Genomic DNA, 124,246 nt, shown 5'->3' on the forward strand with positions numbered 1-124,246 from the left:
GGACAGCCACCTCACCCATCCCCAGTCCCACCCTGGTGGGGGTCCAGAGAGCCAGGGTGTGCACGTGGCAGGGGGGGCCAAGCCCCCCACTTTGGAGCTCAGCCCCCAGCTGGGAAGTGTGGGTGCCACCCCAAGCCTACTGCAAAGACCCCACTGTGGCCCCCCCTGCTGCCTTGGGGTGCAGGGACTCCCCCGTCTTCCTGAACCCCTTCATTAGGGTCGGGGGAAGCCTGAGGGGGGCTTGGAAGGGGTCCTGCCCCTCCCTGCTCCTTGCACCCCCTGTTTAGGGGGGTGTGGGGGTCCTGGGCTCTCCAGGACGCCATGGATGGGATGGGATGGGGGGGGCTCAGTCTTGCCGGGAGCCTCTCCAGGACCCCCAGGACAGGGGGGATCTCAGTCTCCCTGGGACCCTTGACATGCGATGGGGGGGGGGGGGGGTCAGCTCCTTTGGGGTGGGATGTGGGATGGGGGGGGAGGTCTCAGCTGTCTGGGACCCCCAGGAATGTGTGTGGGGGTCTCAGCCCCCAGGACTCCATGGATGGGGGGAGATGGGGGGGAGCTCAGTCTTGCTGGGAGCCCCGGGATGAAGAGAGGGTCTCGCCCCTTGGGACCCCCTGGATGGGACTGGGGGTGGGGGGTGGGGGCTCACCCCCTGGGACCCCTGGCATGGAATGAAGGGGGTGTCTCACCCCAGGATGGGATGGGATGGGATGGGATGGGATGGGATGGGATGGGATGGGATGGGATGGGATGGGAGGGGGGGTTCTCACCCTGGGATAGAATGGAGGTGTCACCCGTGGGATCCCCGGGAGATGGGACGGGGGGGTGGGGTTGTCTCACCCCCCGGGGTGGAATGGGGGTCTCACCCCCGTGGTCCCCGGGAGATGGCGAGGGGGGGGTATCTCACTCCTGGCATGGAAGGGGGGGGTGTCTCACCCCCGGGATGGGCTGGGGGTCTCACCCGGGGATGAGATGGGGTGGGGGGTCTCAGCCCCCGGTCGCACCCCGACCGCCGCAGCCCCCCGCACCGGCCCGGGGCTCGGGGCCGCCGGGGGTGTGCGGGGGGGGGGTGGGGGGGCCCCGTCCTCGTCTCCCGCCCCCCCCGCCCCGTCCCTCCCCGGCCCGGTGCCGTCCCGGAGGAGGGTCGGGGGGGCCGGCCCGGCTCGGGTTACAGGGCCCGGGGGGGCCGCGCCGGGACTTATACGCGGCGGCGGGGCGGCGCGGGCACTGCTGGGCCCGCCGCACGGTGAGGGGCGCCGCCGCCTCGCCATGCCCGGCCGCCCGCTGCCGCCGCTGCGCCCGCTGCCGCTCCTGCGCCTGCTGCCGCTCCTGCTGCCGCTCCTGCTCCTGCTGCCGCCGCCGCCCGCCGCCGCGCAGGACCGCGACCTCCGTGAGTGCCCCGGGGCGGGGGCGCGGGGCAGCGCGGCGGGGGACGGCGGGGGGACAGCGTGGCACCGAGCGGGGCGGCGGGGGGGGCAGCCTGGGGGGGGGCAGCCTGGGGGTGGGACACACTGGGGGCCAGCGTGGGGTGGGGGAGAAAGTTTCAGGGTAGTTGGGGGCACAGCCTGGGGTGGGGGGACACTGGGGGACAGCGTGGGGTGGGGGGGGACAGCGTGGGGTGGGGGGGACAGCATGGAATGGGGGAGAAAGTTTCAGGGTAGTGGTGGGGGGACAGCCTGGGGTGGGGGGACACTGGGGGGTCAGCGTGGGGTGGGGGGGACAGCGTGGAATGGCAGAGAAAGTTTCAGGGTGGTCGTGGGGGGCAGCTTGGGAAGGGGGGGGGGCAGCCTGGGGTGGGGAGACACTGGGGGGGACAGCATGGGATAGGGGGAGAAAGTTTCAGGGTAGTGGTGGGGGGGCTCAGCGTGGGTTGGGGCAGACATTGGGGGACAGCCTGGGATGGGGGGGGACAGTGTGGGATGGAGGGAGAAAGTTTCAGGGTAGTGGGGTGGGGGGACAGCCTGGGGTGGGGGGACAGTATGGGTTGAGGGGGACACTGGGGGACAGCATGGGATGGGAACAACAGCGTGGGGTGGGGGGAGAAGGTTTCAGGGTGGTGGGGGGGGGAGGTCAGCATGGGATGGGGGGGACAGCATGAGCTGCAGGGGGGACATGTCAGGGTAGTGATGGGGGGAAAGTGCGAGTTGGGGGACACACTGGGGACAGCATCGGATGGGGGGGACAGTGTGGCACAGAGAGGGACAGCATGGGACACTGGGGGACAGTGGCATGGAAGAGGAAAGTTTCAGGGTCGTGGTGGGGGACAGCATGGGATGGGGGACACTGGGGGACAGCACGGGATAGAGGGGGGTGGGATGGAGGGGGAAAGTTTCAGGGTAGTGGGTGGGACAGCCTGGGGTGGAGGGGGACAGAGGGGACAGCCTGGGTCGGGGGGACACACAGCATTAGGACCATGGGGTACAGATGGGGCAGGGGGTGCAGCTTGGGGACAGCAGGCTGCAGGGAGGGGACAGTGAGGGACAGCTTCGGGTGTAGGAACTGGGCTGGGCAAGGGGCACAGCAGGGACACTGGGGTACTGCTGGGGGACAGTGGGGGCCAGCCCGGGGAGGTGGGGTACACCCTGGGGTAGCGGGGGACAGCCCAGGGACATGGAGGGCAGCCTGGGGACAGCAGGGTCCAGCCTGAGACACAGCGTCCTGTTGGGGACACGGGGTGCAGGACAGGGGGCACAGCCTGGGGACACCGAGGTCAAGCCCAGGGGCACAGCCTGGGGACACCGAGGAACAACCTGGGGACCCTGGGAACACCAGGGCACATCCAGGGACCCTGGGGACACCAGGGCATCTCCTGGGGATCCTGGGTCACACAACCTGGGGACCCTGGGGCACATTCTGGGGACCCTGGGGCACCTCCAGAGACCCTGGGGTGCGGCCTGGGGACCCAGGGGCACCTCCTGGGGACACCTGGGGACCCTGGGGCACAGCCTGGGAACATTGCCCCCCCGCACCCCTCCCCTCCTCCCCAGACCCTGGGGACACTGGCGATGCGGTCCGTGTCCCACTGGAGGTGCAGGGTGCTACGGGGACGCACTGAGTGCCCCCAAGACAGTGGGGACACCGAGTGCCATCAGGGTTCCATGGAAGGGGGACCCCCCCTGCTTGAGGCTGGACCCCCGTCGCTGAGCCACCCCCCTGCTGCTCCAGGAGTCCTTGCTTGTCCTTGTCCCCCAAGCTGAGGGGGGGTTCTGCGAGGAGGGGGGGGGACACACAGAACGGCTGGGGTTGGCAGTGCCACCACCCCCGTCCCACCCTGGCGCTGTCCCCCCCGCTGCCACCCTCCCGCACGGGGGGGGGGGGGGGGGGCTGCCATCCCCACCCTCCTGGCCGTGTCCCCCCCGTCCCCGTCCCCCCCCCCTTGTCCCCGCAGCCGAGGCAGGCAGCTGCCTGCAGGACGGGCAGAGCTATCGCGATAAGGACGTGTGGGAAGCCGGAGCCGTGCCGTATCTGCGTGTGCGACACGGGGACCGTCCTCTGCGACGAGATCATCTGCGAGGAGCTGCGGGACTGCCCCAGCCCCGAGATCCCCTTCGGAGAGTGCTGCCCCATATGCCCCACTGACCAGCCCAGCGGTTGTAATTTATTTATTCCCTCCTCTCATTAATAAATAAATTACCCGCCCATGGATGGGCTTTGGGGGGGGGGAACATCCATGGGGACCCCAGGCGAAAGGCAACTTGGCCCCCGCAAAGGGCCTCAAAAAAACTCATCCCAGGGTGAAAAAAAGTAGGTTTGTTTTTTTTTTCACCCCAAATGGCAGCGGGATTCGCAGCCCGGATGGTTTTGGGGTGTTTTTTGGAGAAGCGGCTTGGGGGTGATGCTGCGGGGTGACCGTGGCCGTGGACCCCCCAGGGGCATCCTGGCAAAAGGGACATTCGGGTGGTGTTTCCGTCCCCAAAGCCACCATAATTCACCCAGAATGATGGAAAAGCGCTGCCCGCCCCCCCCCAAAAGCTGCAACCCCAAGTCCCAAACCCCCAAAACACCCAAAGTTGCCTTTTTTAACCCTTTCCTGCCCCCCTCCGGGGGGTGTGAAAGGTTGAGCACCCTCCCAGCTGCCTCCCCCCCAAAACGGCACGGCCCCACTCCCGCATGCTGCACCCCGCTTTGCCCAACCCCACCGCCCTGCTTCGGGGGAGCCCCCACACTCCTGTGCCCCCCGGTTTGGCCCCACAGCCCCCCCAGGAGCATCACCATCCCTCAGGCTGGGGACAGGGGTGCCTCGTGTCCCCCCCAGCCCATCCCCCCTCTAATTTCTCTTTATTTCTTTTTTTTTTTTTCTCCCAACAGGGCAACCTGGCCCCAAGGTGAGGATGATGTGTCCCCCCCGCGGTCCTGATTTCCCAGCCCAGGGTTTTCCCCCAAAATGGGGGAGGTGGGGGGTGTCAAGGCAGGACCCCTGCACATCTCCCTGGGGCGAGTAGCCCTGGGGTTGCCACCTCCCTGGAGGGGTTGTCACTTCCTGGGGGGGGGGGGCGTTTATCTCTTCGGGGGGGGGTTGTCACCTGGGAGGGGTGTGGGATTTGGGGGGGGTGATGTGCCCCCCTGTTGCTCACCCCATGCTTTGCCTTGCAGGGGCAGAAGGGCGAACCCGGTGACATTAAAGATGTAAGTGTAGGGGGTGTGCTGGGGGACCCCCAAAACGGGGGGCCCTGCCATTGCAGGGATGGCCTGGATGGGGGGGGGGGGGGTCCTACACTCGTCTCACCTCACCTTTTTGTTTACCCCCCCCAGGTTGTAGGACCCCGAGGGCCGCCGGGACCGCAGGTGGGAGCACGTTTCTCCGGGCGCATTGTTGGAATATTTGTGGGAGGGGTTTGGGGGGGGTTGGGGGGAGAGCTGACCCCCCCTCCTCTCGCAGGGCCCGGCAGGTGAGCAAGGACAACGAGGGGACCGTGGCGAGAAGGGGGAGAAGGTGAGAGCGTGCCCCCACCCCCGGCAAACCGCCCCCCGGCAGTGGCGGGGCGCTGCAGAGAACTGTCACGCTCGCTGCATGGGTGACCCCCCTTTCTGTCCCCGCCACAGGGCGCTCCCGGCCCCCGGGGCAGGGATGGGGAACCCGGCACCCCTGGAAATCCTGGTCCCCCCGGCCCCCCCGGCCCTCCCGGCCCCCCCGGCCTCGGTGGGGTGAGTATCGGGGGGTTTGGGGTGAGATGAGGGGATTTGGGGGTGGGCTGCGTGCTCAGCCCCCTTCCCCCCGCAGAACTTCGCGGCGCAGATGGCGGGCGGCTTTGACGAGAAGGCTGGAGGCGCGCAGATGGGCGTCATGCAGGGACCCATGGTAAGGGACCCCCCCGGGGCCAGGGACCCCCCCACACGCCCCAGGGGGACCTGGCGGCCGGTTGCGTCTTGGGACATGGAGGAACCGGGTCACCGAGGGTGGGTCCCCATTTTGGGGGGACCCCCTGGTTTGGCGGGGGGGGGTGCCCCCGTGACACTGTTGTCTCTCCCCCCAGGGCCCCATGGGACCCCGCGGCCCCCCCCGGACCCTCCGGCTCTCCCGTAAGTACCAACCCCCCGCCAGGCTCGGGGGGTCTCTGGGTGGGCACCCCGCCACCCCACCGATGCCACCGTCTCTCTTCCAGGGTCCCCAAGGATTTCAAGGCAACCCCGGCGAGCCCGGCGAGCCCGGCGCTGCTGTGAGTGTCCCCCCCGCCCCCCCCCCCCCCCCCCCCCCCGGGCTCGAGGACATGCCACCCCACCAGCTCCCACTCACCCGCTGCCTCTCTGTCCCCTTTAGGGTCCGATGGGTCCCCGGGGACCACCGGGACCTCCTGGGAAACCCGGCGATGACGTGAGTCCTTTCCCGCTCGGGCTGAGAACGGGCAGCTCATTGCAGCGGTGGCCCCGGCCAGGCGGTGACTTTATTTCCCCCCAATCTCATCTCTCTGCAGGGCGAGACTGGCAAACCTGGCAAATCTGGCGAGCGCGGCCCCCCCCGGCCCCCAGGTAAGGCAGCGCCAGGCTGGATCGGGCGCCCCTGGGGCAGAGACCCCCGTGTCACCCCTTCGCCCCCAACCCGCTTTTCTCCGCATGCTCACAGGGTGCTCGTGGCTTCCCCGGGACGCCCGGTCTCCCTGGAGTGAAAGGCCACCGGGTGAGTGTGTGCCCCCCTCCTTGCACCCCCAGTGTCCCCATCACCCGGTGGCACGGAGGGTGACCCCCCCATCTCTTTGTCCCCAGGGTTACCCCGGCCTTGACGGTGCCAAAGGAGAGGCAGGGGCTCCTGGAGCCAAGGTAGGTGGTGGGGTGTCGGGGCGGGGGGAGGTGACCATCTCTGTGGCATCGAGGCTGGGGGGATGACAATCCCCACGGCATCAGGGCTGGTGGGGTGACCATCCCTATGGCTTTGCAGCTGGCCCGGTGACCACCACCGTGGTGTCAGGGCTGGCCAGGTGACCATCCCCGTGGTGTCGGGGTGACCATCCCCGTGATGTTTGGGCTGTTGGGGTGAACATCCCTGTGGTGTCGGGGTGACCGTCCCCATGGCATTGGGGCTGTTGGGGTGACCATCCCTATGGCATTGCAGCTGGCCCGGTGACCATCCCCCTGGTGTCGGGGTGCCCATCCCCGTGGCATTGGGGGACCATCCCCGCGGTGTCGGGGTGCTCACCCCGGGACTCACCCTCTGCCCTTCCCCACAGGGTGAATCCGGCTCCCCCGGCGAGAACGGCTCCCCTGGCCCCATGGTGAGTCTTTGGGCTGGGGAAGGGGCAAACTGAGGTGGGGGGGTGTCGCCCACCCCCAGCCCCTCACCGGGCAAGACGGAGCCCAACGTGCTTCTGTGTCCCCCCCAGGGTCCCCGTGGGCTGCCCGGAGAGAGAGGACGTCCCGGCCCCTCCGGCGCTGCGGTGAGTGTGACGCTGCCTGGGTCCCTGGTGGCACCGCGGTGGCTGGGGGGTCCCCAGCCCCCCACCGTGCCCCCCATGACGTCTTGTCACCGTCTCCCCCCAGGGTGCTCGTGGCAACGACGGCCTCCCTGGCCCAGCTGGACCCCCGGTGAGTAACGGGCTGCCGGACCCTGTGTCACCCCGTGGGGGACAGGGGGGTCCCCTGGGACCCCCCAGAGCCAGGCAGATCCTCACCCCCCTCTCGCCCCCAGGGACCTGTTGGCCCAGCCGGAGCCCCCGGCTTCCCCGGCGCCCCCGGCTCGAAGGTAAGGGGGGGGGCTGCTCCCAGCAGGGGAAACTGAGGCACAGCGCCGGCTGCACCCCCTCACCCTGTTTTTCATTCCTCAGGGTGAAGCTGGTCCCACCGGCGCGCGAGGTCCTGAGGGTGCCCAGGGCCCCCGCGGTGAATCCGGGACCCCCGGCTCCCCCGGCCCTGCTGGCGCCCCCGTAAGTGCTGTCACTTGCTGTGACACCCCCCCGGGTGGCTTGTTGCCCTGCCTGTCCCCAGGCCTGGGAGCCACAGGGATGGGGCTGATGCTGTGAGCAGGGGGGAAACGGGTCATCCTCTGCGTGGCCGTGGGGAAACTGAGGCACAGGGGGGGCTGCGGACCCTCTACCCCTCCAGACCCCCCCCAAGGGGAACTGAGGCTGGGGGTGCAGAGTCGGGCTCAGCACCGTCTCCCTCTAGGGCAACCCAGGGACCGACGGCATCCCCGGCGCCAAGGGCTCGGCGGTGAGTGTTGGGGGACGGGGTCCCCAGCCCCAGGGGGCTGTGGCTTGGGAGGGGGCTGGGGCGGGGAGGAGCTGCCATCTGGGGACACTTCGGGACACATGGGGACCCTGACGTGGGGACACCAGGATGTGGGGAGGATGCTGGGGGATCGGAGGATGCGGGATGCTGGGAGATGCTGGGGGATGTGGAGGGATGCAGGGATGCTGGGGGATATGGGGGGCGTGCTGGGGGACATGGGATGACAGGGGATGCGGGATGCTGGGGGACACGGGGGATGTGGGATGCTGGTGGGCACTGGGGGGATGCTGGGGGACACTGGGGATGCGGGATGCTGGGGAATACTGTGGGGATACTGAGGGATAGGGCATGCTGGGGGACACTGGAGGGATGCTGGGGGACACTGGGGGATGCTGGGGGACACGGGGGATGTGGGATGCTGGTGGGCACTGGGGGGATGCTGGGGGACACTGGGGATGCTGGGGGATGTGGGATGCTGGGGGACACTGGGGGGATGCTGGGGGACACAGAGGATGCTGGGGGAGGCGGGAGGGGACATGGGGACGCTGGGTACCGTGCCCCCCTGATGGCGGCTGGCTGCCCGCAGGGTGCCCCCGGCATCGCTGGCGCTCCAGGCTTCCCCGGACCCCGCGGCCCACCCGGACCCCAGGGTGCCACTGGCCCGCTGGGACCCAAGGGACAGACGGTAAGACCCCGGAGAGCCCCCCCAGATGGGAACCAGATGTGCCCCGCCCACTACCACATGCCACGCCTGTTCCCACTGACCACGCCCATTCAACCACAGGCCACGCCCCTGCTCCCAGCCTTGCAGGTCCCCTCCCTGTCACCCTTGGGTGGCTCCTGCGTCACCCTGTCCTGGTCCCCAGAGGGGCCACCTGGGACGGGATGGGGACAGGATGGGGACGGGATGGGGACGGGATGGGGATGGGGACAGGATGGAGATGGGATGGGGATGGGGACAGAGATGGGAGGGGGACAAGGTGAGATGGGGATGGGGACAGGGATGGGATGGAGGTGGGATGAGGTGAGGATGGGGACAGGGAAGGGAACGGAGATGGGATGGGGATGCTGTGAGGGTGGGGATGGGAATGGGACGGGGACAGGGGCAGGTGAGAGGGCTGGGCTGGGGGTGAGGAAAGGGATGGGGAGAGGCTTGGGAACAGGGATAGGGTTGAGGTTGGGATCAGGAATGGGGGACAGGAAAGGGGCTGGGGACGGGGTGGGGACAGGGGTGGAGTGGGGACAGGGGAAGGTGACAGGATGGCGACAGGGATGGGGACAGGAATGAAGGTGAGGATAAGGCTGGGTTGACGACAGGGGTGGGGATGGGGACAGGGGTGGGGATGGTGACAAGGGTGGGGACAACAAGGTGGCGGACGGAGGGATGGGGCAGGGCCCAGGGACGGGGACAGCTGTGGGGACGCTGCGGCCCCGTCCCCCAGCACCCTCTCACTCCCCCCAGGGAGAACCCGGCATCGCGGGCTTCAAAGGCGAGCAGGGACCCAAGGGCGAGACGGTGAGTCCTGGGGGGCCACATCCAGCGCCCCCGGCCGCCGGGGGTCCCGGGGCCCCTCGCTCCCCACCGGGGCCGGAGCGTCTTGTTGGCGTCTAACGAACCTCTTCCCCTAACGAGGCCCCTCGAGGGGCAGCATCCCCCCTCCCGCGGGGGAACAATAGCTGCTGTGTTCGCCCCCCCCCCCCCCCCGCCCCCCCCCCCGACATTCCCCCCTCGCTTCATTAACCAGCCTCAATGTGCGGGGCCGGATCCCCGCCGGTCCCCGGCGCCAGCGGGACACGTGGCTCGGCGAGGGGCTCGCCCGGCACCCCTGGGGTCTGTGGTTTGGGGGGGGGCAGAGGATGCAGGCAGGGCTCCCCCAGGGTGCAGGGGGAGAAGGCTCCTGGTGACCCCTTTTCTTCCTCATCCTCAGGGACCTGCGGGACCCCAAGGTGCCCCCGGGCCGGCTGGTGAGGAAGGCAAGCGAGGAGCCCGCGGTGAACCCGGTGCTGCTGGCCCCGTGGGACCACCTGGAGAGAGGGTGTGTGGCCCCCCCTGCACCCCCCAGTGAGGTGCTGCCCCCCAAAACCTCCCCCCACTTCACTCCTCCTCCTCCTCTTCCTCCGCAGGGTGCTCCTGGCAATCGTGGCTTCCCCGGGCAGGACGGGCTGGCTGGACCCAAGGTGGGACGTCAGGGTCATGGGGTGGGGGGGACCCAGGAGGGTGATGCCCCCCTGAACCCCCAGACTCACCCCTTCTCCCCCCTCCCACCCCGCACAGGGTGCTCCAGGCGAGCGCGGCCCCGCTGGCCTCGCAGGTCCCAAGGGAGCCACCGGTGACCCCGGCCGTCCTGGCGAGCCTGGGCTGCCCGGAGCCAGGGTGAGACACCCCTGCGGGGGCACAGGGGGGCTGCTCGGGGGGCTCCCTGCTGCACCGGGGGGGCTCGAATGGGGCTGGACCACACAGGCACAGCGGGGATGCTGGTGGGAGCAGCAGGGAGGCTCTGTGGGGTTGACAAGGTGCTTTTGGGGTTAGTTAGGACGCTTTTGGGGTCGACAAGGTGCTTTTGGGGACAATAAACTGCTTTTGGGGCTGGTTAAGGTGCTTTTGGGGTTGGCCAAGATGCTCTTTGGCATTAGGATGCTCTTTGGGGTTGGTTCAGTTGGGCTTCGGTGCAAATGAAGTTCCTTGGGGTTAGTTAAGATGCTCTTTGCTCGTTCAGATGTTCTTTGCGCTTATCAAAGATGCATGTGGGGTTACTGAAGGTGCAATCTGGGATTAGCAAAGATGCTCCTTGGTGCTAATTAAGTTCCTCAGCGTTAGTTAAGATGTATTTAGGGTTAGTGAAGATGCTCCTTGGGGTTAAGATACTTACTTGGTGCTAATTACGATGCTCTTTGGGGTTAGCGAAGGTGCATTTGGGGTTAGCAAAGGTGCTCTTTGGGGTTCACCACCACGGGCAGGGGGTTAGGCAGACCCCTCTGCGCCTCCTCTGTGAGCCCCAGGCCCAGAGCAGGGGCTGAGAGTCAAGCAGGATGGGGTGCCCAGCACCCCCCCACCTCGGTGCTGGCCCCCACAGCCCCCCATTGCTTCCCTCCGCTGCAGGGTCTCACCGGCCGCCCAGGCGACGCTGGTCCTCAAGGCAAAGTTGGCCCAACGGTAAGTGATGCTGCACAGGGGGTCGGGGGGCTGGGGGATGGCGCAGCCCCCGCTGATGTCCCCCTCCCCGCAGGGTGCTCCCGGCGAGGACGGCCGCCCTGGCCCCCCCGGCCCGCAGGGTGCTCGAGGCCAGCCTGGCGTGATGGGTTTCCCTGGTCCCAAGGGTGCTAACGTGAGTATGGGCCAGTTTGTAGCCGAAACGGGGCTGCAGCCTGGGCACGGGGCCCACTGCCACCCCCTCCCCCCTCTCTCTAGGGCGAGCCTGGAAAAGCCGGCGAGAAGGGGCTGCCCGGCGCCCCGGGGCTGCGGGTGAGTTGTTATCCCTCTCTTGCCACCCCCCCAAAAGCCCACCTTGGGGTCGCTCTGGCCTCGCAGTCTGCTGAGGCACCTGCAGGCTCCAAGTGGGGAAACTGAGGCACGGGGGCCGGAGGGTGAAGCGGGGTCGGCAGCGTCGCGCCTGGTGCTCAGCGGTGGGTTTTCTCCTCCGTAGGGTCTTCCCGGCAAGGACGGCGAGACGGGAGCTGCCGGCCCCCCGGGACCTGCCGTGAGTGTCCAGCCTGGTTCCCCCAGAGCCAAAACCCACTTGAAATTTGTGTGTGGGGGGGTGTGTCGGGGGTTGTAGCCCCCCTGGATCTGGGCAAAGGATAAGCCAGGTCTGCTGGGATGGAGCCTCTGCGCCCCCCAGCCCTCGCAGCAGATTCCCCCCGTGATTCTGGCTCTGCCCAGAACCCTGGGGTGGGGGAAGCCCACGGGGTCCTTCACCACCGTCCTTCCCACAGGGTCCCGCGGGCGAGAGGGGAGAGCAAGGAGCCCCCGGCCCCTCTGGCTTCCAGGTGAGCACATGGGGGGCGGTTTGTGGTGCCAGGGTGGGGGTGATGCTCGTGGGTGACCCTGAGTCCCCATCCCTGGGGGTCTCGCTGCTGCCGTGCTCACGCCGCTGCTTTCCCCCCCCAGGGGCTGCCCGGGCCACCAGGTCCCCCTGGAGAGAGCGGCAAACCCGGAGATCAGGTGAGACCCCATATTTTCCTCCTCTCAGGCATCCTCCAGCTGCAACAGGGGGGTCAGGACCCCAGCGGCCCCTGGGGCTGACCCCCAACTCTTTCCCTCCGCCACAGGGTGTTCCTGGAGAAGCTGGTGCCCCCGGTCTCGTTGGTCCCAGAGTAAGTGTCACCTGTCCTCCCGGCCGCAGGGACAGGATGCCTCTCCCTGTCCCGTGGGGGGGGTTTGGGGGGCTCAAGGTGGTTGGCAGGGCCTGGCTGCCCTCACCCAGGGCCATTGCCTGCCCCAGTCCTGGTGGCTCAGCCTCTGCTGCAGCCCATCCCCTCTTCTCCCAGTACATCCCAGTCCCCTCCGGGCAGTGTGGGATGGGTGCTGTGCCCACTGTCCCTGGGGACACCCATGCAGGGGACATTGTGACCCTCACCATGGCCTCGTCCTAACGCTGTTCCCCCCACCCCAGGGTGAACGCGGCTTCCCCGGTGAGCGTGGCTCTCCTGGCGCCCAAGGGCTGCAAGGTCCCCGTGGGCTCCCCGGCACACCGGGCACTGACGGACCCAAGGTGGGTGACAAGGAGGGACACGGCTCCGTGGCTCAGTGCCACCAGCAAAGCTGTGACACTGGGGGTCACACTGGCACCCCAATAACTGCACCTTCACTCTGCTTTAGGGTGCCACCGGACCAGCTGGCCCCAACGGCGCCCAGGGCCCCCCCGGGCTGCAGGGGATGCCCGGTGAGAGAGGAGCCGCCGGCATTGCTGGTCCCAAGGGGGACCGGGTAAGTGATGGGTGCTGGAGGTGTCCTGAGCGGTGTCAGGGCTCAGCTCGGCTCACACCACCTCCATCTCGCCTTGCAGGGAGACGTCGGAGAGAAGGGCCCTGAGGGAGCCCCTGGAAAGGACGGCGCACGCGTAAGTGGGACCACGGGGACACGGTGGGTGTGGGGTGGCCGGGGGGGGGATGCTCATGGTGACCTCATCCTCATCTGTCTCCTCTGTAGGGTCTGACAGGTCCCATCGGTCCCCCCGGCCCCGCTGGCCCCAACGGCGAGAAGGTGAGAGCCCGGGGAGCCCCTTGGCTGCTCCCAACCGAGGGGGGTTCCGTGGACACCCCCCAACTCTCCATCCTTCCTTTTCCAGGGTGAATCGGGACCTCCTGGTCCATCCGGTGCTGCCGGTGCCCGCGGTGCCCCCGTAAGTGCCACCCCTGCAGCCCCCCGGGTGCCGGCCGTGCCCCCGCTGGCCTCGCTCCCCCTGTCCCCCCATTTAACTCCCACCTCCCCCACAGGGCGAGCGCGGTGAGCCTGGTGCCCCCGGTCCCGCCGGATTTGCCGGACCCCCGGTGAGTATTTGGCCCCGCGCCCCCCCAGCACGGGTCCAGCGGCAGCACAGCCTGCTCACGGCCGCTGCTCCCCGCAGGGTGCCGACGGGCAACCTGGTGCCAAAGGCGAGCAAGGAGAGCCCGGCCAGAAGGGTGACGCCGGCGCTCCGGGTCCCCAAGGTCCCTCCGGCGCACCTGGCCCACAGGTGGGTACAGTCGGGACCCCCGCAAAGGGGGATGAACCCCGCGGGGGTCCCAATTCCTGAGCAATCTGGGGCATCGCCTGGAGCAGGTTGCAGCCCCCCCGCCGTGTTTCTAACCCGTTTTACTCCTTTCCCCAGGGTCCAACTGGTGTAACTGGTCCCAAAGGAGCCCGGGGTGCTCAGGGCCCCCCTGTGAGTATGGAGGGGTGGGATGCAGGAGGGGGCACTGGAGGGAGCGGGGCAGCATCTGAGCCGCCTTTCCCCTCTCCTTCCACAGGGAGCCACTGGATTCCCCGGCGCTGCCGGCCGCGTGGGACCACCTGGCCCTAACGTGAGTTGGGGGGCAGCCAGGATCGCTCGGGGGCAGCTGGGATCACTGGGGAGAAGCCAGGATCACTCGGGGGCAGCTGGAATCACTTAGAGGGCAGCTGGAATTGCTTGGGGGGCAGCTGGGATCACCCGGGAGCAGCCGGGATTGCTCAGCCCCGGGGCTGGGGGCTCAGAAGATGCTGGTTGTGCCGGGGCCAAGCAGCGGAGGGTCCCCGCTAACAGCCCCCAGCAGCTCACCAGCCCCTAAAAGGGGCTTCTCTGGGGGTCTTCAAGCCCCGGAGCCCCGGCTGGCACCAGGATGCGGGCGATGAAGGTGGAGGAGCCCCCCCCGTTTGCACTAACCCCGTCTTGTCCCCCCGCAGGGTAACCCAGGCCCCCCCGGTCCCCCCGGCTCCGCTGGCAAAGATGGTCCCAAGGGTGCTCGTGGCGACGCCGGTCCCCCGGGCCGTGCTGGTGACCCCGGTCTCCAAGGCCCCGCCGGTCCCCCTGGCGAGAAGGGCGAACCCGGCGAGGACGGCCCCGCCGTACGTGTTCTGGGGGTCACCTCCCTCCACGCTCCTCCAGTGCTGTGCCACCCCCCCGTGGGTCTGACCCCACCTCTGCCTCCCCGCAGGGTCCTGATGGTCCCCCAGGTCCCCAGGGCTTGGCAGGACAGCGTGGCATCGTCGGTCTGCCCGGACAGCGCGGCGAGAGAGGCTTCCCGGGGCTGCCGGGGCCCTCGGTGAGTCGGGACCCCCAGGCTCAGCCCTCCCGGTGCCCCTCCGCGGGCTGTCGGGGAGGCCGTTTGCCTTCCCTGAGCTCAGCACCCTGAGGTTGGGAGCTTTGAAGCACGGGGGGCAGCTCGGGGGCTGCAACGAGCTGCTCACGGGGACGGCAGCCCCCCAGGTGCAGGTCAGGCGCCCCAGGGACCCCCGTCCTGGGTGCAGTTTGGGGTTTTGCAAAGCCACCAGGATGCCGGTGGCATCGGGGCTGGGCGATAACTGGGGTGAGGTGGGCACGGGGGTCTGGGAGCCTTAAAGCGCGGCTGCTGCCGGGTGAAGGGATGCGCTGGGACCCCTCACTCACGCCTGTTGTCTTCTCCCTTCATTAGGGCGAACCTGGAAAACAAGGAGCACCCGGCTCTGCAGGTGACCGAGGGCCCCCCGGCCCTGTGGGTCCCCCCGGTCTGACGGGTCCTGCCGGTGAACCTGGGCGCGAGGTAGGTGGGACCCCGGGTCCCAGTGTGACCCCGACGGCAGTGCTGGGCATCGCTGGTCCCGTGGCTGGGGGGCCTGGCACTTAACTCGGCTCCTGGCAATCGCCGGCACCTTTTCACTGACGGTTTTTGCTTTGAGAGGGGGGTTCATGCGTGCCCTGCTCCCTCCGAAGGTCAAGACTTAATTTCTCCCCTTCTCCCAGGGTAACCCTGGCTCTGACGGACCCCCGGGCAGGGACGGCGCGGCCGGCGTGAAGGTGAGCGTGCCCACGCACCTCCCCCGGCGCTCGCTGTCTGTGCGCCCCCTCATCTGGCCAAACCCCCCGTGGGTCTCACCACCCCCTTGTCTCGGCACAGGGTGATCGTGGCGAGACCGGTCCCGTGGGTGCCCCCGGTGCTCCCGGTGCCCCCGGCGCTCCCGGCCCCGTCGGTCCCACTGGGAAACAAGGAGACAGAGGCGAGACGGTGAGTGCCGGCGCATGGGCGAGGGAGACGGCTCGTTGGGTTTGAGGTCTTGTTAGGGGAGACAGGAACCACCCTGAGTGCAGATAAATGAAGAAATAGCAGAGCCCCTCCAGGAGCAATTAGCTACTCGGAGTAATTGGGAGAGCCAGGCAGGTGCCGTTAGCTGCTGTCGCTAATTTGGCGGCGCCTTGAGTGCCGTTACCCGCTCCGAGCATCTTCCCCGGGATTCATGAGCACCAGGAGCCCAGTTCAGGCTCTGCCTGCGCACAGGCGCTGCCCAGGGAGCCGTTGGCACCGGGAGCCTTAACCGGGCCGGTTTGTTTGCAAGGGTCGTTACTCAGTGCTGATGCTCCACCTGAGAGTATTTAAAGATGCTGTTCGGCGCCGCAGCTGCTGGTCCCTGGTGCTGCGAGCAGGGCAGCTGGCAGGCGGCGGGCTGGTACGGGCACCCCCAAAGGCACAGGGCGCCCCCCCCAGCACCCTGCGCTCCTTTTGACTCCCCTCTTTTCTCTCTGCAGGGTGCACAAGGTCCCATGGGTCCCTCCGGTCCTGCTGGCGCTCGAGGCATGCCGGTGAGCAATGCTGGGTCTGTCGGAGCGTCCCCAGCGCAGCGCACGGGGTCCTGCGGCTTGTTGGGCAGGGGTCTGCCACCCTGAGCCCAGCACGTCCCCTTCCCCCCTTCCAGGGTCCCCAGGGGCCTCGTGGTGACAAGGGTGAGACGGGAGAGGCTGGAGAGAGAGGGCTGAAGGGCCACCGTGGCTTCACCGGGCTGCAGGGTCTTCCCGGACCACCCGTAAGTGTTATTTTTGGGACTCCAGCACTCAGCACCCCCCCAGCATCTCACCGCAGAGCTGGATGCGGCTCCTTCCGGGGGGCTGCGGCTGCGGGCAGAGCCCCAAGCCCAGGCAAAGGCTTTGCTAGGGCTGACCACCCCTCGACGCCGGCCGCGGAGCTGTGACCACCCACTCTCGCTTCCTCCTTAGGGTCCTTCTGGAGACCAAGGCGCTGCTGGCCCCGCGGGTCCCTCCGGTCCCAGGGTACGTCCTGCCCGTGGCACCTGGGGAGACGGGAGGAGAAGGAGGCGCCTCCGTCCTCGAGCCCCGCCGCCGGCCTCGCTGGCCGATGGCAGGAGCCAGCAGCTCCCCAGCACCGTCCCTGCCACCTTGCCACGACCTGACGCCCCCCCCCATGGGGCTCTCTCCTAGGGTCCCCCTGGCCCCGTTGGCCCCTCCGGCAAAGACGGCTCCAACGGCATGCCCGGCCCCATCGGTCCCCCCGGCCCCCGCGGACGAAGCGGCGAACCAGGTCCTGCGGTGAGTGAAAACGCTGTCAGTGGTGGGGCAGGGGAGTCCAGCTGTCAGCACAGCCCATCAGCGTCGCATCTCCTCTCTCCTGTAGGGTCCTCCTGGAAACCCGGGTCCCCCCGGTCCTCCCGGCCCCCCGGGCACTGGCATCGACATGTCGGCTTTCGCCGGGCTGGGTCAGACGGAGAAGGGTCCCGACCCCATCCGCTACATGCGGGCAGACGAGGCCGCCGGCAGCCTCCGGCAGCACGACGTGGAGGTGGACGCCACCCTCAAGTCCCTCAACAACCAGATCGAGAGCATCCGCAGCCCTGAGGGCTCCAAGAAGAACCCGGCCAGGACCTGCCGCGACATCAAGCTCTGCCATCCCGAGTGGAAGAGCGGTAGGAGCCCCCATCCCGCCTCCTGCCCTCCCCTCCTCCCCCCCAGCCCAGGAGGACAGCAAGGTCCGTGATGCCTTTTGCTCCAACCTCCCAAACCTCGTGTTCTCACACCGTTCACCCTCCCCACCGCAGGAGACTACTGGATTGACCCGAACCAGGGCTGCACCTTGGACGCCATCAAAGTTTTCTGCAACATGGAAACGGGTGAGACCTGCGTCTACCCCAACCCCAGCAGCATCCCCAAGAAGAACTGGTGGACCAGCAAGACCAAAGACAAGAAGCACGTCTGGTTTGCAGAGACCATCAACGGCGGTTTCCATGTAAGCGTCCCCCCGGGCTGGTGCTCTGGAACGGGAACGGGAGTGGAGGTTGAGCGGGGAAAGGTGCTGGGTGTCCAGTTGGAGGGCTGGGATGTCCACGCTGATGGATGTTACAGGAGGGACCGGCTGTGTTGGAGGCCTGGAGGTGGGTCAGTTGGGCTGGGATTTTTGCAGGCAGCTGGGAACGTGAAGCCTGGAAGCCCCCCCAAAAGGCGGCTGGAAATAGGGTTGTTGCGACCCCCGTAGGCTTCACCGTCTTGCCTCTTCCCCCCAGTTCAGCTACGGCGATGAGGACCTGGCTCCCAACACCGCCAACATCCAGATGACCTTCCTGCGCCTCCTGTCCACCGAGGGCTCCCAGAACGTCACTTACCACTGCAAGAACAGCATCGCCTACATGGACGAGGAGACAGGCAACCTGAAGAAGGCCATCCTCATCCAGGGCTCCAACGACGTGGAGATCAGAGCCGAGGGCAACAGCAGGTTCACGTACAGCGTCCTGGAGGACGGCTGCACGGTGAGTCCGTGGGTGCCTGCAGGGAAGACGTAGGTGATGAGTTGGGGTTCGACCCCTGAGGTTGCTGCTGGTTTGGGGGGGCTCGGGAGCATCTCGTAACACCCCTCCTCTTCTTTCCTGCCCAGAAACACACTGGCAAGTGGGGCAAGACAGTCATCGAGTACCGGTCGCAGAAGACCTCGCGCCTGCCCATTGTAGATATTGCACCTATGGACATTGGTGGAGCCGATCAGGAGTTTGGTGTGGATATTGGCCCAGTCTGCTTCTTGTAAAAATAATTGTTTTATTTGTGTGTGTGTTTGTTGTTGTTGTTTGTTGGGTTTTGTTTTGTTTTGTTTTTTTTTAAAAAAATCCAGCCCAATACTATAAAACTAAAAAAACCCAAACTGCCCAAGCCCCCCAAGGACCTGAGTACTTCCCCATTGCTCGTATGACTTCTGCACTGAATGGCTGCGACGACCTCTCGAGTCACGCCGTCCGTCGGGGACCACCGCCTCTTTTCAGCGCCGGCCGGGCAGGCTGCGAAATCAGAAAACCCACGGTCTTATTTATTTATTCTCTTCCCGTAAGACCTATTTTTTAGGTCAGGTGGAGGTGGGAATCTAACTGGCAGGTACGATGGCCCTTCCCTGCAAAAGGGATCTCACAAATCCAGGTATCACAAATCCCCTCCCGCCCCCCTCCCTCCCCCTCTGTATCACCAGCAGGAGTGCTAATGTATAATACGATAAAAAAAAAAAAATGGTGCTATTCTTGTAAAACAAGTCTGTATTTTTTAACATCCGTTGATACAAAAAACAAAAAAAAAAAACTTTTGGTGGAAAGTAGAAGTCGATCTGGGCTTTGCTTTTGTCGCTCTCCGGAGGCGGTTGCTGCGGTCTCGCTCCCTTCTCCGCATCTCTCAGCCATGATAAAGGAAGGGTTTGGGTCAAATCTGCAGCTTTTCTGGGTTGAGGCTACCTCATGCTAAGGGAAAAAAAAAACCCCAAACATATCAATTCCTCAAAAAGGCAAAAAAAAAAGGGAGGGGAAAGCCATCTAAATTGACAGATCTTGGAACACCAGGAGCCGATCTTCTGTCCCGCTGCTCCCCTGAACAAAACAGGGGCAAGCACTGGGGACACCAGTAAGGAAACCAGTGGGGAGGGGGATGCTGAGACCAATCGTGATGCAAACCAGTACACCCATGGCCAGGGCCTGCCTTCCAGCCCCCCTCCCCACAGAATTTGTCCATTTTGTGCACGTAAAAATCTCATTCCAGGGTCTATTTAGCAATACAAAGGGTGGCAGAGCTGGCAGCCATCACACACTGACGTCTCGCAAGGCAGTTGTGCCTTTAAAGTTTCATAAAAAGTTACATATTTAAATTCTTCTCTTAAACAGGCTTGCTAATTGGAGGAAAAGCCTCAGTAGTTGAGGGGTTTTTTATTATCTTAAAGAAAATTAGCCCACTGACCCCACAGGAGTTACAAATGTGCTTGAGCTTTACGTGCAGGATGCAACATGCAGCTGTTGACTGGGGAAGTTTATGAGTTTCATGACAGTGCTTTTGTTAAAGCCTCGGCTTTTTGCATCCGTTGATAGCCTGGGCGCTGCAGTTTTTCATTAAGAGAAATTACAACTTTACAGGATTAAAAAAAAAAAAACACTTTTAAAAACGCTACTTTGGGGCCCTCATCTCAATTTTAAACACTCACAGCTGGCAACACAGCAGCAACTGTGCTAAAGCACCTGAGGCAGCCTCCGCAGGGCTGGGATCCTCAAAAAACATTGGCAGAAGAAATTCATTAAAAAGGATTGGGGGGATTAAGAAGGATTTTCAAAATAAAACGCCCTTTAAAAGGCCAAGTGCTTTGCCACATGACCCAGAGGGCACCCCTAATGATTAGTGCTCCGGCTCACCGCTGCCAGCTGCCACACAACTAACTCGGGGCAAAGCCCTTCCCCTGTCTAGCCAAGCAGCGGGAGCTTGTGGGAACCCCCTGAGCCCCCCAAAATCACCCGGGTAAAAGGCCCCCAGAGGCGGCTACTTTCCCAGCCTGTAGCAGGAGAGGCTGTGTCACCTCCGGGGCTGCAGCCGAGGACAGTGGCGCAGGTGGGAAAGGCAACGTCGGGGGGGGTGTGGGGTGGCGGGGCAGGAGGCAGCATCACCCCACGAGGAGAAACCAAAGGGGCCAGGACTGAGCGGGGAAGCTCATGAAACCAGATGGATAAAGAGCAAAGTTTGTGATTTCCTCATTTTCCTGAAGAGTTCAACTCATAAATTGGGGAAGGGTTATAAGAGTCATGCGAGCAGCTCGTGATCACATCACCCAGGACTGCACAGTGTGACAGCCACCAAAGCCGGGGTCACCCGTCCCACCAGCCCTGGGGGGGAAAGGAATTGCTGCTCTCTGGGCGAGTTTCTCAGCCCTCGTTCCCCCAAAACCAGCAGCAAGAGGGCACGATCCCACCCAGAGCACCAGCTCCAGGACAAGGAGGAAGCCAGAGCTTTGTCCGAACAAAGGATACCTCGCAGTAACGGGCAACTCGGCTTTAACGAACAGAAATCAGTCCTAGAAACCCTGCTAGGCGCAAGTGCCACTTCTTAAAAAAAAAAAAAAAAAAAAAAAAAAAAAAAAGCAAGGGGTGGCTTTATTTCAAACTCACGCAAAATAAAGATCCTTCATTGAAAAGCACCAGCCCCCGTTTCCCTCGTAGCCTTTACCTGCGCTTTGTTTCCACACACCCCCCCCCCTCCGCCTCCCACAGGCGCAGGCAGAGAGGAAACACGGGTGGCTGTAGTGATCACCTTCCAGAAAAATTACAAAGGGCAGAAGCAGAATTAACCCCTCCGAGCTGCAAACGGCGCGAGGCCGCAGTGAGAGCATTGGCAAGTGGCGCTTTCACATCTTTTTTGCCTTAAGAACACGCCAGGAGGCCGGCTCCTGGGAGGGAAGCCTTCCAAAGGCCCAACTCCCACAAAAATCAGTTCAACTCCGCGCTTGTTTGCGGCAGGCACAAGTACAAAGCAACTCCGAGCTACGAGCCCCCTGGTTCTGAACCCCTGAGACCCTGCAGCTGCCGAAGAGGAGGAGAGGAAGGTTTGGAGCAGTGCGGAGGAGGAAGGTCCAGTTCACCAGGAGCCTTCACAGTTCCCCAGCAGTGCTGCACTAACTGAGGCCGCCTTCATCGAGACGGGTGTGTTGGTAGTGGTTTGCTGTAGGTGGCCTCAGCTGCCAGCAAACAAAATCTGCACAATAAAGCGTGTTTCAAAGGTTTCGCTTCCTTTGCCTCCTTCTAGTGCAACTCAGGGGATGGAAGCCTTACCTGTGCGCTCCTGACAAGGACTATCCCTTTTTAATCAAGGTCTGCTTTGAAACAAGCCAGTGACATGCTACCACAGAACAAAAGTGGAATAAATTAATTGCACAGAACTAATTAGTTTACCCTGAAAGGAGCTGACACGGTGCTAAGCTTCAAAACAGCTGCAAAAAAGGATCTTCAGACCCTAAAGCAGGAAGCTTGAGAGTCCAGTTTCCCTACCAAAAAGGTTCTTCAGAACCAAAGAGGAAGGTGGGCCGAGCAGGACCCTGGCTTTGGGGAGGGACCTGCCTGCTCATGCGTTAACAACATCCCAGGCGGGTTTTGTGGACAGGCAATGCAGCCCAGCTGCATGGGGAAGAGCGTGAAAGGGACACAGAGCTTTCAAATATCTCCTGCTAAAGTCACTTGCGATCCCTCTGCTTCCTTTTGAAAGTTCCTGCTCCCTTCTAGAAGTTCATGTGCACAACCATCTGCCCACGGAAAACATCAGCTGCACCCTCAGGGCTTGCTCTTGGCTTCCCTGGCTGCGCCTTGTGTCGAGAGGGACTGCAGAGGTAGCGGGTCCAGGGCAGCCGTGGAGTTGGTGCTGCAGTCCACGTAGTGGTACGTTTCCAAAGCGCTCTGTGTCATGTGGCCGATGTAAGAGAGCTTCACTGACGTCCTGGGAGGGGGGAAGAGCAGTTTAGTGGGGACAGAACCCGCAACAGCAATCCCTCTATCAAAATAAAAAAGCCCAGTGGGTTCTACCCTCATCATGTAACCCCTCTTCCCCCTCGAAAGCTGCAGATCCTCTCAGATTTTTGCTCAGGATAGATCACTGCAGTGGACAGGGATATGCAGAGCAGGCGAGCGCAGCCTCTGGTGCAACCACCCCTCACGTGAAAGCTCAGCGTGGAGCAGCCTGGTGTCTTCTCCTCCTCCCTATCTTACATTTCACCCAACTGTGTCAACTGGCCTGGATTAAAAGCTGACACTGTGAACCAGGCTGGGGTGCTTGCCAAGCGGAATTTTCTTCGTGTACCCTAGATTTGCTGTGGCAGCACTTCCCTTTTGAGTCAGGAGCCGAACACTGAACCACCTACCTCATGAAGATCACGATGTTATGTACCTTCACCTTGGGGAATGTGCAAAAGTAACTGGAAGAGACCAAAACAAAGAAATAGGTCAGCACAGGCTAAGCAGGGTTGTAGACACACTCGCGTTTCTTGGTATCTTCTGATGATATTTTCCCTGCGGTGCTAACTCAACATGAGACACGGTCCAAAAGCCACGTCACAACATCCCGACAAAGTGGCCTGTCAAGTCATTTCTAGCAAACAGTTTCTTGCCAGGAAGTTAGCAGAAAACAAGTAATTTCCAGAACAAATTCTAATTAAGTGAGCTTAAACTTTCCCTCTTCCCCAACTATATACGAAGAGTAGTAAACCCTTACTACACATAAGAGAAGGGTCCTCCCAGCTCCGCCTTCACAGTGAAATTCACCTGTAAAAGAGAAAAATATACTCAGACACAGCTTTAGTACTCTGTTAAATCCACTCCTCTCAGAATATTCCCTGCTGGCTGCTGCCTTTCAGCTGGTGTGCATAAAGCACAGGCTGCTCTAGCCATGAGGCTGTTTTGCCAAGCAAAGGTGTAGACAGACTAATACCAGGTTAACTCACAGTGGTGCACAGGTTTCGTATATTATAAGCATCACCAAAACAAGTTAAGTGCAATGAAAGAGGAGTACCAGTTTGTCACTCAGCGGCTGGATGCTAGAGACATTGGTGATCTGCTGGGTGCCCACCACAGTGTTCATGTACTGCACCTGGCTGGTCAGGCTGGTCACTGTCACCGAGTAGAAGTTGGAGTTCCTGATCCGTAAGGTGGCCTGGATGGAGAGAGCAGGAAGACACGAGTGGCAGCGACCTTCCTGGAAGCTCAGCGCATTATTTATTCCCTCGGGAACACAAACACATGAAAATTTTACCGTGATGGCAAGAATAACAACGGAGTTCTTCTTGTCGAACCAAACCTGAACCACTTTAATACCATCATCGTTGACCAGGACGGAGTGTGGGAAGAGGAAGAAGACCACCAGCCCTGATATCAGCAGGCAGAGCAGCACGGAGAGCAGGACATACAGCTTCCTGGAAGAGGCAGGGAAGGGTCACCTCCTTTGCCCTAACGCAGCATCCACGGCTGCAAGAGACATTAGACCTGAAACCCAACCTAGCCAGCACACAAGGCGTGTTTGTTCTTCCTTGGAAGAGACGCAGAAGTGCTGCTCTAACATTTTCAATATCTGAAATTGCTCAAAACCGTCACCCTTTAAAGAGGTTATTTTTCGGTAATGAGTAACCCAGCAATCATTTTTGCCCCCATAGACTTTTCGCTATCTGCTATTTTTGCTATTGTTAAGGCAGTTTCTTTCTGAGAGCTTCAGTAAAGGGTGTGGGGATGGATGAATGGTGTGAGTAGGATCATTGTTTCCACATTCACCCCACAGTGGGATTTCACAGGATGTATTTAAAGTTACACTTTAAATTGTATTTGTTGGCATACTCCGATGAAAACAAGCCACGAGATGAAGGGGAGGCTGCAGAACGTGTGAAGTGTTTAGCTGCAGCCATAAACGACAAAAGAGCCCTGTTCACTCTTTGCAGAGACATAATTACTCTCTTACTACACACTTACGTTCTCTGCGGACGAAGCCGTTGGTCACTGTAGGGTATCAGCGCCACCAGCTCATTTACCTGCTCTGGAACGCAAAAAGAACGCATTAACCGATGGCACGTGTGTGCACGGTCGCTCACGTAAATGACATTTGATTTTTGTATTTAAGTCACCTGTGGGAATGCAGCCAGTGCCTTGGCAGGTGGGGCAGGTGATGCTGTCCTGACCTGTGAATTCAACATACGGAAACTTGGCGATGTCTTCCACACGGCCTCGGCTGTTGAGTAAGTCATCATCATCATCCTCTGGCTTCTGCCTCTGCCTTGGGGGGGCACCGCTAACAGGGAGGGAAAGCGCAGAGCCCATCGTGGCCACCGCAGAAGTGCACGTAACCTGTGACAGAGTAAAAGGTTTTGAAGGAAACCCTGAACTGCGGCCATGGGGAACAGCAGCCCCCCCCCCCCCCCCCGAGACCCGGCCCCAGACCCCTCAGGGGAACACCCCCACACAGAGACACCCCGGGGGGGTCCGGCACCCAGCACAGGGAGCCTGCCCCCAACTGACTTCCACAGCACCCTAGGAAGCAAGACACCCTACTTAGGGACACCTCAAGGGGGGGTTGCTGCCAGGCAGCCCCCTTAGAACAGAGGCACCCCCTCCCCGAGACAGCCGCCCCCCCCAACAGAGGTGGTCTCCCCCCCCCCCCCCCAACAGACCTACACCCCTGAGGACCCCCCAAGAGGGAGACATACCCCTCCTCCACAGCCAGCCATGCCTAGTAGACACCCCCACCCCCCAAAAACCCCCCAGGCACACGCCCCCCAACACCACCTCCTCAAAACACGCGCACACACAGACACCCCCACACACAGACACCCCCCAGAACGAAACTCCCCCCTCAAACGACCCCACAGTGACCTGCCCCCACGGGAAAGCCCCCCGCAGGGACAGCCACGAAGGGTGCCCCCAGCCCAGGCCCCACCCCCCCGACCCACGCAGCCGCTCAGACCCACCACCGCAGCCGCCACTGTGCCACCCGCGCAGCCGCCGTCGCTATGACAACGGCGAGAGGCGGCGGTGGGCGGAGCCAGGGCCGCCTCCACCCTTCGGTCCCGGCGCATGCGCACAGCGCAGGGCGGGACGCGCCGGGCACGCCCCCTTGTTAACCCCGCCCCTGCACGCCTGGGCGGGGCATGACGTCACGGCGGGGCTGCCCCCCGCCGGGGAAATGGGCGGGGCCACTAGAGCCCCGCCTGGCCCCGCCCGGGCGTGCCCCTGTCTCAGTGCGCATGAGCATCCCGAGGGGGGCGGAGCCCAGGTCCCCGCCCCTTTGGTGGGGCCGCGGGGCGGGGCCGCGCGGCGCACGCGCCACAGCTGCGCGGGGGAGAGGTGGGCCGGGCGGGGCGGGGCTTTGTGCGCATGCGTACTGCGGGCTGCGCACGGCCCCGCGCGGCCCCTCCTCCCCCCCCTCGCCCCCGCCCCGCCTGCGCCTGCGCCTGCGCACACGCGGCTCCGGGACAGATGCTGGGCTGGGGGCTGCGCTTGCCGGTAGCGGGGGGCCCGGGCCAGTACGAGCCCTGCCCGCACCAGTACGGCGGCTCTGTACCAGTATGATCCCTGCGCGCACCAGTGTGGGGGGCTCTGTACCAGTGCAAGCCCTGCCCGCACCAGTACGGGGGCCTCTGTACCAGTACGAGCCCTGCCGGCAGCGGTATGCGGGCTCCATCCCAGTTCAAGCCCTGCCTGCACCAGTATGGGGGGTCCAGATCAGTACGAGCCCTGCCCACACCAGTATGGGGGGCTCTGTATCAGCATGATCCCTGCCCACACCAGTATGGGGGACTCCACCCCAGTATGATCACTGCCCACACCAGTATAGGGCTTCTGTCCCAGTGCTTGTGCAAGCTTGTGCAAGCTTGGACCTGCTTGTGCAAAGCCACGCGTGTTTGTGCGAGACCCCGTGTGCTCGTGCACACTTGTGAGTGCCAGTGCCAGGTGGCGCGGCCACAGGAGGCTGCCCCTGCTGCTGCCAGGCTGTGCGGGACTGCATGTGCTTGTGCAAGACGTGCAAACCCGTGCACATGTGTGCGAGGCCGTGCCAGCCTGGCACGCTCCATCCTTTGCCGCAGCCTCACCGGGCGCCAGCTCACTCTCCCCTGGCGCTGCCTGGGGGGGGTCACTCCGGGGGTCTCGGCACTCCGACCCCAGGGTCTGCATCCCGGGGGATGCTCCCGCCCCAGGGAAAAGCTGCGGGAAAAACCCAGTTTCCCCTAGATCCCCCCAAAACACCCTGCGGGGTCCCTGCCCTGGTGACAGCAGCACTGGACACTCAGTCTTGGCTCTGTCGCCTTTATCACACACCCCCCAACTCTCCTGATGTTTTTATTTCTTGTTTTTTATCAGTTTTATGGCTCAAAGGCACTGGTGCAGCAGCCGGTTCAGCCCAGCATCGCCCCCAGCACCCTGCGACCCAGCCATGATGCGCTGCAGCATCTTGGGCATCTCTAAACCTCTAAATTTGGGGGGAAAAAGGGCCCAACCAGCCCTTTCCCCCCACCACCCCCAGCCCCGATGGCTCTGGGACCAGAGCAAGCAAAAACGCCCCGTTTAGGGCAACATTTATTTAATAAGCTCGCTCCTGTGCAAACACTGGTGGTTTTTTTTCTGCTGGTGGGTTTTTTTCTGCTGTGATGAACGTGAGAGCTTAGTGGAAAAATGAATTCCTTCCCCTCATAATCACCCAAACCATCAAAATAAAGTTTACAGCAAAATTAAATATTTCCACCAGCCCCGCGCACTCCTCCCGTGTGGCCGTCAGAGCTGCTCTCCCCTGCGTTGCCGATGGAAACTTTATGGATCATTTATTCTCTCCTTCCCAGGAGCAAAATGTCAGGGAGGGGGACGCTTCCCAGCTCGCCTTCCCCCCCTGCACTAATTGCCACCTCCTAATTGAGGGCTGTGCATCTCCCATCACTCCTGAGGAGGTTGTTGGGTGCAGGACTGACCCGTGCGGATGGATGCCTGCATGGGTGGCACAGCAAACCACGTTGAGAGGGGATGGGGAGGGGGGAAACTCACACTGAGCTCCCTGGGGATGGGCTATGGGGCGAGCTCAACCCTATATTAGACAACAGAGAATCCCCAGAAGGGAAGGGAAGAAGCTGCCCCCAAAGACAACGGTGCAAAACCCCACAGCAGCCCCTCTTGCCATGTTGCATCCTGGGTGTAATCCCTTTTTTCCCATTTTAAGCCTGTTCTCCCACCGAAGCCAGCAGGAATGGAATGGGATGGGGGACGGGGGGGGGGGGCAGGCCGCACCCCACCGGCGCATCGCCACGTCTGGGTTTTGCAACCACTTCCCAAGAAACCTTCACTCACAGGGGGATGGAGCAAGCATGTGAGTCACCCCCGGGAGAGCCGGCTCCGTCCCCCCCGCCCAGGCGAGCAGGATGGGCTGTCACTGCTCCCGGGAGCCGCTGGCATGCAGCCCCTTCCCCAGAGCCGGTGGCATTTCCAGCCCCCTTGTCTTTGTGCTTTTTGCCCTCGTCCGTGTGTCCATCAGGGTTATCTGGGGAGGTGACGTGACTTGGCTGCACCCTTGGCTGAGGAGGGCTTCAGTTCCTCCCACTCAGCATCCCACCCTGCTTGCTGAGCCATCACCATCCTCCCCCAGCCCCGCTGATCCGCAGCCCCGACCCACCGGGCTGAGCGTCCTTTTCCCCAGGCTGGAGCAGCACAAAGGTTCATGGCTGCAGCTCCTGGCCACCGTCCCCACCCCAGAATTAAATCCTCCTGCATCTCTGCGCACCCCCTGGCTCCCACGTGGGAGGGATTTTGCAGCCCACGTGCACAAGGATGTGCAAGTCACGGGGGCACGATGGTGAGCAGAGCAGCACCTGGATTTGGCCCCGATTCCCTTGTGCAAGGTGGATCAAGGCAGGAGAAGCAGCGGGAGAGCTGCTGGAGAGCAGCTGTAACCACCGCAGGTCACGATGGAGCAAATAAAACCTCTCACCAGCTACAAGCCTCCTCTTAGCTGGGGGCACCAACCCAGTGGCGGTGGCAGGGGAAGGGGCTTCAGCAGAGCGATGTTTTACGGGGTTGAGGAGCACGTCACACCGGTCCAGGCAAGGCGAGGTCGGGGGGGTCCCCCTGTGCCGAGGCTTGGGATGTATTTTAACATTTAGGAGGCTGCACCGGTGCTCAGCAGCGGTGGGATGGGTACGTGCAGCCTCTCCCGTGCCAAGTCGCCCGACCCCCCCCCACAGCCCCCTCCCCAGCCTGCTGAAAAAGTTCTGCGCCACTAAATTGTCTCCAATGAACTCCCATTTCTTCCCAGACGTTGTTTTTTCTTCTTGGCCTCATTAAATCAATTTGAAAACAGTTAGCAGAACGCTTTCCCCACGCACACAAGAGCTGTTGATCCCGGTGATTGCAGCAGGGGGCGGTGATTGCTGTCTGCCTCCCTCGTGTGCACTGGGGGCTTATTTTCTCAGGGGATTTTGGGTTTAGGGAACACTTAATAAACTCTGGGAGCATCACACAGGCCTTTCTTGAAGCATTTCTTGCTGCTTTAGTGGGTGTTGCTGGTGGCCACACCCCGGGTGGGTTTTTGAGGATGGAAAGGGAAAAACTGCCAAGTGTCCTGAGTTCTCTAGACTGGGGGCATAATGTGCCCAGGCAACGGAGCAGCTTTGGGCTGGGGCTGTGACAGTGGCTGAACTGGCTCAGCCCAAACCCCCGTACTCGGAACCTGACTCACGTCACCGGCGAAGGAATTTTGGGTGGTCAGGGTCAGTACTGGCAACCCAGCTGGTTGCAGTATCCCAAATACCTCCAGGTCCCACGGGAGCAGCCGAACCCTGGTGTCCTGCAGGTCCCCGGACCTGCGAGGGCTTCACACAGGCTGTGTCCATGCTTGGTCCGTGGGACCCCGGGCTCTGCCACGAGCTGAGGGGGGCTGTGGGGCCGAGCAGAGGCTGCCAACAGCCACGGCTCTGCCAGGAACCTGCCGGCACTCGGAACCGCACCGAGGCCCTGCCTGCTGCCTGCAGTCCGGAGGCAGGGGATGAATCAGCTCTCTGCCCTTAATCTGATCTAAACACCAGGAAAGCACAAGGCAGCCATAATCAGATGGAGGTTTTGCAGTGTGCGATAGGGCTCTCGGGTGTCACCCTGAAAACAGGAGAGGAGGGAGAAGCCCAGCAAACGCTACAGCTGCCTGAGCAGGATGTTTTTTCTTGCCAGGCTCGAGTACAGGGTGGCTTCTTGCTTGGAAATCCAGGAGGGCAGCAGTCTCCAAACCGCCGCCAGCCCCAGGCACAGAGCTGTGCCATATCCAGCTGCCAGGAGGACCCGGAGCAAGGGGAGTCTGGTGGGGGCACCCCAGCATGCCCAGGGCTGATGCTATGGGGGGACAGTTTGCCCGGGAGTGCTGGGGGGGGGGCACTATTGTACCGGTGGTGTTTGCCCTGCCCCAGTAAGGCACTGACCGCAGGCCAGCAGGACACGGGTAAGCTGCCCAAGCCCACTGGGCCTTCTGTAGGGGTTATGCTCCCCACAATTCCAGGCGGTGGCTCTCCAAAAGCCCCCAGCAGTGCCCCTGGAGCCCCTGGCAGAGCACAGGGCTCCCCACAGGCCCCGGAAGCGGGGCAGCACGGGCAGGCTCAAGGGGGGCACCGGGCCGCGCAGCGGGGTCGCGGCGGGGGGGGGTCCGCCGGTCGGGCAGCCCGGGGGAGCCCCGCGGTGCGGCGGCCACGTGCAATCTCCCGCCGTCCCCCGCCACGCCCCTAAGGGGCGAGGACGCACGCAACACAGACCTTATATGGTGCTGGTGGGCGGTGTCGGAGCGGGCACGCCCTCGAAGGGGCGGAGTGGAGGTATTGCCGCGCTGTCAGTGGCTGGGGCGCGGCCCGGAGGCGTGGCCCCGACGAGGGGCTGAGCGCGGAGCCGGCCGGTTCCCGTCAAAAGGCGGCCCCGGGGCGGCGGGGGAGGGAGGGTTGGTCGGCGCCCGGAGCGCAGGTACCGGGGCCCGGGCTGGGAGCACCGGGGACCCGCGGGGACCCCGCTGTTGAGGGAAACCCCCCGCTCGGTGCCCACTGTGGGCCGGGTCTTGGGGGTGGCAGTGGCTCTGGTGGTCGCTGGGATGTGGGCGGACCTGACCGGGGGTGGGTGGGGGGCGGCTGTTGCTGTGGTGAAGCCCTCAGTGCAGCCCCGCGGTCCGGGGGACATGGGTGTGGGTCGCCCCCGGGTACCCTCTGCACTTTCCCTGCCGGTTAGAGGGTCCTGTGGGGGTATGGGGGCGTGCTAAGCCCCCCTGAGATGTGGGGGTGCTGGGCCTCCCCGGGTGCTCTGTGTGCTCCCTGGTTGGGGGTCTCACGTGGGCATGGGGGTCCCTGTTTTCCCTATCTTGAATTGGGGGTCCTATGCATGTTTGGGCCCCCCATACTCTTTGCCCACCCCCAGGTTGGGCGTCCTGTGTGAGACCCCCTGACAGCTCGTGTCTCCCCTCAGCTGGGGGCTCACAGGGCAGACAGAGGCTTCCCCTGCCAAAACTGAGGTCCCTCTAGGGTTGAGGGGGTCAAGAGCCCCTCTCTGTGAGTTGTGGGGGTGGCTCCTGGCTTTAGGGGGGCCAGGGTCCCCCCAGTGCTGCTCGGTCTAGGGTCTGACCACCCCTTGCTGCACTCAGGAATGAGGGTTCAGCTTGGAGCTGGGGGGTGTCCTGGGGCTGAATGTGACTGTTGGGGGTGCTTTGCTCCCCCCCAAAATTCTGGCTGACTTAACCCTTTCTGGGCTGGTTGGCAATTCCCCCGGGGTCAGCATGAGGATGGGGAGAAGCTGGACCCAGTCCATTGGTGTGAACCCTCCTGTTCCCCTCTGCGGCCCTGAGCCCCTTCCCCTTCTGTCCCCTATCATGGGATGTCACCCCTGTCCCCTCTCCCCATGCTCTGTCCCTCTCTGGGCCTCCCCAAACCCTTTTGGGGGGCCTCTGAAGCTGTTGAATTATCTGGGTGCTGTTGGGGTGCCAAACTGATGTTTTAAGGTTTCCAGCCTGTTCCTTATCAACAGGTTTCTGATTCAGATAAGTGCCTGATCAGTGATCAGCTTTAAAATGCGTCTTAAACTTAATCTCTCAATTAAGTGTTTTTTGAAGTGGGGTGAGGAGAGATCTCAAAGGCCGGGCTGAGACCCCAGCGTGGCAGTAATTGCAATTGTTTGTAATTCCCCAGTGACTTTTCATCTGTCTGTGAGCGATCCCATTGGCCGTGTTGGATGTGACTGCCAGGATCTTTCATCTGCGAGTTCCCAGCATAAAGAAAGCGAAGGTACCGGGGATCTTCCTGCAGCTCCCGCGTGAGGGAGGGGGGTTCTTTTTCCCTGGGCCAGCACTGAGCACCCAAAGGGACCTGGTGGTTTGCGGGTGGCCGGCATAGGGCAGGTAGAGGTGCCTGCTCTCTGGGGTAAGCTGCTCCTTCCCCTCTTTTCCCCCTTACTTGAGCCTGGGGCTGGAGCCTTCAGCATTAAAAGTTTCTTCAGAAACTGGTTTTCACGAGAAGCCAGCCCTGGCTTTGCAGCATTTTGTGGCGTGCTCTCCTCCCACGTGAACTGGGCAGTGACTCATCTTCCTCCAAGGACTCGATTAAAGGAGCACCAGCGATTCGGGACAACGTGCCTCCTCTCCTGAGGGGAGGCAGATGTCTGCTCAGGGTCCTGCTCTGGTCTGCAGGCCCTGTTGGTGCCACTTCCATGTCTGCTGGGGAGTGACAGCGAGCCGGGCTGCCTTGGGTTAGCGCTCTGAGTGCCCCTGTGACAGGAGGGAGGAATGTCTAACCTGTCAGCTTTGGGGAAGGAAGTTAAGGCTATAATTGCTCATTTGAATAAAACCTCTTTTGCCTCCTCCAAAGCAGCCAGTTAAAACTGAGTCAAATCAGATCGGGTTGGTGGCTGTCGACTGCGCTGCAGCTTCCGGATGGGCCCTGTGAAAGTGCTTAACTGGGAGCAAGGGCAAAAAATATAACGTGCCAGGCTGAGGAGCCATGTGTTGGCATGGTGTGGCTTGGACGGCTGTCCCCTGGCACCACATGCCCTGAGGAAGAGGGTGAGGAAGGCCTGTCAGGTGCAGGAGGCATTGGCAGACGTCTGCCAGAGATCTTGCTTGTCTGTAAACAGATGGGGTGTAAGATCTTACAACAGGATTTTTGAATAACAAAGGCACAAATCACAAAAATAGGTTTTTCATCGGGCAAGAATTTGCCTCGGGTCAGTTAGTCTTTCACTAGATGTTTGTTTCCCGAGTCCCACTGTACTTAAGACAAAATAACTGGATAATCTAGCCTCTTTTTCCATTTAATAGCTAACTGTGGAGAAGCGGCTGTCCCTCTCTCCCTGTGGCTAGAGGTGTGCTCAGAAACAATTTTTAACCCGCTGTTGCTGAGCCAAAGCGAAGTCAGTCTGGCCCGAGCTTCCTGTGGTGTGCAAAGGGGAAATGCTGAAATGTCAAGTGATTGGGAGAGGAATAATTGGAGTTAAAGGTGGCTGGAAGTGGGTCTGTCTCGCGTGGGATGTCCCAGCGTGAAGGGGTAGGGGGGAAGCCGTCAGCCGAGCTGTGGCACATCTTCCCCTGCTTGTGCAAGGGAGTGTGAGCCCGTGACAGCGTGCCGGCTCCAAGGGGAAGGGGATGTGCACGTGGGGTGCAGGGTGAGATCTGATTGCTCCGCCGTGAACCTCCTCAGTCTAATTATGGTCACAAATGAGGGCAATCAGCTGATGCTGCAGCTGGAGAGAAGACATGCGTGGCTGCAGCAGGCATGGGGGCTGTTCTGTGGGTGGGCATTGGACACTGCTACGAGGGACTTTCCTAAAACTAAGTTATGTGGGAGGAATTAAATCCCACTTCTGTGGAAGGAGACGTCATGTGTGGGGTGTCCTGTTTTGGCAGTGTCTTGTGGGCAGTGGGTTTTATGTGCTGCCCTTCTGTATTTGAATATGACGCAGGTGGCAAGTGAATAAATGCAGGTGACATCTAAATAACAGTATCACGTTGGTGGGGATGTGTCTAGGTGCTGGGTACGGTCTTGTCCCATCCCACAGGACTGACCTCTCCCAGAGCTGTCTGCATCGCGGTTCCTCCTCGCAGCTGGAGATGCCGGGAACCCGTGATCCAGGCAGCATCCACCACAGTTATGGTTATCGACGGCAAGCCACTTCTGCAGGAGGTGGCTCTGCTTCCATCGACTCTTTCATATAGCTAGAAGGGGGTGGTTCCCCCTTTGGGTAACCTCCTGGTTACGTCTCTTGGGTAAGAGATGGCAGCGGAGCGATTCAGTGCTCTGCTCCGGGGCTTGCGTAACTCATGTGAAACGGCTCACACTCACCATGCATCACTGAGGCAGACAGATCGGGGGGCAAAACAACCGCTGCGTTTTCAGGCGGCGGGTGAAAGTTGTTGCGACAGCTGGCTGCTCACCTTGCAGCCCACGGAGGGCAGGCATGGAGCATCTGGTTTCTGTTGACTGTTTTCTTCCCACTCATGTGAGAGTGTGTTTCAGGAGACCCTGAGGTGACAGCTTCTTGGTTGCCTGCTCCAGTGTCATGGTGAACACGTTCCTGCACATGAACACCCCCTGCTACCTGCCAGCACTCTGTGGTGGGGAGGAGAGGCAGTGGTGTTAATTTAGAACCCTTTTGTGAAGGTGGGGATTAAAATGTAACCCCAAAATGAATGCAAATGGAACGGCTTCATAAAATAAATACATAGACCTACAATTTACTGCTGACCATTAATGCAGCAATTAATTATGGAAAGCATCCTTCTGATTTGGGCTGTTTGTGTTAAATTTTGTCTCTGAGGTTGTACCCCCCATGGAGGAGGACAACGGAAGAACCAGGCAAAAATGGAGTTGGGATAGGTGATTGTAGGTCCCTTCCAGTTGAACTATGCTATTCTAAGAATGAAAATACCGTTGTTTTTTTTTGGACAAGACCTGCGTGCCGGTGTTAGGCTGACAGCCTGTGGGGACAGCTTGTGCCCCTGGGGTTGGGAGAGGGGAGGACGGTTAAACCAGGGCTTGAGGAACATAAATGGCAAAGGGAGCAAAAGTCCAGGGAGATAAGGAAGGCCAGAGGTTCTCCAAGGCTTTAAAATGGAGCTTCTCAGCAGTGACCTGGAGAAGCAGATGTGATGGCTGGGGAATGGGTCTGTTACAGTCGAGAGACCTTGGTGTGGCTTGGCTGAAGGACCCGTGCAGCAGGGCACTTGCCGGTGCCACTCTCGCCTTCCTTTTAAGTGTTTGCTGAATCAGTTGCAACTCAAATACAGTTTTCTTGCCTGTGGTGTTTAACGGCAGTATCAGTGTAAAGCTCGTATGTGTAAGTGAATTTTTGCTACTAATAAATGGTAACGGGATGTAAAAGTGATGAAAAACAATACCTGGAACCTTTTATCTGTATATCTAAAAGTAGTTTCCTCATTGCCAGGAATACATGCTGCCTGCCCAAGGCGTCAGGACCTGCTGACGTGACTTCTGAGCTGTGATTATTTTTTTTCCTGGTCAGTGGGACACTGGTGAGTGAATCTTCTGTCTTAAAAGTCCTCTGTGTGTTCATGGTTCCCAGGGGTTTTTGGTGGGAGCATTGGTGTGCTGGATGAGGTGAGTTGTGTTGAAAAGGGCGTTCTTGGCACATGATGCCTTTCTGCTCGCTCTCTTGAAAAGTCTGTGCCTCTTCCTAAGGGTTTGCACGCCTGACGCCGGTGCTCCCCTTTGCCATGAGCCTTTCCATCCCGACTCCAGCCAGCTGGCTGCCCAGCTCGCGTAGGTGCTATTTCAGTTTCTCAATACCAGGCTGCAATGCACAACACCTCTTGCTTTATCGGTGCTCTTACTCCTCCAGCTCACTTGGGCAAGAAGCCTCCCACAATCGGCTGGTGCGATGGGCGAGGTGATCGGTGGTGGGGGCAGTGATGGTTCCCTTCCCTCCTGGCCGTGCTGGCATCCTGTGCTGTCCCTGACCCACTGCCAGGTGCGGGATGGGGCTTGGGGAGCTGTGTATCACATCAGGTGAAGTGACGTGTCTGTAAAGGCTTCGCTTCTCTCTGCTGCAGGGATGTGGATAGTGCTGACTTGGAGGGTTCCGTTATAAATAAGCACTCATAGCTCCATAAATACACCCGTTCAACAGAACGCAGATAAGATACAAATGAGGTCTATACTTAGATTTGCTTAGTTTTGCGGAACTAAGTGTCCTTGATCAGACCTGGGAGTGTTGGCTCACCTTTGTGTCCCCAGAGGGGTGGTCAGTACGGGCTGCCATGTGTGGAGCTTGAACGTGATGCCCTGGGAGACACAGACCGAGAAGCACTTGTCTCTCCTCAGTCTGTGTCTTCCTGAGGTCCTTGTGCCCTCCTGGACAGGACACTGCGCTTGGTGCTATTGTCACCAGGAAGAGAGACTTTATTTCTGTAGTCTGGCTTATGCTGTATGTGGAGATGCTGCTGACTGGTTCCCAGTCCTGAGCTCACACCACTGTTCTGGGGACTCTTCCGTGAGGAGGAGAGCCCTTCCCAGCCCAGCAGTCCTGGCACGTTACTTTCCTCTGCCCTTTTGTCCTGGTGTCTGGGTGCAGGCAGTTCTTGAAAGTCCATTTATCAGACACAGACAGGTACAAGTTGTGCTCTCACTGGCACACTCAAAGGAGAGGCGATGGTTTTCAGAGGTCTCTGCTTCCTGCTCAGACATTCGAGTAATTCTGTGGTCTGGTCAGTGTTGGACAGAGGAGAAGAAACCTGTTTGTGCTCTGGGTGGCCTCCCACACTGTCCTCTGTGTTGACACTGCGTGTCACTGGGAGAGGGCACAAAAACCAATGTAGGTGGGTTGCCTGATGCTCTTGAAAGATAAACTGTCCTTTGCCATCGCAGGGTGGGAGACCCTGTGCCTGTACCAGAACCACTGACAGGCATGATGGGGCTACTGCACTGGAGGAAACACTTCCTTCTGTTTGTTTTACTTGTCATGGATGACAGAATTTCAAGCCAGTGAAGTATATTGTGACACTGTGACCATGGTTGTGTGATCCCTGCTGCACAAACTTGGCAGGGGAAAGGATGAGGTGGGATCTGAGGCAACGCACCAACAACACTGCATGCCTAAATCCATGGGTAATATATTGATCTAATCATAGGAAGGGTGATGCTTAACTTCTGGCAGGTCAGAGGCAGCACTTAGTGGGTTCCTCTGCTCGCGGACACCGCAGTTGCAAGTGCAGAAAATGTAATTTCTGTTTCTTTCTGCAGCCCAGACATACCTGGTCGGAGTGCTTTCTGGTCCGGGACAAGCTGAACTGAAAATGGCTGATGTGGGGGAATGGGATTGCTACAGCTCATCTCTGGGAAGGAGAAAAGCAGAATTACCCACAGATTTCTTAGTAGAGGGAACAATTTTAACCCTGCTCGCTCACTTCCTTAAGTAGCAGTAAAATTGCTGGAGAAGGAACTGCTTGTCAAGGGCAGGGCATGACTCTGCCTTGGCATCACGTGCTGCGGCTGTGCTTAGCTCTGAATTTACCTGTCTGCTCGTCCAGACAGGCAGGAGGAGCAGAGACCTGGGAGCCAACTGCTCCCCGCAGGCTGCCCGGGCACCCGCTGCAGGTAAACAGCTGTCCCGGTCTGGGGGAGCAGCCTGGCTGGCTGGGGGTGGGGCGGGTGGGTCTGACCTCTTCTTAGGGCCCCTGGTCTGCAGCAATAGGCTGTGATTCTGACCAAAACTTCACTTCAAGGGGGAAAACGGCAATTAGTGCAAAGGTTTAATGGTCACTGGGCTTGTTTTAGCTTTTATCTCCTTGGTGAGAGATGATGTGTGGATGTCCTCTTAGTTTTGTCTGACTCCTGGTTTTCCTTTTGCTCTTGCACCCACCCCTTTTAGCTTGGTGCTTTTGCCTCTTCTAACCTGTGGCTGCTGCATTTCTACTTCTCCTTCAGTCAGCTGATAGAGATTGACTGAGAAATCACTGCTTTGCCTGTGGCTGTTCAGGAAACTGAAGTTTGCCAGGAGTGCCTGGGCCGGAGAGAGGTATGGGTGCACGGGCTGGACTTCAGCACGGCTGAAAGGTGAGAGACAAGAAAGAAAATAACCAAGTAATGAATGAGGAGGCATCGCTACAACGAGCTGAGCCTCTGGAGCTCGTGCACAAGACAGATCCCTTCTGAGGAGCTGGTGAGGGTTAGTCTGGTCATGGGGATGTTCACTTGTAGCTCCTATCCTTTTGCATCTGCGTGCATGCAAATATTCCTGGCTGTGGGATGGCCTCAGAGATGACATGACTGTGTTCCGGGTTTTTTTTCCTCCCATAAACTGGAAATACCCACTGTGATGCTCCAGCTCTGTCCCTCTGGTGCAAGCAGGCCCAGGGATACACTGATTTTTGGGTCTCATCTTGCCCAAAAGCTGGCAGTTTCCATGGTCATATTGTAACTTCCTGCTTGATTGCAGTCATGAGGCTTGCAGTCATGTTATGCTGTGTATTGGGAGCTACGTTTTATTTTCTAATTAACAACAGGATTCTTGTAATGCCACTTGCTGTCTGTTGTAATACCAAATTCCTGGGAAATGTGCTCGATGGTGAAGCTGGATCGCTCTTAAAAAAGTGGGGAAGGCTTCTGTGTTTATCTAGGTCTTGTAATGAGGGCTGGTCAAGGCTTGTGTTTCTATGGTGTTGTTTTAGGGTGACTAATCCATCACAAATCAACTCTTCTGTCACTTGCTGCTTCTTAGACTGCAGCTTTCTCCAAGTCAGTGTCTTTCCCCACCCTAATAAATAATGGGAATAATAAATATTTAGGAAATAAAGCAGCTGAGTAGGAAAGCTGTAACTGGAGCAGCTTGACAAGCCTAGATGGATGCAAGGGGCTTTAAAAGTTATTTTTCCTCTTTCATGAGAGGGTTTTGCTTGCCCCAAGGTAGATTTGTGAGTGTGGCTGAGTGGCACCTTGCAGCAAACATCTAACATAATCTGCTTCCAGAACAGGTTGACCAAAGCCGCCAGGTCTCTACTTCTGGGAATGACCTCAGACGTTGTCCTCTATCTCCAGGAATCTTAGTAAATTAGTTTATTATTTCAAAGGCCACTGGAGCAGATCAGCAGCCTCAGAAGGGCCCTATCTTTTCCATGTACATTATGACCTCGTGAATCCCAAGACCTTGAATTCTGGACCCTTCCTGCAGAGCTCTGGGTTGGTGCCTTGCACAGAGGAGCTGTTCTGCAGCCCAGCCTTGATATCCGAGTGCTGCTGGCGTGGCTTGCCTGGCTTCATGCACTTATTTCAAGCAAGTCTGGGGAATGTGTGTTGTAATATCTGACCTGGTTGTGTGGGTTTAGCTGTGGTGTTAAAAGGATCTTGCATGGCTCTCCTGGGCAGTCTGAAACCAGCCAGGAGCCACTTCTGCTGAAGAGTGGACATCCAGCTCCTGGCACTTCCTCAGAGTCGAGGCATGAAGATTTAAACTCTCCTCTTCAGCAGAGTTTCAGTTCCTCTCCCAAATGTAGGGCATGTCTTCAGCAGATCATTATGTCTATGCAGACTTCAGTAGCATTTTGCAGCTTAATCAGCTGAAGTTTTTCCTCCATCTCTAGCAAAAAACCCTCAAGGTAGGCTTGATACAATAAATGAAGTATTTTCAGTATTGAAGTTGCTGGGGAGTCCCTGGGGGTTTGTGTATTCTTGGTGCATTTTCTCTCTCTGGTGGAGAGTGATCGAGCAATTTGCGTTCTTAGCAAGAACCTGTTTGCATATATTTCGAAATAAGGGATAAGCTTTTAAGGAGTGTGGTATTTGCCACATGCAGGGACAGCTCCTTTCTGTTGGCCTTTGTCGAATTTCTGGAATACGAGCAGAAGGGTTCCTCATCTGTTTTTACCCTGGAATTAGTGGTTGGGAAACAAAGGCACAGATGAAGCACACAAGTGATTTGGAGCAAGAGGGAAGGGATAATTGAAATCTAGGAAGGGTTCAGGTGCCACTAAGTGTCATAGGGAGGCATCTGTGGAAATAATTGTTGTTCTGAATTTGTTTGAGCAGAATATTCCCTTTGACTTGTCCTTGCTGTGCCCTGCAATTACCGGGTGCGCATGTGGTGGTGTTACTTGGAGGCACAACGGTACAGGCAGAGCAACAGTGATATTAGCATGGAAATCATGTTGACTAAGCTAAAGACAGGCTTTCCATTGGAAGCATTAGCTTGGAGAAATAACTCTTCTAGATAACAAGTGAAAATGTGAAAGGAGGAAATAGCTATTATGTGCTACTCCTGTCTGTAGTTAAAATTATAAGCCAAAGGGGTAGGAAAAGCAGAGACATCTGCTGCCGATAATTTGTGAATGGGTTAGGGTTACAGCACCTTAATGCCAAATACTGCACAGTACAGCTGGTGTAGATTTAATTTAGGAGCCTTTTCTGCGGTTGGAAATGCTTCCCGCTCTGCGATCCTGCCGGATTGCCATCCAGGAGCCCGGGGTGAGCAAGAAGCAAGAGCTTCTGCATCCCTTGGCTGAGGACACAGACGTGCACGTGGAGGTTGCCATCTTTAAATGTCAATAAAACCATAGCAGGCCAAAGAAGTGCCAGCTGCACTGGCTGTGGTGCTGGAGGGAGAGGCTGTGTCGGTACACGTGTGCTTGTTCACTGCATCCATCCGAAGAGCAAACAAAGTTCTGCTGCTTATGGCTCAGCAGCAACAGCCCTGCAGTGGCCTCAGCTTGCCATGGGGTGCCTTCGGTAGCTCCAGACTTGATTTTTCTTTGGGATTTTTATTGATAGCTTCCCATAGCTAACTTTATTCTACAGCTCGTGAGTGCCTTAGGACAGTCGAACAGGATGTCCTGCAGTCAAGAATCAGGCTAAGCATGACTTTTCTCCACTTCCCCAACCGGCAGTAAGTCATAAAAGACGGGGGTGGGGGGAAGGTCTTAGTGGGACTAATTATTTTCTGTACTTTGTCCCTCTGTTTCTCCTGAGCTAATGAATACTTAGGGTAGGGATGATGCTGGCTGATAGCTGGCCTGCCTGAAGCGGTGTCTCCCAGAGAAGCAGGTGGGGAGCTCCCTCAGCCTCCTCCGGAGCAGACCTGCCGTAGCTTTGCAGGACTCACGAGGAGGTCGGTTGGGTGTGCCGGAGGCTCTTCCCCCAAATCTGGGCAGAGTGTCTTGTGGGCTGCTTTGGTGAGTCAGAGGGGAAGTTGGACGGGGCTGAATCCTTCCCGTGAACTGGCATTTGTGCATCTATTTTCCTGGTAGCTTCAAAGCTGAATGATCCTCTTCCAGCATCTGCTTCAGCCCCTGGGTCACAAGAATGAGCGAAAAGTGGGTTTCGGCGCTGGTGCCAAACCAGCTGCAGCGCAGTCAGCGTTACACGCGTCCATCCGTGGTGGGAAGGAGCCTGTAGTAACTGCTTGGCTGACGTGTGGCATGTTCACGCTTGCACGTGTTTGCTGTGTCTGCAGACCAGTTTTGACAAAGGGGAGCACTTAGGGGTAAACACACACAAACCAAACCCCTTGGCTGCAGCAGTGTTGACCATCTCCACCCCTGCGGTGGTTGCAGCACCTTTGGGCATAGTGACGCAGGTGCTCTGGGAAAAGCTGTGATGACTGCAACTTGTCACACGAAGCAGTCTGTCACCCAGCCTGCATCTTCCCTGGGCTCTCCATCTTGGCAGAGCTGCTCGCCAGGACGGCAGCCCACCGCAGCCTGCTGCTGGGAAGGTTCTAGGCTAACCCAGCTGTGCTGGAGAGCTGGAAAGCGCTCCTGTCAAGCCTCACATCGACTAAGCTGCTGAGGTGGTGTGTCTCCCGCTGCTGGGCTAGGTCTGGGAGAAGGTCCACGTGCACTTTCAGAGTGTGGAGTGGAGTGGGGGGGTCAGTAAGCTGGGAAAACCTGGTGTCTTTCAGGTTTTTCTAGCAGAATAAAAAGTAAAATGGCCCTGTCCTGTCCTGGATGCAGTGTAACAGGATTTGGCAGAGATCAAGGGACCATGTTTTAGGTAGCGCAGACAGTTGTGCCAGAATTTTAAACTCCGCTTGTAAATTCAGTGCTATACTAGGGCCCAAGCTGTTATTGGGGTAATCCAGTTTAACATCTTACAGCTGCCTTTCCCCTTAAATCACAAACACATGCAGCAGCTTCAGAGCAAAAGAAAACCAACGCAGCTTCCATTGCGTGGACCCACCAAGCTTCCTGGCCCGTGAGGCGTGGGTTCGGCGGCCGCCGCTGCGTCTCAGTCATGACTAACATCCTCCCGTGGCACGGCTCAGGAAATGAGGCACTGTGCACCCGCTGGGCTGCAGGCACGGTGTCCCCGCTCCGGGAGATGCCTCGCGAGCTCTTTTCTTCGTGAGGTTGCTGTTCAGGTGGGGTGTGTTGAATGGGAAAGGGCTTTTGCTCCGTGTGGGTTGCGTACTGGGAACGCGGTCCCAGGAGGTGCTGCTTGCCTCAGTGAAAGGCTGTGGAGCAGACACCGTCTGCAGGCAGGGGGTCCTGGCTGGCAGGAGAGGCGTCCCTTGCCAAGCACGTGCCTGCACAGTTGGCTTTTTGCTCCTGCAATATGCGCAGGTTGGGCAGGGAAATCGTGGTCCATGGAGATGCCCTTTCTCATCTGAGGCGCCAGGGATGTCTATCAAATGGTTAAATACAACTTTTTTGAAGCGCCGGCTCCTAGGAGGATCTAGTGAACAAGGAATATTGCTGTGTTTGTGTGATAGAGAGGATAACGGGCTCTGTGGGGGCTGAATACCGTGCTTGGCCTCATCCAGCACGTGGGACCGTCGTCTCCTCTGTGTCTAACCTTGGCTTTGTGAGGGCCAGGAGCTCCGAAGCTGCCAGGCTTGTTTGTTCCCCTCTGATTTCCTGCTCCCTGCTTTCCCATTCCTGGGGTGTGCTGCCCTGGCACGGGTATGTTTGATCTGCCTTGCTGTTTGCTCTATCGGTTGGCAAACTTTCACCCTTCCCTCTCCTTATTTTGCTGTTCTTATCTCAGGAGCAGCCAGAGCTGCTGTGAATTGCCTCTTCCTCTGTGTCAGGGGGATCTTCTACTGAAGAACCATCTCTTGGGCATGGGGCAGGCAGCCCCTGTGGTTTGGGTACTGAACGGCAGAGAGGGTAGGGAAGGCTCAGATGAGGCTGGGAGAGGATTCTCCCACTTTCCTGTTCCACCTGAAAGCAGTCGTGGTTTCCCGTAACAGGGGAAATAGAAATTGTTTAGCCCATTCCTGGAACCCAGCCCTGCTGCACACTAATGGAAAGGGATGCCAGCTGCCCTGAGCGCCCACCCCCTCCCCCCCCCCCGGCATCGTGGTGCTGCTGGAGCCCAACTCTGGGGTCACCAGTGCTCCCCAGTTTGGACCCAATTAGACCTGCAAAGGGAAAGGAGCCATTCCTCCAGTTCAAACTGGAGGTGGCAGTGGGGTGGGGAATGGCCAGTCTGTGGGAATGGTCGGTTGGTTTTTTTGGGTTTTTTTTTTTGGTCTGATTGAGTAGTTTTGGATTTTTGTCCTAGAAAACAAAAATTCCTACTGCTGCGGTTGGTGTAGCTCATAGCCATGTATCCTTAAATAAATGTGTGGTACTTACAGGGCTGTTTTGCACGATGACAGGTTGTGAATCATTGCTCGCCGCTTTCTTTGAAATCCAGGTTCATGAGAGCAACGCTTTGCTGAAACCGTTCTCCTATCTCTAAGCTTGTTTTGGTTAGTTTTACTTTGGAAATGTTTTTGGGCTCTGAATTCCTAAAGGAATCAGTGTTGCAGATGTGAAGTGTTAAAATGCAGCAGCTCCTTCTCCGTGTGATGTTACAAGCAGTTTAGGGCCTTGCTTTATTTTTTTTTTTTTAGTGATTGTGGGCATTAGGAGCTGGTTTAATCTAAAGAGGGAGTTTCAGACAAGGAGGCAGGGGTCTTGGATCAGGAGGTCTCTACTGAAAAGACTGCTCAGGAAGGTCAAAAGTCTGATGGAGCCCATGGTGGCCCGTGACTCAATGCTGAAGGACGCTCCACCCTTCCCAGTGCATGTTTCCAGTTCCCATGCTGCAGCGCTTGCAGGTCCTTCACCACATTGAAACTCGCTGTGTTCCAGGCTGGCTCTTGCCTCTTTGCTGTGTTTGCTTCTTGGGGCAGGGACGGGGGGGTCTGTGGGCGCTCCTGCAGTGCTGCAACTAAATGCTTCTCTCTGTTACTACTCTTATCAGCGACCAATGGCCCCTGCTCCAGGTGAGCTGTGCCAGGCTTGCTCATCCCGGTTGGCAGGCGGTCTTGAGACCTGGCTCTGTGTCTGCAGACTCTTACATCAAGCTGGTCCAGAGAGGATGCATGCTTGGATGAGGTTCATCGGTTGGGAATGAGGGCAGAGGCTGAGCCAGGCTGATGCCAAACAGCCCCTTTCCATCTTCCTGCAGCCAGCCCAGACAACATCAATAGGTACTGGCTTCTGCTGAAAAGCCACAATACAGCAAAGATGCAAAAAGGGACACTCTGCCAGCCTGCATCAAAGCTGCGGCTGTATGAAAAGTTGCTTTCATTTATTTGATGAAGGAGAGTTTGAGAAAGGGTGCATCACATAAAATTCCCTTATTAAAGTGACCCAGCTGCCACTAACACTGTGCTGGTGGGGTCTCCCTTGGTGTGCAGATCCAGATGTGTTGCTGCAGTGAGTGCTCAGTCTAATTTTTGTGGCTTAAATGACAGTGGTGTGCCAGCGAGGAGTCAGGTTGGAGGCATTTTTGATGCAGTGCCCGAGCTGTAATCTGGAAAACTGTTTACTTCGTTCCTTCCAGTTAGGGGAATGGCACTTAGAAGTATTTTCTCCTTTTTCCTGCACGTGTAAGGATTTGTTGCCTAATTTTAATGTAAGACCATTTAAAGATCCTTGGCTAACGTGTTAGAAGAGCTTGTAGATGGCCAGGTGTTTTTTCTGCTGCCTCTCCATGTTAGTGAAGCTGCTGAGGGTTTGCACTGTGGTGCTTGTCCCTGGCCAGCCCTCGTCCCTGCCGTACACCAGCTCCCTTGGCCCCTTTCCCAGGTCAATGAACAGGCTTCTCCTGCGCTTCCCATCCATGGTTGATGCAATTTGTGCCTGGGCTCCAGCCCCCGGCTCCTGCCTTGCAGCAGGTGAGAGGAAGCACGTCCGCCACCCTCACACCTGCCTTGCACACGTGTTTGCTTGAGGACTCCTCGCTGTGCCTTTGGATGCGGGAGGCTGGACCTGTTTTGCAGCCTCCCCGGAGGGTTGCACACTCTGCAGCTCCTGTGTGCCTGCAGGCTCTCCTGGTGCTGCTTCGACCCCTTTGGAGAACAATCATCCTTCACAAGAGTCGGGAAGGATAGTCCTGTTGTGTTGATGACCTTGGAAATCCAAACCTGGGAATCTGGGGCTGGCTTGTGCATCGCCTCTCCTCCCATCTGGCTTCCCAGGTTCTGGATGTGATGGCAAAGATGCCCAGATGCTGGAGCTCCAGGGTTACAGTGCGGCTCCAGGGGGCTGGTGAGAGCCCTGCTGGGCTGAGAGCAGACCCTGGTCTTGCTCTGTCAACACTTATTTTTTTTAGCTTTGCTGACAGGGAGGTGGCTGCTCAGATGTCTGTTCCTAACCACGTTACTGGGGAGCGCTGGGGGCCGTAATAGAGATCAGTGTGTCCCTGGGCTTGTTCTCTTCCATACCACAAAGCGTTTAGGCAGCCCACAAGTGCCTGATTCCTCACAAGAAATTAGATTAGCATCCTGTTCCTTACAGAGGGATTTTTTCTTTAAGTCTCTCTGACCTTCTTGAAACTCGTATTTGTAGCTTCTTTGGTTGTCACGCAGCTGGACCCTCCTCTGAATGCCTCATTGCAGTGACATGTTGTTTGCAGACTGGGAGTGTCTGGGCTCTCTGGGGCAGGAATTGTCATGCTTACGTGTTGCCTGGCATGGAGGAGCCTCCAGCCTTGGTCTGGGGGCGTTAGCAGAGGCTCCAGGAGGGTTTTACATCTAATCAAATTAATGGAGGAAGGGGTGGCATGAGCTGACTTGCATCAGGTAATAAATAGGTGCCAGTCTCGTGACACTGCCAGGCTTGCCAGATCTCCTTGCCTGGCTCCCAGTAAGTTGCAGCCACTCTGGGTCTCACAAAAACAACCAAACAACAACAAAACACACACAAAAAAATAAACCCCCCGACCAAAAACCATCCTTCCAAACTAGAAACAGAGGTGAGCAGCAGCAAGAGGAATCCAACCATGCGGCAGCACAGGGAGCTTCACCTGCTCATCCATGCACATGCAGCGTGTAGAGCCACCATCCAGGCACGGGGTTGGTGCTGGGCTCGTGTAGGAGCAGTGCTTCATCTCCCTGGGAGGCTGTCAATCCGCTGTGTAATAAATCTCATGGAAAGCAGCTAAATAACAGGCCTCCCTGGAGCTACACAAGGATATTATTTCATTGTCTTTTTAATAGAGAAGGGGGTTGCTCGCATGCTGCAACTAGATGTTATGAATAGGCTGATTTGTACTGGAAAAAGCTTCTTAAAATGCAAGAGTGTTGCCAGAGGCTCTGCAGAGACTCTGTGGAGCATCGTTTTGTTTTGACATGTCAACAGTGGTGTTAATTGAGTGTGAGCCAGGAAAATAGTAAAACCTCCATGTTAATGAATGGGTCTCTCCAAGACAGCAGAGTCTTCAGTAGCAAGTCAGAGCAGTGCCAGGGGTGAGGATTTACTTAGACTTCAAAAACCAGCCTGTTCTTTTCAGGCCATGTGGGTAAAGTTGGGGTTTTTTTGTTTTGCTTGGCAAATGAATTAACCAAAAAATACATTTTAATGGAGCAACAAAGATGCTGAGAATGTGACAAATACTTTCACAGTATTGTAACAGTTTTATTTTCTGCATCCTGAAAACGTTTGACGATGGTAGTCTCAAAACACCAAGGACTTATAAGTCTCTTTAATGAAATGTCAGTCTTGTTTTCTGGGAATGTTCAGCTGTTCCTTAACTGGCTTGGTTTCTTCCCCAGATTTCAGCAAAGCCTGAACCTCCTGGGGAGCAGCTGGCTGAATACAAACCCATATCCTTGGCCAGGCAAAGCCCTGGTCTGGCTTCTAGCTATTTCTTACGCTGGATGTTCACGTTAAAATGTATTTCTGGCTTTGCACATCAGGAAAGTGTGGGGCATCTGAAGCCCAGCTGGCTGCTGAGCAGCAGCCCTACAACCAGTGTCCCATCAGCCTCCAGCGCCGGCTTCTGGCTCTGGTTTTGTTTTGGCTTGTGTGTTGTTATTCCCAGCTCTGGTTATTGCTGTGGTTAGTGGGAGGCGGGCGGTGTTTTGGTGCTGCGATGCTCGAGGGAAACCTGCTGCTGTACAGATGCTGGATGCGGATGATGAGGCTTTCAGCGGGAGCAATTGTCCTCCGAAGCCTTTTCCCTTCTGCCAAGTCCTGGTGAGCTGTGAGGGGGACTTTTGCAGTTCGGTGAGAGAAAAAGGAAAGTGATAAAGCATGAGAAAACGCTTCAGCAAAATACTTTGTACCGGTTTCTGAGAGGTTACTTAGAGATAAATACAGAGTCAGGATCCTCCTTTGGGCTCAGTATAAAGGAGGAAGAAGAGCACATGCTGTGCCTGCTTCCCTGTACGGGCAGGTAACTTTCTGGGCTCTCATTCCTTGCCCTGTAGCACAGGTGCCCCTCCTGCATCCCATGCCAGTGGTCCCAATGCTCCTGTAGCCACCCCATGGGCGCTGGGCGATGGTTTCAGTGGCTGTTACGCCAATTTCAGGATGACTAGCTCAGTTTCATTTACTCTGGTTTGTGCTTAGGGAATGGCAAACCCCTCCAAGGGATGCTTTCCCCTTTCTACGGTTGTTTTGCTTCCAAGAGATGTCTTTTAGCTTCCCGACTGCCTGCTGCTTTCCCTGAGCCCAGCTGTTGAACCGCTGCTCACACAGGGCGCTCAGCCAGCAGCGAGCGGCTCCGTCCGTGCTCCACCACCAGCCACCTGCTCTGGGAAGCTGCCGCCCGCCCCCAGCCCACATCTGCGAGGCTCCGGTTAGTCAGGGGGGGCTGGAGGCCAAAGCTGGGACGTTTCCTGCCCAGGGTTAATGACTGTTCCAGCTGCAGTGGCGGAGGCTCTGTGCGTGTGTGTGTGTGTAAGGGTTGTGTCACCAGCCCATCGAACGCCGGTGGGAGACGGGCTGGCTGTGCCGTGGGGATGTACCGAGGGGGAGGCACGGCACCACCTGGGGCTGGGTCTTCCGGGCACTGGTGGCCAGCAGAAGTGAGTCAGCCCTCTGGGTACGGCAGGGAGAGGGGTGCGCAGGGGCAGCCAACTCCGGCCTCTGCCTTGCCACATCCTCCCGGCTTCCCAGGTACGAGGGATATTGCAGCCCTGGCCTGAATAACAGCTGCTGGCAGGGAGGCTGGGGGTGAGCCGCCGGCTGCAGCCCTTGCACAGCATCAGCTGGCTTATTTGTGCTGTTCTGCCCTCGCAGGGTGTCCCGCAGGTGAGCTTTTCCCATGTTTTTAAACCTTGACCGTGGTGGCTCCTTGTGCTGCTTTATCATCTGGCAGCTTCCCAGCGGAGGGCTCTGGTTGCTAATTACAATCACGCAGCCTTCCCTGCCAGCATCTTGTGGCTGTTTGAGCTTTGCTGCTGTGACAGCTCCATGCAAATCCCCCAAAAACTTGAAATTTCATGACCTGTGCATGGATGAGATGATGGGAAACATTAGATTTAGCGAAGCATGGCTGCTAGGAGCCAACCCCAGAGCTTCGCTGGGGTGACAGCTGGGATGCTGCAACTTTGCTATAACCAGCTACGAAACTGGTTTGACCTTTCTGGTGCCTGCTCAAAAAAGAGGTCAGCGCTTCTAACAAATTATTTTGCTTCTTCCAAGAGATGAAGGCTAAATGTCAGGTTTGATGAATGAGCAACCTTTCAGGGGACAGAGGGAAACTCCTATGCGTGCTCCACCCTGTGCACCAACGTCATTTCCATTATGGGGCTGAGTAACGTTTTCCAAGAAGTCAGAGATGGTAGGTTGAAGGAGTGCCATCATCCATGTGGGAATTGTATCTGGCACAGACTTATTACTCTCTAGTGAACATCGGTGACCAAATAATCTCTTGTTTCTTTAATTGAGAGCTGGAGAAAGCAAGAGGCATGACAAGGGTGGGAGACACCCCTCCAAGGTTGACAGGTTGCCATCAGCACCTGCTTTCTGCATCCTGCCTCATGATGCTGGGAGTGTCAGTGTCCCCGTGTGCGGTCCTGGGAAGGTGTGGGAGAGCAGGGAGCAATACAAAGCACTGGAGAAGTATTCAACGGTGCATTGGGATGCCTGTATGGCAGGGAGGAGGTTTGCCGAGGTCTCCACAAGTGTCTTCGCCCAAAAGCAGCCCCGCTGCTTGCTGGAGAGATGCCCTGTGTGACAAATGGAGCAGCTTCCAGCTTGGATGCTCAGCAGGTGTTTTGTTATGGCCTGGTATGCAGCGGCTGGCGGCACTCCTGGAATCCAGCCCTTCAGGAAGGCAAGCCTGCTCAGGGCTGTCTGCGCCCTACTTCCCCCCGAAGACCTCAAAACCTAGTGGGACGGAGGCGGATGCTCAGCAGAGTGCTTGGGAGCTGGCCTGAGCAGGTTTCTGCCAAGCCTGGGTGAGTCTTGGGCTTATCCTAGATCCAGAAGCTCCACCGTACGCTGCTTTCCCAGGGGAGATGCCCAAGTGCTGCTCCCGGCCATTCACCTCTGCCGTGGCCCTTGGTGGTAGCTGCGGCACCATCCTGCAGTGCAGCACTCGGGGGAAATAAACCCTCTGGCTGGAGGCACGTGTTGTGAGCTGGCCGCTGTGGGACGTGGCTTGCACCCACGGCTCTCCTTGCTTTGGCCCTACATCGTGGCATCCTCATCGTTTAGGGTCAGAGTTTGCGTTGAATGGTGGGGTGATCCACAGGGACAAGCCAGCCCCTTGCCCTGCTGCTAATGCAGGTTAGCCAGGCCTGGGGGAGAAGCTCAAGGAAGGCAAAGCACCCGAGAACCTTTTCCTAGCTCTGTCCCAACACTGTGTTAGCTGGTGCTGGTGTGGCGTTTCCCATCCGTGAGCAGAGCTGCTGAAAGAACAAAATGACATGAGAAGGGAGGAAAAAATTCCACGTAGTCAGTGCTGCAGTGTTCCCATTGACTTTGAGCGTGCATGCTCTGTTGAATGAAGACCCGTGTTTATAGCAGCCATTCAGCTCTGCTTTATGCCATCCCACGCAAGCAGACAGGTCTCACGCTGCTGCATGCTTGACAGGCTGAATTGTGAAATTTAAATTTATAGGAAAATATTACTGAGGCTAAAGGAATGAGCTGAGCACCTCTCGCCGCCGTCTTTCCTTCCTGTGCCCTTGCTCTCGCCAAGGGTGGCTGCCGTGTTCACCGGTGCGTTCCCCCGGCTCCCTCGGCCAGCGCGCAGAGGGTGGCCGGCCCGTTGCGGTATCTCCTCCTGGATCTGCAGGGAGGAGGTGGGGGAGGTGGGGTGGGAACCAGACAAGCGGTACCCCAGCTGGCAGGCTGTGTCGAGATCACCCCACCCCAGACATGGTGTTCACATCTTGCCAAGGGGCTGGAGCGAGCCGTGACCAGGCTGTGTGGTTGGACACTCTCCTTTGACTCATCGACCTTGATCAGTTTTAAGCTGTCTCAGACTGTGTCCTGTCTGCCTCTTTAATTGCAGGTGGCTCCATGTCCCAGCTCCAGAGCTCCTGGGAAATGCACCAGCAGAGCGTGGCATATCTTCCTGATACAGGTAAATGATAACCCTCCTCTGCAGAGGATGTTCTCCTTGTGGTTGTGTCTGTCTCTTCCTGGGAGCTTTCTCCAAGCAGCATGGACAGCTAGGACTCCTACCTAACGGAGCCTGGTCCTAGTGCTATCTAAAGGTGCTAGGACTGTTGGCTGTGTGAAGTTTCAGGTGAGGTACAGGTGAAACCAAGGTTGGAGAAAGCTCCCAGTCCTGGGTTGCTTTGGGAGCTGTGCGTCCTCAGGTGCTCCAGGGGCATCGCTGGCTGCCATGGGGCCTTTGAGCCTCGTGTGCGAGCTCTGCAGAGTTGCTGTCCCCTGGCAGAGGATCAAGAGGAGTCCAGGCTTTACTGGGATCGAGCAGTAGCAGTCTGGTAAACTTTACAGCGAGACTTAAATTGTAGGGTTGTCCTCTTGCTTTTTTCTGAACTCGCTTTTGCTCCAGTCTCACTATCTGGAGTTCCTGGGTGACTGATGAGTATTTTACACAGCACAGCACAATTCCAGCACCTGCTGAAAACCTCGTGAAAGCAGACTGGACACAGCCAGGCAGCAGCTATCCGCAGTGCCTCTTGAGAAAACATTGAGCCATGCTTCAAACAAAAAAGCTTGTTTGAAGCTCTTGAATCAACTTAAAATTTCTCACTGAGGCGTGCAGAGGGGATAACTCTGTCCCATGTGTGGGGAGGCTGAGGCACAGGAGCCGCTGAGAACGCACACACTGTCCTACCGAGCTGCTGGATGGTGCCGCCTGAAACCGCAGCCTTGGCGTGGCTTCACCAAGATTTGGCACCACGAAAACTTCTAACCTTTATTTGCCCCGTGCTTCTAGATGCTTGGTGTTTCTAATAGCAAACAGGCTTCTACCAGTGGATATTGGAAGCTAGGGGAAGCCTATTAAAAGCTTCATCTCGCTATTCATTTTGGGGATGTGCATTAGGAGCACTATTTCCGCCCTCCCTTGTTTAGGTCCCTGTTGATTTTTTTTTTTTTAAACAATGTTCACTTGACTCACGTTTGGGATTTTTCTCACTTACGGGAGCCGGTGCGAGTGTGCCGCTGCTGCTTCCTGTCTGTGCACGAGGGAAATTCTGCATCAGCGTGTCGGTGCTGTGACCTCTTTCCCTGTGGGTTTGCAGCATCAGTCTAGGTGAATTCTGGTCCCTTCAGGGCTCCCTGAAAACAAACACAAAGGAGTGGGGGGTGGGGGTGGGGAACCTATCTGGGTTTAGGGTAGGCTATGGAAGTTCTCCCAGTGAAGCACAGCGAGCCTCTGTGAGCAAGTTCTGTGGTTTGTTTAAGGCTGGGGGCATAGGAAGAGGGGATCAGTCGTGGCTTTACTTGGGTAGATAAGCAAATGTGTACGCTTACTAAAAACGAGCTAGAACCTGCTTTTTGGTGGTGTGGGTACACAGAGCCAACGGGAACACAGAAGCTTCTCTTGCCAAATTGTGGTGAAGCCAAGGAAGAATCCTTTATTTGCATCTAATTTCCTTTTTGTAAAGCTGTGACAGTTTTACAGAATAAATACCTGGCTTTCTCTGCTCTCCCAGACATGGAGACCATGGCTGCTAGCACCTCGCTTTCCGACCCAGCTGGTGAGTTCGACAAGAACATGCCCCGTATCTGTGGCGTCTGTGGGGACAGAGCCACTGGCTTTCACTTCAATGCCATGACCTGTGAAGGCTGCAAGGGCTTCTTCAGGTGAGTGAGGGTCTCTGGGGAGGAGGACTCTTACCCCATGACCAGCAAGCCTGAAGGATGGGACCCCCAGGGTGCTGCCTGGCTGCTCTTCCAGTTACCTGTGTCCCTGCCCAGCTGGGCTGCGGACAGCCTCGCCAGACCTGTGCCCGCATTGCAGACAGCTGACATGCCTGCAGATCTTGATAATGGAGAGATCACGTACTATTTCCCTTCTTGTGGCTTGCTGTGGCACCCTGCTACTGGGAAATAAGTTGTTTTCTCCTTAGCCAGAGATTTCCATCTGTCTGGGAGCCTTGCAGACCTCCATGTGCAGGAGCGTAAGAGCCTCTGGCACACTACAGATGGTACCTGGGAAAATACACCTGAAAATATCAGTCTTTGAAAACTAAAACAGTGTTATGGCCACAAGCTTCTTTTCTTGAAAGCAAACTGCCCCTAATGTCTGTTCCGTGCACTTGTGTATGGAGACACATGTGATCCTCTGCCCACTTGCTGGAGTGGGCACCAACCTCTTCCCAAAACCAGGCAGTCGCTCAGCCACCCCTCTCGTTCCTGGGGGTTTAAGGTAGCTGTAGGCTGTGTGTGCAGCTGCCTCAAGGCTTTTTTTTCCACTGTCAGGTGGAGGTCTTGAGTGGCCTTAAGCTGGACAGCAAGGCAGAAACCTCTCTGAAAGCTGCCAGGCTCCCCAAGTCTGGAGAGTGGCAGGTTTGCGGATATTTGTTAGAGGCTCGGTTTTACCCCTGCATTGCCCAGGTGATGCTCCTGTGCAGACAGTGCTGAACCATTCACGTGGGAGTTCAGATCACTTGCACCAAGTGAGAGAATGACTAAGCGCTGGTGAAATGAAGCAAGACAGTGACTGGCGTGGGACTGGCTGGGAAAAGCCTTGCTCAAGTATTTTGCGCTGTAATGAGATGGTGGCACAGGTGGCTGTGGGATTGCAGACACCAGAGTGCACAGCTTTACGCCTTGAACTGGGCTGTTACAGCAACCAGAGCTTGAACTTTCACAGCAAAGTCATAACTCCTCCTCTTGCAGGAATTTCAGGGCTCGATGGGGGTTTTCACATACCACAGTCTTGCAGTCTGTTTTTGAACAGGGCAGCTTCGATGCTGGGCCAACCTGAGCAACAACATTTTCCTCAATTACTGCCGCTAAATGAGTAACTCTTCTTTCAGCTGCTCTCCTCTGCGCTTTGGTCTGGTGCCCCTGACCTTCCCCATCCCTATTGTGGCTGCAGAGGCAACAGTCTGGCTTTTAACATCTGAAATGTCCAGGGCTGCTTGGCCAACCCTTCCTGGGTGTGATGTGGCTCTTGCACTAATGTTGTGAGCCCTGCTGTTGCGTTTCCCCATCTCGTATTGTCACACCATTGTAATCATGCAAGACGTACAACTATGACAGTATTTCTGAACAGACACCTTAATGATGCGAAAAGCTCTCATCTTCCACTAGCCCTTCATGCCCCATATAAAGCCTTTATTTTCAATTTAAGAGTCTTACTACATTTTTTTTAATCTTGCTTTCTAGGCACACTCTCCCCAAGCTAGGCCCTGGTGTGTTTTCTCCTGCTTATATAGCCTTGTTTACATGCCACTTTCAATCACTGAATTAATTAATGCTTGGTGCTGCCACGGTATCTAAGTGCTTTCAGCATTAAAATATAGCAGCACTGGCATGGAGGAGCCTGGACCCCTAACACTACTAGAAAAGCTACGTGCCCCTTTGCCAGCGCCTCGGGGTCTGTAACAGGCTGTGCCTGTGTGTGCTGGCTGTTTTTCAGCTTTCAGCTTGTGCTCCCTGAGCAGATCTTTGAAAAAAAATCACTGTGCTGGTGACTGCTTACAGAAACGGGGAGGTCAGACTCGCTGCCTTAGCTGGAAGGGGCTAAAAGAGAGCGAGCAGCTGTGAATATCGGACTGCAGCAGCAAAACCTTGGGAAGGTTCCACAGATTTTCTTAATTGCGCTCAGGCTGTAGACATGACTCTGTGGGCTGGACCAGGACCAGTTCTCCTGTACCCAGAGCCTTGGACACCGTAGCAGAGGGATGCAGCAAAATGCAGCCTGAGCCTTGGCTGGCTGAGGTGGCAGCAAAGCTGCTGGGGGGCCCCTGGGTGACACTCACCTGCCTTGGGGACATACCTCTGTGACATGGCTCTCTGGTGTGAAGTCCTCCAGGAGGTCCTGGGTTTAATGACTCTATAAATGGGATTTGGCATTTATTGGCACCTCTGAGTGCTCAGATGTGCACGTAACCTGCAGCACAAACAGACGTGAGGCAACCTTTGGCTGCTGGCTTCAGAGTCCGCTGTTTACTAATGATGCCAATGGCAACAGGGGCCTTTTATTTGGCTCTGCTGTTTGCTCAGGAGCGCTTAAAAAGCAACTAAGCCAGAGTAGTTTATTCTGCTGTGACTTGGCTGGAGCATCCATGGTTTTCTCTGGTTTCTCCTACAGTCCTAGCTTTGCCCCGGTGCAGTGACATCGGGTGTTAATAGCAGAGCTGCTCAGAAGGGCTCTAGGTATTTCAAAACCTCTGAAGTTCCCACCCATCCTGTCTCCGTCACTGCATCTCCCACTCCTGTACTTTTCCCCAGTTCTTTGCCATGTTCTACATGAAATTTTAAAAAATCAATCCATCCCCTTTTCCTGCATACCCAGGGTCTCTAAAGATATTTCAGGGCAAGGTGCAGTGGTCTGGAGGGTTCCTGGCATCAGGAGTGGGGGATGGAGCTGGAAGGATTTGGGGGAGAAAATGCAAATGGATGCAAAATGAGTGCCAGAGAGCTGCAGCTCTGCTCCTGGCATTGACTTGGCCGTTGGCTTACCACGGGGCTTCCCTGGGCGGCTGCGTGTAGGTGTAACGGGGGAGAAACGGGGGATTATCCTACCCCAGGCAGTTTGCGATGGCTGTGCGAGGTGGTTCTGCGGCAGCCTCGGTGCCAGAATGACTCATCGTGTATTACCCATGTGGCGGGTGACGGAAAGGATGTGCCAGGGAGGTCGCTGCGGGGTCTGGTAATGAGTAGGGCAGCTGTCAGGAAACGGTATCGCACAGGTCCTGCGAGTGGGGGAGCTGGGTGTATTTAAAGCCCACTTCACCAACAAAAACTCAGCAAGAGTGACTTTGAAGATCAGCCTTATGTGGTGAAGGACTGAGCGCACCACTGATACCGGCCACACGATGCCGGTTCGGGCTGGGCTTTGGGGGCTGCCAGGCTGCTGTTCGCCATCTGGCTTTTCTGCAGCTTCACATTTCTGATAACCTAAAAGCTGTTTCATGGAGGCGCTGGGGTTTGCTTTCTCCTCGGGGTGCTAGGTCAGACCATCAGGTGTATGTCTACCAAAACCCAAGGATGGAGCTCAGCTGTTGCAGTCGGGGGGTGGTGGTGGGGGTGGTGGTTAGTGGTCAGGTTTCCCAGCTTGTGGAGCTGCAGTTAGGCGAACGGCAGCCCTCGCCGTGCCTGGAGCGCTCCTCCGATCTCTTGGGCAAGATAAAGCCAGGTGGGCTCAGATGGGTGTCCTGCAGGCACGGCTGCGCGGTGGACGTTACCCCTGGGTGCGCAGCAGCCTGTCCTTTGCAGTGCTGCACTTGCACACAGCAGGGGCTACATCGGAGAGCGGACACGGAAAATGCTGCCCCTGTTCCGCCCCCCCCAGGTACAGCCACCCTGACCTGGGCACATCGCCCCCTGCTCAGCACACCCCCCTCCCCGGCTGCTGCCCGTGGCCGTGTTTGCTCTCACCCATGGGCTGGGTTGGCGCGGGGAGGGAGCTCGTTATTTTTAACATTTGGCAGCCTGCCTGGGACATGGATCTTAAATGAGCCTTGAAATGGCTAGTTCTGGAGCTTCGTAAAAATACACCGGAGCCAGACAGTGGGACATCCCGCTGCGGGTCGGACGGCTGCTCCTCGGGGCCCCGCGTAGCCGAGAGCCATGGACCCTTGGGGCAGCAAAGCGGCTGTTGTGCCCAGCCACCCTGTATTCTAATAAACTGCAATTTTCATACCAAACCCATAATGGTGGCTTGCCCTTGCACATGGGACATCTTTCCCTGCCTGAGGGCCTCCTATTTCTCTGGCTTGTTTGTGCATTCCCCAGCCTTGCCCTGTGCTGCGGGGGAAAAGATGAGCCGCCTGCCTGCCCCAGATGCTCAAAAACAGAGTCAATCACCAAAACTGGGGGGGTTTAGGCTGTTCAGGTCCAAATCTTGACTTGCCCCTGAGCTGAGCAACGTTTGTCCCTGTTCCTGGGAGATCAAAGGTCTTGCTGGAAGGGGAAAAACTCAGAGAAAAGTGATAAACTGAGAGCCAGCTGCTGGGTGAAACAGGAATTTCTTAGTGTAAGGCAGATTACGGAGGGCTCTGCCATCCGCCCCTCCTGTATTTATTTTCCTAAATACATTTATTCATGTTAGGTGCAGGGAGAGTAAAGCCTTTCTGTTTACATCTCCCTTTCTAAAATAGCCTCTAATTACATGCTACGTGCCCCTTGGGTCTGCAGCCCAAGAACATATTTTATATTTATACCCTATAAGCGCAGGCTTGGCACTGTTCCTGGGCTGGAGGGGCCCCTCTGCCCTCGCCCTCTCAGCCTGGGGTCGCCCATACGTCTGTGGTGTTCACCTATGGAGCACGGGGGTCGTGTGCCATCAGCTCGGCATCCCGGAGGGGTGTTATTGCAAGGAGAGCAACTCTTCCTAGCAGGAGCCTCTTCATCCCAGTGCTGAAATACAGCATTAACTCGGGGGTGGATTTCTCACTGTTGTACCTGAATTGCACCTGAATTTACCCCTCTGAGCACCCTCACGCTGACTTTCTAGCCTGGAGGCACCCTGGCCTTGGTCTGCCTCCCTTCAATTTTCCTTTTCATTTAAACTGAGTGGCACCTTTAGAAATACTTGCAAATCCAGAGATAAGCTTCTCTTGCTGATGGCAGAGCCTTGAGTAACTTTCTCCAAAGCCAAGACGGGGCATCTCCCAAGGCAGAGGAGAAACCGCCCTGGATGGACCAGCTCAGCTATGCCTGTAACATGTCATTACCGTGCATCATGCCGGACAGCCCCGCAGAAAGGCCAGTTTTCGCTGGGAGCTCTGGCTTTGACCCTTTGTACTTGGAAGATGTACAGACCCGACTGCCACAGCGGATTAATGTGGCACGGTGTGGTTTTGGTGGAAGAGGGGGTTATTATTTTAAGTGTTGTTCCTCTCGTATCCTGCAGTGAGATTTCTTTCTCCTGCACACACAAACATGTGCTCCAGCCAGTTATTCTAGCAAAGCTAGGCTTTAAAGGCTGGTAAATGTTTAATAACACGCACTGCTTTGGTACATGCCTGTCTCCACTCTGGTTTCTTCTGGTGGGGGGGGGTTCTGCAATCCTTCCACCTTTCTTATGGCCTTCAAAATATCTGTTCAAAACCGGAAAGCTGCTTAACCTGTGGCTGAACCCCTCAGCTGTGTCCTTGTAAGAAGTCCTCCTTTTCCCTGCTGTGCAGCAATGCCTGAGCCCCTGAGCCCAAACCCGCAGATGCATGCAGCCGGGTACACCCTCTCCAACTCAATGTTCTCAAGCAGCCAGCTGAGCTGAACAGTCAGGTCAGGGATGCTCCCAGCACCCTCTTAGCCATCTCTCTCCAGAGAGCTGGATTTGTGCTGGTGTCTCCTCCTGATGTTCAGAGCACACTCAAAATGGTGTTGATTTGACCCAAGGCAACTTGAGGGGTTGTTTTTTTTCCATTCCTCTTCAGGAGAAGCATGAAGAGGAAAGCGATGTTCACGTGCCCGTTCAACGGTGACTGCAAAATCACTAAGGATAACCGGCGGCACTGCCAGGCGTGTCGGCTGAAGCGCTGCGTGGACATCGGCATGATGAAAGAGTGTGAGTACACGGACACGCGTCGCGTGGGGAGCAGCGCAGCCGCCTGCCCTGCTGGCCTTTGGCTGCTCGCTTAACGTGCGGTGCGGAACGCAGGCACGGGAGTGCAAAACCTGAAAGCCCTACAAGGGTTCAAAGAGGATGCAAAGGGCAAGGGATGCGGTGAGCAATGATCGAGAGGAGCTCGTTTAACGATTAAGGCTGCTCCTGTGGTGATTAGTGATCTGAGGAGTTGCTTTTATGGGAGCCAGGTCACCTTTGCTGGCTCCTGGGGGGCAGCAGCTTAGCGAGAGCATCCGGGGCTGTTTCTGATTAACTCCCAGTTGCATCGACTGAACTTAGTCCCGTCCTGCCTTGTGCAAAGCCGTTGTCCTCTCTGACGCGTTCCTGCTTGCTTCCTCACTCCCTCCAGACAAGGAGGGTTGAACAGGCTTCCCGCAGCACCAGTAGTTTTCATTAGCATGGAACTGGCTCGTGTTTCTCGGCCGCACCTCTCGGGCTTTTTTTTGTTGGGGCCTTATTCATGCAACGTGGGTCTGCCCATCCATCCAGCCACGTGCACAGCAGAGGCTTAAGTAAATAACAGAGGGAAGTAAAGTAGTTCTTAACCCAATCCAAACACGCTAATGTTATCCAAATATTTATTTTCTTCTGCTATATTTATAGATAAGCAGCTTTTAAAAATAAAATCTGTTTGACATGCTTCCTCCTACATACACACGCTTTCCGCGTCCTAAGTCTTTGGGAGAAGGCTGGTGTTCGCGTAGTGTTCAAACCAAAATAACAGCCTTCTGCTAGGAGACACTGCAAACAGGAACTCACGTCGATGATTGATGAACCTGAAAATTTGGAAAATGGAAGTGATGCTGGTTTCCTTATGTGGTGAGCAGAGAGCAAACAGCGTCAGATGTCACAGGGTGCCACAACAGCTGCTGGGTCCTCCAGAAAATCAGAAATTGTAGGTGTTTGCAGGAAAAAATGCCTGATTTTCCAATTGTCCCAAAGATCGAGAAGATCCCTGGATCTTCTTCTTTTAAACTAGCAGCTGTGTCCCTTAAAGAGGGAGAAAAAGACCATGTAATGCAAGATACATATCCATATTTTGGGCGAGTTATGAGGACATGTGAGCCCATGGTAGCCAGTTGATGCGGTCCGTTTGGCGTACCCATTGCTAACGAGGGAAATGTGTTAAATTGCATCAGTTAATTACCCGGGAGAGGCCAGAAAATTCAGCAGCAGTGATGCACGGGGTGTTCGCACCCCGGCTGGCACCAGGTCCCAGGGATGTGCATGCTTTCCACAGGAGTTAACTTGTAAGCGACCCTGTTAGCGAACTGTTACTGGATTAACAAAGCCTAACCTGAGGAGACTAAAAATAGCCTTCCTGCAGACTTTGCTGTTGGTTAAATGAAGAAGAACAAGGTGTGCTGCTGTTATTTTTAGGTCGAATCATGGATCTTGAAGCTCTTGATGGGGGGTTGTGTCTTCCCCAGCCTGGCATCGAAGGCAACGAGGAGCCCCGTGGGCAGGGCTGGGCCAGTTTGACCCCAGTGCTGATGGGACCCGAGCCTGAAGCAGAAATGGGAGTGTGAGGCGGCGGCAAAGAGGAGAAGGAAGAGAGCAGACCCCAGCAGACCTTGTGCCTGTGTTAATTTGGGGTCTGGCGCAGGCAGACTGTTCACCATCCCCTGAATATGGGGTGGTTGGAGGGCCTGGATGTATTCAGACATCACCTGCAGCCCAAACTACGCAGGGCTGGGACCTGTGGCAGTGTGGCCGTGCTGAGGGTCCCTTCCCCAGCACACGGTCCCAGTTTGAGTGCAGTCCCAGTTTGAGTGCAGTCGGACCTGCAGCCCAGACACTGCAGTGGTGGGCTGGAGGAGCCAGCGCTTGTCTGGGGCGCGCAGCAAGGCAAAGGGATCGTGTGTGTTCAGGCTCGTACAGAGCAAAAACCCTGAGCCAGCAGCACCCCCCGGAGAGCTGGGGACAGTGCCAGGGCGGCCACTGTCCGCTGAGAAGGGACCAGGAAGGGGAGGAGGTGGAAGCTGGAGGGCAGCCGAGGTTATGGTATGGAGCAGGATTTATAGCCCTGCCGCAACGCCTGGGTTCACCCCGCGCTGTCCGCAGCCAGCGTTAGCAAATATTTGTGGGTTTCCATCTGTCTTATCTGAGCAGGGTAAAGCACAGGGCAAGCTTGGGGGGCTGTGGGGCGCGGCAAAGTCCACCCCACACCCAGGCCGTGGCATTTGGGGAATGCGCCTTGTGCCATTCCTGGGAGCAGTTTCCCTTCGGATGGCTCCAAGGAGGGCAGGTCTCCAGCCTAGGGACGCCTTCGCTGCCCTGTCTGCTTGCTGCTGGTTTCTGCTAGGATGATGCTTAACACGAGCGTACTTTAAAGTGGGGTGAAGAGTCTGTTGCTGGACTATTCCACCTGGTTTGGCAGTGGTTTGGGTGACCAGAAGATGCTGCGGTTACCTCTTCTGCCCTGCAGAAAAACTTTTTGCCAACTGCCTGGAGCTCGAGAAGGGACATCCATCCCTCGGGGCTGTGTTGGCCAAGGCACAGGGCATTAGATGGACCTGGGCTCTGCAGCCACCCTTAACCTTTGGGTGATTCACCTCTTTTAGTGTCTCTGCCCCTTCTCCCCCAGTCTGTAACATCTCTCCAGTGTTCACAGCGCATTCACGCAGGGACGAGGGACAGGTCGACTGTCCTGCTCGGTCTAAAGGTGTTCCTGCAAAGCGGGAAGATAAATTATGCATCACCAAATCAAGAGGCTGGAGGGATCCATGGACTCCCCAGAGCTGCAACAGTCTCACAGCACTGAATTTCTCCTCTCCTTGCCACCTTATTTTCTGCTGGGGAATTTTTTTGTGCTTGACATGGTGCCAGTCAGCTGGGAATCAGTGAATCTCCTTGGGAGGGTCCCTAGCCATGTCCTGGGGCAGTCTGTCCCTCTGCAGCTGGGTCCTTGGGCATTGGGGAAGGTGGTTGCAGCTAATCCCCCTCTCTGGTGCCACAGCAAGGTCTATAGCTTGCCTGGGGTCAGCACCCCATGGATCTTCTCTCCCTTTTTCCAAGGAAGAGGCTTGCCGGGATCTGGTTGTAGTCACGGGCAGCTGACATTCAGCATCCTCGCCACGAGGCTCAATTTATGATCTCAGTGCTAAAAATCCCCAAGAGGGAGGAGAAAAATAAACCATCATCTCGGAGTCAGGGAGAGGAGCAGAAACTGGAAGGAGATTGTGTGGAGAGAGGGGGGGAATTTCCCGAATCGGTCAGGAGAGGAGCAGTGGCACTCGAGGGAGTGGGCAGCGCAAGGGCAGCAGGAGCTGGCAGGGTTACGGTTGTTGAGGGTGGGACTATGGGATGAGGGTGAGCAAGGGGGGAGGTGGCCTTTCCAGCTCTGCTCCACTTCCCCGAATAGGCGGTGATCCTCCAAGCAAAAAAAGTCCCTGCTGCTCCAAACATGGAACATGTTATTCCCCGGCCCGGGAGCTGCTGCAGCGCGGTGTTGTGCAATGCCGGCCTCTGGGACCCGTGCTGACGCCGGGCACTGGCCGAGAGGCAAAGCAGGAACACGAGAGGGAGGGAAGAGTCCAGGAAAACGTCACTTTGTGGTGGCCAGTGTTTGCACAATGACCGGGAAGCGTCTCTGCTCCCGGCAGGCTTGAAGCGCATGCTATAAACATCCAGCGTCCTCTGTAATTAGAGCAGGCTTGGAAGCTGGCAGGCACTGAGCATCTGGAAAGCCCTCTCTGAAATCTGTGCAAGCATCGCCTCAGTTAGCCGTGGCTGAGCTGCGTCGGGGGGACGTGACCCTCTTGGTGGGGAGAGCAGTAGCCAGGGGCCCTGCAGCTGTTGTCGCTGCTCCAGTTTGCTCCGGTGTGGGTCCAGGACCTGAAATTTCAATTGCTGCTGCTTGCCTGTCACTGCAAGCTTTCCTCCTCTCCGGTCTCCATGCAAACCCAGGTGCTCCAGGAGAAGCAGGCTGTCCGGCCAGCCCGTAGCACCTCATGACCCCCCACTCCAGCCATCGCGGTGTTGGAGTGTCTGTTGTGCAATTTGGGTTTTTCTGCCCGTGCCACCCCTTGTTCCATCCCTGTCCCTGCCAGCTGTGTTGCCAGTTACACCTGCCTTGAGAAACGCTCCGTCTTCTGATGACAAAGGTGCCTCAGGACAGCCGCAGCCGGGGTGTGGGGCAGGTCAGCGGGGCTGAAAGGTGCGGGTTTGGGAGAGGGAGCAGGATGAGCTGGGCTTCGCTCCCTGGCTTTCAGGGCTGCATCTGGGGCGTTCATTCTGCGAGCTGGTGCAGAGTGATCCTGGGCATCCTTGGCCGTTAAGTGGGGTCACAGCACCCTGCCGGGCTGCTCCTGACCTTGATGTACCTTGTCCCCACGGCGTGCCGCGCTGCTGCTCTTGCTGCTTGACCCTCATCTAGCCATGCGTTCCCCCAAAGCTGCTGCTGCGAGGGGTGTTTCTGCAGCCCCTTGTCAACAGGGGACACAAGCTCGGCTTCGGATCACCACCGCTGTCCCAGCGAGATCCCAGATTCCACCCTGCCCTGATGGCCCTGTCAGGCTGGGGGAACAGCCATGGGGCCTTTTGCACCCCTGGGGCTGGACGGTGTCCCCGGCTCCAGCGGGGCAGGCAGAAGCAGCCACCATTCAATCTTCAGTGAAATGTTCAGACTGCATCCAGTGAATGCGTATCGTGCCTGACATTTCCTAAAATTTCACTTTTGCTTTATATTTGGCAGCTCTTTCCTTGCCTGATGGAGCGAGTCTGCCTTCGTGCTGCCCCACGCCGCCCTCCAGCATGGCCAAGCCCCTGGTTGTGGCTGGGGCTGCAGGTTTGGTGTCGTCGCCCAGCTGGCTGGGTCCTCGTGTGCTCGGTAACCTCGGCGCTACCCTCGGTGTCGGCCGTGGTTTCCCTGCTGCCCTTGTGGCATCTCGCAGAGAGGGCCAGCGTCTGTCTGCAAGCGATGGGCCGAGGTTATCTCAGCCTCCACGCAGACGTTGGGCCAGGGCAGCCCGCAAGCACTCAGCCACGTTGCCGGTTGTGCCAGGAGTCTGTGGCTGGACGTCTCCAGCTTGGTGTTTGGAAAGAGATTGGAGCTGGGGCGTGAGCTGGGGTCTCGAGGGAAAGGTGCAGGCGCTGAGCTGCCTCCTGGTGCCGTATTCCCCCTCCTGGTGCCGTATTCCCCCTCCTGGTGCCGTATTCCCTCTTGAGGCAGGCAGGTATGTGCTGGGCAGCATCCATCCTTCTGCAGGTACAAACAAGGGTCGAGTCCTTTTCCCCAAGACTTCATAAAACAGGCAAGTCACTAGGCAGGCATCCCTTGTCCGTGTTACCCCGGTCCTACCACAAGCCCGTTCCTCCGGCACGGCCAGGCAAGGTGCCGGGCAGGTTTACTGCTCCCCGGTGTCACCAGGAATGCCGCGGGTGGCTCTCAGTCCGCAGCGCTGATGCTGAGCTGTGCAGTGGCTTGCACGAGTACTGCTGTGTGGTGGCACTGGCCTTTGCAACACAAGACAGGCTGGAAGGGAATCACAATTTACCTCAATCTGCTGGCTTTTTTAAACACCTGCGGGGCTTCCTCTGGGTCTTAGTCTCCTGTAGGCTCCAGCAAGTCCTGTCAGAGCATTAAACACCAAACCCGGGCCCTGCTGCCTTCTGTTTCTGTCTGCATGGCTGGCAGCGGGCTCACAGCAACGTGCAGCCAGCAGCCCTGGGCTGTACAGCGGGTCCGGCTGCTGTGCTGCATAGATCCTGTACTGGGAAATCCTGACTGCCCGAGGTGGTGGTGCTGGGGGGAGCAAACTCTGCCAGCGTTTGTTCCCCCACCGAAGTAATGCTTTGCAAAATCCTCCTGGTTTTCAGCTCCTACCAGAGTGAGAAGTGCTGCTGCCTCACTGTTTCAAATCTGTTTGAGGGCTGAATTTCCTGAAGGCAGGTGGAAATCCCAAGCTGATTTCCCTTGCAGTCTTGCCCCAGCACAGAAACATCTTTTTCTTTCCAATCAGTTCTGTAGGAGCTTCCTAATTTTCATGGAATAGTTTGGGTTAGAAGGGACCTTTAAAGGTCATCTAGTCCTTGCATGATTGGAATTTGGCGTAGACACCTGCAATAATCCCTTCCGAAGCCCCGGTGCTTGGGGAAGACCCTGTTGGCAAAGACTTTGAACACCATGGCCACAGCTCAAGTGCTTGGCTGTTTGCCCCATCCTCGTTCCCAGCCCCACGTGGCTCTTTCCCCACAGATGCTGCCTCATCTATGAACGGTTTCCCTTCTTGCATGCAGCACCCAGATGGATCCGATGCTTTTGTAATAAGAACCAGGATGGAAGATGGCAAAATCCTAATTTTTCTCCCCAGGCAGCCTGCGCTGTCCCCGGCACAGCTGCCCGTAACGTGCCAATCGTGGGAGCAACCTTTTGGCCCGAGCCAGTCATTCCCCTGCCTCCCAGATCTTCAAGTCCCTCTGAGATTGTGCAAGTCTGAAAACGTATTGGAAAAATGCCGTCGGCTGGAGGTGGCGGAAAGGAGCAGGGACTGCAAAGGGTTCCTTGCCTCGAGCCCTGCGACCGTGGCTCCCGCTGCCCTTGGCCAACCTCAGCCCAAACTGCACCTCGACTCGCCCGGCATCAAACCGCTGTGCAGCCCAACTGGTCATCAGATAACGTGCCTGGGGTTTTCTTTAATGACTGGGTCAAGGGCTAAAGGAGTAAGAGACGTTAAAGGGCAATGTCCTGAGGAGTGGGCATGGCTATTTTTAGAACCTGCCGGTGGACGTGTATTAATGCGCACTTTTGTGAATGTATGACTCTCTTACGAGGGTGAGGGGTTGCTACCCCAAGAGATTGCTGCGGCTCCCTGTCGCTTTTCTTTTCTTTCAACCCTGTGAGGCTATTCAGGTCTTTAAGTTCTTTTCCTAAAGATAAGATTTGAGCCCCAGTCGCCTGTGGGTGCTCCCCTTCCCTAAATAAACGGGAGAAGCCTTGCATATCGCCTTCGAATCCAACCCTTGGCCGCTGCCAGAGGCTGTCACCCATAATACAAGCCATAAATATGCAACCCTGGGATTATATGTCCCCTTAGTTTAAAAATACTTGCGATGCTGCAGAAGCGCTGCTGGGTACCCAGACTACGGCTGCTGTGGCTGGTAGCTGGACACGGAGGCTGAGCGGTGCCGCACCGGGCTCCCTCTGTTGTCAGGCTCCAAAAGTGGCACTGGAGCAGGATGAACCCACAGGCCTGAGTCCTGCAGGATCAGGATTTCTTTCACCTGAAAGCACAGAGCAAACAGCAAGTTTGCAGCACAGAGCAGACACGTGGCAGCGCCGACGTGGCCTTATCGCGCCCGGTCCTTGCCTAAAAGCACCCAAGTGGGCTCTGAACTGCGCTGGTCTCGTAGCGGGAAGCCCTGACCTGGCAGTTGAGGACAGGAGCAGGATGGGCTTGATGCAGGTTTAATACCTGATTAGCAAGGTGATGGGGATACTGGCTGCAGTGACCCAGGGTTGCTTCAGTCCCTGTTTCTGACACTTTCCCTGTCCCTGCAGTCATCCTGACGGACGAGGAGGTTCAGAGGAAGCGTGAAATGATACTGAAGCGCAAGGAGGAGGAAGCACTCAAGGAGAGCCTGAAGCCCAAACTCTCAGAGGAGCAGCAGAAAGTCATCGACATCCTCCTCGAGGCTCATCGCAAAACCTACGACCCCACATATGCCGACTTCAACAAGTTTCGGGTACGTCTGGGGCACGCCAACCCCCGTCCCCGTGCACGGGACCAAGCAGTTCCTGCCCAGATGCACCAAACCCATCTCATCCCATGACTTCTTGTTAGAGAGGATTTTAAAATCACAGTGCAGGAACCTTGATGCTGTTGGCAGCAGGCAAACGACTGCCGCCAAATTGCTCTCCCAGCCCTGTTCCTCATGTCCTGCTCTCTCTTCCAGCCCCCTGTGAGAAGCAACCCTGGCAACAGGGGGGCAGCAAGGTCCTCCTCCATCCTCACCCAGGACTTGTCGTCAGAGGACTCCACCGACCTCTTTGGCTCTGATGCCTTCAGCACATTTCCAGGTACCACGGCCGCTGCTCTGTAGGTGACAGGGGCAGGAGCGCAGCAGCTTTACCTAAGTCTGGCCGTTCAGAGCCCTGTTTTACCTCTGCTGGGGAGCTTACTTAACTGTAAGACCCTCCTGGGGGTGCTGCAAAGCCTTTTTGTGAGCAAAAAGCAGTAAGTGCTCAGCTGGATTGTGGCCCTGCAGACCGCTGTGTGTCTGAGCCCTCCAGGATGGCCAAGAGGAGGGCGAACACGAACGCTGGGCTGCGCCGTCACTGCTCTGGCTGCAGTTAGACTCAAGCACAGCACAGGAGAGGAGTTCAAGGCCCCAGTGCAAAAATCGTGGTGCTGTTGGCAGCCAGTGAATGACTGCTCTCTCCCTGCCTCACGTCCTGCTGTCTACATGCAATGCAGAGCCCTCCTGGCAGGATGGATGCCATTCCTGCTACGGGCTGGCGTTGTTCCCCTCTCCCGTAATGTCTTGCCTACAGCCGAGGTACCCTCTGACCATCTCCCTCTCTCCAGAGTCTGTGGAGCCCCAGATGTTTTCGAACCTGGTCCTCTCTGAGGAGAACGATGAGACCACCTCCATGAATATCGACTTCTCCCACCTCTCCATGCTCCCGCACTTGGCCGACCTGGTCAGCTACAGCATACAGAAGGTGATCGGCTTTGCCAAAATGATCCCGGGATTCAGGTGAGATGTTTGCTCTCAGATCCGATGTCCACGGCGGTTTTCCACTCTCAGGAATCCCGGCCTACCCTTCACAGCCAGGTCATTTCTCTCTGTTTCATCTTCACAGCTCTCCTTCGGGCTTTGTTCCCTTCCCAGGTCTGTTCCTACTTTCATGTTCTCTGTCTCTCCTCCTTCCTGGGGTTACTCCTCTCCTATCTTTACCCTGATTCACCCAGACTCTGTCATAGAATCACGGACTGGTTTGGGTTGGAAGAGACCTTAAAGACCATCTAGTATCACCCCCCCCACACCATGGGGACACCTCCCACCAGAACAGGATGCTCCAAGCCCCGTCCAACCTGGCCTTGAACCCTTCCAGGGACAGGGCACCCACAGCTGCTCTGGGCACCCTGTGCCAGCACCTCAGCACCCTGGCAGTGAAGAATTTCTTCCTAATATCTAATCAGATTTTCCCCTCTTTTAGTTTAAAACCATTTCCCCTTGTCCGTCACTACAGGCCCTGCTAAAAATCCCATCCCCATCTTTCTTATAAGCCCCTGGTAAGTGCTGAAAGGCCACTGCAAGGTCTCCATTCTGTCAGCACAACACTTGAGCTCCAGAGATGCTCGAGGCCATGTGAGTGGTCCCCATCCTGGTTTGAGAAGGATCTCAGGTCCCGTTTAACTCCAGGGTGCTGCCCGGGGCACTGCGTGGTGCCACCTGCAGAAATACCTGCTGCTTCATCCCATCGCAACCCCGGGTGAGGGAGAAGCCGGGGTGCCCCCAGGGAAGGGACTGGGCTGCTGATGGAGACCCCGATGCCTGGGTGGCAGGTTTCTGTTCCTTTCCTCACTGCACTGTTCTCACATCACCCCCTTGTCCCCCCCTGCCCAGGGACCTGACAGCAGAGGACCAGATTGTCCTGCTGAAATCCAGCGCCATCGAGGTGATCATGCTGCGCTCGAACCAGTCCTTCACCCTCGAGGACATGTCGTGGACCTGCGGCAGCAACGACTTCAAGTACAGGATCAGCGATGTCACCCAGGGTAAAGGCCACCAGCCACCCTCCTGCGTGCTGCGGGAATGTGGTCCCAGCCTGCAGCTCAGCCGGCACCCCCGTCCCTCACGGCAGCACCAGCAGCTTGGCAGTGTCATGGCCGGGCTGAGACCCCTGTGCCAGCCCCAGCCGCGCTCCTGCACCGCCCTGGCCCCGTGCTGGGACCTGTGCGTCCTGCAGCTGGGCTGGATGGCTGGGAAGGGCCAGGAGCTCCCAAAGAGCAGCGAAGCCAGAGCATGGCCGTAGCTCAGAGCTGTCTCCCACTCCTCCGCCTTGCCACCAGGGTTGGGTTCAGTTTGCTCCGAGCTGCCATGAGGGCCAGGACGCTGCTGGGCTGTCCCAGTGCCACTGCTCTGCAGCCAGGGAGCCCTCCTGCCAGGAAAGGTGGTGACTCCTGCCCCTAGACCTCCCCAACCTGAGGCTTTGGGGACCAGCACAGAGAACAGGGTGTGCAGATGACACATACGGACCTTAAGTCTTTCCCTGGGCTTGGAAGAGCCTTAGAGTAACCCAGGGATGCTGAGCTCGCCCAGTGAGGTCCCGAGGGAAGGAGGCAGAGCGAGTGGCGTGTGGGGAGCATGCACGGGCAGCTGGCACCCACTGGGTGCAGGGAGGAGATCTGCGTGCAGGGAGGGCTCTGGGCACGTGAGGTGGTGTTTGTGAGGCTTGTGCAGGTCACAGTGCAGCATGAAAGTGATGCTAAGGAGGTGAAGTGACCGTGGGTTCATTGTCTTTATGGATTTCAAAGGCAAATTCTACTCCGTAATCTCCTGCTTTAGAGAAACTACTAGGGAGAAAAGTCCAATTAAAAACCAGCGTGCTTTAAACTATATCAGAAGTCCTCTTCTGCTGTCCCGGGTCTCTGCTGTGCTGAAAGAGGAGCTGCTGAGCTCCCCGCCTGTCCCTCAGCTGCGGGAGCTCTTGCTCCGGAGCAGGCTGTGCTAAAGGTCCTTTCTCTCCCCAGCCGGCCACAGCATGGACCTCCTCGAGCCGCTTGTGAAATTCCAGGTTGGCTTGAAGAAGCTGAACCTCCACGAAGAAGAGCACGTGCTCCTCATGGCCATCTGCATCCTGTCCCCAGGTAGGAGCACGCTTGTCCCTCAGCGTCACCAACCTGCCAGGTTTTGGCTGCGTCCCCAAAACCATCACCACCTTTCCCTGCCCCTCTGTTGAGGAAAAGGGTAGGGAATCACGCTGTGTCCGTGGTGTTTTCTAGATCGCCCAGGCGTGCAGGACACCTCACTGGTGGAATCCCTTCAGGATCGCCTCTCGGAGATCCTCCAGACCTACATCCGCTGCAGGCACCCTCCTCCCGGCAGCCGCCTGCTCTACGCCAAGATGATCCAGAAGCTGGCCGACCTGCGGAGCCTGAACGAGGAGCACTCCAAGCAGTACCGCTGCCTCTCCTTCCAGCCCGAGCACAGCATGCAGCTCACGCCGCTGGTGCTCGAGGTCTTCGGCAACGAGATATCCTGAGTCTGGCCGCGGGGCCGAGCACCCCCCAGTAAAGGGATAAGTCAGCCTGGCCACCCCGAGGCAGCGAGCAGAGAGATGTGGCCCTGGGCAGGAGTTCTGTGCACGGGCAGTTTGGTTTCACACTACTGGAGGCCCTGCTTTGTCTTCTCATCCCCAGCAGCCGAGGTTTCGCTTGCTTCGGAGCACTGACAGACCCAGACCCCTGTGGTTCCCCCACTCCCTGCGCAGCTTTTCTGCTTCCCTGCCGCCTGCGAGAGCTGACTTATCCCTTTATGGACAGCGTGAGGCTGGGCCGCCTCGAGTCACTTAGTTCTTGAGCTGAAAAGTCGGGCTGCTTGGAAGGGGGTGGTTTGTGTGGGAGACGGACTCGCTGCTCCCCTGCAGCACCTGCCCCTCTCCGTCCCCAAAGGGAGACGCCAACTGAGCTGCATGTGCCGAACGCTGGCAGGGACGGCCGCGGGCCGTGTCCCCACGCCTGTGACCAGCTCGGTCTGCGCCGCTGTGAGGCCAGAGACACCCGCGTCAGCCCCGAGAGGGGAGATTTGCCCTCAGCCCCCCACGGAAGGTGCTGAGGGAGCCGTGACAGCCGTGACTCACGTTCCCCAGGCCACAGCCTGGTGTGGGGCAGCCGGGCTGGCTCAGGGCGATGCTGGAGCCGAGCCCCGTTGCCCACGACCGCCCCACAGCCTGCAATGGCCTTGCGGTCCCGACTGCGGTCCCGGCTTGGCTTTGGCACCTTGTGGTGTCCTGTGCCCTGCTGGGACCGGGCACCATCCCCCCTCGGTGCCGCCACCCCTGCTCGGTGCCACCGTACCCACACAGTGCCACTGTACCCGCTCGGTGCCCCCCGGGACTGGGGGTGGGAGCCCCCCGGGCCCTGCACCGTGTTGGGGAGGGGACCCAGCTCCTCGCAAATAAACTCTTGCTTGGGAACAGCGCCTGGGCTGGGGGTTTTTCTGGGGGGTGGGGGGCTGCGTGTCCATCTGACCCCCCGTGGGCTGCGCAGGACTGTGTCCATCTGTGTGTGGGGGGCTGGCGGAGGTGGCCGCCTGGGCTGGGTGGTCCCGGTGCTCACGGACGCGTCGGTGGGTGTCCCTGGGCGTCTCCGCCCTCCCACCCCCGTGTCCCGTCGCCCACGTGTGAGCGGCGCCGGCCGCGGGGGGGCGCTGCCGCCAGGGAGCGCGGGCACAGCTCTGCGCATGCGCAGCCCCGGCGGGGCGGGGCTAGGGAGGGGGCGGGGCTGGCCCGATCGGCGCGGCGCGGCGGACGGGGCGTGCGCAGAGCGGCGGGGCGCGGCTGGGGAGGGGGCGGGGCCGGGCGGACAGGCAGGGTGCAGCGGCGCATGCGCAGGGCGGCGGGGCGGGGCCGGGCGCATGCGCAGGCGGAAGGCGGCGGGCGCGCGGGGGCCTGCGCGCACGCGCCGCGCGGGGGGCGGGGCCGCGCAGGCGCAGCGCGATGCGGAGAGGCCTTCGCCTCATGGCCGCCGCGCTGGGCAGCAGGAGCGCGGCCGGGCCTGCGCCTGCGCCTGCCTCTGCGCCGCGCATCGGCACCCACGACGGCACCTTCCACTGCGATGAGGTGCTGGCGTGCTGCCTGCTGCGGCTCCTGCCCCGCTACCGGGTACGGCCCCGCGCCACTGGGCGGCGTCACTGGGATTGCGGCCTGCTCGGCCCCCCCCGGAGCTCCCGCCCGGGGCCCTGGACCCTGCCCGCCCGCCGGCCCCGGGGCCTTCGGGGCCTCCCCTAGGTGCCCAGCCCTCCTTCGGGGTGCCCCCTTACCTGGAGGCATCGCTCGGGGCTCCCCTAGATCCCCAGTCCCACTTGGGGGTCCCTGCTCCCGCCCAGGGGCCACCTTTAGGTCCCCAGTCCCCCCTCGGGGTCCCAGCTCCCACCCAGGGGCTATTCTTAGGCCACCAGTCCCCCCTCGGGGTCCGAGCTCCCACCCAGGGGCCACCGTTAGACCCTCAGTCCCACTTGGGGGGCCCTGCACCCGCCCAGGGGCCACCCTTAGGCCCTCAGTCCCACTTGGGGGGCCCTGCACCCGCCCAGGGGCCACCCTTAGGCCCTCAGTCCCACTTGGGGGCCCCTTTTCCCAGCCAGGGGCTGCCCTCAGGCCCCCAGTCCCACTTGGGGGTCCCTGCTCTCACCCAGGGGCCACCCTTAGGTCCCCAGTGCCCCCTCGGGGTCCCTGCTCTCAGCCAGGGGCCACCCTTAGGCCCCCAGTCCCATTTGGGGGTCCCTGCTCCCGCCCAGCGGCCACCCTTAGGCCCCCAGTGCCGCCTCGGGGTCCCTGCTCTTACCCAGGGGCCACCCTTAGGCCCTCAGTCCCGCTTAGGGGTCCCTGCTCCCAGCCAGGGGCCACCCTTAGGCCCTCAGTCCCGCTTAGGGGCCCCTGCTCCCAGCCAGGGGCCACCCTTAGGCTCCCAGTCCCCCCTCGGGGTCCCTGCTCCCAGCCAAGGGCCACCCTCAGGACCCCAGTCCCACCTGGGGGTCACCCTTAGAGTTCTCAGTCCTTCCTCAGGGTCCCAGGTCTCACCAGCAGCAGCTCTCAGGGGGTCCCGGCCACTCCTGGGGACCACCCTAGGCTCCTCAGCCTCACTCCACCCCCCGGCAGGACGCAGAGGTGGTGCGTACCCGGGACCCCCAGCGCCTGGCCCAGTGCGACGTGGTGGTGGATGTAGGGGGTGAGTACGACCCCGAGCGACACCGCTACGACCATCACCAGAGGTGAGGCCCCCCAGCACTGGACACCGGGTTCCCCTGGATCTTGGGGGTCCCTCGGAGCTGACTCTGTGGCCCTGCAGGTCCTTCACACAGTCCATGAGGAGCCTCCGGCCTGACAAACCCTGGACCACAAAGCTGAGCAGCGCCGGGCTGGTCTACTGCCACTTCGGCTCCCAGATCCTCGCGGAGCTCTTGGGGCAGCCAGAGGACGGCACTGTCGTGACAGTGCTCTATGATAAGGTACTGGTGAAACTGGGAGGGTCTGGGGGGGGCTCTAACCCTGCCAAGGCTGCATAGCTTTCCCCAGGGCTTCTCCTTGGCAGGGGTCATCCCATAAAAGAGCATTCTGGGGAGGGGGGACCCCATAAAGGGTGGAACCAGTTTGTTTGAGCTAGTGGTGTGCCGCTGGGCTCCCAGCCAGGCTGACCCCCACTGTTCCCAGCTGTATGAGAACTTCGTGCAAGAGATTGACGCCATCGACAACGGCATCGCGCAGGCGGAGGGGGAGCCCCGCTACGCCCTTACCACCACCCTCAGCGCTCGTGTGGGCCACCTGAACCCCCGCTGGAACGACCCTGACCAGGACACCGAGGTGGGGACAGGGAACATGGTGGGGCTGCCCCGCTTGGGGCCACCCCACTGGGGGCCACCGCTGACCCCTCTGTGTCCCCAGGCAGGGTTCAGGCGGGCGATGGAGCTGGTCAGGGGCGAGTTCATGGACCGGCTCGACTACTACCACCGTGCCTGGCTGCCTGCGCGGGTACTGGTGGAGGAGGCCATCCGGCGCCGCTTTGAGGTAGTCACTGTGCCAGTTTTGGGGGGGTCTGAAAGTTTGGGGGAGGGCACTGGGATGAGGGGAGGCCAGGTCCCCTCGCATAAACTTCCCTGCGTGGCCCAGGGTGCCCCTTGCACCCCATATACCTACACACAGCATGCACCCCCTTCTCTGCCCCTGGGTACAACCATGCAGCCCCTCCTGTGCCCCTGTAGCCTTGCGTGTGGCTGTGCGCCCCCATACCCATGGCTCTGCGGCCCCCGTTCTCCCCTACGCATGGCCACGCACCCTCTCTGTGCCCTGTGTACCTGTGTATACTTGCAGACGCCCATATCCCCAGGCATGGCCCTGCACCCCATATCCCTGTGCCCCTCCCATGCACCCCCACATCCCCATGCGTCATCACACACCGTCCTGTGCTCCCCCCCCCCTCCCTCTGCACCCCAGTATCCCCCCGCACACTCATGCACCCCCAGAGCAGCGTGCCCAGGCTCGGCAGAGCACCCAGCAGCAGACAGACATGGTGGGGGGGCACAGGACTGGTGTGGGGGCTGGGGGGTCGGACCCCCCGGGTGCTCAGCATGTGTGTGTCCCCCCCTCAGGTAGATGCCAGCGGGCTGGTGCTGGAGCTCCCACAGGGTGGCTGCCCCTGGAAGGAGCACGTCTTCAGCCTGGAGCAGGAGCTGGCGCTGCCGGAGCCCCTCCAGCTGGTGCTGTTCCCTGACCGCAGCGGGCAGTGGCGGGTGCAGAGCGTCCCAGCGGGGCCACACACCTTCCAGAGCCGGTGAGACCCATCCCCTCACCGTGTGTCGTCCCCCCCCCGTCCCGTCCCCCCCCCCCTGCAGCAGCATCCCCCCAGGGGCAGGTTTTCACCCACCGCCTCCCTCTCCCCCCGCAGCCTCCCTCTGCCCGAGCCCTGGCGAGGGGTCCGGGACGAGGCGCTGTCCCAGCTCGCCGGCATCCCCGGCTGCGTCTTCGTACACGCCAGCGGCTTCATCGGAGGCAACCGCACACGGGAAGGGGCCTTGGAGATGGCCCGGCAGACGCTGGCGCAGCAGCACGAGGGGGGAGCGCAGAGCGGATGAGCCCCCTCCCATCATAGCCACCCAGAAGGGACCCCTGGCCCAGCGGGGGGGGGTTCCAGGGATGCCCGAGACCATCCCCACTCAGCACATGTAATGGGATCGCACTGGGACACTAGAATGGAGCGGTTTGTCCGGCAGGGGGGCCAGGCTACCCCCAGCAGTGCCGCTGCTCCCCCCCCCAGCGCTGGACTGGTGTGAGCCCAGTCACAGCCCCAACCAAGAGACTCTGGACCTGTTTCTCTGAAGATTGTCCCCATTCCATTTGTATCTGCTGGCCGGTGGGTTCCAAACACCAGTAAAAAAAAAGTGTGTTCCCAGTGCGTTTGTTGCTTAGGCAGTGGGGTCTGGGGGGGGGACGGGGGGGGGGTCCTTGGGGTGCCGGGGGGGCAGGACAGGACTGTGTGTAGTGATGTGGGGTTGCAAAGGGCTGTGAACTGGGGGTGAAAAAGCAGGTGCTGGCGTCACCCCCCTGCACGCCTCCCTGTGCTGGGAGACTGGGAGGGGAACCAGGGGCATCCTGCTGCCCCCCCCGCCACAAACCTGTGCATCTGGCAGGACGAGGAGGGGGGGGGACACGGAGCCCCCCCTCGCTCCCAGCCTCCCGGTGCAGGGCGATGCAGGCAGCCTGGCTGCTCCTGCTGGCACTGGGGCTGCCCGGCTGCCCCTGGGGCTCCCGGTGCCCGGGGGGGGCCCCCCCGATGCTGCCCCCCACCAGCAGCCGCAACGAGACCTTGGTGGGGGGCAGCCGGCCGCGGGCACCAGATGTGGCGGTGCTGGTGGCTGTGGGTGGGTGGCTCGGTGCCGTCCTCGTCTACGTGGGCCGATACGTCCGGAGGAGCCGAGCCGAGACCCAGCTGCACCTGGAGTACCTGCGGGCGCTGCCCTGCGAACCGCCCAGCACCCAGGAGGAGGAGGAGGAGGAAGAAGAGACGCTCAGCACCTTCCTCTGAGGCACCACGGGCACACCAGCAGTGAACTGGGGAGCCCGGAGGGGGTGAGGCCCCCCCAGACCTGCCCCAGCAGCTGGAGAAGGTTCGTACCGTGGTGGCTTTACCCCGTACCCTCGTGCCAGCCCTGCCCGGGGTCGGCTCCACTCATGCAGCCCCCGGAGGCGCTCGCTGCCGCCGTCCTCGCCCCTTGCACAGGTTTTTCCCCGCTGCGCTGTGGGGCTCAGCTCTGGGGAGGATTTTGGGGGTCCTGGGGCTGTTTGCAGAGGTGAGGGTGTGGGGACCCCCCCTGCTCTCCCCGTTGTATCTGCACCAGGCTCCAGCAGAGCTGTTACAGCGTAATCCTGGGGATTAACCGCGTGTAATCCCAGGGTTTAACTGCGCTGCCCCCCCCCCCCCCCCCCCGTTAATCCCTGCGCTGGGCAGGGGGTGGGTGGCCCATCTGCTCCCCCCACCCCTCCGGCACTGGGTGGGCTCACATGGGCCAGCACGAGCCCCCCGGGGCTCGGCCCGCAGCGCCGCTTGCTGCCCCGCTGCAGCCCCCCATGGGCTCGGTTGGTCTTTGTGGGCCCACAGGAGTTTCTGGCCCACATTGGGTGGTCCTTCCCCGCCCCCCCCCCCCGCCCAAGGCAAAGCCCCGAGGCTGCGCTCATGGCCGAGGAGCCCCCAGCCTCGGGAGAGCAGCAATTCACCCCCAGAGCAGAGCCCCGCAGGGGGCTCCTGCCCCGCAGCGCGACAGGCAGCCTTAATTCAATTAACGTAAGGCTCAGGGAAGGGCTGTTCTGCAGGTTCACCCCGAGCGGTTCCTGACACCCCAGAGCAGCCCCACAGCCCCCCAGACGTGGGACTTGCCCTACACAAACCTTCCAGCCCCCTGGGGCAAGGAAAGGGCAACCAGGGAGACAGGAGGGGAGAGGAGCCCGCCTGGATCCGTCCCCAGCTTTAATCCCTCTGGCACCGGCCCCACGGACCCGAGGAGGTATGGAAGGCACTCGAGGCCACGCGGCACATCCTGGGAGGATGGTGGGAGCATCATCAGGGAGAGGAGCTGCCGAGCCACCGGCGGGTGGTGGAGGACCCCCGGGTGCTGTCACAGCTCGGAGAAGAGAGGCTGCTCCCGCACGCTGGCGCTGGCCACCACGGGGCTGCGGCTGGGGCTGGCGTGGGGGGCGTGGGCACTCGTGAAGAAGAAGGGGACGTGGCTGATCTTCCCCGTGGACCAGCACTGGAGGGAGAGGATGCGAGGAGAGACGTGTGGACGGGGGTGACAGTCCAGGCATCGCCCTCTCCTCCTCCCTGTGACCCCAGCAAGGACGCCTCCCCCCCCCTGCTCCGCGGGGACGGGGCGGGGGGGTTGAGGCTTTCCCACTCCCGGGCACCAACAGGGAGCACCAAGACCCGTTGGCAAAAGCGGGGACCCCACTCACCACGGTCAGCAGAGCCCCTTTCTGGAAGCAGGGGTGGAAGGCGATGAGCTGGGGCTGCGCGCCACGCTCGCCCCGCAGGAAACCGCTGCGGGGAAGGGAAGAGCCGGGTTAGAGCGCGGCTGCGGGCACCGGCAGTGCGGCGCTTGGGGGGCAGCCTGAGTTAAAGGGGTGGAAGGTGGGTAACGGGCAACACGGCCAAAGTACAACCGATTCTGGGGTAAAACAGTGACCCTGCCCGAAGCAGGGGCGCAGGATGGCAGCGTCCCCGCTCCCCCCGGCACCCCTCGGCGCCGCTGGCGTTTGGCCAAGCCCAACCCAGCGCTACGCACCACGGCAGGAGCTCGAACACGGGGCTGTTGCGGGTGCGAAACACAGCGATGACCGTCTGGCTCCCGGGAGCGTCGGGATTCCCTGCAGGATGGAGGAGGGGGAGAGGAGCGGTGAGGGTCCTTCTCAGCGTGGGGACTCCTGGGGCAGCCACCGAGGGGGGAGCTGGCTGTGGAGCACATTTCTCCGGCGCTGAGGCACACGGGATCCCGGGATGGGGCTTTCAAAGACCCTCCCATGATCTGAAGCCGGCTCGAGGTCCCGGGGCACCAGGCTGGGTTGAGGAGGGTTCGGGCGAGGATGAGGTGACTCGGTGGGAAACACCCCGGCCTGGCACGGGGCCCCCCCTCCAGTGTCAGGGTCGTTTTCCATCCCACCCCGGACCCACCTGGATGTGCAGAGGGAAGGGGAAGCCCTGGTACCCCCAGGTTTCCCCCCCCAGCTTTAAGCTCAGCAAAAACCCCAAGACTGTGCCCGGCGGCGGGGGGGCGAGCTGGGGGGGCAGCCCCAGCGCCACGTCCTGCTGCTCCCTCCAAGTCCGTTCTGTCCTGGAGTGAGGCCCATCCCACCGCATCCAGGAGAGCCTGAATGGCCCGATTATCCCAGGGGCTGCTGCTAAATAACGGAGCCAAGAGGCCCCGCCGGGCTCCGGGCGCGATGTGGGCACTGCGGGAACGCAGGGACCTCGCGGCGGGGCTGGGAGAGGGGATCCATCCCGTGGGACGTGGGGAGGGAACTTGGGCACATCGCGCTCCGGGGGATACGGAGAAGCGGAGTGGCAGGGAGGAGGGATGGAGGGCGAGTGCTGCCTCCCCACCCCGGTGGGGTTTGTGCCCCTTCTGCCTGTGGGGGGTGGGGGGGATGCTCGGGCAGAGCTGGGGCGGGGGGCAGCACCCACCTCTGATGATCACCGCGAGCCTCTCGCCAGTGGGGTCCCACACCATGGAGTGGACGTCACCTCCGATCCTGGAACGGGCAGGAAGGCCAGTGAGCTCCCCCTCGCTCCAGCCAACATCCCCAGCACTGGGGGGTGCTGCTGGGGGGGCACAGACCCCCGCTGCCTGCCGGGTGTCGCGTCAGGGCAGGGGGCATGGGCAGACCCACCTCTCCTCCCCATAGAGCGTCTCGAAGGTGGTCTCGGACAGATCGGCCACGATAGAAGCGGTTTTCGAGCCTCCCACTTGCCCTTGCATCTCCCCTGAAACAAACAGCCTGGTCACGTCTCGGCTCTGGCCGGAATCGCTCGGTGGGTCACCTCGCTCCGTAAATCACGTTCCCATTTGCGAAGTGGCACGTAAGTTGTGTCTGTTTCTTCGAGCCGCTGCCCCAGCAGCACCTGCCTGCACCTGGGGTGGGGGATGGGGAGGTGTCCCCTCTACACATCAGGACCAGCAACCTTCAAGGAAAAATGCCCCACGAGCCGGGGATTTAACCCACGGTAGAAGTTTCCCAGCAAACCATTTGTGGCTGTAGGATCGGAACTGGGAGCAAGAAGCAACGTGAGGGGGGAAAACTTTGGCCCCACAGAGATTCTGAGCTTTGAGACCCCTGGGGGCCCCTTCCCCCTGCGTGTCCTGGCTTTGCACAGCTGACGAGCAGAAAGCCCGGCCGGCCAAGCCCAGCCGCAGCCGGGGTCACTTGGGGACCAGCTGCTGGCTCCTGGGAAGCTTGAGCAGACTCACCCCGGTATTCCGAGAAGGACAAGGAGTAGATGACGGATTCCCCCAGCACCGTGAAGAGCAGTCGGCTGCCGTCTGGGCTCCAGCACCCCGTCTGCGGGACAGAGTGCCACGGTGAGAGCCAGCACCCCGCCTGGGAACGGGGCAGTGCCACTGCCACACCACGGACACCCCGACGGCCCCAGGGGCACGGGGCGGGGATGCCCCCACCCTACCTGGCAGCGTCCTTTGATGGTGGGCCACCGCTCGCACGTCCACATCTGAGCCTCCCACACTCTGGAAGAGAAATGGGCCGAAGCGAGCGGGATGAATTCCTGGGATCTGCCCCAGTTGTGATGCCCCAGGAGGAGCCCGAGGCCAGACCCACCCGTTCCCCTCCCCCCGATCGGATGCAAGAGGAACGGGAGCAGTTGGGGTGCAAAGAATCCAGACGGGTTTGGGGAAATGGCAACAAGGGCCAAAATACACCTGGCAGGTGGGAAGCTCACCGGAACACCGCCGAGGGGGTGGCCGCCAGGACCTTGCTGCCATCGGGTGACCAAGCCAGGTAGGTGACACCACCGCCCCCAAACCACTGCAGCTGGACACAGTTCTCGGTGGACACGTCCCACACCTGGGGGGACAACGTGGAGGGTAACGGCACCGGCACCCGAACGCTGGCCAGGCGGCTGCCGCGGCTCGGGGGAAATTTTCGCCTGGATCAGGGAATTCGGACCGATTCTTTCGGATCTAGTTCAAGTTCGGGAGCTGCCTGATCCACCCTGTGAGGGAACGCTGCCGGTCCCCCTGCTGCAGCCAAACGGCCCCTTGGTGCCCCCGCGGCGCGCTCACGGACCCCCAGGGTGGCACCCCGGGACTCACCAGCATGGCCGTGTCAACCGGTGAGGCCGAGAGCAGCAGGTCCCCGCTGGGAGCCCAGGCCAGGCTGGTGACGGGGCTGTGCCCGGGGTAGGACAGCACCTGAGCGCAGCCGGACGATGGCCTGGCGGGGAGGAGAGGGAAACGGCCGCGGTTGGTGGTGGCAGGGCTGGTCCCCGTGCCACCGGCAGCCCCGGCGTGCCCGCTGGCAGGATGGGCGCCTGCCCGGGGACGGGGGGGGGGGGGGGGCGGCTGTCACCTGGTGGAGAGCGAGGTGGGGTCCAGGTGCCACACCAGGACGCAGCTTTGGCAGGCGACGGCGAGGATGGAGGCGCAGAGCGGCTTCCAGGCCACAGCAGCCACGTTCCGCTGCAGGCGATGCTTCAGCGAGGGGATGGTGGCGCTGCCGGGGGGGGGGGGGCAGTGTGACAAGAGGGAAAATGGGGGATCGGGAGCCCGAGGTGGGCCAGGGGCCGTCTCCCAGGGTCCTCTCTCCAGCTCTGACCGCAGTGGGTGGGAAGGGGGGATGTGCCCCATGGTGACCCGCTTCCCCGGGGGACACAGAGGAGACCCCAGCCAGGTGACACCGGCGCTGTGCAGCAAGCCCGAGCACACCGAGCCCACCTCGTGCGACCACCCGCCGTGCCCCGCGCCGCCCCCAGCCCGGCCCCGGCGTGGCAGAGGGCACTCGCTGGCCTGAAGTCCCAGCCGGGGCAGGACGCCGCAGCGAGGCGGCGCGGGCAGGGCCGCAGGACCATCCGGCAGAGCCTTCTCCTGAGGAGGGCTCGGCACGCCGCGGGGGAGCAGGGAGACCTGGAGGGGAAAGGGGACTCAGCGACGGCTGGGGCACGGCCGTGCCACGCCGGCTGCCCCAGGGCTGTGGGGCAGGGGGGGGAAGGGAAAACCAGAGCTTGGGCAAGGCCAGAGCTGCAGGGCGTCCAGGACAGGGTCCTGCTGGGGGGGCTGGAGCCCCTCTGCCGCGAGGACGGGCTGGGAGGATGGGGACAAGCTGAAAATCCCGTCCCCATCCTCCTTATAAGCAGGGCCTGCAGCAACAGGACAAGGGAGAATGGTTTCAAACTAAGAGGGGAGATTTAGATGAGATATGACGAAGAAATTCTTCACTGCCAGGGTGCTGAGGTGCTGGCACAGGGTGCCCAGAGCAGCTGTGGGTGCCCTGTCCCTGGAAGGGTTCAAGGCCAGGTTGGACGGGGCTTGGAGCATCCTGTTCTGGTGGGAGGTGTCCCCATGGTGTGGGGGGGTGATACTAGATGGTCTTTAAGGTCTCTTCCAACCCAAACCAGTCCGTGATTTCTGCTCCTGCTGTGCCGCAGGAGGCTCTGGGCACAGGCGCTGCCAGCGAGACCAAAGCCTGAGCGAGGACCAAGGCGGCGCAGGGCAGAGACACGGGGGAACCCTGGCAGGGGCTGGAGGGGGGGCGAGGGGGCGAGATGGGGAGCGGGGGTCTGCACAGGTGCCTCGGGGGCAGCATCTCACCTGTTGGAGTTGTAGACCCGGACAGAGTCATCGAGAAGGGCCACGGCGAACTTACTGGTGTGGGGGTGCCAGGCGAAGGCGCGGACGGTGCAGCCGGCCCTGCGGGAGCGACGGGCAGCGTGGGGCGCGGCGGTGACGGGCTCCGGGGTGGGGCATGCCCGCCCGGCACCACAGAGGCAATTCCCAGAGTCACCAGTGAAATAAAACTTCCTTTTCGCTGCTGAGTGGGGTCATTTGCTCTAAAAACTTCCCATCCCCGGCAATTACCCGCAGCCCAGAGGCCGGGTAGCAGCCCGGGGTCGGCACTGGAAGGACTTTTCCAAGCCTGATGCGGTTTAACGCCATTTCCCCCGTGTGCGGGGCGTCAAGACACACTGCACCTCTCACCGCCGTGCAGGGGCTGGGGCAGCCGGAGGCAGCGGGGAAATATTTGCCCCAGGGTCTGTCTAATAGGGGGGCTACACAGAAAAATGGGGTGACGCTGGCCTCGCACCGCCACCACCCAGCACCACGACCCCGCTTTGTGGCACCCGGGCACGGGGGGCTTCACGACATGGGACTCACCAGTCCACGGCCTGGGAGAAGGCGGCGATCATGTCCTCGCTGGCGAGCTTCGGGGGAGAGTTATCAGTTATCACTGTGCCAGCTGTAGTGGGGACCCCCCCAGGGTCCAACCCCCCCCCCCCATTCCAGCCCCTCTCGCCGCACTCCCTGCCCCAACAACTTCCAAGTGCCCGTTCTCCTCCCCCTGGCGAGGAAACTGGCCGGGCACCGCCGGGAGGAAGCTTTTGCCGTTTCCAGCTGGGAAGCGCCCACCTACCACCCCAACCAGCCCCCAGCCGGCGTCCCGGGACGTGCCGCATCCTCCCCACCTCGCCAGGTGAAGCCCCCCGCCCCTAAAGACTCACGGAGAGGTGGGGGAACAAGGAGCCGTGCAGCGAGGAGAGCCAGTGGCACAGGGCCAGCGCGTGGCTCGAGCCCACCTTCGCCCACCGCAGCCCTGCGGGGAGCGGAGCAGCATCGGTGCCTGCGGCCGCGGCGACGGGCACGGCGGCGGCAGCGGCACCGGCGATGGCACCAAGGGAGCCGAAGGATCAACAGAAGGGCCAGAGGGACCCGGGGCATCGCCCGGCCCCCCGGCAGCAGCACAGACTCACCCTCCTCCTCGGCACTGGCGATCTCCCTCAGCACCCCGCTCAGCCCCACGTCCCGCCTGCGCAGAAGGGTCGCTCAGCCCCTCAGCAGGGACCCCTCAAAATCCCCCTCCCCTGCTGAGGGCCCCGCTGGGGTCTCCCAACCGGATTCCCCATCACCTGGAGCACTGAACCCCCAGGTTCTACATCGTGCCCCCCCCAGACCCTCAGAGGGAGCCTGGGGTGGGGGTGGCAGCACCCGGGGGGGTGACAGCAGGCTGTACCCCCCCGCCTCCGCCGTGCCCCAGGGTGGGGGGGCTGCCAGGCAGCCACGGAGAGGGGGTTTGAGTGCAGACCTGAGTGAAGGGGCAGCCCCCGGCCCTGCAGCCCCCACCCAGGTTTTGGGGGGGGGGGGGGGGGGGGGGGCAGCTACCAGGCACTGAGGCAGCGCTTCCAGAGGGCCTCGCGGTGGTGGATGAAGGCCGGGCGGGCGCTGTGCTCCAGCCGGCTGTGCGCCTTGAGGGTCTCCTTGGGCAGGCTCAGCACCGGCAGGTCTGCCAGCTGCCAGCGCACGGGGGGCACCCGGGAAGGGCCCCCCGCCGCAGAAATAGCGATGTGGTAAAAGAGGGGCGCAAAGATGGGGGGGAAGGGTGAAAGAATGGGGGGAAGGGATGCAGGAAAAATAGGAAAGGATGGGGGTGAAGGGTGCGAGGACAGGGAAAAGGAAAAAGGGGGCAAAGGGACTGGAGGGGCGGCAAAGGGACCGGGAATGGGGGGGCGAAGGGACTGGTAATGGGGATGGTGGGGGGGACGACAACTGGGGATGGGGGAGGCGAAGGACCAGGGACAGGATGGGGGACAGGGGGGGTCAAAGGGACAGGGATGCCCCAGGCACGAGCCTGCACCTTTCACTGCCCAGGGTAACCGGGGTGGGGGGGGAGCCCCCGGGGCCGGGCTGGGGGGGCAGCGTGGCGCCCCCCGCCCGCGGGCTCACCTGGCTCTGGAGGGCGAGGGGCAGCGGCTCGGGGGGGGCGCCGCAGACCAGCGCGTTGCTGAGCTCGTAGAGGGTGACGGCGCCGGGGGGCGGGCGGGGGGGGGGAACAGCCCCAGGGAGCACATGGCGGCCGGGCCTGGGGGGGGGGGGGGAGGCGCTGGGGGGCTGCGCAGTGCGGGCACCCCGAAGGGCCGGGGTCGTCGTCCCCCCCCCCCGGTTAAGCCTGAACACAGCAAAGGGAGATGCTGGGGGGGCGGGATGCTGGGGGGGGTCCCCGTCCACACCCTCCGCCCCCGGGGGGCGCTGGCTCCAGCCCCAGGCCCTCTCCCACAGCCCCCCCGAGGCCTCCCCAGCCCCTCACACACCCAGCGCACCCCCCCCAGCCCCCCCGTGCCCCCCACCCGCAGCCCCCTGTGTGTGCCCCCCCCACACGACCCCTCCAGCCCCCGGGGCCCCCATGCCGCCCCTCACCCTTTCCCGAGTCCACGGACGGGTCCCGGCGAGGGCCAAACCCCGCCGCGGCCGCTCCGCCGGTTCCGGGGGGGGGGGTGTGGGGGGGTGGAAATAAAAGGGGCCGCGGCTCCCGGGGGCGTCGCGGTGGGCAGGTCGGTGTGTCGTCGTCCCCCGCCCCCAGGCTGCGCCTTCTGTGGCTGCGGGACTCGCTCCGCACACACGCGCACACACGCGCACACACGCGCACACACGCGCACACACGCGCACACACGCGCACACACCCCGCCGTGCCCTCCGCTGGGTGAGGGGCTTCTCCGCTGGAACGGGGGGGGGTGAGCGGGGGGAGGGGCCCCGGCGGACGTTGCCCCTTTAAGAGAGGCGGAGCGTGCCCCGCGCGGGCGGGGGGGCGGTGGCGGCGTGCAGTGGCTGTTGCTCACGGGGTTGCCGGGACCGGGACCGGGACCCCCCCCGGACACCCCCAGCACCGCCTGTCCTGCACCCCCCTCCCCCCGACCCTCCGGCGCACGGCCCCATGGGGGTGCCCACTTCCGTGGGTGCCCCCCCCACCCCCGTGTGTGTGTCCGTCCCGTGGGTGCCCGTGCCCCCCCCCCCGCCCCATACCCGGGTCCCATGGGTGCCCATGTCATGTGTCCCCCCCTCGTTCCCGGTGCCGTGGGTGCCCATGTCCGTCCGTCGTCCCCCCCGCTCCCGGTCCTATGGATGCTCAGGTCCCGTGGGTGCCCATGTCCCCCCTACCCCCGGGTGCCCATGTGCCCCCCAGGCAGGGCAGTGGTGCCGCCACCCCCCCAGCCCCCCTGGATCGTTCCACCACCACCACCCCCCCCCAGTCCCCCTTTTCGGCTCGCTTTTATTATATTTATCTCTGTGTTTCTTAGCGGCCGCAAAAGTTATTTTAATTTTTTCAGGATATTAAATCAGGGCTGCGGCGGGGGGGCGCGGGGGGGCCCCGCATTCCTCTCCCGTTACGGAGCGGGCGGGTTCGGCAGGAGACAACGATTTGGACGGCGCCGCCACCGGAGCCGCCGCGGCTTCCCCGGACCCGGCGGCGGGAGCTGAGCCCCCCCCCGGCGGACAGCGCGGCAGGAGGGTCTGGTGCTGCTGAAGGGGGGGGGCGGTCCCCGGGGGGGCGCTGGATGGGGCTGGGTCCGTGGTTTGGGAGGCTCCGGCGGTCGAGCCCTCGGTTTGGCTGGGGCTCCTGGGGGGCACTGGCCCACCCACGGCGAGCGGCAGCGGGGCTGGTGGTCTGGGGGAAAACACCCCAAAAGGAGCAAATCGGAGGGGAGGGGGAGCAGAGGGGGGGCTACGCGGGGAGCTGGTGCCCGCCATCCCAGAGCCCCCGGGAGCGTCTGTGTCGCCTCTGGCACCGGGCTCCGGCCACCCCTTGAGGCGGGGATGCCGCCGTGCCTCAGTTTCCCCTCCCTGCATGGGGGGGGCGGCGTGTGTCCCCCCCTCCCTGGGGACACCTGGGCGCTGGCCAGCCCTGCGGAGCCGTGGCCGACGTGACTCACAGGGCTGGCACGTGTGGCCAGGGGTGGCACCCAGGGCCCCGCCACGCTGGCACGGGGACCCACTGCTGGCCCTGTTCCCCCCGTGGGGCGGTGGGCGCTGGCAGGCCCGCCCCCCCCCCCCCCTGCCTCGTGCTGGCACAGGAGCCTGTTTCCGCCTCCTTTGCCTTTTTCCGTGGCTTTTTTGGTGTTTTTTTTCAGGAAAATCCCAAACCAGAGCTGGGCGCATCAAAGGGCTGGCGGGAGCCCAGGGATCCGGGGGGGTGCTCGGGGGAAGGGGGGGCCGGGTCCCTGCCAGCCCACGGCGCCAAAATTGGGGTGTCCTTGGTAACACGTGGCCCCGCACATGCCCACATGCTGGCCACGTGGCTCCTGGCACGATGCTGCTGTGGGGAAACTGAGGCAAGGCTTGGCTGGGCAGGGGGCTGTGCTCACACGTGTCCCTGCGCACACGTGTGTGTGTGTTCCTGTGCATGGGTGTCCTGGGGACACACGTGTGGCTGGCCAGGGCGGGTGTGCGGGGCTGGGGCACATGCGTGTGCAGGGTGAGGCTGGTGTAGGTAGGGTCTCGTGGGGACATGGGGTCATGGGGACACGGAGCCGTGGGGTCCTGGAAATGGGATGAGGAAAAAGGGACGTGGGACCACGGCTACCCAAGGTCTTGGGGCTGTGGGGACAAGGGGATGCAGGGCAGCAGAGTCCTGGGGATGTGGGACACGGACAGGGGACCACAGGGATACAGGGCCGCGAGGAGCCGGCAGCAAGGGGCTGCGGCGGGGACTCAGGGATGGGGGGCAAGGGGACAGAGCCAGATTGTCCCCAACTCCACTGGGCTCCTGCCACCCCCAGAGCTGGGGGGGGGGGGCACAGGGCCGTGTCCCCTCCATGCCTCAGTTTCCCTTTGAGTGCTGAGAGCTGCCGCAGGGCAGGAGCGCGAGAGGACGCAGGACCCATCCCTGTGATGAAGCCGCCTGGTCTCAGCCCCACTGGTGCAGGAGAAGGGGGCACGGCTCTGCTATCACGCCTTAGCAATCCCTTTATTGCTTTTATTTTTGGGGGGGCAGCCAGCTAAAAAAGGGGGGGGGAGTACATTACATTAGCGCCTAACGAACCGGGCGTATTAATGAGGCCGGAGGCGGAGAGAAGGGGCGAACCCTGTCCCTGAGCTCTGTGCGGGGAGTGCGAGGCGGCCAGCGGGGTTTTGGGGGCAAGAAGATGGGGGGGTGAGGAGAAAGAGGGGGGGGTGTCTCACCTCACTAACCCCCCCCCCCGGTGAGCACCAGAGTGCTCAGAGAGTGCTCGGAGAGGCCCCCATAATTTAAGACATAAATTATAATTGCTAACAAGGAGCTGCCGCCAGCCCCGAGAGGGGAATGCGGGGTTTGGGGGGGGGCGGGGGGGGGGCAACACCCCGTAATAAATATCCCCGGCAGCACACAGGAGGATGAGGATGACGGACGAAGGCTCAAATCTCCAACAAGCTGCCGGCCTCGGGACTGCCGGCGTCTTTCCCGGAGAGGCCGGCGGCTGCCGGGGGGAAGCGGGGGGCTGCTCCCCGCCGGTGCCGGGGGGGGGTTTGGGGGTGCCGCTTTCCGCGTGGGTCTTCTGGTGCTTGCTGAGGTGGTCGCTGCGGGTGAAGCGCTTGCTGCAGAGGAGACAGGTGAACTTCTTCTCCCGCGTGTGGGTGCGGACGTGCCGCTCCAGCTCGTCGGAGCGGGTGAAGCGCTTCCCGCAGAAGAGCCAGTTGCAGACGAAGGGGCGCTCGCCCGTGTGCCAGCGCAGGTGGGCTTTCAGGTGCGAGGCCTTCCCGTACACCTTCCCGCAGCCCGGGATGTGGCAGCTGTGCACCGGCTTCCTTCGGGACCCGCCGGCCCCCCCAGACGCTCCAGCTCTTGGCAATTAGGACAATCGCAGGCCGGACGCCCCCCTAACGAACCGCCGCGGGGTCCCTTCGGGGTTTCGCCCGGGTTGGTTTTAGGGGTGGGGGGTGCAGCGGGGTTGCTGGTGTAAGGGGGGGGGTTGAGAGCCCCGAAATCGGAGCCGTAAGTGGGAAGCGGGGGGCTGAGGGTGGGCTGGCCCTGCAGCGAGCCCTGCAGCCCCTCGGCGCCCGCCGGCCCCCCCAGCCAGCCCCCGTTAGGGTGCACGTCCCACCAAGAGGGTGCTGCCGGCCCCGAGCCCCCCGGCAGCCCCCACCAATGCCACCCTTGTACCAGGAGCCGTAGGGATGCGGCATCTCCAGCGAGGGGTAGACGCCTGGCAGGCAGTCGCCTGGTGGGTGTCCCTTGGCCGTCACCACCACGGGGGCACCCAGCACCTCTTGGGCACCCGTGGGTGCCGGGAAGGGGTGGCCGAAGGGGCCGTAGTCGGGCCGTAGGGGCTGGGCGATGCCTGGGGGCTGGCCGAGGGCGAGAGCAGCCCCGGGGCGCTGGGGAAGGCGGCGGTGTAGGAGTCACCCATGGCGCGGTGGTGGGGGGACGATGGCTGGGAGCACCCCGAGGTGGCGGGGGCGGCGTCAGCGGGGGCACGCGGCCATGGCGCCCAGCGGCCTGTGGGAAGAGGGAGGTGGGTGTCAGGGTGCTGGGGGGCACCCGGTACAATGGGGTACCCAGCACTGTGGAGCACCCAGTACCAGGGTGTTGAGCACCACGGGGCACCCAGCCCCGCAGTGACACCCGTCACCTCCCCCTCCACCCCACCACCCCCTAGAGCTCCCCACACCACTGTGCCTCAGTTTCCCCCCCCCCAAGCTGAGAACAGCCCATCTCCACCACAGGGCACCGGCATCCTCGCAGGGACTTCTCTGAGGGCTAATAGCAGGGTTGTGCTGGGGGGGGGGGGGCCCTCCCCGCTGCCCCCCAGCCTCCCCCCCCTCCCAGTCTCAGCTCCTTCTGCCTTTATGGCCTTTTAATCGAATTACGCTGTGGCCTCCCCCCTCCCCAGGCAACTTCCTCTGCTTTTATGCCCTTCATGGCTTTCAGCTGCCGCGGGCTGAGACCGGGCGTCACAAGCTGCCCCCCACCCCCAAAACCCTCCAGTTTTTCCCTTTATTTTAATTTTTCTAAAATTTATCCCTCCCCTTCACCCACACTGTGGCTTTTCAGCTTTTTTTTTTTTTGGGGGGGGGTGCCCCCCCTTTTGCCGTGGTTATTGCGCCTATTTTTAAGCCGGCCGGGGCGGCCGCAGCATGCTCCCGGTTTTCCAAGGATAACAAGGGCCAGGCCTGTGCCCCGGGAACGCTGCCCTGCCGCGAGAGCCGAGGTAATTAAAACCAGGGCGAGCGTCTAACGGAGGCACGCTTAAAATAGTGTAAACCTCCATAAATCAGCTCCGCTTGCGCCGGGAAATTAGGAGCAAGGCAGGCGCGCGGGGAGCCGGGAGCTGCGGCTGAGGACGCGCGAGCTCGGTGCACGAGTGGCAGCTGCCGGGGTGCTGGGGGGGACAGGCTGGTGGCTTCATGGCCCAGCGTGGCTGCTGCTGTGTTGGGGACCCTGACCCTGCCTGTGTCCCGCCAACTCCCGAGCAGCCACTTGGGGTGGGATGGGTCCAGCCCTGCCCTGGGGGTCCCCAATTCCAGTCCCTTGTCCTCGATCCCCCGTGCCTGACTCCTGGTCCCCAGTCCCTGTCCCTAGTCCCAGTCTCTTGTCTCCAGATCCCAACCGTGGTCCCCTGACCCCCAGGTCCCCAAAGCCCAGCCCAGTCCCCAGCCCCTTGTCCCCCACCCCAGGTCCCCAGACCCCATCCCTGGTCCCCAAACCTTGGTCCCGTCCCAAAGTGCTACTGACCCCAGCCTTGACCCCAGCGGGTGGCCCCCCCCAGCCCATGCCTCAGTTTCCCCCTGCCAGCTTGCCCATAAGCCCCCAGGCCACCCTGCCACCACCACAGCCCCCATCCTCACCCAGCCCTGCTCCCCCTTGCCCCGTCCCATGTCCCCAGGCATCCAGGACATCCCATCACCCTGGGCCCTGGCTCCCCCTGCTCACACTGTGAAGCTGTCCCCAGCGAGGGGACAGTTTGGGGCAGAGGTGGCACTCAGTGCCATCCCCGTGTCCTGGTCTCCCCCCGGGATGGCAGGGTGCAGGTCCTGCTGGGGTGGGGGACACCAGCGTGTCCCCTGTGGGCACAAGGACAGCCAGGGGGAAGATTAGGCCCACGCGGGGATGGGGGACACCAGGTCCCCGGCTCCTGGTCCCCGCGGCTCCCAGGGACCATGGTGGCCTCTGGTGTCACAGGGCCAGGGCATGGCCCTGCACCGAGGGAAGATGTGGCCCCATCACCGGGGCCTTGGGGACAGATGTGTCCCCAAGAGGTGCTGGACCCCTGGGGATGGATACATCCCCATCAGCTGGTCTGGGGGTGCCACGGCCCTGGGGACGGATGTGTCCCCATCCCCAGGTCTGGGGTGCAATGGCCCTGGGGACAGACGTGTCCCCAGCAGCAGGTCTCAGGACACCACAGCCTCATCTAGCACCCACCCAGGGCTCAGCACCCTGGGGTGCCCCGGTGCTGCAGGACCCCAGCGGTCCCCAGGCTGGGTCCTGGTGGCCAGTGTGGTGTGGCAGTGGTGACAGGGTGGGGCTGGGGGGGACGCCGATCTAGAAACAGTCACGAAGTCCTGGGGCTGAAAATATCCTTGCAGCCACCCACCCCCCTGTCCGGACACCTGGGTCCTCTCCAGGCCGAGTGCCAGAGGGGGGTCCCCTTCCCGGGGGGGTCCCATATCCCGGGGGGGGTCCCATATCCCAGGGGACCCCTCTTGACTCGAGGGGTCTCCTTTCCTTGGGGGGGGTCCTGTCCCAGGGGGATCCCCATCCTCAGAGGGTCCTGTATCCCAGGGGGGTCCTCCATTCCCGGTGGGTCCCTGTCCTGGGGGAGGGGGGTCACCACCCCAGAAGGTCGCTGTCCTCGCAGGTCCCGTGCCCCGGGAGGCTTCCCATCCCGCAGCAGCTCCCCCACCCACCGAGTCCCATATCCTGGGGTCCCTGTCCGGGATGGGGGGTCCCCATCCTGCTGGGTCCGATATCCCGGGGCTTCTTACCGTGCTCCGGGGCTCCGCGGGTGCGGGGGTGCCGGGGGGTGCCGGCGGTGCTGGGGTCAGGATGCCGGGGTCGGGGTGCCGGGGTCGGATGCCGGGGATGCCGGGGTCGGGGTGCCGGGGTCGGGGTGCCGGGGGTGCCGGGGTCTGTGCGGGAGGAGGGAGCGCCGCGGCGGCCGCCCGCCCCGCTGTGCCGCTGCGGCGGGGCTGGGCCGGGCCGGGACCGGGGCCGGGAGCCCAGCCCCGAACCGCCCCTCGCCGGGGGGGCCGGGGGGGGTCGGGGGAAGGGAGGGCAGGGCAGGGGGAAGGGGAAGGGGAAAGGGAAAAGGAAAAGGAAAGGACGGAAAAAGAGGAAGGAAAAGGGAAAAGGAGGGAGAAGAGTCTGAGCAAAAAGAACAAGGAATGAAAAGAGGGAAAGAAATGAGAAAGAAAAGGAAAAAAGGAAGAAAAGATAAGAGGGGAAGGAGAAAGGAAGGGGAAAAGGAAAGGAAAAGATGTAAGGAAAAGAAAAGTAAAAAAAAGTTGCAAAGGGAGGAAGACAGGGAAGCTGAAGGCTGGGGTGGGAGGGGGGCTGGAGGACAGGGATTGGGGGAGGGAAGTGCAGAGGGTCTGTGCTGGTGGGAAAAGGGAAAGGAAAAGGAAAAGAGTGAAAGGAGCTGGGAAGGAAAGGGGGAAGCAGAGGAAGGAGAGGGGGGAGAAAGGGCCAGGAAGGAGGAAGGGGATGGAAGGGGGAAGGGGAAGGAGATGGGAAGGGGATGAGTGGGAAAAAGGCTGGAAAGGAGGGAAGGAAAAAGGCAAAACAGAGAAGAGATGGACAGGGAGAGGAAAGGCTGGTGCAAGAGGGAAGAAAGGGACGAAGCGGGCAGGGAAACCTGGGGGCACCCAGGGGTGCGTCACCCTGGGGTCTGCAGGGGCAAGGTGGGGTGAAACCACTCCAAACAGAGAGGGGATGCAGGGGACAAGGGATGGGGACAGGGGAGGAGAGGGATGGGGACAGGATGGGGACAAGACAGGATCCAGGACCCACTTCGAGGTACCAGCGATGGGGACGGAGCAGATGGGGACAGAATTGGATCCAGGATGGAGATGGGTGGACCAGGATGGGGATGGGATAGGGATGGGGATGGGATGGGGACAGGGATGGCATAGGGACGGAGCAGGGATGGGATGAGAGGAGCCAGGGATGGAGCTGGAGGGTACCCAAGGATGGGGCTGGGGAACCAGGGACAGGGACAGGAGTCATGGACCGGCTGGGACTGGAGCGGGGATGGGGGGGGGGGGGGGGGGGGGGGGTGGAGGGCACCAAGGATGGGGCTGGGGGAGAGGGACAGGGGAGAGCAGGGAGGGAATGGGCTGTGGGGGGCCGACTGAGGACAAGGACAAGGGGCACTTGCAGGGGAGCAGGGTTGGGGACAGGGACATGAGCAGTGACAGAGATGGGGCTGGGGATCCCCCCATGCCTCAGTTTCCCCACTATGAGGGGCTTATTCTTTGCCCCCACCTTTTCTTTTCCCCCTCTTTCCCCCCGGCTTTTCTTCCTGTTTTCCCTTTCCTTTTTCTTTTCCCCCTTTCCTATTTTTCCCCCGCCCCGGCTGTTTGGGAGCCAGCGGGGCCCTTTCCCAGCCCTGAGTCAGGGCTTTCCGCTCCGGAGCCGCCGGCGCCGCGGCCGCCCGCCGAAGGCCACAACCACCAGCCCGCCCCCCCCCGGTTCCCCCCTCCACCCCCAGCTTCACCAGGGCTTCCACTGCCCACAAACTGGGAGCAAACTGGGACGGCGGCTCCATCCCTCTTCTTCCTCAGCTGCAGGGTTTGGGAGGTTTTCTGGGGGGTCACGGGGGGCTTGGCTCCCACTGGCATCGACTGGGGGGTTTGGTTCACTGCGGGGGGGGTGGTTGGGAGTCACCCAAACGCCCTGGGTCCCTGAGCTGGGGGTGCAAAATTGGGGTGTGGGCCTCCCCCACTGCCCGGCTTGGGGGTGGTGGGGACCCCACCGTGTCTCCCCGGGGCCCTTCAAAGGTTGGCGGTCACCCGGCGAGGGGAGCGGGGGGCTGCGGGGGCTGGCGGCGGCGGGGGGCTGATTACAGGGCGGCACCGGGGCCCCCGCAATTACCCGGGTATTTATACCCGGCCGGACGCCTGGGTTTGCTTGCGGGGGCGGGGGGACAACGGGGGGGCTCCTGCCCCACGGCTCATCCTCCGGCTCTCACTTCCCTCCACTGGCTGGCACCCGCCAGCCCACCTCCCTCCCTCCCTCCATCCCTCCTTCCTTCCCTCCTCCCTCCATCCCTCCTTCCTTCCCACCATCCCTCCCTCCCATCCCTCCATCTCTCCTTCCTTCCCTCCTCCCTCCATCCCTCCATCCCTCCTTCCTTCCCACCATCCCTCCATCTCTCCTTCCTTCCCTCCCTCCTTCCATCTCGCCATCTCTCCTTCCTTCCCTCCCTCCCTCCCTCCCTCCCTCCATCTCTCCTTCCTTCCCTCCGTCCCTCCATCCCTCCATCCCTCCATCTCTCCTTCCTTCCCTCCCTCCCTCCATCTCTCCTTCCTTCCCTCCCTCCCTCCATCTCTCCTTCCTTCCCTCCCTCCCTCCATCTCTCCTTCCTTCCCTCCATCCCTCCATCTCTCCTTCCTTCCCTCCCTCCTTCCATCCCTCCATCTCTCCTTCCTTCCCTCCCTCCTTCCATCCCTCCATCTCTCCTTCCTTCCCTCTGTCCTTCCTCCCTCCATCCCTCCATCTCTCCCTCCGCCCCCCATCCCTCCTTCCCCTCCCTCCACACCTCCCTTCACCCCTTCCTCTCCATCCTTTCTCTCTCCTTCCCTCCATCCCTCCCTCTGCTCTCCTTCCCTCCCTCCTTCTACCCTCCATCCCACCCTCTCTCCTCTCCATCTCTCTTTCACTCCTTCCTTCCCCCCCTTCCCTGATTCATTTACCCCCAGCTGTCAACCCAGCTCAGCCCCCCAACACGAGTTTGGGGGGGTCCCAGCCCCATAGCATGAGTAGGGGGGGCTCAGCCCCTATGACAGGAGTTTGGGGGGGGTCCCAGCCCCATAGCATGAGTAGGGGGGCTCAGCCCCTATGACAGGAGTTGGGGGGGGGGTCCCAGCCCCATAGCATGAGTAGGGGGCTCAGCCCCTACGACAGGAGTTGGGGGGGGGTCTCAGCAGGGCGGAGGTTGCTGTCCCCAGGCAGGGCTGGCAATGTCCCCGTCCCGGGGGACCCCCCTGCTCCCGTAACCGCGGCCCCCCCTGCGGTAAGTGCCGGCAGCTGGGCCGGGGGCACCGCGGCCCTTCAAAGGGGAGCGAAAACCAGCCCACGAATCGCTTCCATGTGTGCGCTGGGGGCACTGGGAGCGGGGAGCACGGGCGGTGGGGACTGGGAGCACTGGGAGTGGGGACTGGGGCGCTGGGCTGGGAAGGTGGTGTTGGAGGCAGTGGGGATGGCAGTTGGAGGTACTGGGAATGGGGAGCACTGGGAATGGGCACTGGGAGTGAGAACTGGGGCCACTGGGCTGGGGAGCACTGGGAAGAGGATTGAGGGGAGAATTGAGACTGGGAGCACTGGGAATGGGGACTGGGGGCACTAGAAATAAGGAGCACTGGGAATGTGGTATGCCACCCCCCCAAAACACAGTGTCTCCCCCCAGTATCCCCCCCAGTGCCCCCAAGCTCCCCACACCAGCGTCCCCTCACCAGGTGTCCCCACCCCCCCCCCGCCCAGTGTCCCCTTGGTGTCCCCAAGCCCCCCCAGCCCACTGTGTCCCACCCCAGTGCCCCCCCCAAGCCCACCAAGCCTCCCGGCAGGCCGCCAGCTGGGTGACCCTGGGGGTGGCCCCCACGCCCCCCCCTCCCTGCCTGGCAGCGGCAGCCCCCCCACCCCCCCCAGCCCCCCCCACCCCGCGCCCCCCCGCCGCGCTCCGGCCCCCGGATGTTTCTTTTGCGGTCGGAGGCCCCAAAATAGCGGCGGCCCCCAGCGGTGGGTGCGCCGGGCACCGCTTGCCAGCGCCCGCGGGCTCCAGCCGCCGGGGGGGCACCGGGGACTCTCGGAGGGCTCGTAGCAGGGTTGAGCACCCCCCCCGCCCCGGCACCCTGCTGCCCTTGGCCTCCCCGCCGGGTGGGGGCCTAGGCGTCTGGGTGGCCCCCGGTATCCCCCCGGCCCACCGAGTCCAGCCCGCCCCCCCCCCCCCCCCCCATGTGTGTGTGAGGGTCTGGGGGGACCTGGAGGGTCTGGGGGGACAGAGGAGATTGGGAGGGACCTGGGGAGTCCCGGGGGGGGCCTGGGGGAGATTGGGGGGACCCAGGGGAGACCAGAGGAGATTGAGGGGGACCTGTAGGGACATGGGGGACCCAAGGGGACATGGGGGGATACTGGGGAGGACCCTTGGGGACACAGGGGAACATGGGGGAGATTGGGAGGACCCAGGGGGACATGGAGGAGACTGGGGGGACCAGTGTGGGGACCTGGGGAGATTGGGAGGTCCCATGGGGAGACTGGGGGAGTCCCAAAGGGATATGGGGGAGATTGGAGGGGACCCATGGGACACAGGGTGACCCCCAAGCATCACGAGCACCTGGGGTGAGCCAGTGGATCTGGGGGGACCCAGGAGACACTGGGGACATGGGGGGACCCATGGGGACACCGGGGATGTGGGACAACCCAGGGGATCTGGGGGGACCCCTGGGGACGTGGGGGGACCCGGGGGTCCCCGGGCTGGGGAAGCCGGGGGCAGAGGTTGCCCCGGGGCCGAGCCGTGCCCACGCCCGCGGCACTTCCTTCCACCCTCTAATTATCCCCCGGCCGGGCCAGAAATAACTGCGGTGGCCCCGGGGGACAGGCCTGGCCCGCTGGGACGGCCGGGGGGGTCATGGGGATGGCCCCCCTCCATGGCCAGACCCCCTCTGGGGTGACAGGGATGGAGGCTGGGGGCCACGGCGGAGGCCCCAGGGCTGCACCCCATCTGCCTGTCCCCTGCTGCCGTCCCCCCGCCGTCCCCCCCCGGGGCCCCCCCCGGGCCATGTGTCTCTCATTGCGCTGCGGTGCAGAAGCCGCATCAAAGTGGTGGCGGTGGCCATGGGGGGTGGCACTGGGGGGGTCTGACCCCCCCCTCCAGCTGACAAAGGACCCCCCCAAGTTGCCAAGAGACCCCCCCAAATCCTGCACACCCCCTACCACCCACTGGCTGTCATGGTGCCCTGCCCCCGCCCCCGCCCCCCCCCCCCCCAGTCTGCCAGAGAATCCCCCAAGCCAATCTGGGTGTCACCCCCCAGGTCCCCCCAACCCCTGGGACACACCCCCCCCAAGCTTCCAAAGACCCCCCCCTTGCCCTGGGAACCCCTCCAAGCTGCCAGGGACACCCAGTGGCCCTAAGCCCCCCACCTTGATGCCCTGGGACCCCCCCAAGCTGCCAGAACACCCCCCACCCAAGACAATTTGGGTGTCTTCCGCCAGGTCCCCCCAAGCCCTGGGATCCCCCCCAAGCTGACAGGGGCTGCAGGTCCTCCCAAGGTGCCCCCAAGCCCTGGGCCCCCCCCCGGTGCCCCGGGCCCCCCGGCATGCCCTGCCCCGGTCCCCGTCCCTGTCCCCGCGGTCGGCCGGGGCTGGCTTGCGCCACGCTGCATTTCTGCGGTTCCCAACCCAAAATTGCTGGGAGTCGCCCGGCGTCGCCCTGATTCCGCCGCGGCCGCGACCTGCGGGGAGGCCAGGGGCCGGGGGGCCCCAGGCTGCTCCCACTGCCCCCCACTCCCCAGGGCCCCCGGGACCCACCCCAGTGCCCCTCTTCCCTGCCAGACTGGGTGCCCAGTGCCCCCATTCCTCATCCCAGTGTCCCCATTACCTCCCAGACTGTTCCCAGTGGCTGCGTTACCACTGCAGTAGCCCCATTCCTCATCCGGGTGTCCCCATTCCCCCCCAGACCGGTCCCAGTGCCCCCTTCCCTGCCAGACTGGTCCCAGTACCCCCAGTACCCACCCCAGTACCCCCTGTCCTCATCCCAGTGTCCCCCTTCCCTGCCAGACTGGTCCCAGTAGCCCCATTCCTCATCCTACTGTCCCCATTCTGCATCCCAATGCCCTCTGACTGGTCCCAGTACCCACGTTACCCACTCCGGTGTCTCTGTCTCCCCCAGACTGGTCCCAGCGGCCACATTACCCAGCCCAGTGCCCCCTTTCCTCATCCCAGTGGCCCTGTTCCCCCATAGATGGGTCCCAGTGCCCATGTTATCCACTCGTGATGTCTGTCCCACCCCAGACTGGTCCCAGTGCCCCCGGTCCCCCTCCCAGTTTGCCCCCATACTAGTCCACCCCCTTGGTCAGAGCTGAGTGCTCCTCAGTCCCCCATCCTGTGTCCCTAGCGCTATCGTGGGTGGTGTGAGGTGGGGACAGGGATGGGGGCAGGGAAGAGGGGAGGGGACAGGGACAAGGATGGGGGACTGGAACTGGGTTATGGACAGTGTTGGGGACAGCAACAGAGGACAGGGTTGGGGAAAGAGTGAGGTCTGGGTACAGGGACCAGGCTGGAGATGGGATAAGGACAGGCTGGGGACAGGACAGGACAGGGCCAGAGCTGGGGACCCTGCTGGGAACAAGGCAGAGACAGGGTTAAGGACAGGACAGACATGGTTGAGGACACTGTTTGGGACACAACAGGACAGGGTTGGGGACGGGACAGGACAGGACACTGCTGGGGACCCTGCTGGGAACAGGACAGGACAGGGTTGAGGACACTGTTTGGGACACAACAGGACAGGGTTGGACAGAACAGGACCCTGCTGGGGACAGGACAGATATGGGGACAGCGAGGCCAGGCGTCCCCGCCAGGCGGCAACAGAGACCCGCACGCGGGGGCGGCACCGACCCACTGCGGCCACAGGGGGGCGCCAGAAGGGGCGGGACTGGGGACACGGGCTGGGAGTGAGGGGATACTGGGGGGGACTGAGGGGAACTGGGGTGCTAAGCGGGAGGCAGTGGGGGGCTACTGGGACGGGGGAACAGTGGGATTCATGGTGAGCTACTGGGGGGCATCCCGATGGGGTAATGGGGTGGGGGTCCAACATGGTGGGGTACTGGGGGGCTACCGGAGGGGAGCCCAGTGGGGGATAATAGGGTGGGGGGGCGATGGGGTGCTAACAGGGTGACGGTTAATGGGGGGCGTCCTAATGGGGTGAGGGGGTTACTGGAGGGGGCCCAGTGGGGTGTAATGGGGTGGCAGGCAATGGTGTGCTAATAGGGTGGGGGTTCACGGGAGGGGGGCTATTGGAGGAGGTCCCAATGGGGGTAACTGGGGGGGGGTTAATGGGGGGGGGCTACGGGAGGGGGGTTAATGGAATGAAGGTCCTGATGAGAGTCATGGAGTGCTGGGGGGGTGAGGGGTGCTAATAAGGGGGAGCCCTAACAGTGGGGTAAGGGTTTGATGGGGTGGGGGCCCTGCAGTGGTTCTCTCCAGCTCCCCCAGACCATCCCCAGCCCCCCTGTGGCCCCCCAGCCCCATGGCAGGGTGGGATGGGGACAGGACTTGTCCCCCTTCGTCCCCCCACAGCAGAGCAGGAGGAGGAGGAGGCGGCAGCCTTCACCCTGGAGAGGCGTGGGCTCTGTGTCCCCCTTGTGTGTCCCCAGGTGCCACCCACTGCGGGTCAGGAGGGGAAACTGAAGGCACGGTGGGGGACCCATCCCATCCGCATCTGCTGACGCCACAGCCAGTGGGACATGGGCCCAGATGAAAGAAAATGCTGCGTTCGCCCGGCACGGGGGGAACAGGGACATCCCCCTGTCCCCCACCAGCTGCGGCAGAAGTGACTCCAAGGCCACAGCAGGCTCTGGGGTGAAGTGGTGGCCATCAGCCCCAGGGGGACAAAAGCCTGACAGCAAAGGGACCGCGGGCAGGACGGCTGTCCCCTCCCCGATGGCAGGGTTTTGTGGGACAGGTTCCATGCAGCGTGACAGCAAGAATGAGGGGCCATCCCCAAAAACCGCCGGCTGTGGCAGGGTTTGGTTTTTTATTTTACCTCCCCAGGTCGGTCTCTGCTCTTCGGCGTTGTTTTAATGACGCCAGGGGTTCACAGCCGGCCGGTGGGGCCGGTGCCTCACCAAGAAACCGAAATAAAACAGTTCTGCTGGAAGCGGGGTGAGGTCGCGGTGAGCGACGGCGATTTTCCAGCTGCGGGATAAAGGGAATTAGGCCAAAAAAAGTGGAAAATAAAAAGGTCACGGCAAAGACGGCATCCGGGCAGCCGGCAGGGTGCTGGGCAAGGGGCTCACCGGCCTCGGCAGCGCCTCCAACATCAACAGTGGGGCCGTGGGGGGTGCTGGGGTGGGGGGTCCCTGCGGTGAGGCCCACCGTCACCGGGGGACATCAAAGGGTGGTGGCCGGCGGGGACGGGCAACGGGTGGGACGGCGGCTTCAGGGGCGGCTGGCGCCGTGCGAGGCCGATGGCTTTGATGCTGGAAAACAAGAACAACAACAAAAAAAGACATTAAATGTCATGTCTCGTCCTCCCGTGTCCCTCCCCGGCTCACGGCTGCCCGCGGCCCGCGTCCCGACACTGGGGTGGCTGCGTCCCCGAAGCCCCTTGTGCCTCGGTTGCCCCCCAAAAACCCCTTTTTTTGTAAACCGGAGGGGGTTTGCTGTGAACCCCCCCAAAAACCTGCCACCCCCTATTGCCCAGAGCAGGCGTGACCCCAGGCCTGAGGGGGGAGAGGCTCAAGCGTCACAGCGGTCACAACCCCTGTCACGACATGGCTAGGTGGCGTGATAGGACATGGGACATGTCGCGGCAGGGACCCCAGGGCCAGCTGCGGTGACAGCGTCCCGGGGACATTTTACACAGCAACAAAGCCCCGCCGCAGGCCTGCGGCGACGTGTCGCTGCGGGATGGCAGCTGTCACGACAGCGGCTGGGGTGGGTCGTGACAGGAAAAGGTGACGGGGGGGAGGGGGGAAGCGGCGCTGTCGTAACACGGCCCGGCTTACCGAGCCGGCGGGACCGTCCCGGGGCCGCCGCTCGGCCTCAAGGGCCTGCACGGCTACGGGGGAAAGCGGCGGCCGCGGCTGGGGCGGAGCCAGCGCCAAAATGGCGCCTTTTCCGCCACATTCCCGGCGCTGCCGAGCCGTCCCTCCAAGGGCGCAGCCCAGCCGCTCGCCCCGCCTCCCCGCGGCGTCTATTGGCCAGTTTGAGACGGATCGTGGGTCTCATTGGCGCGGCGCCCCGCCGCGGCCGACGCCTCCGAGCCACCATTGGGCGGCGCGCCCGTCAAAGCGCCAGCTCGCCTTCCCCCGCGGCTAGAACCGCGCAGCCGCTTGGCGGGTGCCGCCGCCAGTCACTACTTCACCCCGCCTCCCATCCCCCATTGGCGGCGTGGCGCGCCCATCACGCCGCAGCCCACGCCGCCGCGGCCGCTCCCATACGGGGTCTCCCTGCGAGCCCGCGCGGGCGCCGATTGGCCACGGCCACCACCGGCCCGCCCCCTCCGCTCCCCCATTGGCCTCCGCCCGCGGCGCTCCCCCTCCCCCACGGGGCGGGGCGGCGGGGGCGGAGTTCCGCCCTCCTCCCTCCCCCCTCCGCCGGTCCGCCCTCGCTTCCTACTGGCCACGCCGCCCGTCACTCTCGCGCAGCGGCGGCGGTCTATTGGCGGAAGCGGGCGCGGGGGCGGGTCGCGGGGCTGGGGCCGCGCCGCGCGGCTCCCTCCCTCGGCAGCCCCTTGGCGGTCACCGGCGGGGTTAGGCCGCCTCGTCAGCGAGCCGGGCGCGCCCGCCCCTCTGCCCCCCCGCCCCGCCGCCGCTCGGGCTCGCCCCCCCCCGGCCACCATGAGCGGTAAGGACGGGCCCGCCGCGCCGGCCAGGAGGAGGGAGGGGGACGGCGAGGGGCGCACGGCCGCCCAGGCACACGCAGAAGACGGCGCCCGCCCGCTCGGAGGGGCCAGAGGCGGCCCCGCCCCACGCCGGGCCGGGCCCCGCCGGGCCGGGCCTCGCCTCGCCGCGCCGGGGGGGACCTGCCGGGGGAGGGACCCGGGGGAGGGGGAAGGCCTCGGGGGAGGGACCCGGGCCGGGCCTGGCTGGCAGCGGAGGAGGGGGCGGCGGGGGGGGGGGGGCGATGGGGGAGGCCCCGGTAATCAGCGGGGGGGGAGGGGGGGGAGGGTCCCGGGGGAGCGGGCGCGGAGTGGAGGGTTTTTTTCCGGGGGGGGGGGGGCGGCTGTGAGAGCAGATACCGGGGGGGGCGGGAAGCGCCCCCCCCCCCCCCCCCCCCCCGCCAGGAAGGCGCCTTGCGGCGGGGGCGGATGCGTGAAGAGGGGGGCCTCGCGGCGTGGGGGGGGGCGTGGGTGGGAGGCAGCCGTGCCGGGGGGGGTGCGTGGGAGGGGGGGAGCCGGGGGGGCGTGGGGAAGGTGTGACCTGCTTGGGGGTGTTTCGGAGGGGTCCAGGGAAGCGGTAGGGGGGGGTTAACGGGGCCCTGGCGAGGGGTAATGGGGGGCCGGGGGGTGCAGGGCTCCCCGCGCGGTGGGATCGCGGACGCGCCCGGCCGGGGCAGCCCGGTACCCGGCTCGGCGGCGGGGAATCCCGTGGGCAGGGCAGGGGGAGGTGGCCGGGGGGTGCGCGGAGGGCCGGGGCAGGGGGCGTGCTCCCCGGCCGTTGGCGAAGGGAAGGGGGAGGCCTGGGGAGGACCTCGGCGGGGGCCAGGGAGTGTCCCGGGCGGGTGGGGAGGGAGGAGCTGGAGCCTGGAGCAGGGCCGGGTCCTCCTCCGCTGTCCTGCTGCCAGCTCCCCTTGGCAGCTCCCTCCGGTTCCCAGCCCCTTCCCGAGCAGCAGACGGCCCCCCCGGGCGCCTGCCATCCCCCCTGCCTGCCCAGCCCTGCTGCCTTCCCTGCCCCTGACTCCCCCTGTGTCCTTGTGCTCCTCGTCCCCTTCTCCTGCCCAGAAATGTCTTTAACTCCCGCTGTCGTTTCCCGCCCGCACAGACCAAGAGAGTCCCGAGGAGATGGTGACAGTGAAGCCTGAGAAGGGCGAAGGAGATGCCAGCAGTAACAGCAGCACAGGCGGTGGGGAGGGCCAGGTGAGTGCAGGGAGGAGCAGCCCCGAGCTGGCGGCCCGCTGGCTCCGCTTGCCCTGGGGAACTCGCCGTCCCCGTGGCAAAGTCCAGGGCCGGGCTGAAGTGTTTGTTCGGCCCAGCCGAGCATTACACCGGCTCCTCTCCCCCGGGAGAGGAAGAGGAGGGCGAGTGCATGCCGGGGGATCATCATGATGCCAGACGACCCGCCGGAGTGCCGACCTGCAGCGCCCGTGGCTTCCCCTCCTCCCCAGCCCTGCACGGTGCCCCCAAAAATGTGACAGCTCCCCCACTCCCAGGAAACACCGCAGCCCCAGCTGGCCCTACTCCACGACGGGATGCCCAGAGACAACTGTACTTCCCCGGGGTTGTTCTCCTGTGGGGAGGTAACACCCACTTTGGGGTGGAGAAGAGACGTCTCTCCTTGACTTTCACATGCAGACTCCCTCCCCTTTCCTCTCTCCCGGAGGGTTTTTCCCTGTGGGTTCAGTCTGTCCCGGCCTGTGTCTGGCAGTTGCATTTTTCCGGCTGTGGGTGGGTTTTCTCAGGAAGGAGTGTTTATCTTTTCCAAGTACACTCCTCCCTGCTTTCTCTTTTAATGTTCTTTCCCCCTCCACCCCCCCCCCCTGTTTTTTATATTTGGCCTGCCCATCGGGCTGCCTCCTACGTCCTTAACTCCTCCTCTCCTTCCCAGGAATCACAGCCTTCCCCGCTGGCTCTGCTGGCAGCCACCTGCAGCAGGATCGAGTCTCCCAATGAGAACTCCAACAGTTCCCAGGGCCAGCAAGGCGGGAGCGGTGAGCTGGACCTCACAGCCGCCGCCGCTCAGATCGCCCAGTCCGCCAACGGCTGGCAAATCATTTCTGCCGGCTCCAGCACGCCGACAGCCTCCAAGGAGCAGGGCAGCAACGGCGGAGATGCCTCCAAAAGCCGGCCCGTGAGCGCGGGGCAGTACGTGGTCACAACCGCTTCCAACCTGCAGAACCAGCAGGTGCTCACGGGCCTGCCGGGAGTTATCCCGAACATCCAGTACCAGGTCATTCCCCAGTTCCAAACCATTGATGGGCAGCAGCTCCAGTTTGCCACCACTTCTGCCCAAGTCAACGTGCAGCAGGATGCCTCTGGTCAGCTCCAGATCATCCCCGGCACAAACCAGCAGATCATAACGAGCCGAGCAGGGACGAGTAACCTCATCGCCATGCCAAACCTGCTGCAGCAGGCCGTCCCCATCCAGGGTGTGGGCTTAGCCAACAACACCCTCTCAGGGCAAACTCAGTATGTGGCCAACGTCCCCGTGGCTCTGAACGGCAACATCACCTTGCTGCCTGTCAACAGCGTGGCCACCAGCCTGGCCCCCACCTCCCAGACGGTCACGCTGAGCAGCTCCGGCTCACCGGACAGCAGCTCCCAGCCAGCCACCTCGGGCACTGCCATCAGTTCCACCAACACGGCCACGTCTCATGCCAGTTCCAGCGCCTATTTTACCAACGCCAACAGCTACTCCACCACCACCACCACCAGTAACATGGGCATCATGAATTTTTCCACCAGCACGACGGTGGGAACCAATGTCCAGGCGCAGACGCCCCAGAGGGTCAGCAGTGTCCAGAGCTCAGACTCTCTGCAGAGCCAAGTTTCTGGGGTGGCTTTGCAGCCAGGGCAGCAGAAGGAGGGGGATCAGAGCCAGCAATCGCAGCAGCAGCAGCAGATCCTGATCCAGCCGCAGCTAGTCCAAGGAGGGCAGGCCATCCAAGCCCTCCAGACCACCCCTCTCTCTGGCCAGACCTTTGCCACTCAAGCCATCTCCCAAGACGCCTTGCAGAACCTGCAGCTCCAGGCTGTCCCAAACTCCGGGCCCATCATCATCCGAACGCCTACGGTGGGTCCCAACGGGCAGGTGAGCTGGCAGACCATCCAGCTCCAAAACCTTCAGGTTCAAAACCCCCAGGCTCAGACAATCACCTTGGCCCCCATGCAGGGAGTGTCACTGGGGCAGACGGGCAGCACCAGCACCACGCTCACCCCCATCGCCTCCCTCCCCAGCGGCACTGTCACGGTCAACGCTGCCCAGCTCTCCTCCATGCCAGGCCTCCAGACTATTAACCTCAGTGCCTTGGGAGCGTCTGGGATCCAGGTGCATCAGCTGCAAGGGCTGCCACTGGCCATAGCGAACACTGCCGGTAAGTTGTTTTGTCTCAGTTCCTTTTCTGTCACCGGGTGGAGGAAATTGAAGGCGAAACGATGTCACCCAGGCTGCATGCAGCCGGCTCCATGCGCCGTCTGGACTCTGGGGGGATTCAGGGTGCTGGCAGAGCTGTGCCAGGGCTGTGGCTGGGTGTGATCGATGCCAAAGACAGTTGGCAAGCAGGCTGGCATTTGTGCTGGCCCTGGGAAGGAAGTATTAAACCTCTGCCGATTGCCAGGATACACTGAAACTCGTTCTGGGGATTTTCTGATCTGATTAACTCCTGGGCAGCTGATTGCGTGAAAAGAAACGGAGGAGATGCCAGTGAACGAGGAAGGAGGGAGATGTGCAGGGAGGAGAAGCAAGGGAGGAGGGAGACACCGCAAGTGGCATGAAGGGTGAAGGTTTTGTGCGAGGCCGCTGTCCTGCCCCCATGGCTGTTGGGGAGGGGGGGGTCTCGGCTTGGGGTTGGGGCATGGACCTGAGTCCGGCTCAGCTCCTCGGCTGCGGGAGCCTGCAGAAAGAGTCACAGCCTTATAAAACTCAAGAATAACTGAAATCCCCCTGTCCTCCCCCTAGGAAACAAACAAAAAGCCTTGGGGAATTTCCTTGCAGGGGCGGAAGAAAGGGCTCTTTAAGTGTATATTTAGCCTCAAGTTGGGTGCTGGTGTGGGACACTGTGATCTCATTGTGGTCCAGACGGTTCCATGTTCACGGCTGGTGCAGGGCACCGTGCTCGGTCCCACCTGGATCAGTCCTGTCATCTCCCAAAAGCTCCCACCAGGCCGGGGATGGGACACAGGGGGGTGTGGACACGAGGTTGTGTGCTTGAGGCTGCGTGTCTTCCCCTTGGAAATGCTGTGCCTGCCTGCACGAGGGGGCTGTAAGCTCCTGCTGTGGAAGAAATCGGTGCTGAAAAGGAGCTCCACTTGCTTTTCCAGTGTTTTTCTTCTTCGTCTTTTTTTTTTTCTTTTTTTCTTTTTTTTTTTTTTGTTCTGGCTCTGGCTAAAAAGGCAGTTGCTAGATTTAGTCACAGCTGAGAGGCAGCAAAAAATGTTGCTCAATCCGACTCGTGCTTCCTTCTCGCGAGAGGAGGCGGCTGCTCTCCTGGAGTTGTTTTGCAGCATTATTTTGGGCTGTTGCTACAGCAGCTTGGCTTGCAGGCATCCACGGGTTTATTACAGACTGCGCTGCAGTCGGGATTAGCCTGATCCTTGGACTTCCCTGAGTAGAGAGAGACCCACTTGTGCTAAAACACGCTCGTTTTTGCACCCAGAGGGGAGCTGACAGCGTGTCACCTCTTTTATACGTGGAAGTGCAGGTGGCAGAGGGTCCCTGTGGCCTCTGCCCACCCGAGTTCGGTGGGATCCCCTTGCCCCACAGCCCGCTGGGGCTGCTTGTGTCGAGGCGTGCTTGTTTCTTGTTTTGAAGGTGCCTGGAGAAACGCATGGGCAACTCCTAGTTCCTGTATTTGTGCCTGACTCTGCCCTCAGAGGTGGGGCAGGGAGGAACGTTCCAGAGACCACCCATCCAACGAACTCACACTGGGAAGCCACCTCCTCCTCCTCTTTTTTTTTTTTTTTTTTTTTTTTTTTTTTTGCTCAGCAGCACATTTAGCTCTTGATCCGCGGTGACGAATTCACCATCTGACGCTGGCAGCCGCACCAAGAGCCGCAGCCGAGGGCCTTGCTCTTCCTTAGCTTGGAGGAAGTGACGTTCAGACGACGCTTTTGATGTTGTTCAGTTTGAAAAGCCAGAGCAGAGTTCAGGTTTCAAAGGGCTGGTGGGGACTCACTGAGAGCCCCATCTCGAGGGAACCGTAGGTTGGGCTTCCAGGACGAGGCCCCAGAGGCTGCGGCTGGGACAGAAAGCTTTCTGGCGCTGATCCAGTCGTATGGTTTGCGTGGTGTAACTCCGAGCTGGAGGAGGCTTTTTCTCTTAGCTGGGTCTGTCAGGATGTGGTGATGGATCTGTTTGTCTGCCTTGCAAATGGTCCCTCTTCCGTGGGTGCTGAGCCCCTGTGGACCCTACACTGGGTGCATCACCTCCATCCACAGCATGGCCTCGTAGCTGAGCCATCCTCTGCCGCGCTGGGGGGCTGCGAGTGTGGACCCCTCCCGGTCCGAGCTCTCCCGATGGCAATTTAAGGGAGCAGTTTGTTGCCAACTGTGCCTGTTGTCCAAATCACTGAACATTTTTCCATGAGGAGCCTCCTCTTCAGCTGCCGCCGGCTCTGTGAGTGCACACCACGTGTGCTGGAACTTTCTGTGCTCGCTTTCTGCTCGAGGCTAAGAGTTGGGAGGGCTTTCTGTAGCAGAAAAAGCTCCTCTGCTTCCAAGGGAAGTGGATGGGAAATAGAACCCAGGTTTGCTTGGGAGGAGAAACTGGCAGCTGGTCGTCCCGGTCCCTTGGGTTTTGCCACGTGTGGCAGGGAGAAGGGGGTGTGTGGCGAGGGGTTTCGGTAGCAGAGCATGTGCCCCAGCTGCCTCCCTGTTTCGCAGCCGCCGTGTTTCCTACCGCTTCCCTGCAGATCTGCTTTAGTGTAGCTGCCTCGAAGAGCTCTGCTCGGCTTCAGGGCTGACAGCCGCTCCGCTGTCCTGGCTCGGCCGCTGCCAGGCTGCAGGAAGCTCCAGGCCGTGGGCAGGGGGACTTCTCCGGGCTGTGGCCTTCAGCCCCTCGTGAGGTCTGAGGGTGAGTTGCTGAGGAGGTTTCTGCTTTTCACTTTCCATTCTGCAAAGTGACAGGGGGAAAGACCCCCCTGGAGAAAAATGACACCTTGAAAAGGTCTTCAAAAATCAGATTTTTTGCTCCTGGGTGTGAGGCAGAGCTGGGTGCTCTGTGCAAATGTAACTCGGCCTGTGTTTGTATTAATTAGGTGGTTTGCAGGCTGCCACCTCCGCCACTGCCGCCTCCTCCTCGGCCTTAGATGGGCTGTGAATTAGCCCTCGTGGCAGAGGCATGAGAAGGTCTGTGACCATCATGGGTTGGTATGTGGGCCAACAAGCCTTGTGGCCGGCTCTGCTGCGAGGGGAAGGCAGCCCCGGAGCGGGTGAGGAGACGTCCTCGGCTGGCGTTGCCCAAAACCCGTGCGTGGGCTTGCACGCCGCTGCTCCCCACGCAAGTGGGCAGCAGGGCTGCCCCTGGGTTGAAGGAGAGAGGTTTTTGGGTGCTCTTCTGTGGGTGTACTAGTGCAGAGGTGGGTGTTGTGACACAGACGCCTCGGTGGGGTCCTCACCCCAGAGAGCAGCGTCACCCAAATGTCACCCCAGCACTGGCCTGCTTGGGGGGGTGACATCGTGCATGAGGCCCCTTCGTGTGGAGGCTTTGTGGCAGTCGGGGTGGGGGCGATTTCAAGAAGTTTGCGACACTGGGGTTTCTCTTCCCCTTTTGACTGAGCTCTAGGGAGGAGGAGAGGGACTTTTTTTAGCTCTGTGTCCGTGTAGTTTTGCCAGTGAAGTGGCTCTGCCCCACGTACCTGTCCCTGGCAGCGTCCCGCTGCTCGGAGCCACGTGCCTTGGAGATGGAGCCCTGCCTGGCTGAGGTATGTGCTGGGTAAACAGGCGTCTGCCTCTGCCTTCCCATTAGGTCAGCACTGCAGTTCAGCCCCTCATCTGAGCCCCTTGTTTTGTGAGCGCTAAAGGATGTTTTATTCCAGGGGGAGGATGGATGGGGCTGGTAGGGTGTCTGGAGCACTGGTGGCACCAGGGAGATGTGCCAGCCCCAAGCCGTGCTCCTGCCCGGGGCGTTTTGGCAGCACCAGCTCCCTCTTGGGGCTCTGTCTATCATTTGGATGAAGCTTGTGGTCTAATCGAGCAGTGGGACATAGCAAGGACATCTTCCTGAAAAAAAGCCTTCGTGGGGGAAGTAACCCTTCGAAATCTGTTTACCAAATGCATCCCCAGCTCTCTGCTGTGACTTTGTTCTTACAGGGCTTTTCCCAGCCGTCGGGGCACTGACACAAAGACCTGATTGTCTCCTATTTTCTGTTTTTAAGGGAAGCTTTGTAGCAGGGCCTTGATGAGACATCCACATGGCATCGTCTGCAGAGGGGAGGGGAAAATCGGAGTCAATCGCAGGCCAGCAAGCCCTGACAGGATCTCTCCTTAACACGCTGTGATTGTTTGTTTCATTACACCCATGACATCGCGTCACAAAATAATTATATTGTGAAATTTCCTTCTCTAAACTCTAGCTGGGCTGGACTTTAGATATGCTCCCAGCTTCCTTGGCTGACCTCTCTCTTGGCCATAATAAAGAGGGTGGTTTACTGAAGAAATTACACAAATCCCGAGAGATCCTGGGGTCTGCTTGGCAAAAGGGAGCGATCCCAATACAGAGCTGCTGCATGGCTTCGTCCCAGCGAGGTTGTGCCCCACACAAATCTGCCGTGGGCCTGGGACTCCATGGGGTGGCTCTGCTCCTCCTCCTCCTCCTCCTCCTCCTCGAGGCTGGGGCTCGCCCGCCCAGGAATGGGAGCAGGTTGGCAGCCGTGCTGGTTGGACTGGTTGGGTGCTGTGTACCCTGTGACTCCCTACAAAAGGGTTTCCTCGCCCAGCCCCGGACCGTCTCGCTGGGCCCTAATCTTCCCCTTCCTTTTATCTGTGCTGACCTCAGCCCCGCCGCCTCCTCGCCGGGGAGCATAGTCTTTATCGCCCCTTCGCAGGAGCTGGAGCCTGGCGCCCGAGGACCAGGGGTGGTTTCAGTGTGGCTCCTTTCCCCAGCATCGGCTCTCAGGGCACTGGCTCCCACCTCAGAGTGGCTCAGGCCATCCACCCATCTCCCCATCCCAGCGCAGGACATCTAGGATAGATGCCGCGAGCGATACGGGCACGAATTCCCCCGCTCTGCAGAGGGGCGTGATTAAAAACACGGGCTTTGTGACTCGGAAAAAGCATCCGCCCTTGACTGCGGTGGGGAGGGAGACAGACAGAGGTTCAGGTGCAGCGAGAGATGCCTGCGGGGATTTCCCTGTCTCCTGGGTGTGCTTTGGGCTGGGCTCGGGCTGCAGCTCTCCTCCTCCTCGGTGGTCACGGGGATCGCCCTTCCCCATCTCAGCTGGGCACTTTCTTCCTTCCTGTGCTCTTGACACATCATTGGGGACTTCTCTTTTTAACTAACCTGATTTCTTTTCTGGAGTGGTTTGGTAGGACCTGCCTATGCGGCGGGGTGATGGTGGTCTGGTTCACCCTGGCAAGGCCACGCCAGTGAAGGCTTTGGCAGGTCTAGAGGCTTCATCCCAGTTTTGCGGCAATCCAGATGGGAATTAAAAGGGCAAAGGAGATCCGTGTTTCAGTTTGCAGCGCGACAAAGGTATTTAGCAAGTCCTGGGGGGTCAGGGATCGCGCAGGTTGGACGGGGTGATTTCCCAGCTCGCCTTTGCCTCTGCCCGTGCGTCACAGGGCTAGGAGATGCAGCTCTGGCTCCCCTTGCAGCCCACCTCGTTCTTGACCCAAAGCTCCGTCCCTATTTATTTCTTCTCCAAAGGAAGTGTAATTTATTGTGACGCACAGAAACCTCTAACAATTAAAGGATATCACAGAACTTGCCGTGTGGCTTTTTAAGTCATTAAACTCCAGATTAAAACGCAATTACTCAACGTGCTGCAGTCAGACTTCAAAACTGCACCATCTTACGCAGCCGGGCACCGTGTGTTCCCTGCTCCACCGTCCGTAACCTGCCGTCCTAACTCCGAAGAATTACTAAGTGAGAGCTCAGCTAATTTACATGAATGACTTCCTACTGCAGATTAACTCATTTTGCAAATTAGCAAGGAAATCAAACGAGATAAAAATCAAGGGGACTGCATTACAAAACCTGCTTTGTTCCTTTGTATGTAGCAAGTGCAGCTTAATTGTCTTTGATCTGTCTGGAGCAGAGCTGGTGTGTTTTGGGGAGAGCAGCAAGCACCGGCGAGGTGCTGCCACGCTAAAGAGCAGGAGGGAACAGGGAGAACTTGAGCTGTGAGCTGGAAAGGTTTGATTTTGGGGTGGTTTTTTTCAGGCGCATGCCTGCTGTCTGTTGTCTGCTGCAAGAGATGTGCCGAGAGGATGGGGGAGCCCCAGGGCGGTGTGCCGCTGGGTTTTGCTGCCCTTTCTTTTCGCCTTAAAACTTCCTCTTGCCTCTTTTCATTGCGCCTGGAAGCTGACACCGGTTTGTCATGCGTGCCCCACTTTGCGTGGTGACGACTTACCCCGCTCTTCCTCTCCTGCCTCTGCAGCGTTGCAGCTGCCAGTGTTGCAGAATTTGCACAAGAAACTGCGTTGTTTGATTGGGTTGGTTTTTTTTTTCCCTAGAACCTTCCTAAAAATGAACATTGAGTCTGTTTCCCCTCTCCTAAGGTCAGCTGGGGTGGATCTAAAAATGCTCCTCTCTTCTATCCACAGGGCATTTCTCACCTCATTTTAGTTTGCTAAATAAAACGACTAAACTGAAGTATTTTTTTCTCCAACAAGCAGTTAGAAGACAAGAAACACCTTGTCTTGAGAGAAGTCGCAAGCCAAGACTTGGGTGCTTTGGTCTTTTTAGTGTAAGACCAGCAAATGACTCCCCCTCTTCTGGGGAGGTCTCGGCAGCCGGTACCCCCACCCCGTGCTGCTGGAGCAGGGGCTCCTTCGGGCAGAAACAAGTCCGGTGCCGCGGCCAGGCACGGCAAAGCAGGGTCAGCTCCTGTCGCCTGTCTTCACAGGGAAGTCCCACTTTGCTCCCCAGGGTTTTCCAAGGATTAAATCCCCCTCCTTGCTCTATTAATGTATTTTTTTCAGGACTTCAATGACCTGAACATGGACCAGGGGCTTGGCAGCCTTCATGAAAGCTTTAGTCTTAGAAGTAATCTATATTAGTGGAGATAATAAACATAAATTATCCAGATGATTTCTCTCTGCCAAGCTTTCCCCTGAAACTGCAATATTCTGGAGACTTCGGCGCGTCCTGATATGCGAAGAATGAAGCGTGTATGTACAAGATCTGTCTTCTCTCGCCGTAATTTATTTATACCTTAATTAGATGTGAGCCATAGATTACCAGAAGGAGGATTTGGGTTTTTTCCCCTCCATATGACATGCCAACAGACTATAAAATGCTGTGTAGGCTTTTGCATGTTTGAAGGTTGAAGCCATTCCAAGACATCAGGGCTGGATTCTCCCCCTCCCAAGCGTATTTTGGGGAGAGCGTGTGTGTCTTCTCCTTCCTTTTTACAGCAGCTCTCCCTGGACAGCGCATACGTGACAGGGAAATCTCTAATCTGTCGCTGTAATGCAAGCTGTTGTCGTTGGCTTATAAAGCTTAAAAAAAACCCCCAAAGCCTTCCTGGTTCCCTCCATGCTGGTTTTAGACTGTAAACATATGTTGCAAGAGCTGGCGGGGGGGACCAACTGAAAAGGTTTTGTCCTAAAATTGCTGGACTTTGCAGGGAGCGCAGGAGTTTTGCTGATGAGGTACGGGAGGACCTAGCCAAGATTTCCGAGCGGTGCTTAGAATTGTGTCCCCTTTGGAGGGACAAACAGTTTCCTTCCTCCTGTGCAGTAGTGCGCCAGAGCTGGCCTGGTCGCTGCTGCTTGTTGGCCAGCAATATTCCTCTCCACTTTGGTGTCCCAGTGCAAGGGCAGACACAACCTACGCTGTTGCAGTTACTAGTGCTACTGCCGCGCGGGAGCCCCGTGCCGGGGCTGGACTGGTCCAGGCGTATCGGTCATGGGTGTTACCTGCAGCATCTTTCAGCCATGATACAGCTGAGCATTCCCTCCTGCCCTGGTGCGGACCGGAGGGGACCATTCGTGGGGTTATATCATCTTTGGGGCCAGCACCATCCTTTGACACGTGATGCTGGGGCCCTGACATGCCGGCACAGCCCCTCGCCACACCACAGATGACATCCTGGATTCTGCCTGGGATGGCGGCACGTGCCTCGTCCACCTGCGGACAAACGGGCCCCAGCGTGACGTAAGTAGAGATGAGGCGAGCAGATGAGTCAGGCTTCGTTGCCTTGATTGCAGCCCTTCTGGTTGTTGCTTTGGTGCTCTGGGTGTCTCGGTCCTCAGTGGCAAAGGCTTGCCTGGCACTGCCCTCTCCCAGGAAATCTGGACCCCTGCGGACGTGGGGGCAGAGCAGCCAGCCCTAATCCCGAGCCTCCCTGTGTGCGTGCTCCTGCCTGGGAGAGTGAAGCTCCTGTCGATGCCGCTGTGGCCCAAAGGAGTGGGATCAAAGCTGTTCGTCTCGCTGGAGGAAGCCCAGCGGTGGAGCACAGCTGGGCTGTGCCATGCAGGTCATTGGCAATGCCACCGCGGAGCTGTTGGGCATCGCGGCGCGAGCTGGCCGGTGGCCCAGGTCGCCAGGGATCTCTTCCAGGTGGCTCTGGTCCCTTCTGGAGCGAGGGCCCCTGCCCCAGCCCCTCCGTCGAGCTCTGCCAGGGTACCACTGACACCTGCTGGTAACAGCCGAGCCGTGGGGCCGGGGAAGGCTGCCAGCTGCCAGAAACTTCTCAGGCCCCCCTCGCTGGCTCCAGGCTCTCAAAAACTCCCTTGCAGCCGCAGGAAGAGCCCAGCGTGCGGCCAGCGGATGTTTTGGGCCAGTGTAAGCCTAAAGTTTATCCTCCTTCAGCGCCTCTCCTGTGGATGCTTGCTGTGCTGCCTCCTGCGTGGCTACATGGAAAAGCAGGTTTTTAAAGCAAAATTTCACCGCTTTGCTGAAGGTACTTGTCCCAGCAGGGCTTCTCAAAAGGCTGTGCTGACCTCCTGCGGTACCACCACCAGCGGCAGCATCTCGGTCCCCATGCTGGGGAGGTGGCCTTTGTACCTGCAGCCCTGTCATCACACGGCTCTGGATTGTATTTTGGGAACGCCAGCTCTGGAAACCACAGCTCTGTGATGTTTCTGCTCCCTGTTTAAGAAGCAGCTTCCAGGTGCTGGGAAGAAGAGATGGAGCGAGTGAGCCAGTGTTCCCAGGGCAGCACGACATCCCTCACGCCCCAGTGTCCCCATCAGCCTTTGGCAGGGCTGGCTGGCACGGTGCTTCCCCTTAACTCATCCTCGCTGGAGCCAGCCGGGCAGCTGCTGATCAAAGCAGCATCAGGAAATCCCCCAGATGGGTGTTTTTGGGCAGGACTCGCCCTGACACCCTCGTTTCCCAGCCATGGGAGAGGATCTCTGGAAGGAGCAGCAGAGCACGGTGTCGTTCGCTGTGGGGGACAAGCGCACCCATGTATGTGTTTGCACCCACGTGTGTTTTTTCTCAGCCCTGTGTTCAGACACCACCGTGTTTGGGCAGCGGTCTCAACCCTGGCTGCCTGCTTGCGAGGGAGTTGATAGGAAAAAGGTGAATTTTGGGCTTGAATCACAGCCTGTAGCCAGCCAAGGATGCTGCCACCCATCCGGCGGAAGCGTCTCGGCTCTAAATCTGCTGTTAGACCTATTGGCATATGTTAATTGCAGCTGAAAAGAGATTACTCAGCCTGTCATCTCTGCGCCCGCTCTGGCTTTTCAGCATGAAAATAATCAAGCAGCGGAGCTTGAAGGGAAATAAAACACTTGTGAAGTGTAGATGGGGTTATTGGAGAAGCAATTAGATGACAGCATAAGCGTAGAGCAATAAAATGGCAATGAAAACTGATAGGCTTAAAAACTTCCTACCCCTCAGCCCCCCCGTTACGAATGGTTTATGTTTGTCTGCATTTGGGAGCTCGTCAGCACTACCCTGCGGTTCCTACGGCTTTTGTAATTGGGAATTGCTCCTCGAGAGAGGGAGGGACCATGCTCCGCCAGCAGCGCCAGATGATTTTTCAACTTTATATATATATATTCCTTTCTGTAATCGCAGTAATTAACCAGTGAGCGCATGCCGATAATATCTTTGCTGATGGATGCTGCTGAAGACTACGGTCTTCCTGCCCACTTTATTTATCGCTGCCTTTTTTTGGGGGTGGGGGGAGTGGTTGGCAGGAGGGTTCACATCTGCTCTGTAGATTTGCTCCTGGATTGTTGCTTTTGTCAGGTTTAAGCCGGAGAGATGTTTGCAAAGGGAAATCTGCCTCTTTCAGCCCAAAAAACACAAAGAGGGGGGGGGAGGAGGGACCCTGGTGAGGTCGGTGACACAGTGTGATTTGGAGAAGCCCCGGGGTTCCCTCAGCAATGTTTTGATGCTCAGTTTAGGTTTTTGCTGTTTTCCGTGCTAGGTGAGCTGGAATAGCCGGAATAGCGGGCAGGCGGCTGGGGGGCGCAGGGGGGGCTGTTTCTCCTGAGACACAGCTCTCTTCTCTCATCTGGACAAAAGCAGAGGACACAGACCAAAATGTGGGGCGACACTGGGGGGACCCCACTTTGCTGGGGGCTGTGGAGAACACGGAGAGCTCCAGGGCTTTAGGGAAAGCTCAGCGGGGGATTCTCAGGGCTTGAAAACACCGGAGCCGGTGGAAAGCCAAGGGAGAAGCTGGAATTAATGACTTCCTACGGCTCGATCAAGCTGAGACCCTCCCGGCTTTGCAGCTGCAGTGGGGAAAGGCTGGGAAAAGCCCCTCTTGCTTCCCTCTTGCTGCTGGGGGCTTTGCCGATGAGGACCCACAGTAACCTCCTGTGTTTTCTTCCAGGTGACCACAGCACTCAGCTGGGTCTTCACGGCACGAGCGGAGACGGGCTGGGAGACGAGAATGCAGCTGTGGAGGAAGGAGAGACGAGCCCGGACCCGCAGCCTCAGCAGGGACGGAAAGTGCGGAGGGAAGCATGTACCTGCCCCTACTGCAAAGACAGCGAGGGAAGGTAAGGCTGCTCCACCACGGATCTGGCAACCTCCGAGCCCCTGGAGAGGGCTGAAACCCCAGAAGTGCCTTGTTTGGTCCCATTTTCCCTCCCTCCAGCCAGCTGGAGCTTTCAGGTTTGTTTTAACTCTTACCCTTGGACTCTGGGTTTTTTAGGAGCTCTGGGGATCCAGGTAAAAAAAAGCAACACATCTGCCACATCCCGGGCTGCGGGAAGGTGTACGGCAAAACCTCTCACCTGCGGGCTCACCTGCGGTGGCACACCGGGGAGCGGCCCTTTGTCTGCACCTGGATCCTCTGCGGGAAGCGCTTCACCCGGAGCGACGAGCTGCAGCGGCACAAGCGCACACACACAGGTAGGGCCTGGGATGCTGCTTCCCCTGGGATCCTTCATCCTCCTGCCGGCCTGGGCTGTGATGGGAGCCAGCCTGGCCACCGCCTCACCCCTCTTTCCATCCCTTCTCCCAGGGGAGAAGAAGTTCGCCTGCCCGGAGTGCCCCAAGCGCTTCATGCGGAGCGACCACCTCTCCAAGCACATCAAGACCCACCAGAACAAGAAGGGAGGCGCGGCCAACAACGTGGCCATGAACGTCTCTGCCGTCCCCATGGACACGGGGGCCTCAGCGGAGGGTAACGGCGGGGCCACCCCCTCGGCCCTCATCGCCACCAACATGGTGGCCATGGAAGCCATCTGCCCCGAGGGCATCGCCCGCCTGGCCAGCAGCGGCATCAACGTGATGCAGGTGGCCGACCTCCAGTCCATCAACATCAGCGGCAACGGGTTCTGAGGGCGAAGCGGGACGTGGGCACCGGCGGGCGACACGGCGGCGCCGGGCGGCACAGGGCCGAGAGGCAAGCGGAGACGGAGACGGGAGCTACTTTCACCACGAGGGCGGCTCTCCCTTGTCGCCCTCCAGCACTAAAGCCCAGCTCCTCTTACCTGGGATCGCAGCCCTCGAGCTGTCCAACCTCCGGGGCCCGGTGACCACACACGAAGGCCAGAGCTATATATATTTTTTTTTTTTTTTTTAATTTCGGCTTGACCTTATTATGATTATTTCCACGCCCCCTCCCTCCCTTCCTCCACTCCCCCCCCCGAGATCCGTCTGCCCCTCCGTAGCTAGCCTTCAACGCCATCATGCCTTGGTAAAAGTATACAATTCTTGAAATACTTTTTAGCAAAAAAACCACAAACAAACAAACAAAAAAACCAAAAAAAGAAAAAGAAAAAAAAAAAGAAGAAAAAAAGATTCTATATTATTATTATATATATAAAAATATAAAATGTGTTTGTTTGAGAGAGGAGAGATTTTGCTGCGACCATGGCTTGGTCTCTTTGATGCCTTATTTTGGAGCAGGTTGACCCTCTGGGGCAGTTCAGACAGTGCCTGAGCTGTCTTTCAGACCTTGTATTACATTTTACATTGTAATCTTAAAGGAAAGAAACCACCCCAACTCCCCTGGCCTTTTTTGTACGCTTTGCTTTTAGGTTGTTCTTTAATTTCTTTGTAATTATTTGGTGAGGGTTTGTTTTTTTGTTGTTTTTTTCCGACACCACCCCCCCCCCCCCATCTGCCCCTTGTAAAAACAGCTGCCCTCTCCTTGCTCTTCACTGGACTTTTTGATCTTTATTTTCCAGCCATCTTCTTTGCGAAGATCCTTTTCCTTTGGCTTTTCTAATCCTCGCTCTGGCAGGCTGAGCGGTGACTCTACACGTGGAATCGATTTGTTAAAGGGTTTCGTGCAGGTTCACTCAAACTATTCAGCAGAGGGTCTGGGACCCGGTACGGTGGGAGACGGCTCGGGAGGTCCTCGGGGAAAATGTCTATAGTTTGGGGTTTTTTTCCGGCCGCTGTTGGTCTTAAGAATAATAATAATTACAGAAAATCAGCGCCCGCAGAGCTGGTCAGTGGAAGACGATGCTCTTCCACCCCGGAGAGGTCCCAGTGGCGAGGGTGAAGCATGGAGGGGACACACGATGGGGCCGTCACCTCCTGGGTTTTGCTGTGAGGCTGCTGGAGGTGGCTCCTCGTGCTTCCTCCTTAAAAAAAAAAAAAAAAAAAAAAAAAAAAAAAAGAGGAGGGGGTGTTGGAAATGGGGACGGTTCCAGGAAAACCCTTTTGGTTTTCCAATGCCCAGCTTTTCCCACCCTGGGAGGACCAGGACGGCTCAGTCCTCTTCCGTTCTTCCTCCACACCCTCCTCTTCCTGCTCCGCTCGAGACAATATCTGCCCTTTCCCCTCTGGCTGTAAGCAGGCAGGGGCTCCCTGCCCGCCGCGGGGGGTCCTGCGCCGCCCCCCCGACACTGGGGGGGATTTCATCTCAGGGTGACGCAGAGCTCACGGGGAACCTTCACCTCATCCCCAAAACAAGGCAGCGGTGGGACATGGGTCCCTGCTGCCCCCTCCCCGGCTGCAGGGAGGTCTCCGGTGAAACCTCTTCTTGTTTTCAAGCAGAAATTTTGGGGTGAGATGAGCACGAAGCGGGTGTGAGCGGCCAGGAGAGCGCCCGGGGGGGCTCGGAGGGGGGCTGAGCCGAGGGGAGCAGGCTGCGGCGGTGGGAGCGAGGTTCACGGGAGGAGAGGGTGCTGAGCTCCCGTCCGCGCGGCCGGGGCACCGCATCTCCCTCGCCGCCCCACCCGGGGGTCTGCCCTGGAGTTTTCTAGAAGCGTGTGATTCCCCTGCCTGGGGACAACCAGGAGGCTGCTCCGCCCGGGGGGCTCCAGCGCAGCCGGGACCACCGGGGGGGGAGGTGGCAGCTGGCAGCGGGGGGCCAGGGTTGCTCAGGGGGGCTGGGAAGCCCCTTGGAAAGGAGTTCAACCTGCGCCCCCCCCCCCCCCCCGGGCCCCCCCCCAGACCCCCAGGGGCCCAATTTTCTACCAGACTGCTCGGACGCTTCCCATGGCAGGGTGGGCTCGCCGGAGCCGGGGGCTCCCCCCGAATCCGAACCAGGACCCCCCGGGGCTGATCCATCACGGCAAACCCCAGCCAAACTGTGAAGCGTGAAGGTGTTTTTACCTTGTGGTTGGTTTGTTTTTTTTTTTTAATAGAAGAAGCTCTGCAGGGAGGGAGGCGGCGAGCCTGGCAATTCCTCCGGCCGATCTTTCCGCGCTCTCTCTCTCTCGATATATATTTTTGCATTTGTATATTTTTATATAGGAAACTTTAAGCATTTGTATTTTAATAATCTGTGAAGCACTATGAGTTCCCCAGCGCGTCGTGTCCGTCTCCTCCCCTCCTCAATACTGGAAGCTACAGAGAATTGGTAGAAAATAGGATATTTTTTTTTTTTATTTAATTGTTGATAATTTCTTTTGGGTTTGGTTTTGGTTTTTTTTTCCCCTCACCCCCGTTAACGTGGGGGTCCCCGAGACCCCCCCAAGCCCCCTGCGCTCACCGGCTCTGCTCCGTCCCAGCCCACCCTGTGCCGAGCGGGAGTCAAGTGCCAAACCCCGATCCCGAGACCCCCGCCGAGGGGACGGGCTCTGCGTGGGGTTTTGGGGTGTCCCGTGCTGTGTGTCCCCCCCGGTGATTTCCCTGTTGTCCCTGATGGAGCTTAATTTTCCTATGGGAAACGCAGCTGGGAGGGAGGGGGAGCCCTTGGCGGGGTCCCCCCGGGGTGGGCTGCGCACAGAGCCTGGGGTCTTCACCCCCCTCTCTGTTTTGGGGGGTCAGAAGATCGGGGGGTGGGGGGTAGGGGGGAGCAGCTGGACCACCCAATCCATCCCCATTTTGGCTCTGCAGCTTCGGGCCCCTCCCCTGCTCTGTGCACCCCAACCCCCCTCCCCAAATTCTCCCAGCAGCCCCCCAGAACACCTCCAGCCATTCCCGGGCTGGGGGGGCGGACAACGAAAACGTGCCTTGACGAGGGGGTGACAGGCTGGGGACAAGCCCCTGCTCCGTCCCCACCTCCCCCAGACTTTTATAGGTGTTGGGGGGGCAGGGGGGAGAAACTGGGGGGGGCCGGGGCCATCCCCAAGGCTTCCCCCATCTCCCAGCTTTAATCCACCGTTGTCACCCGTTAATCTCGGGGGGCTGGGGCCAGTTGTCTATGCAGCGCGGGGGGGGGGGGGGCGGGGGGTCCCGCAGGATCTGGCCCCTCCACACCGGCAATAATTTCTCTCTCCTTGTCAAGACTGTTTGATCTTGTCATGTCTGTGCTATATATAATTTTTTTTGGGGGGGGGTGGGGGGTGGGGGGTTATTTTTTTTTTTTTTAAATCTGGTGGCTGATGTAATAGCATTCAAAACGTGTTTTTGGGGGGTTTGTTCAGGTTTGTTCTCCCCCCCCCCCCCCCCCCCCCCCCCCCCCCGAAGTGCTATTTTTTTGTACAAAAGAGTTAGATTAAAATGTTAGTTTTTTGGGGGCTCCTTTGTAAATGGGGAATGAACGATTTCTTTTTGTAATAAACACGAGTCGCTGGCATTGTCTGGAGATCTGGCGGGGGGGTCACCTGGGGGAGCACGGCCCGGGGGGAGGGGGGGGTGCGCTGTCTGTCCCGGGTGGGGAAACTGAGGCACAGCACCAGGTAGAGCTGGGGGCGGAGGGGGGGGACCTGAGGCAGGGTGCTCAGCCTGGGGGGGGCGGCAGTGCCTTGGGGGGGTGCTGGGGCTCTGGGTGATGCAGGGTGGGGGGTGGCTGCTACCCAGGGTACCCCATCCTGTTCTCCTCCCTGCTGCGGGGGCAGCACCTTCCTCCTCCTCCTCCTCCTCCTCCTCCCCGGGGGCTGCCTCCGGCCAGGGCCTGCTTTCTTCTTCCCACCGGCCCCCGCACGCATCCTGCCAGCTCCCTCCTGCAGCCGGAGGCACCCATGGGGCTGGCGCCGGGGCCACCAGGTGGGTGCTGGGGACCCCCCACCCTAGGGTGCTGCTGGTGGTTGTTGGGGGGTGGGAGGGGAGGAGAGGAGGATATTTTTGGGGGGTGGGGGGCGTGGCTTGAAGCCATCATCACCGTGTTCTGCCCCCCCCACCCCAGGCCCCCACAATCTCAGCTGCGTCTCCTACAAGCATCCCAGCGTGCGGGGTGGGTTGGGGGGCCCAGGGGGGGCCAAGGCTGGCACCGTCCGCTGCCCCCCCGGCCAGTGCTGCATCGGCATCTGGAACCAGAGCCACGCGCTGGTGCAGGGTGAGACCCCCCCCACACCCCCCTGGGGATGTATCCCGATATGGGGGGGGCCTCGTCCTGTCCTGGGGGGGAGAAGGGGCCTGATCCTGTCCTGGAGCGTTGGTGGGAGAGGGGCAGGGGCCTGATCCTGCCCTGGGAGGGTACTGGGGGGGGCAGAAGGGGCTGGGGCAGGATAGAGGGGCCTGATCCTGCCCTGGGAGGGTAGTGGGGGGGGGGCAGAAGGGGCTGGGGCAGGATAGAGGGGCCTGATCCTGCCTTGAGGGGCCGTTGGTGGCCGGGGGGAGGTGCTGGGAGGCCAGAGCCTGGGTCCCTTCCCAGCTGCTGCGCTTGACCTTGGCCTTGAGAAGCAGCTACAGAGGCGCTGGGACGGAGCAGCGCTGCAGGGGGGGGGGCTGGGGAGGGGGGTCCAGCCTGGCCCCCTGCCCCTTCCCTGGGCTTGGGGGTCCCCTTGCCAGCACCATGGGGTGCCCCAGTGATGGTTGCGGTGTCCCCAGGCTGCTGGGGGGGGTGGGGGGGGCCACCTGCCCCTCTCCCACCTGCGCCCCCAGCCCCGCGGGACCCCCCGGCGGTGCCGTCCTCGTCTGCCTCTGCCACGGCCACCTCTGCAACGGCAACGCCAGCGGCACAGGGACGGGGCTGGGGGGGCCCCAGCATGGCCCAGGTGCTGGGGGGCACTGGGGGGCTGGATATGATCCACCAGGAGGCTGGGGGTGCTGGGGGACGCTTGGGGAGAGGGGCTGGGGCTGCATGGGGGACTGGGGGGACCCATGGGGACCTTCAGGGGACACCTAGTGGGCTGTGGGACCCATGGGGGGGCTGGAGGCCTGGGGGGGAGCGACTTGGGACACATAGGGGACCTGGGGGCGGACTGGGGGGACCCATCGGGGGGACCTGGGACCTATAGGGGACTGGGGAACCTGTGCGATCCAAACAAAAGGGGGCCACACACCCGGCCACCTGCGTCCCCACCAGGCGTGGGGGGGGCCCCGTGTCACTGCAGCCTCTGTCCCCAGTGCCCGGCCCTGTGGGGGCTGTGGGGCCCCTGTGGCTGTGGGGTGCTGGCCCCCTCCTCCTCCTCCTCCTCACCTGCCTGGCCATCCTCGGTAGGGATGGGGACATGGGGTGGGATGTGGGGACCCCCAGGCACAGCCCACCCCCTACCCTGTGCCCCCTGGGTGTGGGTGTCTCCAAATGCTGCGTCCCTGGTGTCCCCAGGGTGCAGGTTTCCCAGGGTGGGGGTGGCCCCAAGCATCATGTCACCCCTGGGGCAGGGGGGTCCCTGGTGTCCTGGGGAGCCCTGGGAGGAAGGTGCCTGGGGGGGTTGTCCCCGGTTTCCCCTGGATGCAGGCGTCCCTGGGTGTGGGGGTCCCAGGGTGCCACATCCCCCCTGTCCCCAGGGTGGGGGGGCTCCTGAGAGTCTCTGGTGTCCCGAGGTCCCCCCGGGTTATGGGGGGTCCCTGGGGGGGGGGGGGGGGGCTCTGTCCCTGTGTCCCACATGTCCCTGTGCCAGGGCTGCGATGGGCAAGGACCCACGCAGAGCAGCCACCCCGGGGGTGCCAGGGGGGTCGAGGCTGCCCCAGAGCCCCCCAGCCCAGACCTGCCTGCACTGCGCTTCCTGCAGGTAACAGGGCACCTGCGGGACGAGGGGCACCCATGGGGTGGGCACCCACGGGCTGAGGGACACCCATGGGGAATCCCGGGGGGGCCACCCATGGGTGCCTGGGGCTCCCTGGGTGTGGGGGTGCCAGGGGACACCTGGGTCTAGGGACACCCATGGGTGCCTGGGGATCCCTGGGGGAGGGGGGTACCTGGGGCTGGGGACACCCATGGGTGCCTGGGGATCCCTGGGTGTGGGGTGCCTGGGGACACCCATGGGTGCGGGGGCATCCCTGGGTACAGGGGCATCTGGGGCTGCTCAGGAGTGGGAGGCACCTGTGGGTGCCCAGCACTGAGGGTAGGAGCTTGGGGCTCCGGGGGTCACCCATGGGTGCCCAGAGCTGCTTGTCCCTGGAGCTGGGGCCACCCAGCCCCGGATGGGATCCCACCACCCAGCGGGGACATGCTGGGTGTCATGATGGGCACCCATGGGTGCTGTGTGCACCGGCAGGTGCTGCAGGCCGGACGCTTCTCAGCGGTGTGGCAGGGCACCCTACAGCAGCGGCCGGTGGCCATCAAGGCCTTTGTGGCCGGGGCGGCCGAGCGCTTCGCAGCCCGAGCGAGCCGTGCACGGGCTGCCCCTGATGGAGCACGACAACGTGGCACGGCTGCTGGGCACGCGGGGCGGCCGGGCCTCGTGCCCATGGGGGGCTCCTTGTCCTCCAGCTGTACCCTGCCGTGAGTGAGGGGGGGGGGGGGGCACGGGGTGCCGGGGGTGCCCATGGGTGTGCGTGGGGGGCTCAGGGTGCCCATGGGTGTGTACAGGGTGCTGGGAGCGTGCATGGGGTGCTGGGGTTTGCTGAGGGTGCACATAGGGTGCTCAGGGTGCACATGGTACGCACAGGGCGCTGAGGGGTTGTGCATGGTGTTCTGGGGGTCCTCAGGGTGCACATGGGTGTGCACAGGGTGCTGGGAGGTTCTGCATGGGGGGCTGGGGGGTGCACATGGGTGTGCATGGGGGTGCTGGGGGGAGCGTGCATGGGGTGCTGGGGTGCACATGGGTGTGCACAGGGTGCTAGGGGTGCGCATGGTGTTCCGGGGGTCCTCAGGGTGCACATGGGTTGCTCAGGGAGCACACGAGTGTGCACAGGGTGCTGGGAAGTTGTGCATGGGGGGCTGGGGGGTGCTCAGGGCACACACTGGGTGCTCAGGGTGCATACGAGTGTGCACAGGGGGTGCAGGGGGTGCTGGGGGTGCTCTGGGGGTGCATGGGTGCTCGGGGTGCCTGTGGCTGCAGCGGGGGTGCTCTGGGGTGCACAGGGTGGTGCGTGGGCTGCTGGGGGTGCTCACACAGGCCGTGCCACGGCCACGCACCCACCAGAACACGGGGTGCCCCCGCAAGCAGCGGGGGGCAGCTGGGTGCATGCATGGGGGGGCGGCTGCCCTGTGTCCCCACGTGTGTCCCCACGCGTGTCCCCAGGGCTCCCTGCGACACTTCCTGGGGCAGCACGTGGGGACGTGGGCCGGCAGCGTGCGCCTGGCGCTCTCCCTCGCCCGCGGCCTCGCCTTCTTGCACCAGGAGCTGTGGCGCGATGGTGAGTGCAGCCGCTCCTGCACCCGCCCAGCCTCTGCAGGGGTGTCCCCCTCTGGTGACCCCCCACAAATTCCCCCCCCCCCCCCCCAGGCCTGTACAAGCCCAGTGTGGTGCACCGAGACCTGAGCAGCCAGAACGTGCTGGTGCGGGAGGACGGGACTTGTGCCATCGGTGACTTCGGGCTGGCTCTGGCGCTGCCACCGCGCGCGCCCAGGCTGGCGCCCGCCATGCCATGCCCATCCGCAAGGTGACAGGGACAGGGACACGGGTGGGGCGGGGATGGGACCCCCTCACACTGCTGGTGCGTGTGCAAGTGCAGCCCTGGTGCAAGCCAAGCCCTCGTGCATGTGTGAGGACAGGCGCAGTGCTGGGGGGGCCTGCAAGCACACGCACGGCCCTGGTGCAAGCTGGGACCTGGTGCACCTGCAAGTACAGCCACGGTGCAAGGCTCACCACGGTGCCTATGCACGCATGGCCCTGGTGCAAGCCTTACCCTTGTGCATGTGCACACAGCTGCGGTGCCGGCTGGGACCTGGTGCACGTGCAAGCACCACCCTAGTGCAAGCCTTACCCTGGTGCCCACGCATGCACGGGCCTGGTGCGAGCCTCACCTGGGTGCAGGCCTTACCCTGGTGCATGTGCAAGCACAGTCCTGGTGCAAGGCTTACCCTGGTACATGGGGCCTTGGTGTAGGCTGGGACCTGGTGCTCATGCAAGCACGACTCTTGTGCAAGCCTTACCCTGGTGCCTGTGCATGCACGGGCCTGGTGCGAGCCTTACCCCGGTGCCTGTGCATGCAGGCGGGCACCCAGCGGTACCTGGCACCCGAGATCCTGGATGAGAGCCTGGACCTGCGGGCATGGGGCCGGGCGCTGCGGCAAGCGGATGTCTACGCGCTGGCACTGCTCCTCTGGGAGATCCTCTCACGCTGCCAGGCCCTCAGCCCTGGTGAGCACCCATGGGTGCCCCCCTGCTCCCTTGGACCCCCCACATGCCAACTGACCCCCACCCTCTCCCGCAGGAGCACCCGTGCCGGCATTCCGGCTGGCGTACGAGGCGGAGCTGGGTGCCAGCCCCACGGGTGCCCAGCTCCGGCGCTTGGCCGTGGAGGAGCGGCGGCGGCCACTCATCCCCCCCCGCCTGGCACTGTGCCCCCCAGGTCAGCCCTGACAGGCACCCATGGGGGGGGTGTCCTGCCCCAGGGGGGTCCCTGCCTGGATGCCCAGGGGTGTTTGGGGGGGGTCTGGGGGGGTTCCAGCCCTGGTGAGGTCCCTGCCTGGGTACCCAGGGGTGTTTGGGGGTGCCCAGGGGTGTCTGGGGAGAGTCTCTACCCTTGGGGGGTCCCTTCCTGGGTGCCCAGGGATGCTGTGGGTGCCCATGGGCAGTGGTGACGCGGGGTGTCCGTGCCCAGAGGGTCCCGGGGTGCCTTCGGGTGCCCATGCCTGGGGGGGTGTCCCTGCCTGGGTACCCAGGGGTGTTTAGGGGTGCCCAGGGGTGTCTGGGGAGGGTCCCTACCCTGGGGGGGTCCCTGCCTGGGTGCCTAGGGGCTTTTGGGGGTGTCTGGGGGGTCTCAGCCTTGGAGGGGACCCTGCTTGGGTACCCAGGGGTGTCTGGGGAGGGTCCCTACCCTGGGGGGGTCCCTGCCTGGGTACCCAAGGGTGTTGGGAGTTGTGGCTGGGGGTGTCCAGGGTGCCCTGGGGTTCCCCTGTCTGGGGGGGGACACGACAGCCCAGAGGGTCCCAGGGGTGCCTGGAGGTGCCCTTGCCTTGGGGGGGTCCCTGCCCAGGTCCCCAGGGGCACCGAGGGTGCCCCTGCTCGGGGTGGGGAGGGGTGGTCTGTTTGGGGGTTCCATGCCCGGCGTGAGGGTCCCTTCCCGGAGCTCCCCACGTGGGGGCTCCGCGCTGAGCGGGGGTCCCGCAGCCCGGGGGGGCGCTGCCCGAGCTGCTGGAGGACTGCTGGGACCCCGACCCCGAGGCGCGGCTCTCGGCCGAGCGGGCGCTGCAGCGGCTCCAGCGCTTGGCAGCCGCCCCCGCGCCGCCCCCCGGCGCCCCCCGGCAGGTGCGTGCGGGGGGAAACTGAGGCACAGGGGGGCGGGCGCTCCCGCCCGGCAGGGCCCCCGCCCCGCCCCCCGCCCCGCCCCCGGGAGGAGCCACTCGGCGCCCCGCCCCCCCGGTACCCTCGGGCGGGGCCGCGGCCGGAGCGCAGGCGGCAGGTGGGAGCGGAGCCCCCCGGGACCCCCAACTCCCCCCCGGGACCCCCCAACTCCCCCCCGGCACTCCCAGACCCCCCTGCTCCACCTGTGCACCCCCCAGATTCGGCCTGCACCCCCCTGGCACCGCCCCGCACCCCCAACTCCCCCCGGCACCCCCCCCCCGCGCCCCCAACTCCCCTCCCGGCACCCCCAGACCCCCCCTGCTCCGCCTGTGCACCCCCAGATCTAGCCTGCACCCCCCTGTCACCCCTCCGCACCCCGAAATCCCCCCCGGCACCCCCCCAGCACCCCCAAATTCCCCCCGGCACCCCCAACACCCCCCAGATTCTCCTACTCCGTCTGTGCACCCCCAGATCTAGCCTGCACCCTCCTGGCACCCCCCTGCGCCCCCAAATCCCCCTGGCACCCCCCAGATTCCCCCTGCACCCCTCTGTCCCCTTCTGCACCACCAGGTCCCCCTTGTGACCCCCCAAATCCCCCCTGAAGCCCCTGTGCACCCCCTGTCCCTTCTGCACCCCCAGCCCCCCCCACCGCAGCCCCTGTGCATCCCCCATTCCCCCCGGCACCCCCAAATCCCCTGAGCCACCGACCCTGCAGGCCCTGACCCCCAGAGACCCCTGAGCCCCCCCAGCCACCCCCCGCACCCTGCAATATCCCTCTGCCCCCCTCTGCTCCCCTGGATCCAGCCGGGGGGGGGTCCCCAGGGACCCCTCCTGGGGTGTTCGGGGGCCCCCACTCACCCCTGTGCCCCCCCAGGTCCTGGAGCTGCCAGCTGCCATGTGGGACTCTGGTGCAGGTAAGGGGGGGGAGGGACCCTCAAAGTGGTGGGGGGGCTGCCCTGACCCCCTCGGGGCAGCGA

The 124,246-nt window shown here is 61.1% G+C and overlaps 8 protein-coding genes and 1 long non-coding RNA gene across 17 annotated transcripts in view; 5 read left to right on the top strand and 4 right to left on the bottom strand.

The window, feature by feature from the left end:
- Positions 1 to 1,184: 1,184 nt before the first annotated feature.
- Positions 1,185 to 18,186, top strand: COL2A1 (collagen type II alpha 1 chain). Its single transcript, XM_055792340.1, is given in 56 exon segments — positions 1,185 to 1,390; positions 3,389 to 3,444; positions 3,446 to 3,590; positions 4,309 to 4,325; positions 4,594 to 4,626; positions 4,753 to 4,785; positions 4,880 to 4,933; positions 5,044 to 5,145; positions 5,222 to 5,299; positions 5,475 to 5,495; positions 5,497 to 5,520; positions 5,604 to 5,657; positions 5,759 to 5,812; positions 5,913 to 5,961; positions 6,057 to 6,115; positions 6,202 to 6,255; positions 6,663 to 6,707; positions 6,816 to 6,869; positions 6,973 to 7,017; positions 7,121 to 7,174; positions 7,257 to 7,355; positions 7,597 to 7,641; positions 8,246 to 8,344; positions 9,122 to 9,175; positions 9,588 to 9,695; positions 9,784 to 9,837; positions 9,935 to 10,033; positions 10,760 to 10,813; positions 10,887 to 10,985; positions 11,069 to 11,122; positions 11,304 to 11,357; positions 11,593 to 11,646; positions 11,768 to 11,821; positions 11,929 to 11,973; positions 12,273 to 12,371; positions 12,479 to 12,586; positions 12,666 to 12,719; positions 12,809 to 12,862; positions 12,948 to 13,001; positions 13,096 to 13,149; positions 13,227 to 13,334; positions 13,470 to 13,523; positions 13,609 to 13,662; positions 14,024 to 14,185; positions 14,275 to 14,382; positions 14,752 to 14,859; positions 15,060 to 15,113; positions 15,214 to 15,321; positions 15,840 to 15,893; positions 16,007 to 16,114; positions 16,305 to 16,358; positions 16,527 to 16,634; positions 16,720 to 17,008; positions 17,141 to 17,328; positions 17,603 to 17,845; positions 17,971 to 18,186. Coding segments are annotated over 56 exon segments (4,494 nt in total). The 5' UTR covers positions 1,185 to 1,269; the 3' UTR covers positions 18,118 to 18,186.
- Positions 18,187 to 20,461: 2,275 nt separating this feature from the next.
- On the bottom strand, positions 20,462 to 24,910 carry TMEM106C (transmembrane protein 106C). The gene is made up of 8 exons (XM_055792341.1): positions 24,820 to 24,910; positions 23,980 to 24,199; positions 23,828 to 23,891; positions 23,121 to 23,280; positions 22,881 to 23,021; positions 22,584 to 22,633; positions 22,234 to 22,287; positions 20,462 to 21,812 (listed from the first exon to the last, which is right to left on the bottom strand). Exons 2-8 carry the CDS (start codon positions 24,170 to 24,172, stop codon positions 21,650 to 21,652), a joined length of 825 nt encoding a protein of 274 aa, XP_055648316.1. The 5' UTR covers positions 24,173 to 24,199; positions 24,820 to 24,910; the 3' UTR covers positions 20,462 to 21,649.
- A 4,885-nt stretch (positions 24,911 to 29,795) lies between these two features.
- VDR (vitamin D receptor) lies at positions 29,796 to 69,385 on the top strand. Of its 7 annotated transcripts, XM_055792077.1 has the most exons (13): positions 29,796 to 29,827; positions 31,036 to 31,131; positions 34,283 to 34,370; positions 36,725 to 36,909; positions 49,528 to 49,599; positions 51,146 to 51,296; positions 57,047 to 57,177; positions 64,739 to 64,923; positions 65,134 to 65,257; positions 65,766 to 65,937; positions 66,811 to 66,962; positions 67,938 to 68,054; positions 68,190 to 69,385. In XM_055792077.1, exons 5-13 carry the CDS (start codon positions 49,536 to 49,538, stop codon positions 68,447 to 68,449), a joined length of 1,356 nt encoding a protein of 451 aa, XP_055648052.1. In that variant the 5' UTR covers positions 29,796 to 29,827; positions 31,036 to 31,131; positions 34,283 to 34,370; positions 36,725 to 36,909; positions 49,528 to 49,535; the 3' UTR covers positions 68,450 to 69,385. The 7 variants fall into 7 exon arrangements, with proteins under 7 accessions (XP_055648052.1, XP_055648050.1, XP_055648053.1 ...); XM_055792075.1 differs by lacking the exon at positions 36,725 to 36,909; XM_055792078.1 differs by lacking the exons at positions 34,283 to 34,370; positions 36,725 to 36,909 and having other exon boundaries at positions 29,812 to 29,827.
- Positions 45,675 to 54,152, bottom strand: LOC114010992 (uncharacterized). Its single transcript, XR_003552693.2, has 3 exons — positions 53,440 to 54,152; positions 50,630 to 50,768; positions 45,675 to 46,273 (listed from the first exon to the last, which is right to left on the bottom strand). It is a non-coding gene; the product is annotated as an uncharacterized LOC114010992 (long non-coding RNA).
- A 504-nt stretch (positions 69,386 to 69,889) lies between the features above and the next one.
- MYG1 (MYG1 exonuclease) lies at positions 69,890 to 73,349 on the top strand. The gene is made up of 7 exons (XM_055792083.1): positions 69,890 to 70,069; positions 71,063 to 71,175; positions 71,253 to 71,412; positions 71,615 to 71,764; positions 71,846 to 71,968; positions 72,550 to 72,731; positions 72,846 to 73,349. Exons 1-7 carry the CDS (start codon positions 69,905 to 69,907, stop codon positions 73,030 to 73,032), a joined length of 1,080 nt encoding a protein of 359 aa, XP_055648058.1. The 5' UTR covers positions 69,890 to 69,904; the 3' UTR covers positions 73,033 to 73,349.
- A 1,531-nt stretch (positions 73,350 to 74,880) lies between these two features.
- On the bottom strand, positions 74,881 to 82,034 carry AAAS (aladin WD repeat nucleoporin). The gene is given in 17 exon segments (XM_055792074.1): positions 74,881 to 75,204; positions 75,407 to 75,491; positions 75,736 to 75,817; positions 76,632 to 76,699; positions 76,838 to 76,931; positions 77,416 to 77,506; positions 77,628 to 77,688; positions 77,901 to 78,025; positions 78,274 to 78,394; positions 78,530 to 78,673; positions 79,768 to 79,866; positions 80,332 to 80,378; positions 80,676 to 80,767; positions 80,925 to 80,980; positions 81,334 to 81,461; positions 81,895 to 81,987; positions 81,990 to 82,034. Coding segments are annotated over 17 exon segments (1,551 nt in total). The 5' UTR covers positions 82,020 to 82,034; the 3' UTR covers positions 74,881 to 75,069.
- Positions 82,035 to 85,216: 3,182 nt separating this feature from the next.
- Positions 85,217 to 88,990, bottom strand: SP7 (Sp7 transcription factor). The gene is given in 6 exon segments (XM_055792243.1): positions 85,217 to 85,382; positions 85,385 to 85,741; positions 85,744 to 86,058; positions 86,061 to 86,243; positions 86,246 to 86,419; positions 88,909 to 88,990. Coding segments are annotated over 5 exon segments (984 nt in total). The 5' UTR covers positions 86,331 to 86,419; positions 88,909 to 88,990; the 3' UTR covers positions 85,217 to 85,338.
- Positions 88,991 to 98,578: 9,588 nt separating this feature from the next.
- SP1 (Sp1 transcription factor) lies at positions 98,579 to 117,295 on the top strand. 3 transcript variants are annotated; one of them, XM_055792172.1, is made up of 7 exons: positions 98,579 to 98,707; positions 99,844 to 99,938; positions 100,627 to 101,811; positions 101,911 to 102,112; positions 112,694 to 112,862; positions 113,018 to 113,217; positions 113,330 to 117,295. In XM_055792172.1, the coding sequence occupies exons 1-7, from the start codon at positions 98,701 to 98,703 to the stop codon at positions 113,647 to 113,649; spliced, it is 2,178 nt and encodes a 725-aa protein (XP_055648147.1). In that variant the 5' UTR covers positions 98,579 to 98,700; the 3' UTR covers positions 113,650 to 117,295. The 3 variants fall into 3 exon arrangements, with proteins under 3 accessions (XP_055648147.1, XP_055648145.1, XP_055648146.1); XM_055792170.1 differs by having other exon boundaries at positions 98,580 to 98,707; positions 100,627 to 102,112; XM_055792171.1 differs by lacking the exon at positions 98,579 to 98,707 and adding an exon at positions 100,187 to 100,318 and having other exon boundaries at positions 99,454 to 99,938; positions 100,627 to 102,112.
- Positions 117,296 to 119,455: 2,160 nt separating this feature from the next.
- Positions 119,456 to 124,246, top strand: part of AMHR2 (anti-Mullerian hormone receptor type 2) — a 5,078-nt gene continuing 287 nt past the window's right edge. The window contains 12 exon segments of the mRNA XM_055792386.1: positions 119,456 to 119,606; positions 120,093 to 120,191; positions 120,193 to 120,254; positions 120,256 to 120,319; positions 121,062 to 121,176; positions 121,266 to 121,385; positions 121,388 to 121,422; positions 121,976 to 122,123; positions 122,197 to 122,306; positions 122,308 to 122,334; positions 123,096 to 123,233; positions 124,144 to 124,183. Of these exon segments, the coding sequence (XP_055648361.1) occupies positions 119,481 to 119,606; positions 120,093 to 120,191; positions 120,193 to 120,254; positions 120,256 to 120,319; positions 121,062 to 121,176; positions 121,266 to 121,385; positions 121,388 to 121,422; positions 121,976 to 122,123; positions 122,197 to 122,306; positions 122,308 to 122,334; positions 123,096 to 123,233; positions 124,144 to 124,183 (1,084 nt within the window). The 5' untranslated portion in view covers positions 119,456 to 119,480.

This window comes from Falco peregrinus, chromosome 19, assembly GCF_023634155.1.
Source record: "Falco peregrinus isolate bFalPer1 chromosome 19, bFalPer1.pri, whole genome shotgun sequence".
In the NCBI taxonomy this organism is placed as follows: Eukaryota; Metazoa; Chordata; class Aves; order Falconiformes; family Falconidae; genus Falco; species Falco peregrinus.

Bases quoted from the DNA above. Each gene is read 5' to 3' on its own strand.
- SP1 (XM_055792170.1), top strand. The intron at 99,939-100,626 runs GTGAGTGCAGGG...TCTCCTTCCCAG, and splicing joins CAGGCGGTGGGGAGGGCCAG to GAATCACAGCCTTCCCCGCT. The intron at 113,218-113,329 runs GTAGGGCCTGGG...CCCTTCTCCCAG, and splicing joins GCACAAGCGCACACACACAG to GGGAGAAGAAGTTCGCCTGC.
- TMEM106C (XM_055792341.1), bottom strand. From the start codon at position 24,172: ATGGGCTCTGCGCTTTCCCTCCCTGTTAGCGGTGCCCCCCCAAGGCAG. The intron at 23,281-23,827 runs GTAAGTGTGTAG...TGCCTCTTCCAG, and splicing joins CGGCTTCGTCCGCAGAGAAC to GAAGCTGTATGTCCTGCTCT. The intron at 21,813-22,233 runs GTAGGTGGTTCA...CCCCCCTCCCAG, and splicing joins AACATCGTGATCTTCATGAG to GACGTCAGTGAAGCTCTCTT.
- MYG1 (XM_055792083.1), top strand. From the start codon at position 69,905: ATGCGGAGAGGCCTTCGCCTCATGGCCGCCGCGCTGGGCAGCAGGAGC. The intron at 71,765-71,845 runs GTGGGGACAGGG...CTGTGTCCCCAG, and splicing joins ACCCTGACCAGGACACCGAG to GCAGGGTTCAGGCGGGCGAT. The intron at 71,969-72,549 runs GTAGTCACTGTG...TCCCCCCCTCAG, and splicing joins CCATCCGGCGCCGCTTTGAG to GTAGATGCCAGCGGGCTGGT.
- VDR (XM_055792077.1), top strand. From the start codon at position 49,536: ATGTCCCAGCTCCAGAGCTCCTGGGAAATGCACCAGCAGAGCGTGGCA. The intron at 65,258-65,765 runs GTACCACGGCCG...CCCTCTCTCCAG, and splicing joins TGCCTTCAGCACATTTCCAG to AGTCTGTGGAGCCCCAGATG. The intron at 66,963-67,937 runs GTAAAGGCCACC...TTCTCTCCCCAG, and splicing joins GATCAGCGATGTCACCCAGG to CCGGCCACAGCATGGACCTC.